The 105,583-nt window shown below is 44.1% G+C and overlaps 3 protein-coding genes and 1 pseudogene across 5 annotated transcripts; 2 read left to right on the top strand and 2 right to left on the bottom strand.

The window, feature by feature from the left end:
* Positions 1-13,895: 13,895 nt before the first annotated feature.
* Positions 13,896-26,204, bottom strand: LACTBL1 (lactamase beta like 1; the record flags this gene model as incomplete). The annotated part of the gene is made up of 7 exons (XM_080801729.1): positions 13,896-14,877; positions 15,825-15,930; positions 19,234-19,469; positions 20,476-20,633; positions 22,406-22,515; positions 24,878-25,013; positions 26,172-26,204. The coding sequence occupies 7 exons, from the start codon at positions 26,202-26,204 to the stop codon at positions 13,896-13,898; spliced, it is 1,761 nt and encodes a 586-aa protein (XP_080657855.1).
* A 12,345-nt stretch (positions 26,205-38,549) lies between these two features.
* On the bottom strand, positions 38,550-41,069 carry TEX46 (testis expressed 46; the record flags this gene model as incomplete). The annotated part of the gene is made up of 2 exons (XM_080801728.1): positions 38,550-38,747; positions 40,878-41,069. The coding sequence occupies 2 exons, from the start codon at positions 41,067-41,069 to the stop codon at positions 38,550-38,552; spliced, it is 390 nt and encodes a 129-aa protein (XP_080657854.1).
* A 1,031-nt stretch (positions 41,070-42,100) lies between these two features.
* On the top strand, positions 42,101-42,568 carry LOC308341874 (ubiquitin-ribosomal protein eS31 fusion protein-like; annotated as a pseudogene). Its single transcript has one exon. The product of its transcript is annotated as a ubiquitin-ribosomal protein eS31 fusion protein-like (transcript).
* A 2,811-nt stretch (positions 42,569-45,379) lies between these two features.
* On the top strand, positions 45,380-104,690 carry KDM1A (lysine demethylase 1A). Of its 2 annotated transcripts, XM_080800928.1 has the most exons (20): positions 45,380-45,812; positions 53,033-53,198; positions 66,920-66,979; positions 71,921-72,054; positions 76,433-76,511; positions 77,086-77,178; positions 78,022-78,128; positions 79,903-79,984; positions 81,325-81,419; positions 91,191-91,333; positions 91,704-91,794; positions 93,015-93,149; positions 93,908-93,981; positions 94,925-95,036; positions 98,650-98,782; positions 100,416-100,603; positions 101,028-101,142; positions 102,439-102,566; positions 103,217-103,363; positions 104,224-104,690. In XM_080800928.1, the coding sequence occupies exons 1-20, from the start codon at positions 45,465-45,467 to the stop codon at positions 104,407-104,409; spliced, it is 2,616 nt and encodes an 871-aa protein (XP_080657054.1). In that variant the 5' UTR covers positions 45,380-45,464; the 3' UTR covers positions 104,410-104,690. The 2 variants fall into 2 exon arrangements, with proteins under 2 accessions (XP_080657054.1, XP_080657055.1); XM_080800929.1 differs by lacking the exon at positions 66,920-66,979.
* The last annotated feature ends 893 nt before the right edge of the window (positions 104,691-105,583 follow it).

The following is a 105,583-nucleotide window of genomic DNA, read 5'->3' as shown; positions in this document are numbered from 1 at the left end:
CCTTCTCCCGGCGTTTCTGCTTGGTCCCCATGCTACCACCTCTCAGGGAGCTCTCTGCCACCCCCTTGTGTGCAGCCACTAGCCGTGCATCCTCTCAGATCAGGGGTTCGTCCCAGAAGACTGGGAGGTCCTGCGCTCTCCCAACCAGCCCTTCCTCTGCCCGGCTAAAGCTCAGGAAGGTCCCAGGGTCCCGACCACCGCCCACCCCACTGCTGGGCCCTCAGTCACTCCTGGCTCTCTCCTGGGCTCCTGTGGTTCCCAGGCTGTAGTAAAGGCGAGAAGATTCTTGCTGGAGGAAAGAATGTAAATGCATTCAAAGGACAGGATGCCCGGTGATGCTAGGGAAAATGCATCCTGACCCCAGAGTGGCAGTGTAGCGCCTGTCACTAACTTGAGATATGGATCTGGGTGAGCCATATGTCCTCGCTGAGGCTCAATCCCCCATCTGTGAAATAAGAAGATGGGACTGGGTGTGCCAGGCATGCAAAACACTTTGTATATCACAGTACTGTGAGGAGAGACTATTTCCTCCCATGGGTAGGGGGAAACTGAGGCTCAGAGAGGGGAAGTGGCTTGCTCAGGATTGCACAGCCAGGAAGGGGCAGAGCAGGGCTGTGTTCATCTGTTCCCGATGCCCACTCCCCCGTACTCGATTAGAGGACATAAAGCACGCGGTGCCTGAGGCTGGCTGGGAAGTGAAGAGAGAGCTCAAATGGGCTGGGTTGTCAGGGAAGGCTTCATGGAGGAGGCTGTCTTGAAAATGACAGAAGCTGAGAGAGAGGTCATTCCAGGTGGGAGGTACAATGTAACCAAAGATACGGAGGCCAGAATGGTCCAACCATGAGGAGTCGTGTCTGGATGAGCCACAGGAATGGTGGGAAGTGGGGGTTGATTGAAGAGGGGGGTAAGGCAGCGAGGTGATGCCCAGTCTAGCCACAGCCAGCTCTTGGGCGGAAGAGCAGTGACAGCAGGAGCAGTGGGTCCTAGGAGGGAGAGTCAGTCCAGCCATCGGGTGGGGACGGGATGCCTCAGAGCTCCCCCTCTCCTCCTGGAGGAAGAGCCCCCTGGAAAAGCCCTCATTTATTCCAGGAGAACACAAGCCCTGCCGCTTCACTTTCCGTCCTCACTCACTGAGGCAGATAATCCAAAGAGTCACGTCAGCTGCTTGCAACAGCGGGGTTGTATCTGTGCTACCTGATTCTTAATTCAGCTGCATTCGATGGATGCTCGCCCCATTTCTGCCTGGCCTCGCTGCGAGCGGCCGAGCATGACCGGAGTTGAGTGGGTATGGGTGGCGGTGGTGGCGTGGGAAGGCGGGCCGGTGATCACGGCGGAGCCCTGGGGGCACAGAGCGGAGTGCGGGGGTGAGCAGGACCTAGGGCTTGGGTGGGTGGCTTGCACACTTCTCGGGAAGCTCCTCTCTGCTCTGGGAGGCCTGGCCCTGCTGAGATGAGCCAGACACGCTGGAAGGGTCTGTCTGGGGTCCTGCTGCTTTCACTAGTGTGTTATGCTGGGGCAACCCAGAGGGAGGTTAGGGAGCTGCACTATACATGCCTAGACCACTTGCTGGCCTTGACCCAGCCTCCTGTGAAATGGCTCCTGCCATAACACTTAGCGTGAAGAGCGGCCTTGGAGCTGGCCAGTGACTTGGCCTCTGCTATGTGACACAGGAAGGCTCAGGGACTCTGCTGTGAGAGTCTTGCCTCAGGAGTTTGACGCCACAGACATTGCACTAATGCTGCTCCATACGCCAGGCCCCCCATGTGGGGCTCTTACCGGTGTTACCAACCCCTACTAGTGAGGAAACAGATTCCCACGGGTGATTTCCAGAGCATTCCAACCAAGCCCTCTGCCTTTAGAGTTCCCTCCTTCCCGCCTCGCAGGTGGATCTCTCAACACGTCCGCCATGGCCCATCTGTATTAGAATCTTCCGGGCTATTTATTCATCTTGCGGATTCCTGGGCTGCACCATGACCCCCTGAGTCAGAATCCCCAAGGCCACCCCCAGGGGCATCTACTTTTAACAAAATTTTAACAAACTGCTCCAAGAGATTCCTCCAGATACAGAAATCTCTTCACTTCTCCCACGACAACCTGTGCCCTGATGTCTGCCGGGAGGGAGGGTCTGGCTTAGACAGGGATTTGCAAAAAGCAAGACATCGTCAGATAAGATGCCTGAACTCAGACATGGATTAGGACTCATGAAGGAAGGGTGGGGGGTGCTGGGCTGACCCTCAGGAATGTGTTCAGACTGAGCTAAGCTTTCAGGAAAGTTAGACCCCCAGACCCTGCATCTCTCTGAGTTTAGCTTCACAGCATGAAGGCTGCCACAGGAAAGCTGATATAGTAAGAAGAAATGGGAACTTAATACTTCACGGGGGCCCACCAGCCCACCCAGAGCCACCCTATGGAGACCCCGCGGCTCCCAAGGCTGTAATCCAGGCCTGTTCACCCAATACCTGGTCAGGTGGGCCAGGCGAAGTCGGTGTAGGTCTTCCAGCGGGGCCTGGAGGGTCCTATACGCTGCCCCCTTCGAGCTCTCCTGCCCAGACCCAGACATGGCTTTCGTGGGAGGGAGAAGAGCAAGGGAAGGACCCTGCCTCAGGGCCTCACAGCCTCTGCTGGAGGAGGGGGACGAAGGAGGGAGGAGGTCAGAGCCAGGCCATGCACGCTGGGGACCCCGCTGAGGCTGTAAGGGTCCAGGCTAACATTCCACAAAGGAAAAGATTCCAAGATTTTAAGATTGCAAGCCCTGTAATTCTAACAGAAGGATTTCACATTTTTCAGATTCAATCACCATGTGATTCGAGACTGATGGCTCTTAAAACTTAAAACCTAAAACTTTAGGGCCCATCATGGGTCCCTAAAGCTCAGGGGTCACAAAGAGAATGAAAGACGGTGAGAAAAACAGCTAAAATCAAGTATTAGGAAAGCTCCATTCTTTGAGTCGGAAAGGTACCCTCACAAGGGCCCGGGACCCTTTCTTTTGAGTGTGATGTTGAATTTCTGTAACAGAAATGTGAAGTAACAGAAATGCTCCTGGTACCCCAGCTGAACAAAGCCCACAGGTGGGCTGTAGTGCCTACTAGCTGGTAGGCATGACAGGCCAGCTCAGGAGCCAAGTGGGGACCCCCACTTGGACCCCCGTGGGCTCCATTTGGGAAGAGACTTATTTGGGGTGGAAGGTGCGGGACAAGAGATTTGTTGAGGAAACTACCCCAAGCCCACCACCTTCCCGTTCAGCACCGGAGTCTTGACACTGGACAACCACAGGGTCTTGCTATGAACCCCAGAGCCAGGTGCCCTCCCGCGAACCCTTGGAATACAATGCCCATGGCCACACAAGCCGCTGCCTGATTCCAAGGACCCCTTCTGCCTTTCCAAAAAGGCTACTGCCTATAGGATCTGGGAGGCCAGGGAGGTGCCTCTGGATTGGTCAGAACTTGTGGTCAGTCTGGCTGTGCTCCCTTCTATGGACGGGACTCCAGTGAGCAGGGGGCACGAACTTGGGCAGGGCACACCTCTTTGGATTCCAGAGAAGAGTAATTACTGGTGGATCCTGCCCAGCCCCAAATCCTAATCATAGCTGCTATGTCTTGAGTGCCAACAATCTGCCAGGAAATGCTCTTAACTTTTGATACACATTGTGTTGCTTAACCCTCACGCGGCTCTGTGAGACAGGTACAATTAGAATTCCCACTCCACGGACTAGGAGACTCAGAGAGGGGCGCGGTGGCCCTCCCAGGTCACATAGTCAGCCAGCGGTCTCTGACCCCAGTACCTGTTCTCATAAACACTGCCATCTGCTGCTACCAGTGGCCCCCACTCAGCCCCACTCCCCGTCAGACCCTTTGCCAATCAGACCCCAGATCCCCAGGAGGCACTCTGTTCAGGGCACATTTTCTTTGACCTTGGCCTCCTAGAGCCACTGTCAGAGCCATGGGCAGTGGAGGTGAGGACCTGGATTCCCCCCTCCTCATGCCAGGTGTTCACGTGAACCTGCGCTATGCAGACCAGATCTCCCAGCTGGAGGCCAGGGGGCCTGGCAGGGTTTCACAGAACCATGTTTCCTTTGGTCATGAACGTGGGTTTTTCTGACAATGCTGGGGGGTTGGGAGGCAATGCAGCTGGGGTTCCGAGGGCTGTGGGTCAGACCTGGCTCTTCCAGCCCCCCACTGGTGTGACCAAGGAAATCTCACCAGCTGTGTCCGTGAGCAACCCTGACCCTGTTACTCCAATGCCTTTGTAGGAATATTTTTAGCAGAACCTTTTTTTTTTTCCAAAATAAATGTGAATTGTAAAAATTATCGCCTCGACTTGTGGTTTGTGGTAGTTTTTTTTTTTTTCTACTGAGGTTCCCCGGGGAACAAATGGGTGCTCCTAAAGGATCTCCATGGGGTCCTGAAACATGACTAGAAGTTTTCCAGGGCTAACAATGCAGCCAAGGCTAGGACTGGGATTGGCGGTGGGGTGGGATTTGGCCTGAGCTGGGGTTGGGTGTGGAATTGGAGCAATGCGAAGAATATTCAGTCATGTGTGGTATTTTGAGCTCTGCTATCTGGGGTCCTAGCCTCGGAATCACAACTTTGCCATCTGTCAGTTCTGTGTCCTTGGAGAGGTCGTATAACTGCTCTAAGCCTCATTTTCACGTCTGTAAAATGGGGCAATAATACCTAACACTAGAGGGTAGATGAGGACTGAATGAGATGAGCATAGCAAGTCCTTCGCACTCACAGATGTCAGCTCTTGGTATTTTGCTGAGCAGAAAGCAAGGTCCGTGTCTGTCATATGCTCTGCAGGACCATGCCTGACCCATAGTAGAGTCTCCATAAGCATTTGTCAAATAAATGTCAGCTGAAGTTCTGTTTGAAAAAAAAAAAAAAAAGCCTGGAGAGATTCAGAGAGGGTTCATGGTCAAATCCACTAGGCAAATTCTGGACTTGAACAAGTTGCCCAGATTTCTTTACTTCAGGATACTGCAGAGCCTTAAGTACGCTAAACAGCACGTCCAAAATGGTGTAATCGGGCCACCTAGGTGGCTCAGTTGGTTAAGCGTCTGACTCCTGCATTGAGATCAGGTCATGATCTCAGGGTCATGAGATGGAGCCCTGTGTCGGGCTTTGCGCTCACTGGAGGGTCTGCTGGAGATTCTCTCCCCCTGGCCCTCCTCCTGCTCTAAAATAAATAAACAAATCTTTAAAAAAAAAAAAGTGTTGGGGCACCTGGGTGGCTCAGTGGGTTAAAGCCTCTGCCTTCGGCTCAGGTCATGATCCCAGGGTCCTAGGATCGAGCCCCACATCGGGCTCTCTGCTCAGCGGGGAGTCTGTTTCCCCCTTTCTCTCCATCTGCCTCTCTGCCTACTTGTGATCTCTGTCTGTCAAATAAATAAATTTTTAAAAAAAGTGTTATCATTTGCTGCATTTGCCATTCTAGAGAGAGCATCTCATGGGACCAGTCCCTGGGTGCAGATTTGGAGAAGTAAACCAGCTCTTGGGTAATGTTCCGGGGGTTAGAGGTAGAGCAGGGCTGAGGCTGAAGTCAGGCCTACGAACAACGTGGGGTAGCAAGTCAGAGAGAATGGGATCTAGGAGGCTGTCTTTTGATTCATTCGTTCAATATTTATTCATGCATTCAAAAAGTACTTACTGTATTCCCACTACACAAAAGGTGCTTTATGAGATGTCACGGGGGACACAGAAATGACCCACCCATGCAGCCCACCCTGGAGAGCTTCTCAGGGCATTTGTACCACCTCACAGCATGTGAACTGGCACCCACAGAGTGCCAGACGCGAGGCTGGTGTCAGGAATGCTGTGGTGATTTACACACGTGCCCTCACTTACAAAAGTCCCCTGTCAGTGGAGGAAACCAGTAAGTACTCAGGTCATTACAACATGCCTAGGAGTTCTCCTGGAAGCTAAGGATAAACCATTCCATGTAGAGGGAACAGCAGATGCAAAGGTATGAAGTCAACGTGGAGGAATTTTGTGAATTACCATGTAAGTAATGCAAATACAAACATGACTACCATATTAAAGAATAATAATTGTTTCTTTTTTTAGTATTTTTTAATTTTATATTTCTTTTTTTAAATTTTTTTAACATATAATGTATTATTTACCCCAGGGGTACAGGTCTATGAATCATCAGGCTTACACATTTCACAGCACTTACCATAACACATACCCTCCCTGGGGTCCATAACCCAACCACCCTCTCCCTACCCCTCACCCCCGAGCAATCCTGTTTGTTTTGTGAGATTAAGAGTCTCTTTACAGTTTGTTTCCCTCCTGATCCCATCTTCTTTCATTTTTTTCCTTCCCTACCCCCCAAGCCCCCCCACCCTGCTTCTCAAATTCCTCATATCAGAGAGATCATATGATAATTATCTTTCTCTGATTGACTTATTTCGCTCAGCATAATACCCTCTAGTTCCATCCACATCGTTGCAAATGGCAAGATTTCATTTCTTTTGATGGCTGCATAGTATTCCATTGTGTGTGTGTGTGTGTGTGTGTGTGTGTGTGTGTGTGTGTGTGTGTGTATACCACATATTCTTTATCCATTCATCTGTTGATGGACATCTAGGTCCTTTCCATAGTTTGGCTATTGTGGACATTGCTGCTATAAACTTTGGGGTGCATGTGCCCCTCTGGATCACTACATTTGTATCTTTGGGGTAAATACCCAGTAGTGCGATTGCTGGGTTGTAGGGTAGCTCTATTTTCAACTTTTTGAGGAAACTCCATGCTGTTTTCCAGAGTGGCTGCACCAGCTTGCATTCCCACCAACAGTGTAGGAGGGTTCCCCTTTCTCCACATCCTCGCCAACATCTGTCATTTCCTGACTTGTTAATTTTAGCCCTTCTGACTGGTGTGAAGTGTTATCTCATTGTGGTTTTGATTTGTATTTCCCTGATGCCGAGTGATGCGGAGCACTTTTTCATGTGTCTGTTGGCCATCTGGATGTCTTCTTTGCAGAAATGTCTGTTCCTGTCCTCTGACCATTTCTTGATTGGATTATTTGTTCTTTGGGTGTTGAGTTTGATAAGTTCTTTATAGATTTTGGATACTAGCCCTTTATCTGCTATGTCATTTGCAAGTATCTTCTCCCATTCTCAGTTGTCTTTTGGTTTTGTTGACTGTTCCCTTTGCTGTGCAAAAGCTTTTGATCTTGATGGAGTCCCAATAGTTCATTTTTGCCCTTGCTTCCCTTGCCTTGGTGATGTTTCTAAGAAGAATTTGCTGCGCCTGAAGTCAGAGAAGTTGCTGCCTGTGTTCTCCTCAAGGATTTTGATGGATTCCTGTCTCAAATTGAGGTCTTTCATCCATTTTGAGTCTACTTTTGTGTGTGGTGTAAGGAAATGGCCCAGTTTCATTCTTCTGCATGTGGCTGTCCAATTTTCCCAACACCATTTGTTGAAGAGACTGTCTTTTTTCCATTGGACGTTCTTTCCTGCTTTGTCAAAGATTAGTTGACCATAGAGTTGAGGGTCTATTTCTGGGCCCTCTAGTCTATTCCATTGATCTATGTGTCTGTTTTTATACCAGTACCATACTGTCTTGATGATGACAGCTTTGTAATAGAGCTTGAAGTCTGGAATTGTGATGTCACCAATAATAAATGATTCTTTATACCCATTTGTACTTACAGACTGTGGGCTGCCATCTCCTATCAGGGGCTTAGGGGTACTGGGTGGAGGAGATTCTGAGAGCCCACGGCGAGGCCAGTTCGGTCACACAGCATTTGTGGGCACACAACACAGAGCCCAGCATGCAAACCTTAGGCCCTCCTTCAACAGCCTGGGGCCTCTGACAGCTTCTGTCTGTCCTAGGCCGGTTCCTCTGAGAAGTCTGGATCCCCTTCCCAGTTCCACCTGCCCCAGTCCCTGGTCCATCCTGGGCTCCCCATAGACTCTCTTGCCTATTCCAAGATCCAGCAGAATCTCATGGGGGCTTGCTCCAACTCAGGGACACTGACCTGGGTCTCCTGCCCCATCCCCACCAGCTCCCTCATCAAACCCATGTTCCTCTCAACCTTCTTCTTTCCCACCCAGGGAGTAGCTGGAACCTGTCTTTGCCCCTCCTGGCTCTAAACAGGCATCCACAGTCTCGGTCATTTCACAGGGACAGAGAGGTGCCTGTAACAAAAGATGCCACCAAGGAGAAAAGAGAAACAGTGAAAGAGATTTCTCCCGTAGACTCTCACTAGGTTTGGCATCATAGCCATGGAACCCCCTCCCCCCACACCAGGTGGGACTGTAGCAAGGGTCCACCCCCACCTTCACCTCCTCCCCCAATCCCCACCAATCCCATCAGACTAAAGTGTCTGCCTGGACCAACCCTGCTAGAGAATCCTGATGACTCAGCACACGGAGTCCTGGGCCAGTAGCACCCCTTGCCCCCCGCCCCGTCCCCTGCTGACCCTTCTTCCTCTGCTGTCCCCTGGATGGCACAATGGTAAACCTGAGACTCTATTTCTACAGCTGCTGCTGCCATGGCCACTCTCCACCCCCATCTCGTGATGGAAAGTCCTAAGAAATGTGCTGAAGCCTGCCCAACCCCCTTGCCCAGACCCCACCCCTATATACTTACCCACATGCATAAGACGCCATCTCACCCAGAGGCACCCATGTGTTAATACACACCCATTTTTGCCATCAGCTGCAAACAGGCACACACACACTCACACACATGCACCCATAGCTGGGGGCTCATATTCAAACCCCCCCATACATACCAAGTCACGTATATACAACACTCACCCCCACGGGATGACCACAGGGAACCCTCAGAATCCTTCCTCTGTGCCAGCAGTGGTTCTGAGTGCTCTACATGTATCGTCCTGCTTAATCCTTTAAATCCCTGCTTCTCAAACTCTCTGTGGTGAAAGACTTGGTTTGTTTTTCAAGGGTTTTATTTGGTTTGGTTTTTAATTTCCACTCTTTTGTGGATCAGTATATGTTCTGACTGTGAACTCAACCCCCAAACTTGTTTGTACCCTGTTCCATGAGACCAGTTCCTGATCTCTCACTGGGGTCTGACGGCAATATCACAACCCCACAAATATTTCTGAAGTTTCTGTGCCTGTGTTGTCATAGACCAGAGACCAACAGTTCTGGGACAGGCACCGGTCCCATCGCTATTTTGAGTAGCAATCCCCTAAAGCATGCCAGAAAGTGGACAACAGACATTAACCCCATTTGATAGATAAGAAAACTGAGGTACACCACTTTGAAGATTGCCCACAGTTACATCGCTGATAAGGACGGGAGCCAGGATTAGAACCCAGGTGGTCTATCCCAAAACTGTGCTATCTTTTATCCCTACATACTTGGGCACAGAGTTATACTCACATACACAGAAGAAGACACACACTTGCAAATACACATAGGGAAAAGCACTCCAGACACAAACATGCATGTGTTTATCCACTAGAGTAAACACACAGGTATGTACACAGAAATACAGATCCAAATATACAGATGTATCTGTGCTAATTATTATGTTCCTGGTGCTGGTACACTGCCTGGCACACAGTAGGCACTCAGAAATATTCTGAATGGATTAATACCTTCGTGCCCCATCCACATCCCTTCCATAAAGACCCATGAATAGGAGTGTGCAGATTTGCATTTGTGGAGGGAGTAATGCCACAGGTTAAGAGCACAGTCTTTGGGTTCAAACAACTGACAATTCAAATCCTGTCTCTGCCACTAATGCTGTGTGACATGGGGAAGTAATTTTACCTCTCTGACCCTCAATGTCATCATCTAGAAAATGGAGACTCATTATTTCCTGAACAAATATGTATTGACTGCCTACAACTGATGGTCGGTTCACCAGGCGCTGGGAATACAGTGATAAACAAAACACAGAAAGCTTTGTCCACGTGGAGTGCTTATCCTGGTGAGGGAAGATAGGTGCTTAAACAACTGAATACAAATATGTTTGGTGGAGATGAAACCATGAGAAAAATTAGTGGGCAAAGGGTCTGGGGAGTTCTCAGGACAGGGGGGCTGTGCTGTAATTTTAAAATAGAGGGGTGGCACAGAAAAGTGCATAGTCTAAGATTTTTTTTTAATTTTATTTATTTGAGAGAGAGAGAGAGAGAGAGAGCACAGGAGTAGGGGAAAGGGCAGAAGGAGAGGGAGAAGCAGACTTCCTGCTGAGCAAGGAGCCCAGCTCGGGACCCGATCCCAGGACCCCGAGATAACGACCTGAGCAGAAATCAGACGCTTAACTGACTGAGCCACCCACGCACCCCATCTAAGATTTCATTTTTAAAAAGATCAAGAAAAGCCAAATTAATCAATGGTGGTAGAATTCACGAGTAGTTATTCTCAGGAAGTGGAGCAGGGAACCACAGGAAGGGCTGGAAACATTCCACACCTTGATCTAGGTGGCAGTTACGCAGCTACAGACGTAGGTTAAAAAATAAATAAATAAATAATCAATTTGCAAGAACAGGTTGGAGAGAAGGTAAGGCTAGCAAACATTGAAGGGAAGGGACCAGTGACTGACTTTCTGGAGAACACAGGGGCAGAGGGGACGGCGGGAGCAGAGGCCACAGATACCTGACGTGTTCAAGGAGCCGCAAGGAGGCCCGAAAGTCTGAGGCAGAGCGAACAAGAGTGGGAAGAACCAGGGTCCTCTGCAGGCCATGATAAAGACTTCAGCTTTTCTTCGAATGAGATTGAAAGCCCTGGGAGCGTTGAAGAACACAAGGGCCGTGACGTGACTTTTAAAAGGATCAGTCTGAGTGCTCTGTAGAACGATGTCTGGACTGTATTCGTCAGGGGTCCTCCAGAGAAACAGAACCACTAGGATACATATGAAGAGATTTATTTCGAGGAACTGGCTTACATGATTTGGCTCGCAAATCCAAAGTCTGTAGGGAGGCTGGCAGGCCGGAAACTCTCGGGCAGGAGCCGATGCTGCATCCAGAGGCAGAAGCCTTCTTCCTTGAGAATCGCGGTTTTGCTCCTCGGGTTTTTCACGGATTGGATGAGGCCCACCCAGATTATCGAAGGTCATGTCCTTTACTTAAAGTCCTCTGATTGTAGATGTTAACCGCATCTACAAAACACCTTTGCCGTGACACCTGGATGAGTGTTTGAATGACCGAGTATCTACCCGGGTCACGTTGACACAGAAAACTAACCATCACAGGGGGTGGGGGTGGACACGGGGAGACAGAGAACCATTATAATGATGGCTCAGAAAAGGCAGGAAGAGCAGAGGTGGTGAGACGGGATTGGATTCTGGACACAGTGTGAAGGTAAGCCAGTGTGACTTGTGGGTAGAATGGATGTGAGAGAAAGTGGGGATCCAGGAGTCCGGCCCCAGCAACAGCAAAGACAGAGCTGCCACTAACTGAGATGGGCAGACTACAGGAGGAGCTGGTCTGGGGCGAGACTGAGAGTTCTGTTTTGGACACGAGGTAGAGATGCCTCCTAAACATCAAGTAGACAGTGGGACTCATGAGTCTGGGGTCAGGGGAGGAGTCGGGGCAGAGATACAAATCTCTGCCCAGGGTTTGGCCAGGGAAGTATGGTAAAGCCAGAAAGGAACAAGGAACATAGAAGACACAATGGCAATGACCCAGGGGCCAAAGCTGTGCCCATAATGAGATACCACCACACACTTGTTAAGAGAACAAAAAGACAAGACTAGAACATATTTGCAAATTAGGGCCTAGTATCTAGAATGTATAAAGAACTCTCAAAACTCAACAATTTCTTAAAGAGTTCAATCAGGAAATGGGCAAAAGACAGAGAGACATTTTACCAAAGAGGCTACATGGATGGCAAAAAAGTACATGAAAAGAAATTCAATCTCATTCATTATTAAGAAATTAGAATTACAAAAACAATGATAGTGACAATACCAAATGCTGGCACAAATGTGGGGAAACTAAAAAAAAAATAAAAAATAAAAAATATATATGCGGGAAACTCTTATATTGCCAACCAGAATATAAAATGGTACAGCCACTCTGAAAAACAGTTTGACAAGTCTCTTAAAAACAAAACAGAACAAAAGCAAACAACTCCCATTCACCTCCTCAGCTGCACTCCTGGGCATTCATCCCAGAGAAATAAAAACTTATGTTCACACAGTTACCTGTAAACAAAGGTTCATAGCAGCCTTATCCCTAACAGCCTAAAATTGGAAACAAGCCAGATGTCTTTCATCAAATGAATGGTTAAATAGACTGTGGTCCATCCATACCATGCCACCATTAGTGTACAACAAAAAGAAAAATGTTGTTGATACTTGCAACAACTTGACCAAATCTCCAGAGGATTATGCTGAGTTAAAAAAAAAAACAACCTCCCCAAATTACACACTGTATGACTCCATACCTATAATATTCTTGAAATGGAAAAATTACAGAAATGGAAGCCAGATTGGTGGTTGCTAGGAGTTAAGGGGGGGGGGGGGTTGGTAAGAAAGTGGGCACAGCCAGAAAAGGGCAACAAGAGGGATTCTTGCCCTGAGGAAAATGTTCTGTATCTTGACTCTATCAACGTCAATTACTTGCTTATGCTATTGTACTATAGTTTTGCAAGACATTTCCACGGGGTGGAAACTGGGTGAAAGATACATTGGTTATTTCCTTCAACTGCATGTGAATCTATAATTGCCTCAAAATAAAAAGTTTCATTTTTAAAAGGACATGCAAAAGACAAGCCTAAATTTTGTATCAGATCCAACAGGCATAAAATTCATCAAAATTGTGAAACTTCAGCTCTTCCCCCACTCTCCTCTCATTAAGAGAGAAACTGGAAAAGCAAACCAAAGACTGAGGGAAAACATGTGTAATACCCGATCTGACAAAGCACTTGTATCCAGAGCATATAGAGAACTTTTACAATACAAGAAATACAATACAATTAAAACCGCAGTGAGATAGGACTTCGCAACCGCTAGCATGCCTAAAGCTGAAAAGACAGAGAAATCAAAGCATGTATTCACAAATGACTTATACAGAAATGCTTTTTCCCAATAGCCCAAATCTGGAAACAACCCGAATGTCCGTCAGCAGGTGAATGGATAAGCAAATGTGATACACCCATACAATGGAATGCTACTTAGCAAAAAAAAAAAAAAGGAACAAACTATTGATATACACAAAAACATGGGTGGACCTCATAAACATCCTGCGGAGGGGCACGGGGTGGGGGGGGGGGTTCCATTTATATTAAATTCTAGAACAGGCAATGAAATGGTTCCATTTATATGAAATTCTAGAAAAGACAAAACTAATCCATTGTGCTAAAAATAGATCAGCAGTTGCCTAGGGCTGGGTACAGGGGAGGAGACTGACAGCAAAAGAAGTCTGGGGGACATTGGAAATTTTCCATATCTTGATAATAGTGGGCATAAATATTTGTCAAAATCATACCTAATGTGTGCATTTCATTTTATATAAATGTATATAAATCATATAAATTAAAACTCAGTAGGGTTGATTTTTAAAAGACAAAATACAAGCCCATGTTTTGTCTTATATTCAACAGACACAAATGTACTCTGGGGAGGAGGGTGGCTCAGTCCGTTAAGCAGCCCGCTCTCGATTTTGTCTCAGGTCGTCAGAACGAGTCCCACCTCTCCTCGGGCTTAGTCTAGAGTCAGCTTGAGATTCTTCTCCCTCTCCTTCGGCCCCTCCCCCTACCCACTCGCTCTCAAATCTTTTAAAGAAAGTACGCTGTCAACTTGCTATGAAAGTTTCTAAGTGCTTACTCTAAATGTCTCTACTTAACTCTTCCACCCCCCGCATAACGAACAGGTCAAAAGCCAGCTGGGGTCGGCTTCTCTGAGAGCCACCTCCGCAGCTCCACCTTCCGAACCTCGAGGAAGGGGGAGGCTCCGGAGGGCCAGAGCCCCGCGTCACTGGGGCTGGAACACGGGCCTGCGCTGCAGCCTCAGCACCCGGTAGGTGTTAAGGCCCGGCACGTCGAAGCCGGGGGACAGCCCGTAGCGGTCCACCGGGTAGAAGCGGACGAGCTGCCCGTGCTGCGCCTCGAGGGAGAGCCAGGCGTCGCCGAGCGGCAGCGCGCACGGGAACTCGCGCGCCACGTGCAGCTGGAAGACGCGGCCGCGCAGGTGACGCAGCGTCAGCGTGCGGAAGGCGGGGGGCACGAGCGCCTCGACGCGCGGCCCGAACTGGCGCAGGCGCAGCTCGCCCGCCGGTCCAGGGTGCACCTCGTAGAAGGTCTTGTTCGCGAAGGTAAAGTAGCCCACGAAAGGGCGCGCGCTGGGCGGCGGCGCGGGGCGGGGCTCGGCCTCCCGGAGGGCCCTCTCCATGGCAGGCAGGAGCACGTCGTAGGCCTGCGCCACCAGGTCGCGCCCGGGGGGCCGCGGCCCGGCCAGCAGCAGCACGAGGCCCAGGCGCAGCGGCGGCACCAGGGAGAAGGTGGCGGCGTAGCCATCCAGGTCGCCGTCCTTGCGCACCACGCGGTAGCCCCGCTGCGCGTGGAACTCCCACGGTGTGCCCGTCTCGTTGGCGAAGTAGGCGCCCGAGCAGGCCAGCAGCGGCGCCAGCAGGGTCTTGGCCGCGTCAGGCCGCAGGAGCCGCCTGGGCCCGCTGCCCAGGAGCACCATAGCCAGCTTGGCCAGGTCGGCAGGGGTGGAGTACATCTGGCCGGATGGCCGGTACCAGCCCAGGTCGTAGAGCGGCGCGGGCCGCCCGCTGCCGTAGAAACCGGCGGCCAGGCGGGCGCGCACAAGGGGCGTGAGGTCAAAGCCGGTGTCCGCCATCCCCAGCGGCTCCAGCACGTTCTCCGCGATCCAGCGCTGGTAATCACCCTCAGCAGTGTGCGCTGCCAGAACGTGGGCCAGAAGAGAGAAGGCCAGCGTGCTGTAATGGCACCTGAAAGAGGAAGGGTGGAAACTGGGATGTGGCCTCGGAGGAGTGTCTCCAGGCCCTAAAGAGCCCCGCGCCACCTGCTCAGACTGTCTGAAATGCCACCAGAGTTTCGTTGGACTGGATGGGGTTGAGAAGGAACCTGCTTCATTGCATCCCAGAAGGTCAGACGGAACAGAGACTCTAGAGGTCATTGATTACAAGTCATTATCCTACATCTGGGAAGACTAAAGCCCAGAGATGGGCAGAGAATTGCCCACGGGCACAGGGCAGGTTGGGGAAGAGTTGGACGCAGCGATGCCCCTAGGAGAGTGATAAAACAAATCTTAGTTCTTTACACTTTAGTATGATTTATTTTATCGAATGGAAAACTAGAGACGATTGTAGGGCAAAAATGACAGGGAGTCGTAGCTCAAGTATAACAAATAGGAGGCAGGATTTCACCCCACCCTTCTCCCAAACCCTACTGCTCCCAAAGCCGGGGTGGGGGAGTGGGATTTGTTCAGTGGTCACCCCAGCCATCCACTCCCTGTCTCATCGACATTCCATTTATTTCCATTATGGCACTTGGCAAAATCTGTATTTCTCTCGTTTATCTGTTCACTGATGAAAATGTCTGGTGTTCACTCAGAACAATGTACACTTGGCAAGGAGTAGCCTGGTTATAATGTTCCCTGCCATATCTCAATAGCCAGGTGCTGTATCTCAGTTGAGTAGATGCTCAATGAAAGCTGAGTTGATGAACCGACAGAATGTGGAGTTCACACTAGATCTGGGCCCAGCTTCCTTGTGCCTTGTTGTGCCCCCTGTCTGGGCCTGTCCTCCCAGCTGTGGAATAGGGAACACATTCAGGGATCCCTGTTTAGGACAAGGTGACACAGACTCTGTCCTAGGAGGGCTGTGTCACCTTGGGTGGTTCCTATTGTGTGTGGGGCATCAGACACACTCCTCACCTGGTTCCCGGGTCTGCTACCAGCACGTCATCCTTGAGCAGGCTCAGGGCCTCCTGGGTGCTGCCCGTCCACAGCAGTGAAGTGGATCGGAGCCTTCTGGGCAGCCCTGCAGAAGAGCAGTGATCAGACCTGCTGGGCCAGCTGAGCGTGGGATAGTGGATCCCTGGGTGCTCTCTCTCTCCCACCTTCCATGAATTGAGAGGTAAGGACCACAAAATCACTTTGGAAAAAAAAAAAAAAAGTCTAGCCTGGACTCTAATCATGTCTGTGTTTTATTGGGCAAGTCACTTAACCTCTCTGAGCCCCAGTCCCCTTATCTGTAACATGAGGGAAATAATTTCCTATATCGTTGGGCTCATGTGAGGATTAGTTGAGATGAAATGCTCAGCATGGGGCCTGGTCATAGCAACTGTTCAAAAAATAATTGTTATCACCCACCATAGAAGTTTGAGTCCACAAAATTCTTGAGGTCAGTACCCGAGCCGGTTTTGTGGAACTAGTTCGGCTCCTCTGCCCACTTGGAATTTTCTGTTTATTGGTTGCGACAAGTATGGGAAGGGTCACGTGACTGGGATTCTTTCCATCCTTCCCCTCAGTAGTTTTCAGGCATCCCTTTTGTTTCAAGGACTGTTGGGGTAACTGGGGGCTCAGTAGTGAGCGAAATAAAGTCCCTGCCCACATGGAATTTCCATTCTAGTGGAGGGGACAGGCGATAAATAAATATTCATCCTGTGGAGAAAAATAATTGCATGTAAGAAGGGAGGGATTGTTATTTTATCCAAGGTGATCGGAGGAAGGCCTCAGAGAGAAGGTGACCCTTGAGCAGGTGAGAGCTGGAGGAGGTGGGGGGTGGGGAGCCCCAGGGCAGTGCGAGGAAAGAATGTCTCCCACGGAGGGAACAGCTAGTGCAAAAGTCCTGAGGCAGAAATGCATTGGCATGTTTGAGCACCAGTGAGGAATAGCCAGTGTGGCTGAAGAGGAGTGAGAAGGGGAGGACTTTGGAGCTGAGAGATGACAGGAATATGCCATAGGGTGCTAGAGGACGCTGGAAGGACTTGGCTTTTTCTCTGAGTGGGATTTGACCACCGCAGGGGTTTTGAGCAGTGGAGTGATGTGATTTGACATATATTTTATCAGGATAGGGGCGCCTGGGTGGCTCAGTGGGTTAAAGCCTCTGCCTTCGGCTCGGGTCATGATCTCAGGGTCCTGGGATTGAGCCCCGCATCGGGCTCTCTGCTCCGCAGGGAGCCTGCTTCCTCCTCTCTCTCTCTGCCTGCCTCTCTGCCTAGTTGTGATTTCTCTCTGTCAAATAAATAAAATATTTTTTTAAAAAAATTTTTTAAATTTATTTTTTCAGGATTGCTCTAGTTGCTGTTTGAAAACAGACGCTGTGGGGAGGGGGGCAGTGGCAGAAGCAAGGAAGCCTGTGAGGAGACTTGAAAACCCCATGTTTAATTGATGGTGACTTAGACTTGGATGCTAGCAGCAGAGTGGTTGGATTCTGGATATATTTTGAGTGGGGAGCCAACAGAATTTGCTCCTGGAGGAGATGTGGAGAGTGTGGGGATTGGAGGTATCTGGGTGACTCAAAGGCTTTTGGGTTAAGCAATTAGGAGATGGAGTCTTGAGTCCTGGGTTTAAGTTCGGACTCTAGCACTTCTTCTTTTCTTCTCTTTTTTTTTTTTTAAGAAGAGGAGGGAAGGGCAGAGGAAAAGGAAAAGAGAGAATCTTTACCAGGCTCCACGCCCAGCGCAAAGCCCAACATGGGGCTCGATCCCACAACTCTTGAGATCATGACGTGAGCTGAAATCAAGAGTTGGACACTCAACCTCTGAGCTACCCAGGCGCCCCCTGACTCTGACACTTCTTGCTGTGTGGCCACAAACCATGTACTTTACCTCTCTGAGCCTCTACTTGCTCATCTGTAAATGGGCTGTAACACTTGCAGTGGTGTTGTGTTGAGGTGAGGTGTTGGAAGGCTTAACTTAGAGAAGGGATGAAAAGTTCCAGGAATGGGAGAGAGCTCCAGATAACAGTGAGAGTCAATCACAGAAGACATTGAGAGCTTAGAACAGAGTTATGCAGGCAGCCGTTGGCTCAGCTAGCCCCTTGGGACTGTAGGAGAAGACATGTGGGATGTTTTAAAACTAACCAAGCACAGGGTGCTGGGGTCCCTGGGTTTATGGGTAAACAAGAAGCCACAACACAGCCCCTAGAGGGAGCCCTGGAGTCAGAGTTCTAACCCCCGGGGTGGATTTAACAAGAGCCTAAGCTTCCAGGTTCCTCACCTGCATGGCCCCTTCCAAGACCTGTATCTAATTTTGATTTTGTAACAATGTAATCTTAAAGAGGACCCCCAGGATCATATCCACATGAGGCCCCACCAAACCTAGGTCCAACCCTGACTATAATAACCAAAGCTACGTTGACAAGGGCCTGCTGTGTGCCAGGTGCCCCGCTAAGTGTTTTATACTCATTAGCTCATTTAATCCCCAGGAATAATGTAAACCACACTCATTTTACAGAGGAGAAAAGTAGGGCTCAGAGAAGTTAAATGACTTGCCAAACATCACACAGCTGGGAGAGGGCAGAGATGGAATTTCAGTGCTCCTGCCCTTAACCACTGGGCCATTCTCCCACAAGAAGACTGATCCTGGGGCACAGGGGTGGCTCAGTGGGGGTTAAGCGTCTGCCTTCGGCTCAGGTCATGATCTCAGGGTCCTGGGATGGAGCCCCGCGTCGGGCTCCCTGCTCAGCAGGGAATCTGCTTCTCCCTCTCCCTCTCTGCTAATAAATAATATCTTTAAAAAAAAGGGGGGGGGGGAGGAGAAGACTGATCCTGTCCTGCATGAGCTATTTCCGGTGGCTCCATCCTCTCGCTGAGCCTTGGGTACACCCTCAGGGCTCAGAAGTGATAACCAGCCACATCCATCAACTGAGACCTCAGGCCATTTGAAATGATGGAATGGCAGGTATGTGTATATTCATATAGTTTATGTAAGTGTGTCATGTAATATGTACATTGTACTTTCTTACACATACGCTTTCATATACCCATATGTACCCTATGTAGTGTATATTGTTTTATCCATTCATATGGGGGCATATGACATGTTTTTTGAGCTTTTTTGTCCCACTTAAATTAACATTATATCTTATTCCATCTCGGAATAGAGAACATTGTTACCCCTTTTTTCTGGGGCTACATCTTATTTGATTGTATAGCCCTGACCTAGTTTTTTGAGCCATTTCCCATTCATAGCTTTTAGGTGTTCCCATTTTTCCAGCCTGGCATGGGGAATGGGTGCTCGGGGAGTGGGTGGGATAGCCAGGCTGGGTGAGGGCCTGCTGCTCAGTTCCCACACCTGAAACAGTTTGGGTTGAGCTGGGAAAGTTCAGAGCTGCTCACCTGAGAGCTGGCTGGCCATCCTCCGGAGGGTGACCGGTGAAGGCCTTGGGGCTGGGCCCACCTGCTCCAGCCCATCCATCAGGCTCTGTTCAGGGGCTGATGCCATGCCCAGCGGGTTGTTAATGGTGAAGGTGCTGGCATACCTCTCCAGAGGGTCATCTAGGGAGGCCACGATGCCCTCCTCCCACAGCCGGTACAGCATGAGGACTGGAAAGATCTTGGAGATGCTGGAGATCCTGGACAGTGTTAAGAGCACAACGGTGCAGAGGACATGCAGTTGGCCCTACAACCCACCTCCACCCTGTACCCCCACCTCCCAACTTTCTAGGGTTCTAGGAAAGCACCAAGACTACCCTCACCCAGTGTCTCAGACGGAAATTCGCCAGCCTCTGTAAAACTGCCATTGGGATGTTTAAGAACATACCACAGTGGTGGGGGTCTATCCCTACCACTCCTGGGCGTCTATCCCCATGCCAGACCTTAACCCAGGCCCTTCCCAATCTGGGACAAATGTGAGTTGGGCTCATACCTCTGCCTCACACTGGCCAAGTGGTCTTGGGCAAGCACTAGATCTCTCTAAGATTCATTGTCCATTTCATAGGTTGTAGTAAAGATTGAATGAGATTGGGCATGTAGAGTGCTTGGCAGCATACCCGGCAGGTATGTACGTGTTCAGTAAGTGATAGCAAATGTAATCGTTGGCCTGGTGCCTGGCACATACCAGGTGCAGTGTGACTGGAACCCCTGTCATCCTCACAGTATCTCCGGGAGTGACCATGTTCACTCTTCATGGTCAACTTTAAGGATCTCACAGGCAGCTCCTCAGAGGGGAGACTCTGGCTGTGCAGCAGAGGGTCCCACGTTTCTTCCATCTGGACCACTGCTACTGACTGACAGGGACCTGGGGCAAGGGGCCAGGAACTGGTTATAGTCCCTTTGTGGCAGATAGAAGGGCAGGGGGGATGGGACACAGGGAGTCTTTTCTAGTTAGGAAGGTTTGGGGCTAAGGGCTCTCCAGAAGGGATTCCTTCCTGACCTGTTATCCCTGTGGTGTCATGTTGGGCACTTTCTCGTTCTCTCTGGACCTCAGTCTCCTCATCTGTAAATTGTCAGGACTTAATAACAGGCCCTGGCAGCTTGGACCCACTGTCATGATTCTCTGGAGTCCGCCTACCTCCTAGGTCTCCCTTGTCCTCCCATCCCTGCCCCCCTCCAGAGAACTGTGGTGGTCACCCAACTGACCGGTACATGGTATACTCATTGGGGGGCCCAGAGGCTGGGTCTGAGCCATTCTTCTTCCCGAAGTTCCCAGTCCAGAGCACAGTGTCATTGTGGATGACCACGGCAGACATGGCAGCCAGGCCCGGGGCAGACAGTGCCTGACGCAGGATCCCGTCCACCTTGGAGGAGGAGAGCAGGAGGCTGAGAGTGTAGGTGCAGAGACACCCCCGACTTGTTCTGCACGCCCAGCCCACTCCCACACCACCCCCTGCACACAGCAGCCCTGGCCTGGCTCCCCTCCGTTCTCTCCCCACTATTGCTGGAGCCTCCGGACCCCCGGTTCTCAGACCCCCCTGGCGTGGGACCCCCACCCACTTGCAACCAGACCAGCTCCACTAAATGTGTTTTCTGTGTAGGGCTTCCTCGTAAGATTTTTGTTTAAAGAAATATTACTTTGGCAAAATGTAAAAGGAGGGAGGGGTTAAACTACTGGTCTAGTTGAACCCTGTGATGCCCTAGAACACCCCCAGGAGGCCCGTTCTGACCCCCTAATGTTGGAAAATTCACGAAAGAGGGTGCACAGGCCCTCTCTGAAAAGACATTGTTTTCAATAATGAAATGCAGTGCCGGCGAGAATCCCTCTATCTGTTGGACACTTGGCATGTGCCAGGCATCATATAAAGTTATTTTCACGCATTGTCTCACTTAATCCTCCTAACAAGGCAGTGCTCACTTCTCCCCATTTTACAGATGAGAAAAGTGGATCCATGAGATCCGAAGTGGTTTGCCCAAGTGGCTAATGGTTCATGGAGTCAGGATTCAAAGCCCAGGCAAATTCCAGCCCTCGCTCCTAATTCACAGCCAGACCGCCCCGGGCTGGGGTTCCCGGCCCGGCGCTAGCTTTGCCTCCGTGTGCCTCAGTGTCCTCCTCTGTAGACCGAGGCTCAGGTTCGCAGAGAGAGGTCCCCAGACACTAGGTGCTCACTAGAGGGCAGCCATGGGGATCACTGCTGCTTTGTTTCATTTCCTGACTGTGACCCTGGAGCCTCAGAGCACCCCTTTGCTCCCTCTCCGTCACTAAACTTTTCACGTATTTGCAGGCACTGATGGTGTCTCTCTGTGCTAGCCCACGCCTTCTTTTGTGTGCACGTCTGTCCCTTCCACCATCCCAGACGACAGCGTCACAGCCCCGCACCGTGCTGCTGCTTGTAGATTTCCAGTCGTGTTTCATCTGTGTGCATGTCTGCCAAGGTGAGTGACCTGGGGGTGGGGTCTGACGGGCACAGACCAGCGCCGGCCAACAGCCCCGTCTTGTGTTGGCTGCCACGTGTTAGCAGCAATAACAGTTACGCCTTAGGGTATGTTTAGTGATATGGCCCTGGTCTCCAGGGGTCAGGGCTCTGACCTCTCCGCACATCCCCTCTCCCTCCCCCACCCCTGGACCCACTGGCCTGAATTGTCCCGTAGCTCTCTGTGTGTGCTTTGCCCTCACTCCGCTGCCCCTGGACCCATGCATGTGCCAGCCCCTCTCTCCAAAGCACATGCTTCACTCCCCCAAGCTCCCTTACTGTATAAATGCATATCATCTGTGTATCTCCTACTTGTTCACATCTCAGTGTAGACACCACTGACTCCAGAGCCAATTTTCTGTACCCCATCGTTCCCTAAACTTTCCCTACCCTCACTCTCACCCCCCGTTATCGATGTTACTTGTCTTGACTATTCTGTCTCTTCCAGACTAGTACTTCTTTACAGCAGGACAGAACCTTCTTCCTGACATCTCCCTGGTTCCTAGCACAGAGCAGGTGCTCGAGAATTATATGTTGAATGAATGAATGAATGAATGAATGAATGAGTGTGTGAATACCACTGCTAACACCCAGAATGTGCCCTCCCCTTCATCGCCCAGGCGTAGCCCACACACCCAGGTCCCTCTTGGATCATCACTGACCTTTTCCAGGGCCTCCTTCAACACAGGGAGGGGGTGAGCCAGGGGCACAGGCTCTGGGTGCCGGGGACACATCCTCACAGGGGCAGAAGTCACCTCAGGTCCCAGGGAACCTGGAGGGAACATAACATGGTGAGTGGGGGACAGAGATCAGGATAGGAGTCCAGGGGTCATCCTAGAACAGGTGGGAAGGCAGCAGCAAAGGCCAGAGCCATGCCTCGGGACCAGCCCTCCCAGCTGGCAACAGCCTCCCCAGAAGACAGTGGGGCACAGTGACCCGCCATGGGCAGCAAGAGGCAAAATGCAGAGTCTCTCTGGGAGAAGGGATAGTTCCACGCCCACCACATGACGCTTGGCCTTTAAAATGCCAATCAGACCACAGCCCTCAGTTGGTAGCCCCTGTCTCTTGCTTGACCAGCTTCCTCCCTCCATGTAATCAGCTGATTTAGAAAAGTCCCGGCTCTTTGGGTCAGGCTCAGTCACATCTGTCTGTCTGTCTCTGCTTCTCTAGTTCTGATTCTGTGTTTGGGTGGCAAAGTAGACATGGGCCCTACTTGGGCTTCAGGCCTAAATCATAGGGGGCAGTGCCTTCTGTTACCAGAGCGGTGTGTCTGGGATACCTGCTTTAAATCGCATTCTGCTTTGGTTCAGGTGTATGGCTTCCTGGGAACCTTGGGGTGGGGGGGGGAGGGGGAGATGTGGGCCCTGGCAGGACATGATTCAGACTGAGAGATCATCACAGCGGCCCCAGACCTCCCTCTCATCCTCGAAAAAGTGTAGAGTAGGATTGTATAAGTGCCCAGAGGAGCGGCCCCCTTCTTGAATCCTCGAACTGCCTCCTGAGGCTACCGGGACTTGGCCCCAGCCTTGAAAGAGCCCAGGATAGACCAGTGGCAGAACCGCCAGTAAGCCCCCAGAATCAGGAGAAGGAATAAATCATTTTGTTTGAAGCAGGTAGTTTTGGGGGCTTACTCAGCATTCGGTAACTGATAGGGTCCCAAACAGAAAAGTGACAAACCTGAGGGAAACTCTCTCAACAACTCCCTGACACAGGTTTAATAGTTGGACTAGGGAGGACTCAGTCAAAGCCAGAGCATCTCTTGAGTGGGACCCCCGGGGGGGCTGGTTCCTCCAGCCCTGCATTAATAGGCACAAAAGGTCATGTGGGAATCTTAAAATCCAGATTTGAGGGGGCCCTGGGTGGCTCAATCAGTTAAGCGTCCAACTCATGATCTCAGCTCAGGTGTTGATCTCAGGATCGTGAGTTCAAGCCCCATGTTGGGCCCCAGGCTGGGTATGGAGCTTACTTTTTAAAGAAATTCAATTCTGATTCAGTAGATACGGGGTAGAACCAGAGCATCCTCATATCTAACAGGCTCTCAGGGGGTACCCACACAAGGGTGAGGACTTAGATCTCCATGCTCAGCAGACCCAAACAGGTCCATGAACCATTTGTTTCCCATTTGGGACAAATTAAGGAGAAAATTTGAGAGCACACATTTAGAAACTTGATAGCAGTTTGATGGAGTAATTTTGTGTTGAATCTTAAAACTTGGGCTTCTAATTTAAATTTATTAAATTAAATTAAATTTTAATTTATCTCTTTTTTTTCACTTAATTTCATTTGTGTCTATTTATAGACATACTGGTTTGCTTTGGGCTGGTAGTTTGATGGTTTGAGAACCATAGCCCTAGAAGACAGGCTGGCCCACCTACTTGGGGACTGTTTGCTTGAGGGACTAAGAAGCTCCTGATAAAGGTATTTGCCCTAGAAAGAACAGGTTGGGGTGAGAAAGGAAAAAGCCAGCAGGAAAATAAAAGGAGCCATTTCTGCACAATTTCTGCGGGTCTTTAGGAGTCCAGACCACCTCACTGAGCCTTGGACATCTGTAACACGACAGGAATGGAGCGAGACGTTCTCCGGGTTTAGCGGAGAGCTGGGGTTCTGGATGATCCAGGATCCCGGCAGGATGGAGGTCAGAGGGGTTGCTATAGCAACAGAAGGTGCAGTGGGCATTACCAGTAGCGGTGACTCATTTCCAAGCCTTGACCAGCCCCTGATGGAGAGGCTCCAAGAAATGGCAGCATCTCTCCGTTTCTTGGACACCTCATTGTTCCTCCCAGGGTCTCAGATACAGTTGGGGGAGGATCTCTAAAGGGGGGTAGGGCCTGGCGATCCTGCCACGAGAGAAACTCCGTCTGCACATATTGGAGGATCCTGAGTTTTAAAGCCAGACTAGGTAGTTTAAGGAAACCCGAGTGGCATTGGGATCCACGAGAGCATCAACACACGGAAAAGTCACAAGAGTGGCCCAAAGATACACAGCTAGGGAGAGTCAGAGTCCTAATTAAAGCCAGAGCTTCTGGGTCTAAATCTTGTGGCCTCGCCTCTACACCTTCAGATCAGGAGCAGCAGTTCCCGGCTCACAGAACCCACAGGGGTGGGGAGCAACCCAAGGCTGCGGGTGCACTCACTGCTCTTCAGTTTGGGAAGGTGGTACTGCCACAGGAAGCAGCCAGTCATAACCACAGAGAGCAGGAAGAAGAAGCTGCAGGAAGCTGGGAAGAACCACTTCTTTTTCACTCTTGGCAGGCGGGGCGGCCGGCCCACCTAGAAGGGGAAGGATACAGGTTACAGCCCCCTGTGGTCAGCAGGACTCCTACCGTGCCGTAGATTCACCCAGACATCACGAGAGCCCACAGTTTGGGGGAAATATCACACCTATAAAAGCAAGGTCCTTCGCAGTATGTACCTCTGCACCTCTGGGCCTTTGCACAACCTGTTTCCTCTGCCAGGTATGCCATCTCTCTCCTGTGTACTTAATAAAATACCTAAGACTAACTGAAATGCCACCTCCTCCATGAAGCCTTCCCCAACCGTCCTCATCCAGGTCCCTTCCACGGCCCTTTATACAAGCCTCCATTGTGGTACAATTCCAACTCCCTAATACAACAGTTGTTGGACTACTATGATGTTCCTAATGGATACGAGTTCTCCAAGGGCAGGGCTGGAGTTTGTTAGATCTTAACATTTTACCATATTTTCCTCCTATCTTTACACTTGAAAAATTATCATGTCAGTTACTTGTTTAGTGTGTGGTCGTCCATCCCATGCCCTCTTTGTACCACCTGCAGACTCCGTCTCCTCCCTTTCTTCCTGGATGTAGCGCGCATTCTGATCTCGCTGTTGGTCGTTGCCATGATATTCTCATTCGTTTACTCTGTGTTTGCATCTGCAAACAGCGTGTAGTATCGCTTTGCACATTTTAAAACTTCTTTAAAGTATATCCTACTGTGTTATCCTTCTTTTTCCTTCCAATTTTAGTATATGTGCTGCCGAAGCGAGCACTATCCTCCTTTTTCCCAATACAATGCATGTAGTTCTGGGTTGTTCACTTCAACTTCTGTAGAGCATGCTGCTGTAGGAATATACTTCAAAGTGTACTAGTTAGACCATGGAGGCGAGGGCCAGGCTGCCTCAAAAACATGACTCTTTTCTGGCACTTTGGGTGGCCCAGTCCATTAAGCATCTGCCTTCAGCCCAGGTTATGACCCTGGGGTCCCGGGATGGAGTCCTGGGTCGGGCTCCCTGCTCAGCAGAGAATCTGCTTCTCCTTTTCCTTCTGCCTGTCCCCCCTACTGGTGCTCTCTCTCAAATAAATAAGTAAAATCTTTTTTTTTTTTAAGTGCCTATTTTATGCATTTGAGTAGAGCACCGTGCTTGGCAGTGAAATTTCTGAGTGGTATGGAGTGGCCCTTTCCAGCTTACCTGGATACTGTCCAGGCTGTCCAGTGTTGTCATTCCAGGTGACGCTCCCACCACCTGTGATTCTCGTTGCTATTTCTAATTGATAAGGTTGACCACTTTCTCCTGAGTTTACTGTGTATATTTCAGTTTGCTTTCCTGTGAATGGACTGTTCTGATCCTTTCCCTGTTTCTTCCTATTCAATTTTCTTTATGTATTAGAGTTCTTTGTAGGTTCTGGATACTCTTGCTAGTGTTTTGTCTTTTCACATTGTGTTTATGATAACTTGTTGAGAGGCAGAATAGTGTAGTGGTGAATCCATAGCCAGATTACCTAATTTTGAATCTCAGTTCAACCACTTCCTGGCTGTGTGACCTTAAGAGGGTCACTTACCCTACTGTGCCTGTTTCTGCACCTGTAAAATGGAAATGATAATAGTGCTTGCCTCATAAATTAGTAAGGATTTAGTGAGTTAATATACATGTAAAGTACATTTTGTTTGACACAGTATAAGCTCTAGGAGATATTATTGTTAAATAGAGGGCTTTTGGGAGGTGCCTGGGTGGTTTAGTTAAGCGTCTGCCTTGGGCTCAGGTCATAATCCCAGGGACCTGGGATCCAGCCCCTCATCAGATTCCCTGCTCAATGGGAACCCTGCTTCTCCCTCTCTGACTCCCCTGCTTATGTTTCCTCTCTTGCTGTCTCTCTCTGTCCAATAAATGAATAAAATCTTTTTAAAAATAAATAAATAAATAAAAATAAGGGCTTTTGGTTTTGGTTTTGGCTCCTGCCAATCAAATCAAATTCATCAATATTGTTTGTTCTGTGTATACATGTGTGCGTGTGTGTGTGTGTGTGTGTGTGTATACAGAGGTTGTAAATGTAGATTTCTAGACTTTCATACACAGAAATATTTTGGGTTATGGTATAAAGAAGAAATCTAATTTTATTTTTTCCATGTGCATAATCAGTCATCTCAGCGCCATATATCACATACTCCAGTCCTGTCCCCCACTGGCCTGTATGTCGTCCCTGAAACACACCAAGGGTCTGTACCTACCAATACCTGCTCTGTAGGCTCTGTTCTGTTAGGGTCTCACTGAGTTTCAATTCCTTGCCTCTCTGTCCAATCCCACACACTCTTCCATGAGGAATGAAGCTCAAATGCTGAGCCCAGAACTATGACACTGTCCTACAGGAAACAGTCTGGCTGGAGAGGCTTGCGATGATCTGACCCTAACCGGCTCTATGGGCCCATTTCCTACCTCTCCTCCTCCTCCCCTCATCCTTGCCTCTTTATGCCTCGTCCCCCCCTCCGTGGCTTTGCACCTGTCATTCCCCTCTGTGAGGCCCTTTCTATCCTTTTCCCCTGACAAACTTCTTTTCTTCCCGTAAGACTCATGGGCATCTCTAGAGCCTTCTCATTCTCCCCTAGGCAGAATTGAGGGCCTCTTTTCTCTAATGCACACCCCATCCTGCCTTGTAATAGTAATCCGCCCTGGTCACTACTGGCTTCTTGGTCTGGTTCCCTCCTTGGGGCAGATGTCGCCCACACCAGGATCTTTCCTTCTCGGCCTTTACACCCACAGCTCTTCGCACTCTGCTGGGGATGTCTTTTACATTGTTCTGCAAGCTGGAAGTCTTGGGTTCAAATTTCAGCTGCACTTCCTGAGCTGATTGTAACTACAGACAAGTCCCTTCCCTTCCTGGGCCCCCGTGTCTTCACCTGTTGGAGCAGGATGGACTATTTGTAAAGAGTTAACATTTCCATCTGGAAATTTCATTCAGTTTCCATCTCTAGAATTTGGGGTTCCCACTAAAGCCATTCTTCATTCATAATTTCCAAAGATTGGAAACAACCCAAATGTTCCTGAACTGGTGAATGGATAGACAAACTCTGTTACATCCTTACAATGGAACACTTAGCAGCAGTGTCAAGGAACAAGCTATTGATATACCCAGTAACGTGAATGAATCTCAAATGCATTCTGCTAAGTGAAATAAGCCAGACTCAAAAAACCACAGTCTGTATAATTCCATTTTCATAACATTCTGTAAAAGGCAGAACTGTAGGGACAGAAAACCACTTGGTGGCCATCTTCGGGGTAGGGATGGGGTAGACTACAGAGGAGCAGAAAGGACTATGGGAGGTGACAGAACTGTCCTGTATCCAGATCATGGTCACAGGATTGGGTACATTTGTCAAAACTCATAGAACTGTACACCCAGAAGAGTGACTCTTGAATGCACATAAACTATACCTCCATTTTTTAAAATGAACCCATTAAAGAGCCCAAGAGCGTTAGGATGTCTCCCTACCTAGGTGTCAGAAGGGTGACATCAGATGCAAGACGGGGCTTCAGGCATGAGGAGTGGATGGCGGGGTTCTCTGACATTGTTTGTGTGGGAGGGAAGTTGGAAGGGGCTTCCCTTTGAGCATGAGCAGAAGACCCCTGGGGCAGGGCCAGGGAGGGAGCCCTGATGGCAGGGCAACCTGATCTCCCCCAACAGACCTCTGTCGCAGGGGCCAGAAGATGGGCATTTCATTTCCAAGTGCAGAACGAATTTCAGAGACTTTAAATCACTCGCTGAAGTCATGAACAGCACATGACCTAGTGGGACTCGAGCTCCGTGCTCTGCAGCACCCTACTCCACTTCACCACGTGCCTGGGCTCGCTGCACTCCTGATCCGTAGCCCTCCTCTGGGGCCTAGTCTGATCTCATGCCTGTCTCCAGTCTCAGGATTTATTCCAAGGGACCCAAAGGTGGAGTCAGTATTTCACTTCTAAGCTGCTCACCAGCTGCTCACATGCTGACTTGCAGTAGCCACTAGGAATCTTTCCCCTCTCCCTTCCCAGGTGGACCATCCTGGCAAGGGGAGGGTTCAGGAAGAGTCTGACTTCCCCCAAATCCCACCCCTCGCCAGCTCCTTCCCAAGGCGGTCTACAGTCCCAAGACACTCGCCTCCGTTCTCCTTCTCACTGCCCACTCTGGTATAACCCTCCTTGTCCAGTCATTCATCCAGAATACAGTCTCCAGGGGTCAGCTGTGTGTTGGGCACAGTGCTACAGAGCCTTTGGCCAACATCCACCCCCCGTGGAGCCGGCAGGATGGTGGAGTGGCCACATAGAAGGGCTCTGGGGTCAGGTGAAGCAAGACTCAAAGCTGGCTCTGCCCTTACTGGCCTTGGACGAATGACTTCACCTCTCTGAGTCTCCATTTGTTTGTGTGGTGGGAATGACCATCATTCTTACACCTCATAGAAGTTAGATGTGGGCAAATGAGATAATGCATGCAAAGCCCCTAGAAAGCTGTCCACTAATTGGTGCTAGTGCAGAAATTTCTCTGGAAGGGAGATGTAAACAGAGCATGAGCAGACAGCTCTCGGGTCTCCGAGGAACCCATGAACTCAGCCTCTGGGTGGGAGGGGGAGGAAAGCTTCACTGAGCAGGTAGTGGGAATGAATCGGTGGCACTCCTGCCAGGGGCCTGGGGATATGAGAAGGAAGGGGAATGATTTCTGGTTGGTTTTGAGAATTCAGTGTGTTGGTACATGTAAACTACTTGAAACTCTTCCTGGCCTACGGCGCAAACCATGGAAGAAATGTTAGTGAGGACGGTGAAGGTGATGTGGAGTGATTTAGGCCACTACTTGAAGCAAGCATTGGTGGGGCTCTCTCTCACCTGGGTCTTCATTCTCTCCACAGCGTGAAAGACTCCAGCTCCTTGAGGATTCTGGTCTACAGCCCCAGAGACCCTGTGAGTGGAAAACAGAGGAATAAAGGTGAAGAGAGGTCCTGGAGTCTGGGAAAGAGAGGAGGGGACAGAAATGTGAGAAGGCAATGGGAGGGGTGTGGGATGTGATGAGGATGGGATGGGATGGGCGAAGCACCCGCCCTCCCCCCCCCACCACCATGAAGCTCCACTTCCAAGGCAAGGGGCACCACCTCAGAAAACCTGCGAGCTTGACCAGCTGTGCAGGTCTGCCCGGCTCTGTCATGATTTTAGCACTGAGAGTTCCAGATCCCTCCGTCCTGGGAAAATCAAGTCAGCTGGTTATCCTCCTGGCCCTGCCTCCCCTCCAGCCTCAGAAACAACCCTATCTGACCCCCAGGTCCTTAGCCCCAACTCACCCTTTTCTGGAAGGCTCAGGAAGGACAGGGCAACTCAGGCCCAGCCATGGCTGGCCAGGGCCTCCATGAGTCCCCGTGGTTCAGAGGACAGGAATGGCGTCCTGGGCTCCGAGATGCAGACTTCACGCAGGCTCCCCAGGGGCTGGCAGATGTAGTGCGGATTACCCCAGCACTAATCCCTCCACATGCCCTCCACCATTAGGATTAGTTCCAGGGGTCCCTGAGCGGCAGGGAGGAGGGCACATCTGTCAGGGAGCCTGGGCAACACCAAGTGATCCAAGATGCTCCAGGCTGGCGGGCAAGGGAATGCTCTCTCCAGAAGGAGTGTCTGCCAAGCCCAGTGTGCCAGAGAGATGACCCACAGGCCTCCCAGACCCATCCGTGCCCCCACACCAGCTCCTCAGCTGCCCCTGAGGCACCTGGCATTCCAACGAACATAGTTTGAAGACCACCAGGGGTCAACCCAGTTGTTAAATATTCAGATAACCTGTTCTGTCACTGCTCGTGTAGACCTTTTTATTTCTTCATCTACAAAATGGGGATAGTCCTATCTTGGTGACCGGGAGGGTTAAATGGCAGCATGCTGGTGAAGCAGGTAGCCTGGGACCTGCCACTGAGTAAAGACCCCATAAAGGCCAGCTTCCTGTGACCACGTAGCTTTGCGGTGCAATTCTACCCAGCCCCCGTGTCAGACATCAGATCCTTCCCGGTGAACATTCTAGAAAGTTACTATCCCATTGGGTTTCCTTGACACAAAAAGTGTAAATATATTCGCCTTCCTGCCCCTAGACATGGCTGCACATTGGGATCACCTGGAGAGCTTTGAACCCACTGGTGTCTGGGTTCCACACCTAGAGATGCTCAGGGACGTGGCCTCGGTGATGCCACTATGTGGTCAAGGTTAGGAAGCACTGCCCCAGAGCAGTATGTCTCCACTTTAAATGTCTGTAGGAACAGCCTGGGGTCAAGTCAAACTGCAGGCTCTGAGTCAGGGGGTTGGAGCAGGACACAAGATTCTGCACCTCTAACCAGCTCCCAGGTGAGGTCGAGGCTGGGCCGTGGACCACATTTTGAGGAGCATGTCTCCTCTACAGTTCGTGGATCACACCAGCTTCCATACCCTTATCTCAGTAGGGTCCCACAGTTGTCTCCCAGCCACCTGGGGTTGACAGGACTGGAACGATTCTCCCCACTTTGTTGATGCTTAGGGTCCCCTATGTGAAGGGGTGGAGACAGACCTTCTGGATCTCAGTCTGTGTCCCCTGTAGCCAAAACTCCAGGCTAGCCCAGAATAGAGACTTACTAAATTAGAACAAGAAGAAGGCTGAGTGGTTTTGCCCCAACTTCACGTTGTAGGGCTGGTGAAACCGGCTCTGAGAGAGGAGGTGACTTCCCAGAGTCACATAGCAAGCTTAGGGACACAGCGGGGCGGGGACCCGTGTCTTCTCTACCTGGCCACTTGGCCAGTCTTTGCCGGGCAGCCTGCTGCTGGGTCACAGATTGTGTGCCAACACTGTTTCCTGAATATTGGGGCGACTCCCATGTTGTCTCCCACCCCCTCAAGGGTGAGGGCCACATCTCACTCTGGTTTGTCTCCAGACCGGGGCCAAATACTCACATCAGTCCACATCAGGGTTCCACACCTCTACTGACAAAGACCCTCACCCCCAGGACACCAGCTGCTTCCAGAGCTCCTCCCTCCCCAAAGCAGCCACCTGTCATCAACCCAGCCCAGTTTTGCCCCTTCTGAAGTTAAGCCAGGGAGAATCCGCAGCATGTCATACAGCAAAGTGGACACGTGGTGGCAGCAGAGGCCCGTATGTAGAACCCTTGGGCCCGGGAGCGCTTCCCTTCCTCTAGGCATTTGTCCAGGGCTTTCTGTGTGTGAGCAAAGATAATCCCCACGACAGCCCCCTGAGGGAGGAGTCATCGTCCTCTTTATACAGGAGAGACATCATATCAGTCCTTTACTTAAACAACCTTCCGTGCCTGCCCACTGCTCTTCGAAAGAATCAAAATTCAACCCTTGAGTCAGACTGCAGGGGTTTGAATCCCAGCTCCACCACTGACTACGCGCCCTTGGTTGGATTTCTTGGGCTTCTGCTGGACCCCCGAGTGTTGATCGGTAAAGAGAACAATAAAATAGAGCCTGCCCCCTTAGGGTGAGAGTGTGGATTGCACTAGCTAAGCACATGTGAGCCACTGTGATGACCAACATCCCATTTTGTCTCCTCCCAGCGCTCCCCACTCATGCCCCTGCGGCTGGTCTCTTCCCCTCTCTTCATCCCTGTTCTGCCCACCTTCCCCTTCTCCCCCACCTCCCCCTCCCATCCCTTCCACCCTCTTCTCTCCATTATTCTCCCTCTAGTTTCAGAACTCGTTCCAGTTGTCCCAACACTTCCTGGAGGCGTTTCCTGATGTCTCTTCTCTGAAGACCATGCTCAGGTTTTTAGAACTAGGAGCAGGACTTGTAACACAGAGGGGGAGAAGGGGCTCCCGAGTTCAAGTGGATTGTGGGCTTGAGGGACTCTTGCTGGCTTCCTCTGTCTGTCCCCGTCCTGAAACTCTCTCTCCGGAGGTCCCCGTGGCTTGCTGCCCAGGTTGTTTTGAGGTTGCTCTCTCGTCCCCAAGTCCGCTCCAGAACATCCCCAGAGACAGAAAATGACTGTACCTACCCTCAGCATCAGGATTGTTTGGAATGGAGAAAGGGGCCAAAAAGATGTCAAGGACAAACTAAACTTGAAAAAGGAAAGTATCTTTCCCAGAGGATCTGGGAAGATACTTAGCATTTTTCCCCGGTCAGTCTCATGTTGATTAATTGATCCATCTGTCCGCTCACTTTTCTTTTCTTTTTTTTTTTAAGATTTTATTTATTTATTTGACAGACAGAGATCATAAGTAGGCAGAGAGGCAGGCAGAGAGAGAGGAAGGGAAGCAGGCTCCCTGCTGAGCAGAGAGCCCGATGGGGGGCTTGATCCCAGGACCCTGGGACCATGAGCTGAGCCCAAGGCAGAGGCTTTAACCCACTGAGCCACCCAGGTGCCCCTGTCCACTCACTTTTCCACTGAGTCGCCCAACAAACACTTACCAAGGATCTACCATTTGCAAAATCTTACGCTCGGATCTGGGGGTAGACTTAGGGCAAGGCAGAGGTAGCAACAAGCAATCATTGTCAACACATGTGTATTTTTAAAATTTATACATGTAAGTAATCTATACACCCCACATGGGGCTTGAACTCATGACCCAAGACCAAGCATTACAGGCTCTGCTGACTGAGTGAGCCAGGCACCCCAGCATGTAGTTGTTCAGCACCTACTAAGTGCTGGACACTGTTCCAGGTGCTTGAACTATCTCCGTGAACAAGGCAGGTCCCTGACCTTGTAGAACTTCCATTCTAGCAGAAGCAGCCGAGCAAGTAAGTAGCACATTAGACCGTGTTGCAGGCTGTGCAAAGTAAGCAGAGCTGGAGGTGAGGGTTCTAGGGTTACACTGGGAGGTCAGGATGGCCTCCTTGAGAAAGAAACATCCAGCAAACCACCCAAAGGAGGTAAGGGAGTTAGGTATATGGCCAGGAGAGGAAGAGTCCCTGGTGGGGGGGAACATCCAATGCAAAGGCCTCTTGGAGGGCGAGAATGTGCCCAGTGTGCCAAAGGAAAAAGCAAGGAGATGGGAGTCTGGAGCAGACTGGGGGACAGGGCAGTCAGCCAGGTGTGGAAGGTAATGAGGGACCGGGTCATGGGAAACCTCATGGACTGCGGGAAGGACGTTGGTTCTCACTCTGAGTGACATCGGAGCCCTTGCAGGGTGTGGAGTAGAGAAGTGGCAGGACTTGACTCACATTTTTAAAGGACCACTCAGGCTTGTGTGTGGAGGGCCAGGGTAGGGGCAGGGAGGCCAGGGCTCTGTTCGGAAGCAGCCGTGGAGGCACCTAGAGTCCCAGACTCCGGACATGCTTCAAAGTTGGACCCCGTAGGACTTGCTGGTGAATTAGAGCAGAACAGGAAAGAGAAGACTCAGGAAGGGTCCCAGAGGTTTTGGACTAAGCCACCAGAAAGGGGAAACCTGTGTGTGGGAGGGGTTTGGGGCAAAGGGACAGTGTTCAGGACTCTCATTAATTCTGAGCCGAGTGAAAGTACTGAAGTAGGCAATGGGCCATTTGAATCTGGAACTTAGAGGTCCGTATCAAAGATATAATTTAGAAAATCACTGACATTAGAAAATAGTAGAGAATATTTAAAGCCATCACCAGGGAGTAAAATGAAGTGGAGGGTCTGAGCCCTGAGCCCTGAGGTAGAGGAGCTATGAGTGTGGGATGAAGGCAAAGACCACGGAGTCATGCATCGTGGGTGCAAATCGGCTTCACCGGGGGACCCAGATGCGGCGGGTCAGCAGTTAATGAAGTGCTGGTGTGTCGTGCAGTCTCTCATCATCATATGGAGAGACGTTCAAGGTTCAGGGCATAGACGGAAACATACTGGTGTGTTCTCCAGAAGATCCCCCCCACGCCCTGCCCCAACTACTCTACTGTATAGACCAAGTGAGGTCAGCCTTGCAAGTAAAGAAAAGCTGGTCTGAGCTCAGGCACCAGGGAAATTGCTTGCGGGGCTGAGGTCCCTGAAGGCCCTGAGGGAAGGGGAGACCTTGCGCAGTGGTTTCTGCTTTGGGGAAGGGACCCTCCGCCTGGAGCCCACCTGCTGTCATCTCGTTGCTCGAACCTGGAGTGAGCCCCCAGGGTCTTCCCATACAATCCAGATTTTTCCAAGGTCCATCCCCTGACCTAGAGCTCATCAACATAAGCCTGCCCGCTAGGGATGGAGCTCAGTAAGAGTGTAACAAACCACAGGGGTAGAAATCAGCTGGGCTCCTAAGAGGAATTCCAGCTGTTGTTGGCAATAGGGGGGGTGGGGAGACACTGGAGGGGGAAGGAAGAGCCTGGAGTAATGGTACAAAGTCCACGATATCCGTGTAGTCCACACCAGATGCGAGGAACTATCCATCCCTCTGAGCGAGGGATGGAAACATGGTTGTGGAGGCCCAAGACACAGCTGTTGGTGGCTGTGGCCAGCTAGGAACAATGTCCTTGCCACTGTCAGAGAGTGAGTCGCTGGTAAGTCTCCTATAGCTGGGGATGGTGCAGGGTGGGGGGGTGGTCTGTGTGGTGGTATATTCAGCACTGTGATAGGTTCACGCCGTGGGCTCTGGCCTGAGCAGCTGCTAGAGGCCCTTCAGTGTTGCCTGGCCCACTCTGGAAAAGAAGGCAAGTTTATTTAGCCCTCCACCCTGGTCTGTTTCCTCAGATCACTGGCGTATGTTTTTGATGGATCATCACCTGTGGGCTGTCATGAGCCTGGGATGAGCCAGATCATTTGCCCTTTCCAGAGCCCTGCTCTCCATAGGAACCCAGAAGTCAGCATTCTGCCTGACATGTCAGGTGTACCCTTCCCTTTCCTAGCTGCCCACAGAAGATGAGGGAGTGCTGATCTAATTGCACCTTGAACAAGCCATACCAAAGCTCCCTTGTACCCACCATCTGCAGGGGGCAAGTGTGGAAGAGCAAGAGAATTCCATATTGACAGGGCCCACAACTGGGAGGCAGCGGCTATAAACAGAGTTCCATTGTCAGACTGGGTCATATCGGGAAATCTTAGCACATGGCAAAGGTGCTTAGAACCTTAGGAATCTAGCTGGGTGAAGAGAATAGCCACCCCATAGCCTAAATCAGGTCTATGGCAGTCAGAATCCACTGCCACCAATTTGGCTATTATGAACTGGTCAGATGCCCAAGTTCTTGAGATAGACCTTGAGCCACAAGCCAGCATTTCTTGCAAGTGAGTCCTACTGTGTGAGTACGAGTGCTTCATGGGTCAAGTGGATCTTCACTGGGCCACCTCAGACCTCCATGATGGTTTTGTTATTGGTAGGTCTAGGTAAGAATTTAGTGTCCAGTGTTTTATTGTGAGCTCGTTCACATATCACCTACCTTTGCACTTTGTGACCAAATTGCTTTATCTGTTTCCACAGCAGAGATGCTCCTGATGGTCTAGTTCTAGGTGGTCCCATGACCTGGCCATACAGCAAGACCATTAGCAATGGCCCATGAAGCTGCGTGAAAGGGACTGTTGACAAAGGTGTGAGAAGCATCTAAAGAGAGTGCAGTTCCCCTGGGCTGGAAAACTGGGGGGGATGCACCTCCCCCTGGCTCCAAAGGGAACCTGGAAGAAGAAGGTCCCGTCGAGAGAGCCTCCCTGAGAGGAGTGATCCTCTATGAAGGAACCCAGCCAGCCCTAAAGCAGCCTGACACAACCCCAGAGTGGAGAGTGGACTTCGAGAGGCAAGGAGAAGGTACCTGACCCATAAGGGAGGCTTGTGGTTTTAGGTAGGGAGGTCATGGGAAGACAGACCTGAGGGCGTGTGGTAACTCACCAAACCCTCACAACACGCAAGGAGGGTGATCGTGCTACTCTCCCCATTTGACAGTTGAGCAAACTGAGGTAGAGCGAGAATGAACAACTTAGAATTGTCTGAGAGCACACAGCTGGGAGTGGATAGAGGTGGGATTTAAAGCCAGGCTGTGAGGCTCCAGAGATCCTGCTCTTAAAAAAAAAAAAAATAGGTTATAGGAGAGTCATCATAAAAGGAGGGTGCAGAAAACCCATAAGACTGTGACGAACCATCAGAGATGCTATTTAGGAAGCACTGACTGACTATATACCAGCCCCAGTGTTGGGTCCTGTGGGGGGCAGTAGACAGAGGAACAAGATGCCATCCTTGCCCCCAGAGAGTTTATAATCTAGTTGGAAGATGGGGAGGGAATCCAGAAATGTGCGCAAATCAAATCCCAGCAGATGGTGATACTTTCTACTGCCAAACTGAAGATAAAATGCTGGGAGCTCACCAAGGACAGACACTATTCCCAGCTGGGTTAAGGAAGCTTTCTGGAGGTATAGTTTAGGAACCACTGAAGAAGTTTAATAGTTGAAAGGGGAAGATAGGGGCACCTGGGGGGCTCAGTTGGTTGGGCGTCTTCCTTTGGCTCAGATCATGGTCTCGGGGTTTTCAGGATCCTGGGATCAAGCCCCGCCTCAAGCTCCCTGCTCAGCGGGAAGCCTGCTTCTCCGTCTCCCACTCCCCCTGCTTGTGTTCCCTCTCTTGCTGTGTCTCTCTGTCAAATAAATAAAATCTTTTTTAAAAAAGGATGGGGGAAGATAAGGAATTCCAGGGGAAGAAATCATGCAAGCAAAGATGTGGATGCATTTGGGGGATGACCAGCCATCTGGTTTGATTGGAGATGCTTTTAGGTGGGGCCCCAACAAGGCACTAAGCCACACCGGATCCCATGGTGAGGTAGTGATTTCCTTCTAGTTCTCCTCATGGAGGAAAGTCTTAGCTTGGTGCTAACGTATCTCTCAAACACTAGTAGTTACTAATCTCTCTTTTTAACCCCAAATTCCCAGGCTCAGACTTTTCCAGTGGGCAACCAAGCTCTGGTTGGAACTTTAGTAACATGGTTCTGTCTTCACTGTCTGCTTCTTCTTTTTTTTCTTTTTTTGACAGTTATGTTCTATTTTAGCCAAACCATACAGCTTTTTAATGTACAGTTAGTTATGTTTATTATGACTTTTCTTTCACAGGTACATTTATTTAAGGAAACGAGTCCGTTTAAAGGGACGATATTGAGTTAAACATTCAGGTGGTTTGTGGCTCTGGCAAAAATCACAAAGCGGGTACCCGATGACTGAAGTTTAGGATATTCCAGCACATGTGGGAGAGTAAGGGGATGGGGGGCAAGCCTGGAAAAGGGGTCAGATCATGGAGGGGCTGAACACCCCAGTAAGGAGTGTGGCCTTTCTTCTGTCAACCACAGCAGGTGTAGACTCAAGAACAGGCATGAACTTGCCCACTTGGCAGAGCTTGGCTCTGGCCTCTGAGCAGAGGGGAAGGGGAAGGGGAAGACTGGGAGCTGCGGCAGCCCAGGAGAGGCCATTATAAGACTCGAGGTGAACAGGGACAGGGCCCCGGACTAGGTTAATGTGGTCAGCCGAAAGAGAGGAGGAGCCGGGTTCTGGAGCCCCCTCAGGTTGTTCTTAGAGCGTAACACAGCTGACCGAGTGAGGACGGCTTCCTTTCCCAAAGGCGATTGGTTTTTCGGCCTCCAATCCTGCTCTCCAGTGTGATTTACTAAGAAAATCCAATAGTCTCTGACTGGGTTTTACTGAGTAAAGATAACATCCGAAGAGGCCAGCCCACCCCAGTCTGTCTGACCTCTTTAGGGGGAGTTTGAAGTGCAGTCAGAGATGATGGAGAAAACTGAGTCATGTCTCCTTACTCTGTGTCTCCTCATGGGGAAAGTCCGCTGCCGGCTTGACCTCTTGCGATGACTCATTCTATTCCATACGATGAACATCTGATTTTCTAAGACCTTCAGCTTCATCTCACTGAACATAAGCCGTTCAAGGACCTTGTCCTGGAGGGCAAAGCAGGCGTGCAATCTCTCCACTTCTTTTGTGTTCAAGATGTGGCTGTTGGCTTTGATTTCAGGAGGCTTTGGTTTCTCTGCCTCTTCCTAGACTCCCCGCACCCCAAAAAAGGAAATGTTGGTTAATAGTGATTTATAAACAGCCCGTTAATCAGTCCACACCAAGCAGCCTTCAAGGAGAGCATCTTTGCCACATCTTGTGGGTGAGAGAGTTGGGGTCCAGTGAGGAAAGGCCCTCTTCTCAGTTTGGGAGCCCCTGAACTCCTAGGACCCATACTTGCCTTTGGTTCCTAGGAATAAATGAAATGGCCTGCTCGTCTGTACTCACCTCGGGGGACAGAAAGCACTTAACCAAGATACAGCTGTCTCCTGGAGAGTGTGTTTCTCCCAGCGTGCCTGAGACTGTTGTCAGGCCTCATAAAAGTCACCACCTGCCAACTTTTTCTGTGGTCTCATGACACGCTCTGATCTCTGTAATCCTCATCTTTCTATACACCATTAGTAATACTTAATTTTTTTTTTCTTTTTGGAGTCAGCTACAAGTTCCTCATCGTTAAAACCATTTTAAATATTTCAGGCATGCAGGGGCACTTGGGTGGCTCAGTTAGTTAAGCATCTGCCTTCAGCTCAGGTCGTCCTGGGATCCAGTCCCGCATCAGGCTCCCTGCTTGGCGGGGAGCCTGCTTCTCCGTTCCCCCTCTGCCTGCCGCTATCCCTGCTTGGTGCTGTCTGTCTCTCTCTCTCTCTCTGTCAAATAAATAAATAAAAATCTTAAAAAATTAATTTCAGGGGCGCCTGGGTGGCTCAGTGGGTGAAGCCTCTGCCTTCAGCTTGGGTCATGGTCTCGGGGTTCTGGGATCGAGTCCCGCATCGGGCTCTCTGCTCAGCGGGGAGCCTGCTCCCCCCGCCGCCTGCCTCTCTGCCTACTGTGATATCTCTCTCTCTGTCAAATAAATAAAAATTAAAAATCTTTAAAAAATTAATTTCAGACATGCAAAAAAAGGTGAATATTACAGCAAATACCCACATTCCCATACCAGTATGAGAAATAAAATAGGACAAATGTAACTGGAGTCCCCTGTGGGTCCTTCTCATAGAGTTTCCTCTCCCTCTGAACCTCATCTCAACGGCAATCCCGAACTCAGAAGTTATTTTTCCCATATATTTCTTTACAACAGTGGTTCTCAGTGGGAGGCTCTTTTGCCTCCCCCACTGGACATTTGGCAATGTCTGACATTGTTGGTTGTCACAATAGGGGGGCCGGGAGGTGCTCTTAGCATTTGTGGGTAGAAGCTAAGGATGTCACTAAATATGGTACAATCCACAGGACCGGCCCTCACAATCAAGAATTATCTCACTCAAAATATCAAACGCCCAGAGGTGGAGAGATCCAACCTTAATATATTTTCCCTATGCACAGGCATCCACAGACAAGGCGGGGTATGGTCTCATGTGCTTTTTTAACTTTCCATAAAAGGTGTAGCAATCTGTGTACATTTACACGGTCTTCCTTAAACCGTTCTAGAGATGCATCTATGTTCCGTTGGTATCTTTAGTTCATCCATTTAAAATTTTCCCACTTTAAAGTAATGGTTACTGTTGCCAAACCATGTTGACGTCAGACATGAAGTAGGAGAGTCTGGGACGGTCCCCCATTTTTTTAACAAGTTTTTTTCTCTTCGTTTTCTTTCTATTGAAGTATGACTAGTATACAGTGTATACTAATTGATGTATACTTGGGTATACAACATGGTGATTCTATGACTGTATAAATACATTTTTCAGTGCTCATCAAGATAAGTGTACTCTTAACCCCCTTTACATATTTCATTCCTTCCCCACCTACCTCCCCTCTGGCAACCACCAGTTCTTTGTTTTGTTTTGCTTTTTGTCTAGGGATGGTCTCTATTTCACAGCCCAGGCAACTGACGTCTTGTAAAAGAAGTGCTTTGTCCTCCATCCCCCAAGTGGGAGTTGTAGAACAGGGGCTTAGACCCAGAGCTGTGGATATTTCAGTCCTGCCCCCATTATCCTGACATCTTCCCTGTCCCCCATCCCCCCAGGCTAGCTGTAAATGTCCCATCATCCTTAGCTGAAGCTAAGGCCCCTCTTGCTCACCTTCGGGGGCTCTGGGGGAGTGGGCTTGAGTTCATGCTTGACCAGCCAGTTGCTAAGCAACAGCAGAAGGAATAGGAAGCCAAACAAGGCTGGCTTATAGCCTATCAGCCAAGCCACCAGTGCTCCTACGGTGCCCGAGGAAGCAAGTATCCCATGGAGATACCTAAAAAGAGACATTATTTCCCCCAGCATTATGGCTTGGAGGCACCCAGGCCCCAAGACCCTGCCTTGGTGACCCCTCTAGGACAGTTGCCCTCCATGACAGGAGCCGTGGCCGCCCCCTCCTCTGAGTCATAACCAGCCGCCCTGCTGCCGCATAACAATAACATTAACTACTCCTATGTCTTAAGCAGCCACTGTGTGCCAGACTTTGACAGGCAGTTTGTAAGCAACATCTCATGATGTCCTCATAACAGCCAGGTGATGTCGGCTAGAGTGATACCTCATTTATTCAACAGTACTTCTGGCCCTCACCACTGGGAATAAAATGGCCAGCAGCACAGAGCCCTTACCCTCATTGTGAGGGAGACTGCAAAGAAAAACTACCCAAGATCTGGAAATAAGACGAAGAGATTACTCCAAGCATGTCTATGCAGTCATATTAGAATATTGTCCAGTTGGTCTACCTGTTGGTCATCTGATGCTTTAGGGGAAGGTAACTTTGACAATACTGTTTAATATTGGTTAGAGTCCTGACTCTGTAAAGTCAGATGTTACCTTTGTAAAAGTTGGATAAGTTGCTCCAGCAATTACACTTCGGGATATAGATCTAAAATAATTGAAAGCTGGATCTTTTTCTTTTCTTTAAGATTTTACTTTTTAATTTGACAGAGAGTGAGCACAAGCGGGGGTGGGGGCAGTGAGGGAGAGGGAGATGTAGTCTCTCTGCTGAGCAGGGAGTCCAATATGGGGCTTAATCCCAAGACCCTGGGATCATGACCTGAGCCGAAGGCAGAGGCCTAACCAACTGAGCCACCCAGGCACCCCAAAAGCTGGGTCTTAAAGAGCTATTTGTACACCCATGTTCATAACAGCATTATTCACAATAGCTAGAAGGTAGAAGCAACCCCAAAATCCAACAACAGATGAATGGATAAACAAAATGTGTGTACACATACAATGGAATTGTTCATCCTTAAAAAGGAAGGAAATTCAGAAAACCCTGAGGGTTGTTGCCACGTTCTCCTTTCCCATCCGCCATCCAACGTAGAACTGTTGCCAAGATGCAGTTCATGAAATCCCTTATGGGAAAGACCATCACTCTCAAGGCTGAACCCTCAAATACAATAGAAAATGCAAAGGCTGAGAACCAGGAGAAGAAAGGAATTCCTCCCGGTCAGCAGAGGCTGATTCTCACTGGCAAGCATGTGGAAGGTGGACATACTATGTCTGACTACGATGTTCGAAAGGAGTCCACTCTTCATCTTGTGTTGAAACTTTGTGGTGGCACAAAGAAAAGACAGAAGTCTTAGACCACGCCCAAGAAGAATAAGCATAAGAGAAAGAAGATTAAGCCAGCCATCCTGAAATACTATCTCTAAGGTAGATGAGAAGGGCTACATCAGTCACCTTTGCTGGGTGTGCCCTTCAAATGAATGTGACGCTGGTATTCTTATGGCTAGCACTTTGACAGATGTTATTGTAGCAAATGTTGTCTGACCTACTGCTTCGACAGACCAGAGGACACATAATTGTATATGGGTTAAAAAAAGACATGAACTAACATTTAAAAAAAAAAAAAAAAAGAGGGAGGGTGCCTGGGTGGCTCAGTGGGTGAAGCCTCTGCCTTCAGCTCAGGTCATGATCCCAGGGTCTTGGGATCAAGCCCCGAATAGGGCTCTCTGCTCAGTGGGGAGCCTGCTTCCCCTTCTCTCTCTGCCTGCCTCTCTGCCTACTTGTGATCTCTCCCTCTCTGTCAAATAAATAAATAAAATCTTAAAAAAAAAAAAAAGGGAATTTTGACATATGCTACAACATGGATTAACTTTGAGGTGATCATGCTCAGTGAAAGCAGCCAGTCACAAAAACACAAAAGTCATCTGACTCCACTCACATGAGATACCCAGAGTAGTTAAAGTTATAGAGACAGAAAGTAGCATGGTGTTTGCCCAGAGCTAGGAGGCAGGGAGAAATGACGAGTCATGGTTTAATGGGCACAGAATTTTATAAGATGAGAGTTCTGGAGATTGTACAACCATGAGAATATAATTAACTGCAGTGAACTATACACTTAAAAATGGTTAAGGTGACAAATTTTATATTATGTGTCTTTTACCACAAAATTTTTAAAATGGGTTAAGTTGCAAATGATTTGTTGTTGTTTTTGGAAATAGAGGCAAATGAGTTGTGCCTGATAGAAAAGATAACCTCAAAGTCTACAGTTTTATGTCCTTGGAAGACATTGAAACCATTTGTTTCTTATTTAACTTTGCAATTTTATTCCAGCATTGTTTTCCACTGACTAGTGACTATATATCAGATTTTCATGTTTTCCTTTGAACCAGCATTGCCATCTTACTGGTTCTCTCAATAATGAGTTAAATAAATATTTGACATATGCTCACTATTTTGTATGAGAGTTCTTCATGTTGAAGTGTCAATTTTAATGGCTATGATATTCTAATATATTCAATTAAGTGGCCATTGTTGGGCCTTTAGGTTAATTCTTCTTTATTGCTATTATATATAATTCGAGGTAAACAGTACTAAAGTTAAATCTTTGTACACATACTTAAATAGTTTCCTAGAATATCCTCTGGAAAGTGGAATTGTTGGATTAAAAGATATACATATTTTAAAAATCTAATTTTAAGCTTTATCGAATTGTTAAATGCACAATCAGATCTACAGGCTTTGAAACAAACTTTGTTCTATTTGTCTCTTTCCATCCTCAAGTTATATGACTCAGACAACTCGTTCCAACTTTTTAACTGTTTCTTCTGGTATTTATCTTGATATATCTAAATTGTATGCTTGTACTGTTCTTCATTTTTCAATTTTGATGTTATATATTATCTTTTTATGATGGAAGATGAGAATTTAGCTCCCATGCAGAATCTCCCCCATTCCCATTTCGTCTCTGATTCTGTAAACCCCTGTCATTCCTCTCCTCCACACACCTTCTCTTTCCTCCATCCTCTCTGTAATTCTATCGCTTTGGTTAAAACAATATTAATGCTTATGTTATTATGGCTATGTCAGTGTAGTTCATAGCTAAGCCATATGTTGAACTATGATTACATTTTTTTTCTTGCACAGCTTCTAAATTGCTTGGACTTAATTGTCTCCTTTTTCCTGTTTGCCTAGTTTTAAAAAAAATTCAACTTCATCGATGTAAAAATGACAAAAAATGAAAATATTTTACATGTACAGTACAGTGAGTTTTGACTAACATGTACACCACCTAATCAAGATTAAAAAAAACAATTTCCATCAACCCAGCAAATTCCCTCCTGCTCTTTTGCAGTCAGCCCTCACTAGCATCCCAAGTGATCACTGACTGGATTCTATCACTAGAGATTAGTTTTACCAGTTCTTGAACTTCATGTAAATGGGATAATTTTTTGCAAAATTATAGTTTGAAGGGGTGCCCAGGTGGCTCAGTCAGGAAAGCATGTGACTCTTGAGTTCGACCCCACGTTGGGTGTAGAGATTACTTAAAAAAAATAATAAACTTAAAAGAAAATTATAGCTTGAAGAGAGAGATATATACAAAAGCAATTATAGTTGTGTTTAGTAAGTAGAAACAAGCTTGAAGAACACAAGTTGTTCCAGTGCTGGGTCACTAAAGGAATCTTGGAGGAATTAAAAAAACAAACCACCATCACCATCTGCAGCACTAGGAAGAATTAACCTGGAATAGAAAGAGGTGTTATATATGGAAGACAGGGAGTGCTAGTGGGAAGGAGGTCCAGACAGAAGGAAGCGCAGGAACACCACCCTGGAGGCAACAGCAATCCAGTTTGGACTCAAGCGTGGATTTCCTAACTTCTGTCCATTTTATTACCACGAAATTCATTCGCTCTCCAAGATTTCCCCAGTGCAAGCAGGACAATTACGAAACAATAAGATGACGTCCCAGTTGCGGTTCAATGTTTCCCCCTCACTAAACTGTAAACTCTTTGAAAGAAAAACTTCATAATTAAACCCTTGTCACGTAGTGAGCATTAATATTGGTCGAACTGACGAATGAATGAAAGAAAGAACGAACGAATTCACGGGTGTACGCGAGTCTCTGGAAGAAATGGTCGCCTTCGGAGGTGCAGTATGGCCCAGAAGCCCCAGGACCGGGAAGGTGCTGGGGCCGACTCCAAAGGCCAAGGCGACGCTCTAGGAGAGCATTGTGCTTCGTGCGGTGGTGTCGCTCTAGCCGCGAGGGCGCCGCTCTATGGCAGCCGGGGAAGGCGGGGCGGTGGGCGTCCCGGGCCTTTTTGTCCGGACGCGGCTGGAGCGCGCTCAGCGCGTGCGTACGCGGCGGCGGTTGGCAGCGAGCTCCCCGTGTGAAGTGAGGCAAGGCGAGGCGACTCCGGACCCACGGACCGACAGACCGAGCGGCCCCTCCGGCCGTCGGCGGCCAGGCGGCCAGAGATGTTGTCTGGGAAGAAGGCCGCGGCGGCGGCGGCGGCAGCCGCGGCGGCGGCCGGGACTGAGGCCGGCCCCGGGGCAGCGGGCGGCGCGGAGAACGGCTCCGAGGTGGCCGCGCCGCCCGCGGGCCTGTCGGGCACTGCCGAGTCCGGCCCGGGGGTGGCCGGGGAGCGCACTCCCCGCAAGAAAGAGCCTCCGCGGGCCTCGCCCCCCGGGGGCCTGGCGGAGCCGCCGGGGTCCGCCGGGCCTCAAGCCGGGCCTACCGTCGTGCCTGGATCTGCGACCCCCATGGAAACGGGAATCGCGGAGACTCCGGAGGGGCGACGGACCAGCCGGCGCAAGCGAGCGAAGGTGAGCCGCGACGCCGTCCCGCGCGCCTTAGCCCCGGGTGCCCGGCTCCCTCGAGGTTGCCAGCCCCCGGCCACCCCCACCTCCCCAGCCCGTCGGGTCTCCACCGCACCTCCCCACCAGCTGGGTGGGTGGGTGGCTGGGTGTGTGGGGTGAGGGAGGCGGAGGGCTCGCGCCGGCTGAATGCGCTCTTTGTGCGGGGACCCGGGCGTCTCGGGAAAGGGGCACCGGTGGGAGGGGTGGTAGACTGCTTACATCTGTACACCTTTTCTTTTCTGGGCTGGGAAACATGGCTCCCTGACGTGGAGTTCTGGCTGGCGTTGCTGGAGACAGGCACGGCTTGTTTGTCGGCAGATGTGTCTGGAGGCCCCCGGGCAGTGTTTAAGGAGTTTCAGCTGGGCGCGCGTTGAGGCTGTGGGGTAATGCTAAAGAAATGGCTTTAGCCATGGAGACGGAAAAGAACATTTTTTTAATTTTTTTTTTTAAGGCCTGCTGTGCGCTAGTTTTCCTCTTTTTATTCTCTCAACGATCTTTTGACATAGAATATTTACACATGAGGAAGCTGATGAGGAGAGCTGATGCCAGTTAGTCAAGGTGCAAAAATATATGGGAAGAAAAAGACTTGTCACCCGAACAGTGTGTACAGACAACAGCTGCCTCACATCTCCGGGCGGCAGATGCTGCGTTCAGGGCGTCACTAACATTTTATTTTTGCTAAACACCAGTGGGCAGGTATTGTTAGCCCCGCTTTAGGAAGTGAGTAAGCAGAGGCACACAGTGGAAGCAACTTGCCCAAAGTCGCACAACTAAGTCAGTGGTGGAACTGGAATCTAGGCTTAAGTTGTGAGAAGGTAGCCTCGGCCTCAGACAAAGGACCACATGGAACACCAGCTGTGCAGGGCCCTAAGGCAGAACTAGGGCATGGACTTTTTAGACTTGGGTGTTTTCTGGAGATTTATACTTTTAAAATAAATACTGAAAATCATGCAGTTCATATCGTTTATGCATATAACAAGTTTTCTGTCTGTATAGAATTTTTAAATGGATATGTCAAGTCTGTGTGCGAAGAGCTTCTTGAGAAGAGCATTAGCCAGACCGAGCCATCAGATTCAACTGCCCACTTGAGACATCTCTCCAAGAATAAAAACCCTTTGCTAAAAAAAGGAAAGGCTTTTGGGGGCTTTTATCAACGCATGGGTTAGAAAAGACACAGGTTGGAGACTCCCAGCTCTCAGAAATGAAATAGAGGGCAGAAGCCCAAGGGTTTTCTTTTTCTTTCTTTCTTTCTTTCTTTTTTTTTTTTTTTAAGATTTTATTTATTTATTTGACACAGAGAGAGATCACAAGTACACAGAGAGGGAGCGGGAAGCAGGCTCCCCGCTGAGCAGAGAGCCAATTCTGGGCTCCATCCCAGGACCCTGAGATCACGACAGGAGTCAAAGACAGAGGCTTAACCCACTGAGCCACCCATGAAAAGCGTTTTCATTTTACTATTTTAATAGGAAGTATGGCCAGAAACCATGTGTTTTTTTTTGTTTTTTTGGTGAATGATTTTTTTTTTTTAAGATTTTATTTATTTGGGGCGCTTGGGTGGCTCAGTGGGTTAAAGCCTCTGCCTTCGGCTCAGGTCATGATCCCAGGGTCCTGGGATCGAGCCCCACATCGGCTCCCTGCTTCCCCCCCCACCTCCCGCCTGCCTTTCTGCCTACAAATGATCTCTGTCAAATAAATAATAAATAAAAATCTTAAAAAAAAACAAAAAAGATTTTACTTATTTATTTGACAGGCAGAGATCACAAGGAGGCAGAGAGAGAGGAAGGGAAGCAGGCTCCCTGCTGAGTAGACAGGATGTGGGGCTCGATCCCAGGACCCTGGAATCATGACCTGAGCTAAAGGCAGAGGCTTTAACCCACTGAGCCACCCAGGCGCCCCGATAAGATATTTCTTAAAAACAGGTTTATTGGTGGGCACCTAGGTGGCTCAGTCGTTAAGCATCTGCCTTCGGCTCACGTCATGGTCCCAAGGGACTGGAATTGATCCCCGCATTGGGCTCCCTGTTCGTTGGGAAGCCTGCTTCTCCCTCTCCCACTCCCCCTGCTTGTATTCCCTCTATCACTGTCTCTCTCTCTGTCAAATAAGTAAATAAAATCTTTAAAAAAAAAAACAAAACAGGCTTATTGGGTTAAATCACACGATAAAATTTACCATTTTTAAGTTGTATAATTGAATGGTTTTTAGCATATATTCACAAAGTTATGTAACCACTACCATAGTCAGTTTTAATTTCGGGACATTTTCACCACTCTCAAAGACACCTGTACCACTGGCAATCATTCCCCATTCTCCCCAACCCCCACCCCTGGCAACCACTAATTTATGTCTGTATGCATTTGCCTCCATTTTATATAAACGAAATCAGACAATATGAGCCCTTTGTGTCATGCTTTAGTCTGTTTTCAAGATTCATCTATGTTGTAGTATTTCCATTTGGTATTTGATGGCTCTGTGGCATAATGATGTCCCGTTATATGGATATACCACATTTTGTTTCTCCATGTATCATTTTGATGGACATTTGGGTTTCCTCTTTTCAGCTGTTGTGAATAATGCTGCTGTGAACATTAGTGTACAGTTTCTGTGTGAACACAGGTTTTCAGTTCTCTTAGGTATATACTGGGGTGGAATTGCTGAGTCTTTTGGTATCTCAGCGTTTTTTTGTGTTTCACTTATTTAAATTCAGTTAACATATAGTGTATTATTAGTTTCAGATGTAGAATTCAGCAATTCGTCAGTTGCATATAACGTCCAGTGCTCATTACATCATGTGGCCTCTTTATATTTTTTTTTTTGTTTTGTTTTTGGCTTTTTTTTGTTGTTGTTTTCTTTTCTTTTAAAGATTTTATTTATTTATTTGACAGAGATCACAAGTAGGCAGAGAGGCAGGCAGAGAGAGAGAGGGGAAGCACGCTCCTTGCTGAGCAGAGAGCCCGATGCGGGGCTCGATCCCAGGACCCCGGGACCGTGACCTGAGCTGAAGGCAGAGGCTTTAACCCACTGAGCCGCCCAGGCGCTCCTATCATGTGCCCTCTTTAATGCCCATCACCCAGTTATCCCATCCCCCGCCCTTTTTAAAAAAGATTTTATTTGTTTGAGAGAGAGAGAAAGAAAGAGCATGGGAGGGGCCTAGGGAGAGGGATAAGTAGCCTCCCTGCTGACCAGGGATCCTGGTGGGGCGCTCATCCAAGGACCCCAGGATCATGACCTGAGCTGAAGACAGACGCTTAACGACTGAGCCACCCAGGCGCCCTGATACTGTCTTTTTAGTTATAGCCATTCTAGTGGGTATGAAGTGGCTTCTCATGATGGTTTTGATATGCATTTCCCTAATGACTGATGATACTGAACATCTTTTCTTATGCTTATTGGTCATTAGTTAGTTGTATATCTGTGATGAAATGTCTGTTCAGATCCTTGGCTTGTTTTTAAATTGGGTTGTATTTTTATATGGTGATTATGAAAGTTTTTTATTTTGATGTCCCAATTTATCTATTTTTCTTTTGTTCCTTTTGCTTCTGGGGTTATATACAAGAAACCATTGTCTAATCCCATGTCAAGAAGATCTGCTTCCATGTTTTCTCCTAAGCGTTTAGGTTTATTGGGTCTTTGATCATTTTGGAGTTAATTTTTTATATGGTATGAAGTAGGAGTTCAAATGCATTCTTTTTCATGTGGATATCCCCTTGTCCCAGCACATTTTATTGAAGACTATTTTCTCCCCCTTTGAATGTTTGGCACCCTCGTTGGTTGGCCATAAATGTAAAGGTTTATTTCTGGACCATCATTGCTGTCCCATTGAGGTGTATTTTTGTACTTATGCCAGTACCATATTGTCCTGATTACTGTGACTTTGTGTAATAAGTTTTGTGTGTGTGTGTGTGTGTGGAATAATAAGTTTTTTCTTTGTGAAATCAGGAAGTTTGATTTCTTCAACTTTGCTCTTTTTTTCAAGATTGTTTTGGGTATTCTGTGACCCTTGTATTTCCACATGAATTTTAGAATCAGTTTATCAGTTTCTGAAAAAAAGGCAACTGATATTCTGATTGGGATTGCCTTGAATCCGTAGATCAGTTTGGGACATATCATAAGACTTCTGTCTTTATAATTTTCCTGTGTTTAATTCCTGTTACACTGTTTTTCCATTGTGATTAGCTCTGAAACTCTAAAGAGAAAAGTGGGTTACCTGTTTATTTGGGGGAGCAACTAGGAAGTAAGGTACTAGGGAAACTGATCTATTCCTGGCCAGTCTTGGGAGCCAGAGGAAACAGACCTCAAGGTATAGAGTATGCATTAAAGGAGGAAAAAGCAAGCTGAGTCCAGTATAGACTGGCTTTGCCTCAAGAGTTCTGAGGTATATGCAGGGGGGTATATCTGTATGTAGAAATGTAGATTCAATAGGGGACACAGATACAGATGTTAAATATATAGTTATGTAACTAAGACAAGGTTCAGGGTATTGGAAGGGGTCCATGCATTTGGGAGATCCCTAAAGCTTAAGTTTCATTAGTTCCAGAATATAGTCACCTCTGACTGTGTATGCTAATATTATGACAAATATTTAAGGTTTGGATTTGTTAAGTTGGGTTGGGACTTTAGTTAGGAACTTCAGGGTTAGGACTTCAGGAATGGTGGCCTTCAACTGGGCCTTGAAAAACACAGAATTTAGAAAAATATTCGGAAAAGGAGTTAATTTTTCTCCCTATGATTCATTTTCCTCAGGAAAACAAACCGTACCTTGTAAGGTTTTTAGATTTAGATATAATGTAAACAAAGCACTTATTATGGTGTCTGGCTTAGAGTAAGATGCCCAGTAATTAAGTCCTACCAGTGGAGAAAGGTAGTGAAACATGCTTAATATATTCTGTGGTTTGAGAAGCAGCAGGGAGTCCAGAATGGACAGTTGAACATTGGGAACAAGGGGCAAATGAATTTAATTGAAAATGACATTTTTCTAGGAGCAAGATAAACTGGAAGGATCAGTAGTATTTAGGTTGTAGAGTCATGTCCAGGTTATAGAGAGAGCCAGACACTAAACCTGTGCTAGTCAATATGGTAACCAGTAGCCCATGTTACTAGTATGACTGAGGAAGCTGAGTTTTTCTTTTAAACTTGAATCACATGTTTAAGTGCTCAATAGCCACATGTGACTACTGCTGCCATATTGGAAGCACAGATCCACTGTCTCTTGATTTACCTGATAAGGACCAATAGTTTTTAACTAGAATTTCAGCTTCTAAGGGCAAGGAGACTTTTATTCATAATTGTTTTCTCTGTTGTGGCCATGTACTCAGTGTTCTGTATTTGATAGATGAAACTATTATTCATGTGTTATAAATAAGAATCTTAGAGTATGGATCAGAACTGTTTAATTTATCCTTAGTTTTTTGTTTCCATTTTCTGACACAATCCGTGTTACCACCCCTAGCCACCCACTCCCCTGCCTGACTGTATTCATGTCATTGAAAGAAAGAAGGTAAGGAGGGAGGGAGGGAAGGAAGAAAGAAAAGAAAAGAAAGAGGCAAATATAAAAGCCAGCCATATGGAGCTATTTCAAAGATATTTCAAAAATTAAAGTAGGTTACACTTGTAATCCGCAGGACTACTAATTTCAGAAACCAAATAAATTAGGTACGTTACATGTGGAAACCATAATGTCTTTGCTCTGTCTCCAGATCTAATGAATTTTTATTTCATTCATTTTATTGTTTCATTGAATCTGAAATAGAGAGCTGTTGTTGCTCTGGCTTCCTGGACTCTTTCTAGGGTCGGAGTTACAGTGACAGTTAGTGTTCTAAGGTTGATGACTATTTGTAATACCATATTATACATTCTGGCAAATAGATCCATTATAATCTTCCCTATCTTAAGTTGCTTTATCCCCAATAAGACCATCGCCAAGCTTGTTTCCTCTTTATACTTATTACCTAGTTCTCTCCTTTTATAACCAGAGTGTGAATTAGTAGTAAGACCTGTGGTCTCCATTTCTGTTTCACTTAATTTGTTGTAGTAAAGATTCTTTGCTTTCATCATTCAACTCTCTTAGGTCACTAGTTATTTTTTAAGCAAATGTACTTTTTCGTAGTTTTAATTTGGCTGCTGCCGTTTGCAGTTTTTATTAACTGCCATTTCTCCCCATTTGGTTTCTGGGATTTTGCTGTTCTACCATTCAATAGTAGAAGTACAGGCCTGGCCTGCCTGACAGGCTTTTGTTATTTTGGTTAACTGTTTTTTGTTTGTTTGTTTGTTTTAAGATTTTATTTATTTATTTGACAGAGAGAGAGATCACAAATAGGCAGAGAGGCAGGCAGAGAGAGGGGGAAGCAGGCTCCCTGCTGAGCAGAGAGCCCAATGCGATGTGGGGCTCGATCCCAGGACCCTGAGATCATGACCTGAGCTGAAGGCAGAGGCTTTAACCCACTGAGCCAACCCAGGTGCCCCTGTTTTTTTTTCTTAAGATTTTATTTATTTATTTGACAGAGATCACAAGTAGGCAGGAGGAAGCAGGCTCCCTGCTGAGCAGGGCCCCTGATGCAAGACTCATCCCAGGACCCTGAGATCATGACCTCAGCTGAAGGCAGAGGCTTTAACCCACCAAGCCACCCAGGCACCCCTGGTTAACTGTATTTTTGTCTCAGGGTTATTGTAGTCTTTGTTGAAACTTCAGTATGTGAACATGATGTATACATACATGTGAATACATAAGCACATACAGACATAACTATATACATACACATATTTTGAAAGAGTTCTCAGGAGTTGTAGAGAGCCTCAGATTCATCTAAATGTCAGTACTGTGATGTAAAATTGATAGATTAAGCTAAATCTGAACTGACACAAGATTGTTTCATGAGAGATTTTAGGGGTTTGGCTTTGTTTTGTTAGGTTTGTTTATTTATTTATGTAATCTCTACACCCAGCATTGGCTACGCCCAAACTCATGACCCTAAGATCAGCAGTCACGTGCTCTTGTGACTGAGCCAGCCAGGTACTCCGAGATTCTGTTTTTAATAGCTACCTATTATGAACTAGCTTGTTCCTTGTTATTTGCTTATTTCCCTTAAAATTTGAAGTTAAAAGGCAGTTCACATTCACTGACGGTTCCAAATGGAGTCTCTGGTTTTAGATGTTCACTGTATTTAGCTTTCCCTGGTGTAATCTCCATATAGGTAGAGTACAGAGAGATGGATGAAAGCTTGGCCAACCTCTCAGAAGATGAGTATTATTCAGAAGAAGAGAGAAATGCTAAAGCAGAGAAAGAAAAGAAGCTTCCCCCACCACCCCCTCAAGCCCCACCTGAGGAGGAAAACGAAAGCGAGCCTGAAGAACCATCTGGTGAGTTATAGTAACCAACTAGTTTTGTTTTATCTTGGAAATAAGAATAAATGGATTAATTCCTATTCCGCAGTGTTGTTTATGTCTTTATCTTCGGTTTATAGTCTGTTGGCCGTGTGTGTCTGTAGTGTATGTATGTATGTATTTTTACACGCACACTTTTATACATATACAGTGGTACTGACATTTTATGTGTGTGTACACATGTAGAAGGAAAGTAAAAGATGGGGATTGAAGGGTAGTGACAGTATAAGGCACTTGGAAGTTGGAGAAATAAACAATTCGAGAAAACATACAGAAAGCCAAATCTAAAGACCAAACCCCTCAGATTTATCTCTGATTCAGAATTTGTAGATTATTCTGATCAAATTATGCATTTACCACATAGTTAGATACTTTCTGATAAAACCTTCAGAGTGGGGATCAGTTTTGAGAACAATTTCCTGGTGAACAAATGTTAAAATACATTATAAAGTCGAGAAGAAAAGGACTAAGTGGCTTTTCAAGTGGCCATTCAAAGGAATGGTAGAAGAAAAGGTTATGAAGAGATTCTAAACTGAGTCCTCCTATGACAGTGGAAGGATTATTGGGGCCTGTGGTACTGGTTTCAGAGCTTCAAACATCTTCGAAGAATTCTCACTAACATCCCCCGAGACTAAGTCCTACTGAGGATACCCAGACCAAGTAGGGGTACACTTCTGGTTTGGAGAGACCAAACAAAAGCAGAATCTTAATTAATTTTTTAAATCTTCTGTCCTTAATGGCATTTCATTAACTTCTTGATTCTGAGTTTTTACTGAGTTCTTCTTAACGTTCTTTTTGTATTTCTAATAGATCCAGGCTCATTTATCTCTCGAATTCTTCTAGTCCTGCATCTTTTAAAAACAAAATGTTTGTTTCAGATCCTGTCTGCTGTGTCTTACATGACTTTCATAGGTATCCAGATAGAGACAATATTTAATTTGAGGAATTTTATCTTTTGTTTTAGTTTTTGGAGGGCTGTTCTCCCCTGTGAAGTCATATAAATCACCAGATGTTACTATTTTTTTAAAAAAAGGATTCTTACTGATGTATCACTTGAGAGAATTACAGGTCAGGTGTTAATTTATATTTAGATTTATAACTTACCAAACAGATTCTGGCCGAAACTCTCAAAAATTAAAATTTATAATTTCAGTAATTATTGTAAAATGTAATAAAAACATGGTTTGAAAACATTTAAAGAAGATGATTAGATTCTGGGTTCAATTTATCTCAGGAATCAAGGGTTTTCTAAGAATGGTTTCCCTAAAACTTTGTTAAAATGACTTCTTGGGGAATTACTGGCAGTGATCTGTTACCTCTGGGACTGTTGTCCCTGAGGCAAATGTAGTCTTCACACCGCAAAACACCACCTCTCTTTTTGTTGATTTTTTTTTTCTTTCTAGTCTTTTATATTTAGCTCTCATCCCTTCTTTCTGTCCTTGCCTTCAACTTCTCCCTTGATTCTCTATTCCTTTTTCTTCTGTATTCTTCTGTGATTCTTGCCTTTCTTTTCTTCTACCTTTGCTGTGGACTTAACTGATGAATGAGGTATATGGGGATAAGCCTTGATATCTGTCATAGTTCAAGAGGCTTCTGATTTCTTGGCTCTGAGTGTTCTTCAGTATGTGATTGGATAGTTTAGATGCTGCTCACCCTTTTGGTGTGTGGGTAGTTGTCAGTCTCCAGTGAACAACTAACTGACTTACGCTTTCTTGTTCCTCTGAACGTTTTAAACCTGGTGTTGATATTTTCTTTTTCATGAAAAAGAAAAAGGTTTTTTATATTGTTTTTATATGTTTGTTTTTCCATTAATGTAGAATGTAGTGCTGTTGCTACAAGAAGTAAATATCTTATTAAAAGAGATTAAGGATTTGGGGAACCATCTTTATGCTATTAGGTTGTGGTTAGATTTTCATCCAGTGGTTTAAATAAGTTATCTTAGTATTTTGGGGGAAAGTTGAGCTTTAGACTATCTTCAGTGCTCAGAGATGTGTTGATAACAGCCAAAACTTGCAATATATTATTCGTGATTATGAAAATAAAGTTATTTTTCCTTTAAAACAATTTGAAATTTAAAAAAAGGTTTCCAGGGTGAATTAGGGAAGTATTTTCCTCAGAAAAGTAGTGGCAACCTACTGGCCTATTTAATTTAGAAATAAATTGGGCCCTATTAGTGAATCATAAAATACTGTCAAGTAAGTTCAGGAGTTTAAAAGCTGTCCAGGGTTTCCAAATCTCTTGTCTTATCAGAACCAGCTCTTTCACTTGAGCTTTCATTCAAAGATTGAATAGAACCATTGTCATATGGGTATCTTAAAATCTTTGAGAGAAGACGTGGGTCTCATTCTTTACCAAATATTTTTACCTTAATCATTTTAGGTAGTAACGAGGAAGTTACTTACTCTTTCTATAAGTATAAAGATATAAAACCTTATATAAGTAAGGTTTGAATACATTGCATTTTTACCAATTTTTAAGTTTGCTTAGAAAATTTTGCTTGGCTTTCCACAGTGTTATTCTTAAGAATAAAAATTTTTTTTTAGCGCTAGGTATTCCAAAGTCTGTTGGGTTAGACGGTATTACTGGGGAAGATTCCTTTAGGAGAATTCTGAAGGAGGCCAGAAATGAAGGTTGGAGCCTTTGTTACCAGGCTAAGGAATTTGAACTGTGTGTCCTTTAAACACTGGGAGGATCTGGCTGGGGTAGCACTGAGGTATTTTGTATTTTGAGTGAGAGGCATTGTACCAAAATACTTTTTTGGGAAAAATGAATCTGATATGGTCTCTAAGAGTGAACTAAAGGAGTAAAGACTGGCTTGGAGAGATGATTTAGGTTGTTTTGATAATCAAGTTTAGTGAGTTCTGGTCAATGGAAAAATGTTCTCAATATGAAAGTTGAATTTTTATGGTAACAAGGTGTTTGGGTTTTTTGTTTGTTTGGATTTATGTAATTGGAAAGAAGTTTTGTTGTGGCTTAAAAATTATTTTTAGATTTGTCTGTTTTTGATGACAACTGGATGTGGCTTGTAGTCTGTGGTAGTTACATGAGTAAATAATGTATTTTTCATACTAAGTATTGCTGCTTATATTTAAAATTAAAATGATTTGTTTTCCTAAACATTTCCGTGTATTTTTATATTTACTGTACACATCCAAATGTATTTGTTTTAACAAATGATGCGTTTATTTGGTTTCCTAGTACTTCTTCTATTAAGATAAAAAGATAAAATTTTCTTAAAGTCATGCCAACTAAACTTGAAAAGTTTTTGGAATTGAGTAGTTATTAGTAGTGTCACAGAGTAGTGGAGCATCTGTAAAACAGAGTAAAAATCTCTGTTGGATTTTACTGGTTTAGAATAATACCCCTGTTAAAGTAATCTTCTGTTAGAGAATTGCTTTTTTTCCTTTCTTGGTTCAGTTTGTACCCTGTGTGCCATTGATTCTTCAAAGAGGTTTTACATATTAATGGTTTGCTAGCACTTAGCTTTTTTATTTTCATACAAAAACATTTTTTTCCCTCACTCCGTTGCCTTACAATAGTTGAACATTTTTAGAAAAGTTTTAGTAGTTTCTGAATTTAAATTTTGTGTAGGATAGCTGTTTAGGAACTCTGGTTTGGAAAAATATCTGGGATTAGAAGTAGCTTAGTTGTGTAAAGCTTAAGACTTATGGAAACTTAGGGACGCCTGGGTGGCTCAGTGGGTTAAGCCTCTGCCTTCCTCTCAGGGCATGATCTCAGGGTCCTGGGATCAAGCCCGCAGAGCTCCCATGGGGCTCTCTGCTCGGCAGGGAGCCTGCTTCCCTCTCTCTCTCTGCGTGCCTTTCTGTCTACTTGTGATCTCTCTCTGTCAGATAAATAAAATACTTAAAAAAAAAAAAGACTTATGGAAACTTGCTTTAAAATAATAAAATGAAATTTGAAATGGGCTATTAAAATGCTTTTCTCAAGATTTCTTCAAGTTAATGAATTTCAGAGATAATTCAAGTTAATGAATTTCAGAGATATCAGAAGTATGTTTAAAAATACATAAAAGCAGGTGCATGTGTCTCATGTACCATTTTTCTTTTTCTTTTTCTTTTTTTTTTTTTTAAGATTTTTATTTATTTATTTGACAGAGATCACAAGTAGGCAGAGAGGCAGGCAGAGAGAGAGGAGGAAGCAGGCTCCCTGCTGAGCAGATCCCAAGACCCTGGGATCATGACCTGAGCCGAAGGCAGAGGCTTTAACCCACTGAGGCACTCAGGCGCCCCTCATGTACCATTTTTCTAAATCGGTGATGTGCTCTTTACTGTAATGAAGCTCCATCAAATCATTGGTTAATTTTGTTAGATATGGTTAGCTGATTGATGACAGCTCTGTATAATAATCTATTTTATTGATTCTATTGAATGACTGTAGGAAGAATCACTTCATCTCCTTATTTATATTCTTTTAAGAATATATAAGAATTCTTTTTTTTTTTTTTTAAAGATCTTATTTATTTATTTGACAGACAGGCAGGCAGAGAGAGAGAGGGGAAGCAGACTCCCTGCTGAGCAGATCCCAGGACCCTGAGATCATGACCTGAGCTGAAGGCAGAGGCTTAACCCACTGAGCCTGACCCCAAGAATATATAGGAATTCTTATAAGAATGTAAACAAAGGAAAGTACCTGGTCTGTGTTATGCATGGTAATTATGGATGTGTATATGTGGTATGTGTGTTTGAAAGAGATGTAGACTGTTAGATTACAAAAATCATTGATGTGAGAGATTGGTATGACCAAAAAAATTGGTGGTTTTTAATAATTTTGGGACCCTGTTCATGTAATACTTATACTGTAGGTTGAAAGAATATTTTTAAAAAATACATGAAAGGAGATGCAACATGAATTAGTAAAAGTACCAGATAACAGAAAATATACAAAATATGTGTGTATGGATAGAAGAATTTAGTTTAAAATGCAATTAAATGTGATCACAAATACTATTATAGTGAAAATATTTATGACAAAAGATTGATGACTAAATACTTTATTTTTTTTTTTTTAAAGATTTATTTATTTATTTATTTGACAGACAGAGATTACAAGTAGGCAGAGAGGCAGGCAGAGAGAGAGGAGGAAGCAGGCTCCCTGCTGAGCAGAGAGCCCGATGCAGGGCTTGATCCCAGGACCCTGGGATCATGACCTGAGCCGAAGGCAGAGGCTTAACCCACTGAGCCACCCAGGCGCCCCGACTAAATACTTTATGACTTGATTATTCAGTATAGCAAAAATCTAAAAGGCAGAATCTTTTGGACTAGTCTTTAGAACTTAGTATAATAGAATTTGACCAGAAAAGAGTTGAAGATGAATTTCCTTACTTTAAAAGAAAAGAAAATAGTGGTCCTAATATTTGTGTAATGGCCCTTATATTTTTATAGTTCTTTGTTCTTAGGATCCTGTTTGAGGCAGTTGTACTGATAATAGTAGAAGTCCTGGGTTTGGTTGGCAGCATGGATAGTTATGGTCAGTGTTCAGTGAATAATTTAATTTATTGTGCCATAACTATTTTCAGGTGGCTTCTCCCAGGCTTTCTCTTGATTTCCCTTGCCATGCCTTCAAGTACAGTCAGATAGCAGGAATAGCTTTCAGATTTCATGAGAATGGATTCAGGTGACCTCCATGGGGAGGATTGTAGAGTTCTGTTACATCCCTATACCCAGCAGGAGACCCTCTTTTGTGGATTTACTAGAAGTTGCTAGAAATTCATTCCTAACAGAGTTGTTTATGTTGCCATTTTGTCCTGCTTGTGTCAAGTAAGTGCCTGAAAATCCTGTGAGTTCTCATTATATGAAGTATGGTGCATACGTTTAGAAAGCAGACCTAGGAGTAATTTTCTTGCATAGCATCATTTCAGTGTTCTGATTTGGAATTGTGCCCCAGAATAATTTACTGGAGAGCTAAGTATAAAAAGTCACAGGCTGAAAAGGTGTAATCTAGGTTAATTCAAAATTTTTATATTTTGAGAGGTAACTAAAAATGGGTCAAGATATATATCACTATGCAACACATGGTCCCCACTCACAGATAATTTATGGCCTGGTATGAGTTATAAATGCATACATAAATCCAGTAGAAGGTGAAATAACTCTGAAATATCACATTTTAGTATAAACATTTGGAGGGACTTACAGGCAGAAAGAGTGGAAGGGAAATAAGTCTTCCTAAATCCTTGGCTTAATGGAAGAATTTTTTAAGAAGCAGTGTGGAAAGAATTTTTTTTTTTTTTTAATTTTATTTTTAAGTAATCTGTACACCCAGCACGGGGCTTGAACTCACAGCCTCCAGATTGAGAGTCAGGAAATGAAAAAAAAGAGAGAGAGAGAGACATTTTCTACACAAAGTAAAATTGCCCCAAATTTGGCAGTTCCTCATTTACTTTATTCTACACATTAATTGTAAAACTACGGTGCTTTGTTCCAGGTGTGGTGCTGGGTTCTGAGAGTTCAGAGCTGAAGACTGGGTCTTCCTGCAAAGAATTCATAGTCCACTTTAGGTTTACGGGTTTAATATTTGGCTACAATGAAGAAACAGTACAGTAAACGTGTATTCAAAGTATGGTGAGAATCCAGAAGTAGTTTTTAAATGTTTTTCCTAAAATTGGATTTTGGAAGTTTTATATTAAACATGAAGGAATTCAATTAGGCCCTTATGAAGCAGTTAATATCCTTGATTTTTAATGTTTACTGCTTTTGGCTGATAACCATTGAATCAGATGCTACCAGTTTTATGTTCTTTCTTTAACAGATTGAGCTGCTTTTCTTAATGATTCCATTTCACTCATTGTTTTGTTTTTTATTAAGACAAAATGGTAGTTTGGTTAGCTGACAACTTTATTTGTATAATTTCCTTGAGTTCTTTTTGCTACCATCCTTTATTTGGTGTGGTCGTGGTGTACCAGAAGAATAGGGTACTTGGTCTGTGAGGACTTGCTCATCTGCAAAATGGGGCTTGGTCTGGGGATCAAAAGAGAATTCCACCTTTGTGTATTTATTAAACACAGAGTTGAACTAGGAATAGCCTGGATTGATGTCTTATTCAGGAAAAAATGAGGGTTGGTTGACACCTTATCACTTTTGGAAACTGGAAAGTATTTGTGGTAACCCATTTTCAGTAACATGTCACTTGCAAAGTCATTTAAGCTTTTATGTGTTAAATCATAGGAAGAATGGCAAATCTTGGTACTTTCCTAATATAAATTTTCTTTCCTCAGAGTAACCTAATCAAAATCCATATATCAAATATTGAGATAAGCTAATGTTAACATTTTTGCAGTATTTCCTCATCACAGAGGTCTTAAACATTTGAAGATAGAGTGGTGTTTTTGCTTTTGTTTGTTTTTTTTGCATCTTCTGATATGTGAAAGTAGAAGAACACTTGTGATTAATAAATGCCTAAGAAGTTGTATCTTCCTCGTAGCAGTGTAGACTCAAATCATATTGAGGATGGGAAGAGCCCCTAATCATGACCTGAGAAGATGTAGAGATAGCTAACATTCTGAAAAACTTACTTGAGCAGGAAAAAGGGATTCTTTTGTTGGAATTCTTTCGTGGTTATCATCAGTTATGAAAAGTTACTATGGTTCTTTTAATAGGTCCAGGGTAAACTTCCGTATTGGCCTTTTTAGAAACAGGTGAAGACTGCCTGGCTGGCTCAGTCAGAAGAGTGTGCGACTCTTGATCTCTGAGTTGTGACTTTGAGCCCCACGTGGGTGTAGAGATTACATACGATATGTAAACAAACTAACTTTAAAAAAAAGTAAGCTTTGTTGTTAATTACTCAAACTCACTTTAAGCTTGGTAGTTAAGCAGTAACAGCATGTAAATTGTAGACTTTGTCTGGAACATTTTGAAAAGTGAACTACAAACCAAGATTTTACAACAAAATAGGTGAGGAAAATCCTACGGAATGTGGAAGGAAACAGTATGTTAAAAAAGTTAATTCTTCCCATTGGCTTCTAAAATCTTTGTTTTCCTCTTTGGCTTATTAGGGCTTTTACTTTGTATAGGGTTTCTGCTACTGAGTTTCTCACTTCTGCCCCATTGTTGTCTTTTGGTGCAAATCAGCAGAACTACTGCTCCTCCTGGGGGCAAAATGAGAAAATTTTAGGCCCGCTTCTCCCTCAAGCAACACCCATTTTCTTGCATTCTAGACCTTATTGACAGTGTAACCTTAAGATTGTTGTTTTAGTTGGAATCCTTAGATTCCATTCATTCTGGATAATTTTGTTGGAAAGTATTGATCAGTGTTAGCTGTGTTAAAATGCCTCTGATGTGCTTCAAAGGGAACACCTGAGGCTTTTCCTTCAGGCTAGTTTTAACTACCTCTGTGAGCCCAGTTCATTTCCCTTTGCATTTCTTTGAACTGCAAAGATCTGTAGATCTTTAAAGATTTTATTTATTTTATTTATTTGACAGACAGTGATCACAAGTAGGCAGAGAGGCAGGCAGAGAGGGGGCGTGGTGGGGAAGCAGGCTCCCTGCCGAGTAGAGAGCCCGATATGATGCGGGGCTGGATCCCAGGACTCTGGGATCATGACCTGAGCCAAAGGCAGAGGCTTAACCCACTGAGCCACACCCAGGCGCCCCTTGACCAAGGATGTTTTTAAAGCTACCTTTCACTACGGAGAGGACTAGAAGGCAGCATGAAGTGGAGGCAGTTACCAATAACTCACTACCTTTCAATTATTTTAACTTTTTCTTATTGTCTATGTTGACCAGTTCCTCTTTGAAGCTGTGACTTTGCTTTTGAGATTAGTCCTACATTTACAACTGATTCAAACTCTCTGAGCCTATTACTATTATTTATTATTATTATTATTATTTTTAATTTTTGTTTGTCGGAAAGAGAGAGCATGAGAACACAAGCAGGGGGAGCAGCAGGCAGAGGGAGAAGCAGGGTCCCTGCTAAGCAAGGAGCCTCATGTGGGACTCCATCCCAGGACCCTGGGATCATGACCTGAGCTGAGGGCAGACAATCAACTGAGCCACCCAGGCATCCTTCTCTGACCGCATTATTATCTCCATGTTATTTTAAAGTTTTGACCCCATCCTAACTTTGGAATTCTAGTCTTTTTTCTTTTCTTTTCTTTTCTTCTTTTTTTAAGATTTATTTATTTATTTGGCGGGGTCGGGGGAGGAGAAGAGAGAGAGAAACCTCTGAGCCTGACATGGGGCTTGATCTCAGAACCCTAAGATCATAACCTGAGGCAAAATCAAGAGTCAGCTGCTTAACCAACTGTGCCAACCAGGTGCCCCTGGAGTCTAGTCTTTAATTACTTTAAAGACTAAGTAATTAAGTAAAGAGTATTTCTTTTTAATTTAGTTTGCCTGAATTTTCCCTAAATTTCCCATTTTGTCCATTGTATTACCATTCTTGAACTTTTAAAACCTTGGAGTCATCTTTACCCTTTGATCAAGTCTGTTTTAAAGTCCTGTATGTTCCTGTGAACAGCTTCTTTGATTTGCTGTGCCTTATGCATTTTCATTGTTACCTTTTTATTCTAGTGAATTTCACTTCATATCTAAATTATTTAAACAGCCTTTCAATTGGCTCTCCTTTATCTAGGTCACCTTTTCCCTGTGATCCATCTGGTACAAAGTGACCACATTAGATTAATTAAAATATCACTTGTTTTGCTGCTTTTTCCTGTGACAGATCATACAGTTCTGCCCCATTACTATTAAGATCAAGTTTAGGTTTTGGCACTGAAAGTGGGCCATTTTACCTATCCTGCTCTTCCACATCTGCAAGTACTGTGTGGTTCTCTATACATTCCCTGTCTGTGCTTTTCTTCTTGCTTTTTTAAGTGTTCTGGACCATGCTGGTGGTTTTTGCCAAATCTCTGGATTTGTTCAGAAAAGCTTTCTTGATTCCTCAAGTCTGTGTTCGCTTCTTGTTTCCCTAAAAAATAAAGTTTCTTTCTGGATATTTTTCATCTTTCCCCAATTAGATTATAAGCCCTTTGAAAATAGGTACTTAATGTGTTCAACTTTCTACTTGTGCTCAGCTGTTTTGGAATAGGTATTTGGTGAACACTGAATTAGTGAGATTATTTAAAACATAAACTAAAACTGAAGTGTTAATAGAGTGGAAACTTATGTGTTCAAAGATGATTTAAACTTTCAAGGTTGTTTTTTTTTCCTCTGCTAATTTGTCAGGTTTAAGTGAAACCATTAGCTTGGCAGTCACTTTTATTCTATAAGTTTGTACAATTTTGATTAAATTTTGGTAAGTTGATTTTCTGTTTAAAAATCATTGCTTCCCAGAAGACTTAGAAGTTTCTCAAATTGTCTACAAAAGTTATTGATTTGAGTGTGATTTCAACAAACTGAAGTCAAAATGTGAATCTGTTGGTCAGTGTGTTCCTGGGAACAGCACATCAGTGATCCTGTCCTTCGTGCTTGTCAGATGAAAATATGTGAAAGACATCATAGATTTCCTTTTAAGATGTTGGAAGAGTGATCTGCTAGGGATCTGAATCAAGATGAGAAAGCATCCAGTAGTGTGACTGTAACTAAAATACTTCACTATTCTTCAATAATGATCTACCAGGTCTGTGGGAGGTTTATTAGAGAGCAGCTGAAAGGCTGCTATGTAAGCTAAACCAAAGATTTTATTTTCAACTTGTAGAAGATATGCACAAATACAGGTATTAAGGGTATGTACTTCAAATTTGAGGAGTGTGTGTGTGGTGGGAATGAAAACAAAAGGTCTCCTGCGCAGTAGTGCCAAAATCAAGGTGATATGAAAGAGTTGCTTTTGTGTATTTTCATTTTCTATCTTGAATTTGAGCTCATGTAGGATAATAACTATACTTGCCTGCTGTTCCTTGTCCTTGTGCCACTGTCAGAAGCAGAGTCCCAGGCCAGAAGGACCCAAAGAACAAGTGAATATGGCATCTTATATATTCTAATCAGAGGCAATCCTGGATGGAAAGTTAGCTGCAAACATTTGTATGTGTGTTGTTTTTAAGAAGATGATGGAGGACTTGGTCTGGAATACCACTAATAAAGATGATGCTGTTATCTGTCTTTGGAGAAGTAGGCACCCTCCAAATACTGGAGTATTATGATTAGAAAGTAGCGATCTTATCTCTAAACGTACATCAAGTTAAGAGACACATTGTTTCTTTACTTAATTATAAGCACTTTTTGTTTTGTTTCTCATCATTTCTTGCATGTTTATATCACCTATTTGGTTTTCTCCTATTTCTCTGTTTATGCAGTACTTTGGAGTTTCATTTCTATTTTGACTTTATGCTGTTAAAAGGGATCCCTTTTAAAAAACCATTGCAGGAAAAAAAACACCTTTGCAGGGTATTGAATATTTTTCATATTACTCTTACATATTTTTATCGAAGAACAGTATCTGAGTTTTGTTCCTTTTTTCAAAAGCAGAAGTCAAAAAAGACCTCCCTATCTTGTAAAAGAGCAACGTTGTTAAGCTTTTGAGCACAGTAGTCAGGCTTAAGAAATCTACATTTGTATGGAATTTTTGTCTAAAGACTGTGACAGTAAACAGCCAAGGGCTACCTGTAGGTTAAAATAAATTATTTTAACATATTCTATGACATATAGTGGGGGAAGAAAGCAAATGAGAGAAATAGGAAGGATAAAATAATTCAGGACTTAATGGCTAGCTTGAAAGTGGTGTTTGTTTTTATTTTTAGAAGTGGTGAGATGCCTTCCTTATAGGAGACTGTAGCTTTCATTCTTTGCCAGCTGGGCTACATAATATGAGAGAGTCAGGAGCTATATTGTTCATAGTGCTTAAATGTTATTCTTGGAAACTGTATTTATTTTATTTTTCTGAGCCTCTCTCTCCCTGCCGGCATAAAGATTTTATTTGAGAGTGAGGGAGTGAGAGAGAGCACAAGCAGCGGGGAGGGGCAAATGGAGAGGGAGGAGACTCCCCATGAGCAGGGAGCTGGGTGTGGGACTTGATCCCAGGACCCTTAACTGACTGAGCCACCCAGGCGCCCACCTCTCCCCCTTTTTAAAATACGATTCAACTTTTGGTCTAGGGTGGTTCTGTTTGGAATCAAACAGAACAATGACAGCTTCTAAAAAAATAAAAATCTGTAAGATTTTTTTATGAATAAATCTAGAAGTTAAAAAGGAATATTTTTATTTAAACTTTTTAAAAATTTTTTATTTATTTGAGAGAGAGTGATCCAGAGAGCAGAGGCAGAGGGAAAGCAGACTCCCCACTGAGCAGAGAGCCCAATGTGGGTCTCCATCCCAGGACCCTGAGATCATTACCTGAGCTGAAGGCAGATGCTCAATTGACTGAGCCACCCAGGCATCCCTTATTTAAATTTTAAAAGTAAAATTTAAAATGGAGGGCCTGCATTTTCAAGATGTTTGCAGACTGGATTTTGTAAGGAGTCATCTCCTTATAATTATATGCCCTTTTCCAAAGACTGTAAACAAATCCTGTATTTTGAGCCTTGTCTGAGAGTCATACCCTTCTAAAACCTCAAAGGTCATTAAGACAGGAGCATAGTGAAATAATTTTAGAATGAGATTCTGTCCCATCCTCAGAACATATACCTTCTAGTAACACATTCTAATGTCAGAAATAATTTCTATCTAAATACCTTCAAATACGTGAGGATAGAGATGTCATTTTTACTTTCTTGCTCCCTTTTAACTCAAATAGTGGTTAATCAGTCAGCTTTCTCATTGAGATTCTTCTAAAATAAACTTCTTAGTGATGCTTGTCTAGTTTTAGATCGTTGGAGAGTATTTTCGTATCTTTCAAAGATCATGCTGTAGTTTTCTCATAGTGTACTAGGTAGCTAGAACCTTAAGAAGATCATAGCATCTGTCTTGGTGATAGAATTTGGAAGAGTCTGGAAGATGATCTATTCGGACTTTGTCAGATTGAACTTTCAAGCTGTGATACTTTTCTTGAAGTTATTTCTACATATTAGTCAATGAGGAAAATCTCTTAGCTGGCTTATTACGTAGCTTGAGGTAGAAGCTCCCCCATATCTTGCCTTCCCCCAGCCCCTACTGTGTGTGTCTATCTACATTACTTGGCATATGACTGCAGGGTGTCTTGTGGTGTGTTTGAAAGTTTTACTAGGGAAGCACTGGCGTATTCAGATCTGGTGCTGTCTGGCATGCATAGTAAATGAAACTTGTTTTGGAGCTGAATCTTTACAGTCCCTGCTTTGAAGTCAAAGGGAGAATTTTTCATCAAAACTATGTCTTTTGCCTGTTATTTAAGTATATTCTCTGTGGATAGAAAGGTAAAGATAAAGGGAGATTGAGCAGATGCTGAATTGTTGCAGCTCTAGACCCTAGAGCCCATGTGACACCTAACTCAGTCTAGCAACAAGTAGTAAAAGACGTTTGGAATTCGTTTCTTCCCCCCATCCAACCTTGATTTAATAAGACTGACAGCAAGGATTTAGTGATTAGAAATACTGTGTACTTTGTTCTGCTACCTTTCAACAAGAATCAGTGTGTAAAGTTGAAATTTTCTGACCAGAATTTGGAAGACTATGATGTGATTCCCTGGGCCTGATTCGAGAAGAAGGAGCTCTCTCAATACGGTTTTACTAGTTGGTGGTGAATTTGTGAGTCGCCAACTATTAGGCCTTTATGTCCAGATATTATCTTAATTTATGGAGTAAGGTCCCTGAGTTCTCCTCTTTCCTTCCACAGGGCAAGCAGGAGGACTTCAAGACGACAGTTCTGGAGGGTATGGAGACGGCCAAGCATCAGGTGAGGGTGGCATTAGATGCTTGCCACTTAGGAGCAAGAGCCGCCAAGTCAGGGATTGATGCTTGCAAGTGTTTTGGCTGTGGTTTCCACATTTTAGCCAGAAGCGCAGGGCAAATAGAACCCTCAGGACAGAGGAGTAGAGTAGGAGAGCGTGTAGCCAGAACAAAGGCAAGCAAAACCTTTTGAAGTCCTCAGGCCGATCTCAGCCCTCCACTCTTCACGTGTTTGAGGAGATGGCGGGTCCTTTTCTTCCCGGCAGCTTTTACAGTACTAGGAAACATGATATAAAACCTAGGTTTAGGAATCATGGGACCTTTAAAAAGAAATATAGCTATATACACAGAGAGGAGAAGCCATAGGCTGAAAGCCTTCCAAAAAAAAAAAAAAGGAAGGACAGAAAGTCATTCCAGGACTAGTCAGAGGAATTATTCAGGCAAGGGACTCTTTAGAGGTGGTTGTTAGATAGTGTTGGATACAGTTTTTCAATTAACATTATATAGTTAATTATTTTGTAGTTTAAACATTTGTCACATGAAAATTACTTTTTTTTTTTTTTTAAAGTTGAAATGCTGTTTCTTTTCAGATCGAACTATGATATTTTTACTTCTAGGAAAAAGTAAAGGGTTAAATGATTGATAGGGCCCATCTAGAGCTATTAAAGTTTGTTCCAGGAATCCAAAGCGGTATGGCTGGATTTCATCCTTTGCCCTGGATGTTTTTGTGTGGTTCAGTGCTCAAAGCTGACTGATACATACATTTTGAAAGAACTGGAATAGGTATTACTTCACTTTTGGAGTCTGTCACTTTTCAACTGTTATGTCTACTTTAAAATTGTTTGTCTTTTGCAGTTGTGTACAGTGGGTCCGGGAAATATTTGTATTTTACTCTTGGGTCAGAGTTCACTGTTAGTGCAGAAATTAGTATATAGGGGATCCAGAATGTTAGAAGTAAACTTGCTTAAATGCTGTCCCAAGGATTGGAGGTTGACAATCAGTACATGGTTCTCTTAGAGGAGTTAAAATCCTCGTTCAGAGTCTCTGTGGCAGATAAATGTTCAAGAATGCTACTCATCACATGATGCATGATTGGCTCTTCCATGGAACTGTTTGGGATCAGGGGATAGCCTTTAGAGCTTGAATCTTGAAATAAACTGAGTTTTCTTACTGCTTTTTGTTTTAATGTGGATAAATTTACTCTTTTGCTTTAGTAAACAATATGTTGTATTGCTGAAAGTAAAAACAGACTTCCATATAAAACTGTGGTGTTTCTGACTTACTGTTCAGTGGAACATGAGGTTTTTTGTTTTGTTTTGTTTTGTTTTTTTAAGTGTTTCCAAGAATGGTGGGGACTATTCTTAACCCTTCAGGATCTCTCTTCAGATCTTTGCCATGTTCAGAAGCATGCATTTGTGAGATGATCAGTTAGAAGGATGTGCTTATAAGCGATCAACATTCTGTTTTTAATAAACCGAATGACCGTCATGAGTATCTTGGGACCAGGATCATATCTTTACTTCTATAAATCCACATCAAGCTGGTGTATTCATCCTACATCTTAAAAGTTAGAAGGGAACTTAAGGTCATTTTCTCTAGCTTCCTGCTGTCAAACAGATAAATATTGCATCCATCCCTGTTTTATGGGTTAGGACCTGAAATATAATTAAAATGATATGATGGAGGATACACCAACAGTTCGGAGGAGTGAGAACTCAGGGGTCTTCTCTTATGCATAGACTAGTCCTTATACCCTCCCTCAGAATCATTTAAAGTGTATGTTTACCCTAGAAATAAAAGATGTAAAGCATAAGAAATCACATGATTCTCTCTTTTTTTTTCTTTTTCTCTCCTTTCTGTTCTTTATTCTGTTTGTCTTTTTAAACTATTATAGGACTGGATATGGTATATCTGTAGGTACTAATTTGAAGTCATCTTATACGTAGATTCTTGTCAAGCTTTTGTTTTCACTCATCAACGAGAAATCTAGTTTTTCTAGTTAATTTATTTACTTCATAAAAAAAACAAAGGCAAGTAAGTTTCATGGAGGCCTTCTTTTCTGTTAATTTTTGTATCTCTGTTCCTTACTCTACTCAAGATGCTACCTGTATCATCAGAATCAGGGAGGAAGTGGTTTCATGGAATAGAGGAGTTCTGTCCTTCCCAGCCCCTGCCCCTTCTCTGTGTCTCTAATCTATCAAAAAAGGTCTTTGTGGTCCCTTAAATATTTTATGACTTTTACTGTGTTTTCAGAGAAAGTGTGAGCCGGTCAGACCATTAGAAAGGGCATTTCTGGTTTAGCATGACTGCATTTTGAAGGATGATGCTGGAATTTCCTGTGTGAAGTGTAGGGAAAAAGGAATTGAACTGAGGGGCAAGAGAAATATATAGGCAGCCTTGGGGCTTTTAAAAAATTAAGGTTGCCTCTTTGAAACATTCTCAATTTCCAGAATACCAGACTGTGTTAAATCCATACAAACAGCAAGTACAAATTACTTTTGAATGAAATGTACTACTAGTACTTCCTTGTAATAAGGATATTATTAAAGTTAATTGTGTCAAAGTTTTTCCCTCTAAAGGAGATACGTACGAGTTCTGTTGTCCAGAATGGCCTATTAGTTCATTTTGGAAGTATCCTATTAAAAGAGTGCATTGATTGAGCTTCTGAATAGCTTGGGTTCCAAGTTAACATTTTTTGTTTCTTTGATAAAGGTTAGACCTTTTCTTACAATTTTCACCTTTATATTGATAATGGTCTTCCTTCCTTGAAATAATAGTCTTCAAACCTAAAAACCAAAAGGGAAAAAATAATTATTGAGTTTTTAGAAACTTTCTCATTCTTAAAAATTGACAAGTATTTAAGAATAGATGTTTCGGATGTTGTGTGGAAGATAGAGATGGAGAAGATTATTATTCTGCACATACATTAGTGTCACAGTATTTGGCTTCTTTAATTCCTTTTGGTAATCTTTTGTTATTCGATTTAAAGATCCTCTTAAAACTGCCACATGACTTAATGTAGATCACATTTCTTAATTGTTACATAGTCTCAAGATTCCCAAAGTTAGCCAACTAATTTAGAGTGATTTTTAGAGCACTTGGAATGAGGAGCCAATATAATTCAGAATTTAGTGTCTTTCCCTACATGGTTTTTTTTACTGTCATTGGCAGTATTTTGCAGTAGGATTGATGTTCAGTGATGACTTAATAAGCATGTAGAAGATATAGCTAAGAAAACTACCCCTGTTTGGGGAAGGGAGGAGTCCAGTTTATAGAGTAAATTGATTAATAGTATACACTTATTAAGGTAACCTATTTTAAGAAATCTGTTCTGAGTATTTGAGATATGTAGATAATTGTTATTATAATGTGACATGATTTTGTTCTTCATTTTATTTTTTGTTTATTTGATTGGGGGTAAGGGACCAGGGACATCAAAGCTATGTGCAGTTTTAGAAAATTTCACATTACTGAAATAACCTACCCCTGTTGCCAACATTTCTCCTCTCCTTGCCTTAATTTCATGTTCCACTCCCAATAATATGGCTCTTACTGATTTTGTTTTTCCTTAGGGAATAATTAATTGTCCTGACAGTCTTTAATTTTAGGTTGAGATTCACTGAATGAGAGAATTGCTGATTTGATTTTGTAATGTGAATAGAGTACATGTGCCTTCATTATCTACTGTGAGTGGATAGATTTTTTTCCTTCTCTCTCAAAAATATTGTTTCTTAATGTGCCACCCATATTAGCATTAGGCATTTTTGCTTGACCTCTTGTTAACCACTTTTGTCTGAGTTAACTGCTTATAAATGTCTTTGTGGAGACAGCTCCTTAATAACTTAGCTGTCATTTTCTAAGTTATATCTTTACCTGCCTTGTTCTTTTTATTTTCTTAATCTTACTTTGCCTTTCCTTTAATTTTGTTTCCATTATCAGTGTTGCTAACTTCTTGTTTTATGTGCTTTAAATGATTAAATATGGATATCTGGTGCCTATTTCGTTACTTATATATAACTATTTCAGTGATACTGAATTTTGAAACTTTGTCTTGATATTTTCATAAGCTAGTGGTTAAATATGTCTTTTATAAAGTGATCTTAGAAATACAGGTAGAATACATGTAAATGTGTTTCTAAGGACATCTTATGAAGATGTACTTAACTATCAGCTTATAAAAAAGAATCGATTTAATACCCAATTTTAAAAGTTTCAAAACAATATATATTTTACTTGCACAGAGAATATGTATACATTGTATGTATATGTAGTGTATAGTATATATAGTGACATACTTGTGTAGTATAGTAAAGGGTTGCTAATGTTTTTGCTGGGAAAGGTAAATTCCTTGCTTTCTTCTGTGTCCGCATTGCAGTCTGCCTAACTTATCTCACTATTAGCCAGCATTGCATTGTGGGAACTTATGGATGGTACCACTGACCAGATAATCATGCATTTCTTACTGTTGGTGATTAAATCTTAAAGTCCTCTCCATGTTCCCTCTGTAATCTTAAAAGAAGGCATGTGGTTGTGTTTTTCATTCTATAGTCTCTTTTGCTTTTCCTTTTAGTGTGTTTTCCTTTATTCTGCTTCCCTAGTTTTCAGATTTTGGGAACACTGTCAGTGATGCTAATTTTAATTATCTTCCAGTATTATAAGGCTATTTTGTGGACGAAGAAAATATGCTGCATGCTCTGTTCTGTTTCCAGAGGTACATTGTTTTGCTCATTGGTAAAATAAAATTTTTGGAATATTATGCTCAAGAGTAAAGTAACTTCTAAAGATGTTTCAGCTTTTGAGCAAAATAAAAGATTTTTAAAGGAGGTGAGATTGGTCTGTGAATGAGGCAGAGCTTTACAGAGGTTCTTCAGGCTAAAAAGGAATTTCATTATCCCTGGTTTTGTATTCACTTGCACTTTTCCCAGAAGTCCTTTGCTTTCTTTGCTAGGTGTGGAGGGTGCAGCTTTCCAGAGTAGACTTCCTCATGACCGGATGACTTCTCAAGAAGCAGCCTGTTTTCCAGATATCATCAGTGGACCGCAGCAGACTCAGAAGGTTTTTCTGTTCATTCGAAACCGCACAGTAAGTTTCCATGTCCACCTTTTTTCTGTTTGGATTATTAAAAAGTGCATATTAGTTTTATGGACAATAATGGCAAAAAAAGAAAGGGAAGAATTACAAAATTAGCTATAACATGTTCCATTACCCAGAGATAACCATTGTTAAAAAAATTAGTTTTTTCCATTCAGTTATTTTTTTTTTTTAAGATTTTATTTATTTATTTTGACAGACAGAGATCACAAGTAGGCAGAGAGGCAGGCAGAGAGAGAAGGGGAAGCAGGCTCTCTGCTGACCAGTGAGCCCGATGCGGGGCTCTATCCCAGGACCCTGGGATCATGACCTGAGCCGAAGGCAGAGGCTTTAACCCACTGAGCCACCCAGGCGCCCCCAGTTATTTTTTTTAATATGTATTTAATTTTTGTTTTTAAAAATTGAAATGCTGTTTCCATACATCCTTTGGATCCTTTTTGTTTTTCATAACCTCATAAACACAAAGAATCTTCATTTAAACTTTTAATTTTTTAAGTAAACCAGGCCGCATGTGGGGCTCAAACTCACAACCCTAAGATCAAGAGTTGCGTGCTCTACTGACTGAGCCAGCCAGGTGCCCTGAAACTTTTTTTTTTTTTTAAAGCAGGGGAAGGGCAGAGGGAGGAGGAGAGAAAGAACCTTTTTTTTTTTTAAATTTATTTATTTATTTTAATAAACATATAATGTATTTTTATCCCCAGGGGTACAGGTCTGTGAATCGCTAGGTTTACACATTTCACAGCACTCATCATAGCACATACCCTCCCCAATGTCCATATCCCCACCACCCTCTCCCGTCCCCCCTCCCCCCAGCAACCCTCAGTCTGTTTTTTGAGATTGAGTCTTTTAGGAGAGAAAGACTCTTAAGCAAGCTCCACACCCAGTGCAGAGCCAGATGCAGGGCTCAGTCTCACAACCCTGAGAGCCTGACCTGAGCTGAAATCAAGAGTCAGATGCTTAATTGACTGAGCCACCCAGGTGCCTCCCAACCCCTGACTTTTTTTTTTTTTTTTCCCCTTATGATTTCATTATTCTAGAGAGAGAGAGAGCATGAATTAGGGGAGGAGCAGGGGGGAGAGAGGGGGAAAATAATGTCAAGCAGACTCCGCACTGAGCCCATTATGGGACTTAATCCATGACCCTGAAATCAGATCCTGAACTAAAACCAGGAGTTGAGTGTTCAGTGACTGAACTGGCCACGTGCCACCCCCTCCCCCCATGTTTTTCAAATTTTTAATAATCATTTTGTCTGCCTTTCCCAGGATAAGACAAACTCTTATTCTGTTCGGCTCCTCTGCTTCAACCTCCTCCTCTGGCTAAGTGCTTGATTTTAATGTCTGCATAATATTTTGTCTGACAGTTGGGTCATACTGTAAGTTAGGCATTTATATGTCCATTTGTGCTTTATTAAGCTCTGAACAGCTTTATACATTCTTGACTATCTCTGGTTATTATTTCCTTCTGAGATATATATATACACACACACACATATATACACATATATATATATATATATATAGACCCAAGTATAATACATATATATATATATCAATTGATATAGATAAATGATAGATAGATGATAGATGGATATGGTCACATTGCTTCCCAGAGAGACTGACTCAGTTAGCATCCCTATTGCTCTGCCCCTGCTTTGGTTATTAAAACAATGATAATTTGTGCTGCTATAATAGCCTAAAAGTTTTTCATTTCTTTTCCATTTCTAAAAGACTGACTTTTTCCACATTTATTAGTCATTTTTTATTTCTTTGAATTTTTCTTTCATGGCCTTTATTCATCAGAAATTTTTAGCCACAGAGTAGAGGATGGCAAGGTACTATTCAGAACATATTCAGTGTACTCTAGGGTGATACAAAGTAAAAGAAATTTGGGGCGCCTGGGTGGCTCGGGGGGTTAGAGCCTCTGCCTTTGGCTCAGGTCATGGTCCCGGGGTCCTGGGATCGAGTCCCACGTCGGGCTCTCTGCTCAGCAGCGAGCCTGCTTCCCTTCCTCTCTCTCTGCCTGCCTCTCTGCCTACCTGTGATCTCTGTCTGTCAAATTAAATAAAATCTTAAAAAAAAAAAAAAAGTAAAATTTATGTTGTAATTTCAGCTACTTTGAGTATAGCTCAGAGATGTCATTGTAGCATATCTGCTTTTAGCTACCACTAACTTCTTTATTTTGGCTATTAGTTTGCAAAACCCCTGTTGAATTTAGATTGTTAGCTAGAGTGGGTGGTGGGTTATACTGGGTTTTCATAGTACAGAATAAAGGGATTTTTGAATGAAGAAAAAACAGGGTGATTTTTTTAAAAAGTGAATGGAAAATTTTTAATGTATATTTCTGACGCTTACTTTTCTTAGAATCAACCTTCTGTGTATAACATCAATATTTGTTTGATCTGAATGGATTTTTTAGGGGGCACCTGGCTGACTCAGTCAGTAGAGCATGCAACTCTTGATCTCAGGATTATGAGTTCAGGTCCCATGTTGGGTATAGAGCTTACTTAAAATTGATTAATTAAATTCTTTTAGAAGTGTATTTTTTTAGATAAGGTCATTTTTTGTTTCATCTGAGGAAAGTTTTCACTCTTTACTTGAATTTGAGTGGTAGATTTACAGTGATGTCTGTTTTCTCTGATTTACATTCTGTGACCAAAATCTAGATTGGGAGAAGGAAGGACTGGCCCAGGTTAGAGTTGTGGGCCTCTGGCTATAAAACTGAACATAAATCATTCTCTTACAAGAATTGTGTCTGTTCTTTTGCTTCCATATTTTGAAACCACAACAACTTTAGGATTATTGAGCTAAAAACTATGACCTGAGCTTTATTATTTTTTTTAATAGGGTGGACAGAGGAAGAAGGCTTGTATTGAGGGGTGAGGAGCTTGGGCCTGGTGTGTACTTGAGGAATTCCCATTTTGCCCTGACAGTGGCCATGGAGAAAAGTAGAGGGTGCTTATGAATTTGGTCATATATTTTTGTAATTGGGTTTATTTACACACAGCCACATGTCTTTGTTGACACTTATCTATGGAGCAGTTAATTTTTAGCTAGGACTTAAATATGGTGGCATTTAGTTGGTCTGGCCTATTCAGTTTGAAGAGCACTTGTGTACCATAATATTTTTCATTCCTTATCTTAATGCTTTTTCAGCAGTATTTGAAATAACTGACTACTCCTTTCTTCTTAAACTCTTAAACTTCCCTTCCCTTAGCTTAAGATGGTATTCTTGTTCTTCTGCCTCTCTGATTGTTGTCTTCTCTGACAGCTTTGCAGGCTTATCTCTATTTTTTTTTTTTTTTTGAGATTTTATTTATTTGACAGAAAGTGAGGGAGCATAAGTAGGGGGAGTGGCAGGCAGAGGGAACGGGAGAAGCAGGCTCCCTGCTGAGCAGGGAGCCCAATGTGGAGCTCAATCCCAGGACCCTGAGATCATGACCTGAGCCGAAGGCAGACACTTAACCAGCTGAGCCACCCAGGCGCCCTGGGGATTATGTGAACTGATTGGAGTTCCTTAAGGCTCCTTTTGGTCTTTTCCTCCCTCTGCTGTGTATTCTCCCAAGGAGGCCTCTTCTGCACTTTGGCTTCAGTTATCACCCTTAAGCAAATGGCTCCAGACTTTTTTTTTTTTTTTAATGACATTTATTTTTTTAATTTTTTTTTAAAGATTTTATTTATTTATTTGACAGAGATCACAAGTAGGCAGAGAGAGAGGAAGGGAAGCAGGCTCCCTGCTGAGCAGAGAGCCGGATGTGGCACTCGATCCCAGGACCCTGGGATCATGACCTGAGCTGAAGGCAGAGGCTTTAACCCACTGAGCCACCCAGGCGCCCCATGGCTCCAGACTTTAACTGTCCTCAGAACCCTAGCTCTGTATCCAGATGCCAGTCTTGTATCTCTTGGTTTTCTTGAAACTAAACCCACCTCTTCTTTTAGTGACCCTCATTTAGTGAATAGCATACCAACTCATTTAGTTGTGCAGGCTAAAAACTGGAGTTATCCTTGGTACCTCTTACCTCCCTTCCATCTTCGTGTATCTAACTGATCATTTGATTTCGTGGATTTTTATCTACTCAGTATCTCTGGAATCAGGTAACCCAGTTTAAGTCCTAGTTGGTCTCTACCAGCTGTATGATACTGGCAAGTTACTAGGGTTTTTTGGGTTTTGTTTTAGGCTGAGTATCTTCCAGCTTCTTCAGTTATTTACTCATTTGACATGGTTTCGTGTTTCATCAGTTTGTCAGGAGTATAACCCTCTGCTTCAATGACAGGAAAACCTGTAGTTGAGGCCTTAAAGTTGAAAAGCTATTTTAAAGTGGTCATGTGGTCTACATCTACTTGTGTAAAAAAAATTTGTCATTTAAATACAGTTGCAGTTGTGGTTGGATAATCCAAAGATTCAGCTGACCTTTGAGGCTACCCTTCAGCAATTAGAAGCGCCTTACAACAGTAAGTAGTGTTTTCCGTGGGACCAGTTTTGGCTCATAGTTCATTGATAATGAATTTTTTCAGTTCATATTATCATCTTACCTTACCTTGTGCTATCCAGAAATAAGCCTTATAAAAAACTATTATGTGTCTTTGTAATTATTTTCTTGGTTTTTAAGATGTGAGTTCAGGAGATTGCTAATAATTTCACCAGGATTGTGTTCCAGCTTTAATCCCCAGAGTACTTTGTTGACATTTGGCTGGCTGGCTGGCTTTCTCATTTTCCACTTACCACCCCACAAAGTCTTGAAAAGTTTTTGCCAAAGTAACTGATTATAATACTGCTTTAAAAAGGGTTAGTTTTATCCTTTATTTCATCTGTAATGGAATGTCGTTCTTAAAAACTCCCAATAGGCATTTGGGACTACATCACAGACTAAAAGTTTTAGGAATCACCTTTCTAGAGGAGTCACATGATCTGAAGCTTATGGAAAATATGTGTAGAATAATTTCATGATGGAAAAACAGAGTTAAAGAGCTTTCTATTTAAATTGCTAAAAATATGAACATGTTTTAAAATTCGTATGTTCTGTAGGTGATACTGTGCTTGTCCACCGAGTTCACAGTTACCTAGAGCGTCATGGTCTGATCAACTTCGGCATCTATAAGAGGATAAAACCCCTACCAAGTAAGGACCTGGCAGATGGACTTCATTGCTTTAACTTAGAGTTCTAGGACTCTCTTTTATTTTCAGGAGGCTTGAGCATTTTATTTTGATTTCTAAGTCTAAACTTGGAGTCTGATATTTGCAAGCTTATCTCATTATATGTCAGATTTAAAGTAAAATCTCTTGTAAATATGAATTGCCTGTAATTTCTGGTTTGATAAGTGTACTTTAGTAAAAGATACTGAATTTCCAACATAAGAAAAATCAGTCAGAAAACAAAATTTGTTAAAAATGAGAGAAGTCTGTTATGAAAGCAGAGATTTGAAGTTTTCTTCTATTGACCAGTTCTTTATCCCGCGAGGAATCCGGGAGTTAGGGGTATTTTGAGAAGTAGCACTTCTGTTTGTTTTTAATTAATTTATTTTTGATGCTTTAATAATTTTAATAGTTCTTCAGAAAGGGATAGTAAGGACGGCAGAAGTAGAGCTTAAAGAAAATGGCTTTAAGAATAATTTGGCTGTCAAGTTGTCCTAGTATATCTATGAGATAAATGAAGCAGACTCTTCATAATAAACTAACCAGTCACAGATACCAAAGCACATGACCGCAGTGTCATGAGAAAGTAAATCTTTAAAGATAAAGGATTTCATTTATAGGTTTTTAACATTGAATTAAATTTTATGTTTCAGTTATGTGCTAATTTATTTACGTAGTTTCTCTATTTGGAAAATAAGTGAGCTGTTTACTTTGTGAGACATCATGACATGTTGAGAACCTAGAGGTTTTCATGATGTAAAAAATGGTAAAACAAACTCTTAAACCTACAACAAAATGCTGTAATTTTTGTTCGTTTTTTACTTTTAGCTAAAAAGACAGGAAAGGTAATTATTATAGGCTCTGGGGTCTCAGGCTTGGCAGCAGCTCGTCAATTACAAAGTTTCGGAATGGATGTCACACTTCTGGAAGCCAGGGTAAGAATTTTATATTGTATTTAGAAGCCGGACCTAATGGAAATAGGTATTTATCAATGCAATAAGAAATTCTCTGTTGCAAATTAATGAATCCTACAGCTTGAAATAAACCAAACTGATTTGTATACTACTCAAAGTATTTTAAATAATGTTACTTATATTGGATAAAGCATTTTTGACAGTGAAACTTTGGAAGGTGCTTAGTGAGTATGAAGAGTTTGTAAATGATCCATATAGCCCTTTGATGGATATTTTCAGGTTATTGCTTCTTGCAGTTAACTTTCAAATTTGGGGCCTTCATGGACATGCCCTTCATAGGTGGCAGTTATTTTTAATGGTGGAACAGAGTGGATTGTATTCTTTTTTTGATAGTAAAAGAAAAGGAGTGGTCTCAGGCAGCAGCCATTTTTTCTTTTTTTTTTTAAGACTTTATTTATTTATTTGACAGAGAAAGAGATCACAAGTAGGCAGAGAGGAAGGCAGAGAGAGAGTGGGGAAGCAGGCTCCCCACTGAGCCGAGAGCCTGATTCGGGGCTTGATCCTAGGACCCTGAGACCATGACCTGAGCCAAAGGCAGAGGCTTTAACCCACTGAGACACCTAGGCACCCCTAGCCATTTCTTTGTGCCTGATGCAGCCAAGATATGTTGGTTCCCTTATCATCAGTCCTTGAAAGAGAAATGGAAATTAAAGGAGGAAAAGGATGATGGCCCAGAGTGGAAAAAAAGAACATCATGTTGGTACTATTCAAATTATTTTCACGAGTGATTTTTGACATTTTGTATTCTTTCAGTGGCTTTTAGGCTTCCCTGGACTTAACAACATTTGAAAAACAACACTTCTCAGATAACCTAAACAATCTAAAATTTGTAGAGGCTTTCAAAATGTTTTGTGCAGTACTTCCAAGTTGCTTTTTTATAAATTGTACATTTTAAAAATATTTTTTCAAATAAAGTATGGGAAATCAAATTAATTTTTAATGTAATCTTGCTAAAAATAATATTTCATAGGTAATTTAAGAGACATTTGCGTGTTCTCTTATCCTGTGTACTAGCAATACAGTAATGAATAATGGGACCATTATGATCCCTACCCATGTGACTCTTAATCTAGCTTACAGGTTTTTAGTTTTGTTTTGCTTTCATTTATGTGGAGGTTAGAGTAGTCTCAAAATATCCATGACTGAAGTGTCACTACAGCTCAGTAATTTTTCCCCATATTTGAAAATCCCTAGTCAGCACAGATAAACTTGGGCCTGTTGAGGAATGAGAGATATTGTCAAAAGTTTATGCTCCGTACACACTCTGCCCCTGGGCATGGGGCTGCACTAGAGGACCATTTGTCAAGAAATCATCTGTCATTCACAGGTGACTTTGGGGATGGGGGCAAAAGTCAACATGGTGATAGAAAGATGGCGTTAAGTGTTGCAATTCGTGAGCCGATATTTTCTGTGTGAGTGGCCTTTGCTCAGCCTGTACAGTAAATGATATTAGAGACAGCTGAGTAGAGAGATAATAGTACCTTTGGTAAATATGTCTGGTTGCCAAATTGTTTCCTATTTCCTGTCACTTAATTCTTTGTCATTCATTACCCTCCCACTCCCTCAAATAGTTAAACTTTGCTGGCTCCTTGTTCCCACATTGCATACCATATATACTCTAAACTATACCTTTCTTTTTAAATTATAAGAGACAGAGGCCTGGGGTGGTACCATGCCAGGTTCTTATGGTTAAAATAGAATTGATGATTTTAGCCATTTAATTTCTAAAAAACAGGATCGAGTGGGTGGACGAGTTGCTACATTTCGCAAAGGAAACTATGTAGCTGATCTTGGAGCTATGGTAGTGACAGGTCTTGGTAAGTAGTCCTTAGTTTTGCGCCATTATATAAGATCGTGATTAAGCTAATGTTTTAAAGCCATCAATGTGGTTTTAAAATATTTTGGTTTAAGATACTGTTCTTAGTAAGAGGTGAATTGACAAATACTGTCTTCCTGAAAAGATATATCAGTATGTGCAAAATTTAAATTATACATATGTTTTGACTTCTAGGAAATTATCCTTAGAAAATAGACAAGGTGGACCATGTTGTATGGAGCTTTTAATTTTTTTAATTTTATTTTTTTGTCAAAAGATTTTATTTATCTGTTTGAGAGAGCGCATGCAGGGATGCCTGCACATGCACAAATGGGGAGGGGCAGAAGGGAGGGAGAATCTTAGGCAGACTCCGAGTTGAGCACAAAGTCCATCGCCAGGCTTGATCTCTTAACCTGGAGATCACTACCTGAGCTGAAACCAAGAGCCTGACGCTTACCGACTGAGCCACCCAGGTGCCCCTGGAGCTTTTTAACTGTGGCATGTAGCGAAACATTAGAATCCATGGTTCCAAAGATTATATTGTTATACAGAGAGAACCATATAACCACTAAAAGTTATGTAGCTTTATATTAACATGAAATGATGGCCAGAGTTTATTGCTAAGTTGAAAAAGGATGACAAGACAGTACATGCATTATGATCCTTTTGTGTGTGTGTGTGTGTGTCTATAATTTTATGCCTGTAAAATCTAGAAGTATCTATGATAAAATGTTTTTTTTTTTTTTTTTTAAGATTTATTTATTTATTTGACAGAGATCACAAGTAGGCAGAGAGGCAGGCAGAGAGAGAGGGGAAAGCAGGCTCCCCACTGAGCAGAGAGCCCGATGCAGGGCTTTATCCCAGGACTCTGGGATCATGACCTGAGCCGAAGGCAGAGGCTTTAACCCACTGAGCCACCCAGGCGCCCCAAATGTTTTGTTTTTTAAGATTGATTTGAGAGCGAGCGAGATAACAAGAAAAGCATGAGGGGGGAGGAGGAGAAGCAGGCTCCCCACTGAGCAGGAATCCCAACATGGGGGTCAGTCCCAGGACCCCTGGGATCATGACCCTAGCCGAAGGCAGATGCCCAACTGACTGAGTTACCCACGTGCCCCTAGAATCTATAATAAAATGTTAACATGTGGGGTTATAGGTAATTTTTTGCTCCTTTGCTTATCTTACATATTTCATATATTACATATTATTTTACTAAGCATTTTTTGACCTATAATTCATGTACCCTAAGCTTTGAGTATTTTAAATTTTGAGTAAAAATATTTTTGCTTTGATGTGTTCTCTTTTCATAGATATGTTGAATTTAATAGTTTGAGTTTTTTTTAGGAGGGAATCCCATGGCTGTGGTCAGCAAACAAGTAAATATGGAATTGGCCAAGATCAAGCAAAAATGCCCACTTTATGAAGCCAATGGACAAGCTGTAAGTTGAGGACAAACAGAACTTCTCAAAATTTCTTTGGTTCAGTTGAAACAGCAATTTGGGGAAAATGTGTGGATGAATATATACACATATCAGTAAGAATTGAGGGTAGAAATTATGTGAAGAGATTATTATTGCATAAATGCAAATTTACATGCCTGTTTAGGCATTTATCTTTAGACACTTACTGAAGGCTAGCTAGACAGTTGATTTTTTTTTTTTTTTTTTTTTTAATTTGGCTGTGGCCGCCTACTCGAAGAGACCTATGGAATTGACACCTGATTCTTCATTTCTTTGTATTGTGCTTCCCATCCTGTGCTTTAGCTCTGTGTGCTCTTTATGGCTTCAGTTTTGTGTGTGTAGGTTCAAGATATTGATGAGCTAATAGCCAGATGATAATACTGAACTCAGATGCTAAGGTAGATGAAAGTATTTGTTGACCAGAGGCAGAGAAGTTTCCCATACTTAGTAGGCAGTAGCATGACAGTGATGTTTGCTGTGGGAGAGCGAGAGTAGTTTAACAACAGCTATGTTGAGAGGCTTAGACTATGTAAGTCAGTCCTAATTTTGGGGGGTGGGTGGGTGCAATTCAGAAGGTCATATTCAGAATTTTACCAACCTGCCCATATCAGGAATGAGCAAGTTTACCATTCTCAGGATATAAGTGTGTTACCATCTTTATATTTTGAGGAAGGGAAGATTCTAGATGCATGTGACAATTTAGCTATTGTTGCTAAAAGTGGTAAGATCCCAGCTCTTGAATTTAGTCTGCTACATCCGATGGACATCCTCACTAAAGCCCTTAGTCTTTGTGGGGTTCATACCAGAGGAGGACAGACTTAACGGAATGCTTTGGCTCTTATCCTCCCCATTCGGGATTCAGATTCCTCCCAGGGCTTGTTTTGGGGGTGGGACATCCTTCTGTCAGAGTAAACAAAATAGAATGAACAAGAGAAAAAGGAGGAAGTAGAGCTTAACTCAACAATTCAATAAACTTTTGTTACTCTGCAAAGATCTGTAAAGGCTATAGAGATGAATAAGACAGTCCCTGCCATAGGAGACCCCCAGTCTAGTGGGACTTGTACATAGATAATTGTTTCCCAACTTTTTATTACGGAAATTTTTAAATCTATACAAAAGTAGAAAGAATAGTATAATAATGGACTTTGATTTATTCTAGTCTTGTTGCATCTATTCAGTCCCTTTGAGGTGTTTTTGGTCTGGAGTATTTTAAAGCAAATCACAGTCAACCAGCAAGTATATATATGTGCCAAAATATAGGCATTGTTCTCAGCAATAACTATGTATTCCCTGCTCTCAAGGGTCTTAAATTCTAGTGACTCCAGATCTCTTATGAACCCAAGAAGGTCAGGAATTATAGGGTCATTAAATTCTGTGGTACACCCCCTCCCGTAAAAAAACACACCCCAACCAGAAACCTACTATTCATGCATATATCAGAACACAAGGCAGATTTGCTGAGGGTTAGATAAAAGGATAAATTGCTATGGAAGAACCAGTGGGGCCAGGGAGAGAGAAAGAGTCAAGATCTCTGAAAGTGGGAGGGGCAAGAGCAAGGAGAGATTTGGAGGGAAGGAGCATTTGTGAAGGTGGCTTAGGACTTAATGTGGTTGTGGAGGAAGGTTTAAGACTTGAGAGAAGTCTGTGAAGGAGGGTGGGGAGATAGTGGGGGGGGCTGAGATGCAAACTGCAGTGGAGGGTGAAGGATGTTGCTCACTGGGCTGACTTGTAGGCTGGGACCTCAGAGGGTTGAGAGCAAGAGTAACGTGACCAGAGGGGTGTTTCAGGTAGGCAGGTGGTACCGTACAGAACTGAACCGAAGCAAGGCCTCTGAAGTGGGTATTACGGTAGTCCTCGGGGAGTAACGGAATCTAAACCAATGGTTATCGCTGATCTTTGAGACACTGGATTTTTCTTCAGACTTTCCTGAATATAGAACAGCTTTATTTAGTCCAACAGTAAGAAGTTCTTTTCTAATAGAAATATCCAGAGAAATTGTCTCTTCCTTTCTTGGTATTAGAGGAACTTCTAACTCATTTTTAAAACAATCGTTTCTAAATAGTATACCAGTATCCCCCTCAAGTGTAACCTGCAACCTGCTGCTAATTCATGAACTAACTGCTGGTTACCAGTACGGGATGAGATAAATACATAGCTTGTGCCAGAATGTAAAAGTAACTGCATCATTAATCACTGCTAGTTCAAATGATGACTTGGGGAAGTGGGGATGCGTAGCAAGACTTCAGTAAAAGAAGTGATGTTCCAGTTATGATCTGGCATAAGCTCCTTTCACCAGGCCCAGCCCTTTGAGTAGCACTGTAGGAAACCTCTGCTGAGGGGGTGTGTGGTTTTTAGCATTTTATATACGCAGGAATATTTTTCCAAGTGAAATTTGCAGTTGTCCCTCAACTCTGATCTTTACAAAAGGAGGTCTCTGTATTTGGTGCCGTAGCCAAGTGGTGAGGAGGATTCTTCAAGCACTCTCAAATTTAGGAGAAAATTCGTCACAGCTTTGAGTTCTGTTTACCTTAAGTTAATCAAACAGCAGAAGTCATGCTGATGTTTCTGTAGTCTAGTTCAGAGTAGAAGTGGACAACTCTTTTTTTTTTTTTTAAGATTTTATTTATTTATTTGACAGACAGAGATCACAAATAGGCAGAGAGGAAGGCAGAGAGAGAGGAGGAAGCAGACTCCCTGCAGAGCAGAGAGCCCGATGTGGGGCTTGATCCCAGGACCCTGGGATCGTGACCTGAGCTGAAGGCAGAGGCTTTAACCCACTGAGCCACTCAGGCGCCCCAGAAGTGGACAACTCTTAACCAGTAGATTAGCTTTTGGCTTATAGGACAAGAACTAAAAGCTTACAGTTCCATTAATTTTGTTTATAATTACAAATATGTTTCTTGACTTTGGAAATCTGAGGAGTAAGTACATAGGTCAGTTGCTTCATTCTCTCATTTTGCAGGGGAAGCATCTAAAGCTCAGACGTGGTGTTTGCCCAGGGTCACTCCTGTCAGTGATTTGTAGAGCCCGGGATACATTGCCTGCTGGCCCAGATCGGGTTCCCTGACAGACACGTGTTTTATTGTGCTTTGCTTTATTGCATTTGCAGATATGGCCCCCACCTTTTTATACAAATGGAAGATCTTTGGCAGCCCTGCATAGAGCCAAGTTTCTCGGCACCATTTTTCCAACAGTATTTGCTCACTTAGTGTCTCTGTGTCACATTTTGGTAATTCTCACAGTATTTCAGATTTTTTCATTATTACTTATTATGGTAATCTGTAATCAGTGATTACAACTTACTGAGAGCTCGGCTGATGGTTAGCATTTTTTACTTAAGGCATATACATTGTTTTTTAGGCATAATGCTGTTGCACCCTTAGACTACAGTACAGTGTAAATGTAACTTCTATACATACTGGAAAACCGGAAAATTCATTTGACTGACTTTATTATGGTGTTCTGGAACCACACCTGCAGTATCTCTGAGGTGTGCCTGCCCTTGTGCTGCATGTCTGGCCAACATTTCAGAGAAGATGGGGACTGGAGTCAGTGCATTCAACTCCAGCTGCCTGTGTAACTTCATTAGCTGAGTCTCCTTCTCCAAGAGCTTTCTTTTCATAGTTACTCTAAGGAACCAACAAGCCCCCCCACCTTATCCCCCGAGAGTGGACATTTACTCAGTCATTGATTTTTCTTTAGTCAACTGTTGAATGAAGTGGGATTGTCTTTCTCCATTCTTTGTGGACAGCCTCGGTGCAAAAGAGGGTGATTCGATGGTTCTGTTGTTAGTACATAGAAATCAATTCCCTCATCCTGCACAAAGTCAGCAGTTAAACCAGAGTGACAAATATAATTTGTAATACTGTCTTTAGGACCTGTCACCAAACCTAGTCATTTTGCTGGTACACACACAAAAATCGCACAGCAAGTGGTTTTTGTTCTCTTACCTTGTTACTGTTTTGTTAAACACAATCACAAGAATCCCTGAAGAGTTCATTTCCTTATTCTCTCCAGTCCTGGGCTGGCAGGTAAAATGTTGAGCTTCTGTGTTTGTTTTTGACAGAAGCTGCTTTTATGGCTCCAGATGACTAGAACAAGGGCTTTCTTATTTGGTTCTAAAATAGGATATCCCTATAAATAGAAGTTATCTTCCAGACCTATAAAAACAGAGCTAATATAGCAGCTGCCCTCAGACTGACTGATGCTGAGTTATACTCTGAACTCTGCAGTGATCAGCTTTAACTGGAAATGGAGATAGTTGGGAAATAGGGTAATTCATATTTCAGGAATATTTTGGGAGTCAGCAGTGAGGAGACTGAAACATGGATTGGCGGGGAGATGGGGTAAATGTTTTCAATGTATCTCCTAGACAACTAGTAACTCAGGAGTTTTAAATTCTAGTTTTGTTTTGGCTTTTTTGGGTAATGAAACAGCATCTTAATCAAATTACTTCAGTCCTATAGTATTTTGCATTATAAAATCTCTGGTCTCCATTGAGGGGAGGGAGTTGGGTTTTTTGTTTTTTGGGGTTGGTGTTTTTTTTTTGTAGTCTTTGTTTTGTTTTTACCAAATGAGGCCCAAAGACTCAGTAACAACTTGGAGAAACAGATCTTGATTTTCTCCTTGGGAGTAGCTCAGCTGTTACGAGGAAGAAAGAACACTTGAAAGGTAAAGAGTGCCAGGTCTTTTATGAAGGCCATTAATTGGATATACGCCATACCTACCTCAATTCAACAGGTTGTCATTTGCACTCACATGAAGTGATGCTTAGGTTAGTTATACTTTTGACACAGTTTTCCTATTCCTTTGTGGAAATAGGTTTGTTTGTTTTTTGTTTTTTGGGTTTTTTTTAAAGATTTATTTATTTGAGTGTGGGAGTGTATGAGCTGGGGAGGGTGGTGAGAGGGAGAAGCAGATGCCCCAGCTGAGTAGGGACCCCCGGATGTGAAGCTTCATCCCAGGACTCTGAGATTATGACCTAAACCAAAGGCAGAAACTTAACCTGCTGAGCCACCCAGGCGCCCATCCAGCCCCACCCAGTTTTTGTATTTTAAAGGTGGTTTTTCTCTGCCTTTTAAAATCTTCCAATCCCTGCTTTTTATAAATGTAAAAATCCTGTGCCTTCAATGTTCAGTGTTCCTTAAAGTTGCAAAATAGTTACTTTCCTTTCAAATATAATTACAATACTGACTTTGCTTTTCTAAACTTTACTAATTTATTCATTCATAAGAATTTACAGAGCACCTCTGCGTGTGCTGGAAACTGCTAGAGTGAACTCTTTGGACATGGGTGTGCCGTCTCCACGCAGTGTAGTTATTGCTTTAGAGAACTCTGTTATTTATATCCCCTAAAAGTTTCTAATGAGATGAGAAAGTGGGGGTGGCCAGCTGTCTCCATTTATAAAATGACAACGAATTTTATTTGGATTAAGGATATACCTGTTGTCCTTATTCTCCCTTTAAAGATAATAGCCATATCTCATTTCTTTTATTTGGGAATCTGAATTAGAGACTCTTCAGATGTAAATTTTTCTTCCAGGTTTTACCAAAGGAACTAATTTTAATCTTTCGTTTTATCATAATTCTAGAAGTGCATGGGAATGGGAGAGACAGATTTATTGTAGCTTCTGTTGGCCAGATTTGGCTATTACAGCTGTTTTTCATTGTGTAACTCTTCCTGAGGATTTTTCTGGCTAAATCTCCAACCTTCGGGTGCCCGGAACCTAGCTGCACCTAACTCCCTTTTGCTCTGCTGCTGGAGAGCTTATGCACACTGAAAGCAAGAGAAATGGACAGGGTTTTTGAAGACTTAAAGGGTTTGTGATGCTAGAATGTAACCAGAGGTAGAACTGAGGAGAGCTGTCCTTCCTCTGAGATGACTTCCTATAGGATTAGGACCCTGTCCAGAAAGTCACTTGACTCTCCCTAAATTTATTCTGCATGGGCTACATACCCAGGCTGCTGTTCCCCGCCCATGCTCAGGGATGCTCCATGTGATCTCTACAGGACCAGAGCACTTAGCATTGTACCTGTTTAGAGCAGTGAGACATGCTAGATTCTTAGTTTGAAGGAACTGTTCAGAGTCTTTCCTAGAGAAATAAATGGCTTTGAAAAGTCATAATCAAAATCTGTTTCAAAAAAAGGTCTGTTTCAAATGATATTTGCGAGTCTTTGCTAAAGAACAACATTAAAGATACTTTCCCTTCTTAGTTTGCTGTTCTGTTCTCAGTATGTTGTAGAAACCCAGCTGCCAGCAAACTTGCTGCTTAGCCCCGTGTAGTCGTTTGCTGAGTTCCTTTCTCAGGGTGCAGTTTGAGAAGCTAGCATAGAATAGTCAGGTGAAAGTGAAAATTATTGCAACTTGTGTTTAAGATCGCCAATATTTCGGCTCCTTTACATAATTATTTATGGAACTAACAGTTCAGGGGTTCTCACCAAGGGGAGGGCAGTGACCCGAAACAGGTACTTAAGAAGTGCTCAGGGGGTAGTCAGTTGCTAAACTTGTTTTCATTGTATGAGTATGTCAAATAGAACATACCTAACTAGCTTAATTTTAGAAACAGATTCAAGATTTAAATATACCAAAAATACATTTTGGTTTTTTCCCCAGTGTTGGTTTCCTAATGGACAACTATTTGCTATTTTCCAAATATTTTAATTTCAAAGTGGGATTCTGAAGTTAATGGGATTAAAATCCAGGTTTGAAACCTATCCCTGGTCTCTTTGGCAACCATCCTAAAATTTGCTTAACCAGGTGGAAAATGGGTGTGGCCTCAGTACTCTTCTCTCGTCTTCTGGAGAGTGGAGTCTCCACTTAGAGCAGGGGACCCAGTCAGCCGGCCAGAGATGCAGCCGCCATCCTGGTGTCAGTCAGATGAGGCAGTCATCTTTTAGTTTGGTTTCTGTTTGTTTTTGTTGTTGTTCCTGTTCCTGTTCTGTGTTTTTCCTTTTCTCTTTTATTGAGTTTTGCTTTATTCCTCACTGCTTTCCGACACCATCTCCCTTTACCGCCCTCACACCCCATCCCGCCAACTGCCTTTCTTTTGCCCATCTCTGTGCCTTGACTTTCCCATTTCGGTCTCTATACAGTCTGTTCCTTGTTTCTCTGGTGGTTGCAGCTTCTGAGCTAACAGAATGCTTCTGTCATGCTGTGTGTTTAAAGCCTTGATTTTACTGCTGTCATACGAAACTAAACTTGACGTGGCTGTTGGGCTGTTATTTACAGTTTATTTCTCTCTCTGCTGCACTGGTTAAAAGGACACTGTCAAGGTATTTTTTTTATATAATTTTTCAAATCATTTTCTTCACTGTTTACAATAACCCATTAAAAGCTTGAAACTTAGATCTTTCCCTTCCAAAGATCCTCTCCATCATACATTCACACTGGTTTGTTGTTGTAGAGTTGCGCCTATATGTTGGGCTGGTGCCATTTGAGTTTTTGTCATTGAAAGCGCATGTAAAAAGGTTTTTTGTGGGGTGGGGTGTGGGTGGACTCAAGGGGAAAGTGTTATGAATCAACTGGGCTGCTCAGCAAACAGAGGGAAGAAACAAAAGGTCAAATTTGGTCCCTCTAACCTTGACAGTGTCCCTTTAAATGTTTCTCTACCACACACCCTGGACCCCAGTTACTGAGCCTGAGTGCTGTGTACTTTTTCAGTATGAACTTCCCTATGTGACTGTCACCCTAGCTACAAAGATTAAAGCTTGTCTGAAGCAAGCCATCCAGTTGACACTGGGAGAGCTTTAATCTGTACCATTTGCACACTGTGTATTGGCACATTCTGCCCTATTGCAGAGGCACATGTGATCCGGTCCCTCTTGCTTCTGTAGCATCCTCTTGCTAGGCTTTTTTGAAACCACACATAGAAATATCACTATTTTGTACTCTAGGAAAAGCAGTCATGCACACTGCATCTGGGATCAGTTCGGATCTCATAACTATATAGCTCTCGTGTTAAAAATGTAATTGTTTCCTTTTTAAAAGAAACACCAAATTTAGAGTTTCTAGAACCATCTTTGGTAACATCATTGCAGGAATCACACTGAGCAAAATTTCAGCATTGCTGTGAGCTGCTCTGTATATGACCCATCACATCAGTGAGGAAAAGCAGCTGACAAGAAAGTAAATGAAATTCCTGACAGGAGGGTCTCTTCCATCAGCTGTGATAGCTGTGTAATCAGAACAATTAGGGATGTCACCAGGAGCTCCTTCATTTGGCCATGGAGCTGAATGGGTAGGTCAGATGTGTTTGATCCACCAAGTCTCAGGTACCACCCGTATAGAAAGTGCACCAAGCATCCCAAGTCTGATTCTCTGCCTTATTTCTCAACCAGAAGATTCTGAGGGATTTCTATTTCTTAGGCCAAGGGGGATTCTCTAATTCATAAAGATTTCCTAATCGCTCCCATCTTTGGCCTTCTAGGATTCGATGCTTTAGAATGGGATTCTGATTGGGTCGGTTACGGTGTCGTGTTTACAGTTCCAAAAGAGAGTTGCAGTTCTTTTCCCTTTCTTTTTTGGGTGCAGATTCTACTTCTTGCCATATTCTTTTGCCACACCATGGCTCATCCTGTAGAGATACTCGTGTGACCCCTCAGTGAAGGGGCAGAGACTAGGTCCTTAAAAATTGTCTGTTTAATTGGAAACAGCAAAAACGCAGGTGTTTCACATGAGAGGTAGAATCTTACTGTGGTGATCTCAGCCACAAGTTACCCCTGATAGTAAAACATCGCTCCTCCTTGGCCTTAGTGTTTATTAGAATGTTCTTTAATGCTGTCTTCTTATTACCAATTTTGGCTTGGCTGTAAAGTGAAATTCCATACTTTGAGTCCCATTTCCCAGTTGATGCCCAGTTTATTCTAGCAGGAGATGCTTGCTTTAGACATACTTGCTTTGGATATGCTTTTTCCTTCTTGCTACTGCTGTGAATTCGGCAATAAAATTGCAGATGCAGTTTCCTTTAGAACTGAATAAAGCAGTAGCGGAGGGATTTGTGTCAACCAGCTGATGGTATCAACAGGCAGGGGCACAGCAGGGATTAGGAATGTGATCTTGCAGCTTGATGATCTGCTTTGCAGTCTGCTCTCTTCCTGCACAGTAATGAGCCAGACCTGGTACCTCAGTCACGCATAGTCTCAGCGCTTTGGACATTCAGCTCTGAACTTAATTGGTGCCATAAAACACACTGTTACTCTGCAAAAGCATGAAGGTGCTATTGTGTTCTTACTCATCGTCGTGAGTTTCACTTCTCTCTTCCTACTCCCACCCGAAATACATCTTGAGGGAAAGGCAATACCTTGGGCTTCTTATTTTTTCATCCTGCCCTTTTTCTGGAAGGTCCTCAGGTGTGTTGACATAGTTTTTGTTCTTTGAGACTTTTCCAGTGTGTCGTTTGCATGTCGGCCCAGCTTCTCTCAGTGCATGTCAGCGCCAGGACACCTTGTGCCCCACACGACTTCAGTTAGCACCAGCTAGCACCAGTGTGAATCCTGTGGCCATTAATAGAGGTGGAGTCCCAGCTCGGAGGCCAAAATTGGGAGCATAGAAAATATCAGGACCAAACATTTCATACCTCATTTAATGGAGTTGACCACTTCATAGAAAAGAAAGTTGGCATCATTGTTCTCAAAGGTTCCCCCTTTGAGGTGCATATTTTGACCTTTGAAACTGTGGAGCATTTGTGTTTTCATGGATGATTATGTTCAGTCTTATTATAAGGACCAACTCTGCTATACTTCGGATTTTCAGGTTCCTAAAGAAAAAGATGAAATGGTAGAGCAAGAGTTTAACCGGTTGCTAGAAGCTACGTCTTACCTTAGTCATCAGCTAGACTTCAATGTCCTCAATAATAAGCCTGTGTCCCTTGGCCAGGCACTGGAAGTTGTCATTCAGTAAGTACCTTGATACTGCTTATTGTATAGTGAATTCCACTTAGAGATTTGCTGTTTATGCTTTGATGTTTTCAGCAAGCCTTATTTGAGCTAGTTTTCACGTATTTTCATGTGAATTAATTAAGTCTCGAAGTAAAACCATTTTTAAAAATGATCCTTGAGACCCCTCTCAGTTCTCAAATTCACAGCTTTTATGGTATTGAACTATATTTAACATAGCCTAGAAAATAATTTGCCATCTGCCAACTTTCTTGTTCCAAAGTATTAGAAATTTCAGTGGGCTTTGATGTCCTTGAATGTTTTTGATGCGTTCCTGTCTTGCGCTGCAAAGCCGGCTGTGTGCCCAGGCCGTATATATTGTCTCTTTTAGGTTACAAGAAAAGCATGTCAAAGATGAACAAATTGAGCATTGGAAGAAGATAGTGAAGACTCAAGAGGAGTTGAAAGAACTTCTTAATAAGGTGAAATTTTATATTTTCTTCATAGCTGAAGATGTATTAGTGCGGGTTGAGGGGGCTTGAGAAATTTTCAGTTTTGTTTTTTTCCCTCTGCGGGGAGAGAAGGTCCACGCAGCTGGGACTCATTATTCTTAAAAAAAAAAAAAAGTGACTAACAAAAGACACGGTTTTATCTGTCCATCTTTCGGTATGGTATTATTGGCAAGTTGTTGCCAGGGGAAGTAGATCTTTCTTGTGTCAGGTTCCCTTTGGCAAAGCTAGCCCAGTGCCCTCTGCTGGCTTCTGTGATGAGAGGGAGATCAGCTCTGCTGGGGTCAAATTCCCACTGAGGAGGATGACAAGTCTGCATCCGGGACCATAATTCATTGCCATAATTATTTCGCTTGAGGTGCCAGTTATGGGAATAGTCCTCAGTGGTGTGTCTGCTGAGGGCTCTTCTTTGCCACCACTTCGCAGAGGCCTGGTTCCAGACCGGGAAACCATTTGTTCTCTCCTGATCCTGCCAGCTGCGAATGTAGTATCAGCTTAGGGAGAAAACATGAAGTGGGACGGCCCTTGGGGGGAGCTTTTTAATGCAAAATCTGCGTGCATCTTGTGACCATACTCTTGCCTCACTCTCTCACTGTGCTTTGTTTCTTCCTCCTGTCCAGTGAGAAGAGGTCTGTGCCCACCTTCTTCATGGATTGTGTGTGGCACGTGTGAATTGAGCAGAGGCTGGAGGACAGCCAGCTGGCAGGATAGCTGTGGGGCCCAGTACCATCAGAAAACTGAGAGGCTAATATTAGGAATGGCTCTGGAAGGTTCTTTGTGGTGGTATAGCCTTTACATAATTTAGAAAACAAATGATGACAATTTGTTCCCTAAAACAGTAAGTTTAAGTGGTGCTTTGTCCTGGAATTTGATTTTCATATACATGTACATATGCATATATATATATATTTTTTTTTTTTAAATTAATGGAACACTCCTAGTTCTCTATTTGTTTTAGGAGGCAGAGATGATCTTACTTCTCTAATAATGGTGTGATTCCTATGTGTTGAACTGTATAGGATTTTTTTCCTGTTCTAAAATGTCATGATGTAGAAGAGGTATTGAAGAGTTTCAAGGACCTTGCGTTGTAACCTGTTTTGGTATACTAGCAGTTTAGGGGGAACCGACACATGTGATTTGGAGATGGATTACATCACTATCCGAAATGGTAAATATGTATTTTTCCCTCTTAGATGGTAAATTTGAAAGAGAAAATTAAAGAACTCCATCAGCAATACAAAGAAGCATCTGAGGTCAAGCCACCCAGAGATATCACTGCCGAGTTCTTAGTGAAAAGCAAACACAGAGATCTGACTGCTCTGTGCAAGGTGGGGTATACATACATGCCTAGACGGTTTTCCTTGGAATCCTAAGAAAGAGTATAGATCTGGGAAACGTTGGAAAAGGGAGAGCCACTGACCAATCACGGATGCCTGTGGTAGGAAGAAGAGGATTTAATACACAGGAACCAAGGGGACTGGATGGGTTAGTTTGGTTTGAGATCTGCTTTTTCTGCCGAATTTCTACTTCGTTTTCACAGTCTTGTGCTTTAACTTACTTACATCTCAGTGTAGCTCCCTGTCATAGTTTGTCCCTGTCAGCTTAGAATAGTAACATAGACTGCAGTCATTTGATACCGGAACTCTCTGATTGAAATCCCTTAGTATCTCTCAGCCGTGGGATCTTAGATTCCGTAATCACCTCATCTGTGACACAGGGTTAATACTTCTCCTTTTAAGAGATCTAAAATGCTTTATCCTGTGCTAGGAACATGGGAAATGCACAGGAAGTCATAGTTGCTGGTCTTTTTCACTCTTTCTTTGTAGTGCACTAGTGTGCTCATCTTCCTTTATCTCCTCCTCCTGCGCGCTCTCTCCCTCCTCCTCTGCGTCCTGCCTTCATTCTGGGCTCACACTGTAACTGGTCTCCAAGAACAACCATCCCTGAGCCCTGATCCAGCCTTAAGCCGAGGCACACTCACAGATGTGACCTGGACGGGGAGGTGGTCCAGGCCTTACACTTTGGGGTATAAACGAGATTGGTCTCTGACCCATTAAGATCAACTCAGTTCTCTTAATTTTACCAGGAATATGATGAATTAGCTGAAACACAAGGAAAGCTAGAAGAAAAACTTCAAGAATTGGAAGCCAATCCCCCAAGGTGAGGAAAACACACAGATGTTCAGAAGGATAGCTTTTGCTGTTCTCTGTCATCTTTAGAGGGAAAATTACAAAGCACTGTGGGCTTTTATTTATGTCCAGTGAATGGATTGTGATTTTAATGGGTAGGAGTGTCCTATTTAAATACATTTGTTTTTGAAAAGATAACTTTCTCCATAAGGTAAGGTATTTGAATGAAATATACCGTCTTCCTATGAGTGGAATAGAAGGTGGTATTGCTTTAAATTCCCCTAATTCTGAGGACTAGGAAAGTATTCTACTTTGTTTCCATTGGATTTTTGATAGTGAGTACTTATATGCTGGTACTGTCTGTGCTCCATGGTGCATCTGGCCTCCAGTATTTCTACTCTGTTCTGGAGCTGGGGATGCTACCCACTCTTGCTTTAAAAAAGAATTTTTTTTTTTTTTGCTTTATTTATAAAACAAATAAGCTTTTATAATGCCAGGTACTGATATGAAGAAGTTTTTTCTTTTTAAGATTTTTAATTATTTATTTGACAAAGTGAGTGAGAGAGCGAGTGAGCACAAGCAGGGGGAGAGGGAGAAGCAGACTCTCCACCAAGCAGGGAGCCCGACATGGGACTCAGTCCCAGGACCCTGGGATCAGGACCGGAGCCGAAGGCAGATGCTTAATTGATTGAGCCCCCCAGGCGCCCTGTCTCCACCACCGCCCCACCCCCAGGCAAATGAAGCCTGATAGTAATTTGCTTTATGTAGTGCGCTTGGCACTGCTCTCGGCCCTGCTCTCGGCCCCAGTAATAAAGGAGTTTATGAGACAGATAAGGTCCTACTTTTTGACTTGTAATTTCTTTGTATAAGGCACACAGTACCAGGCTTAGGTTTCCTGTTACTGAGATGGTCCCCATCCGCCCACTGAGGATAGTAGTCCTTTAGTGACCTGTGCTTCTGTTTTCATGTTGCAGTGACGTGTATCTCTCCTCAAGAGACAGACAAATACTTGATTGGCATTTTGCAAATCTTGAATTTGCTAATGCTACGCCTCTCTCTACACTCTCCCTTAAACACTGGGACCAGGTAAAATTCCTTTATCATTTATTTTGTTGCACATGTCTTTGAGAGGGGTCTTAGGAGAAACTTAATTTGTATGTGTGTGTGTTTAAACAGCTTTGTTAAGAGAGGATTTACATTACAGTACAGTTTACCTATTTTAAGCAAACAAGTTCAAGTTTTGCCAAAGATACGTAAGTCTTAAATCACCACCATAATCAAGATACAGAACATTTCCATCCTGGAAGGTTCTCCCTTGCCTCTTTGCAGTCAGTCCCCAGCCCTCCCACTCCTGGCCCAAGACGGCCCCTGATTTCCTTTCTGTCACTGTAGTTTTGATTTTTCTTGAATTGCCTATATGTTGAACCATATGGCATATGACCATACAGAATGTAGCCTTGTGTGTCTGAGTTCTTTCACTTAGCAGAGTTGCCGAGATTCATGTGTGTTGTTGGCGTATCAGTGGTTGGTTCCTTTTCATCGTTTAGTCTGTCGTGTGGTGCGCCAGAGATGGCTTGTCCGTACGCTGGTGCACTGGTGCGCCCTCGGATTGCTTCCAGGCTTTTTGGCTATAAGTGACTGGAGCTGCTGTGAACAGTCACATCTTTCTTTTGAGTATATGTCTAGGAGTGAGACTACTGGGTCTTAAATGTAGATTTTTAACTTTATAAGAAATTCCAAACTATTCCGAATTGCATTCCCACCAGCAGTGTATGAAAGTTCTAGTTGTTCCACGTCCACATGAACACTTGGTACTGGCAGTTTTTTAAAATTTCAGCCATTCTAATGGGTGTATAGTATGTTTCATTGTGGTGGTAATTTGCATTACCCGAATGATGGGTGATGTGAAACACCTTTTCTTGTACGTACTGGCCATTTGTGTGTCAGTTCTTTGGTGAAGAGTATGTTTAGATCTTTTGCCCATTATTTTATTTTTTAAAAGATTTATTTATTTATTTAATTGATTGATTGATTGATTGATTGACAGAGATCACAAGTAGGCAGAGAAGCAGGAGGAGAGAGAGGAAGGGAAGCAGGCTCCCCACTAAGCAGAGAGCCCGACGCGGGGCTTGATCTCAGGACCCCAAGACCATGAGCCGAGCCAAAGGCAGAGGCTCTACCCCCTGAGCCACCCAGGCGCCCCTGATCTTTCGCCCATTATTTTAAAATCTAGTTGTCTTCTCATTAAATTGTGTAAGAGTTCATTATGTTCCTTCGATCCTTGATATAACTCCTTTGTCAGATTTTTGTTTTTTATGTTTTTGTTTTTGTTTTTGTTTTTAAGATTTTATTTATTTATTTGACAGAGGGAGACCAAGCAGGCAGAGAGGCAGGCAGAGAGAGAGAGAGAGGAGGAAGCAGGCTCCCTGCCAAGCAGAGAGCCCTATGTGGGACTCGATCCCAGGACCCTGAGATCATGACCTGAGCCGAAGGCAGAGGCTAAACCCACTGAGCCACCCAGGCGCCCCCAGATTTTTATTTTGTAAATATTTTCTTCTGGTCCTTCTCCCCCCCCCATTTTCTAAATGGTATCTTTCACAGAGCAAAACTTTTTAATTTTATGAACTTCGTATTTCCTCAACTCTCTTCTATAAGCTTTGTGCTTTTTGTATCCTGAAAAATCTTTTTTTTTTTTTTTTTTTTTTTTTTTTGTATCCTGAAAAATCTTAGTCTAAACTTAGGTCACTAGATTTTCTCTTGTTTTCTTCCTGAAGTTTTAAGGACTTAGCCCTAATGTTAGGTCTGTGATTCATTTTTTTTTTTTTAAGATTTTATTTACTTATTTGACAGAGATCATAAGTAGGCAGAGAGGTAGGCAGAGAGAGAGAGGAAGGGAAGCAGGCTCCGTGCTGAGCAGGGAGCCCAATGTGGGGCTCAATCCCAGGACCCTGGGATCATGACCTGAGCTGAAGGCAGAGGCTTAACCCACTGAGCCACCCAGGTGCCCCAGGTCTGTGATTCATTTTGATTTAATTTTCATGTACAATGAGATATGAGGGTAGGGTTCATATTTTTCCATATGGTTTTCTAATTATTCTAGCACCATCCTTTTTCTTCATTTGTCTTGGCGCCTTTTTTGAAAATTGGTTGACCATGTGTGCGACTGTTCATGGTTGCTCCTCCTGTTCACTTATTTGTCCACATGCCACTATCATATGTCCACATGCCACTATCATATGGTCTTAATTACTGTTCCTTTGTGGTATGTCTTGAAATTAGGTAGTGTAAGTTCTTCAACTTTTTTTTCTTTAATTTTTTTGTCTACTTTAGGTCTTCTGTATTTCCATAAAAATTTTAGAATCAGCTTATGAGTTTCTATTAAAAAATGCCTTCTGGGATTTTGATTGATATTGGTATATCTCCATTTATTTAGGTTTTCTTTAATATTTTTCAGCCATGTTTTACAGTGTACAGGTTTTACACTAGTCTTTTCTCAGATTACTGTTAAGTATTGTAAGTGTGAGTTACTCTTGAACTGGTGAGAAGTCACAGGGCTTCTTAGAAATTAAATGGCTCAATCTCTATATCTGAGACTTTGGCCAGACCTAAGACTACAGAAGTAAATATTAGACTTTTACTCATGTATTTTCATTTCCATTGTACATTTTGCTCGTAAAATTAGTTCGAATTCTTAATCTTTAGGTTATACTTCCGTATTCTTTAGTGTTTGACTTAGAGTGAGGATTGGACCTATTAGTTGTAAAAATCTTACAGAATTCCAGTTACAGAGTAGATAGTTGTTGCTGTTGTTTTTCCATGTAATACTAAATTAGACCCTCATCACTGATTGATCATTTGAAGTTTCAATATATATCCATTCGTCATCTTATTAAATTCTGGGTGTAGGTGAATTGAACTGATCAGTATGGGGAGCAGAAGAATCAGTCACTAAGTAGTGAGAGTTCTGCCAACCCAATATTCCTATCTAATTCAAAAGAATCATGCTCGTTTTCTCCTAGAAATTTCATGAGATTAGAAAATACTGAATAGCCTTCAAAATTTTCTCTATAGAGAAAAGTTTTCAGTAAATTCAAAGAAGTAAGATCATTTTGGGACTCCTTCCAGGCCAAATGCTGGCTTCTTTACTATAGGGAGCCTCTTGGGCCAGTCTTTATAATCCCAGATTGTTTGTATCTAGTTTGACCAACTTCAGTTTTGGAAGCCTTCCTCATCCTTCAAGTCTGTAAGTTTAAGAAATAAAAACTGATTTTGCTCTCAGGTAAAAGAAAACGTAATTAGGATGGTGAATCTGATATTCTACCAAATCTGTAGTGCATTCAAAAGCCAAACATCTGAATTTATTGAATCCTTCTCTGAGAGATTCCACCCCCCCACCCCCAGGTAGTCTGGACTGAGGGGTTGGGTGTGAGACTGTGAGGAGAAAACTCAGTCTAGGGAAGAGCAAACTGCCCTAATGTTACTGCCCACAGATGGCCATTAGGGGCACGTAAGCATTTTGTCTTCTCCCTCTAGTTTCCTGAGACAGCTGTCACTGAATATGGAATGGTGGTTCTTTGATTTCTGCCTTAGAATATTGGCTGTTTTCCACAAACAGTTGTTTTTCAGTGTTAATCTTACAGAATTCAGGATGTATGGCATAAATTAAGGAAATATGGATGGACTTTTCTGTCCTCTTTAGGATGATGACTTTGAGTTTACTGGCAGCCACCTGACAGTGAGGAATGGCTACTCGTGTGTCCCTGTGGCTTTAGCGGAAGGCCTAGACATTAAACTGAACACAGCGGTGCGGCAGGTTCGCTACACGGCTTCGGGTATGTCCCTGCTTCACTGGGGTGATAAGTCACTGACTCTGAAACATGGTACCAATCTTTTGTTGAGTTTGACCTACAGAAAAAAAACATTAGGTACACTTCCTGATAAAATGTCGTATCATATAAACTATGACTCGTAATTTTAAAAGTTTGTAATGACAAAAGGATTGAGCCTGTAGAGCCTCTGGGCAATCTGATCCATTGTTACATAAATCTAAAAATTGAGGCACGTTTCCAATTTGTGTGTGAATTACTTCAATACCGTAACAGCTGCCAGTGGGTTTGGATTTTTTTTTTTTTTTTTTAAAGATTCATTTATTTGAGAGAGCAAGCACAAGGCAGGGGTGTTGGGGAGAGGGAGAAGCAGACTCTTGCTGAGCAGGGACCCCCACATGGGTTTGATTCCAGGACCCCAGGATCACAACCTGAGCCAAAGGCGGACTCTTAACTGACTGAGCCACCCAGGCGCCCCACAAAGTGTATTCTTAAAGACTGGGATTTGGGCCTCTGGGCACAATGGGACCTACTCCTTGTATTTTACCCTCTGGGTCTTCCTCTTTGGATCCATTCTAGCCTTTCCTGTTCAGAGGGGCTAACCGCTCAGGCTGGTTTCTGATACTGGGAGCATCCCACTTCAGAGATGGCGTTACCCTGATTCCCACAGGCAGAAGGCTCAGTGCTCACTGTTGCTGGTTTCAGGGCACATTTAATGCGGAGCACAGAGAACCTGCTGTCCACCCACCTCTGGAATCAGTAGTCAGGAACTCCTGATGAAAGCTAATCACCGCACTCCCCAGCCCGCAGGGCCCTCATGATGGCGTTGTGGCCATCAACCTTGCTTGCCCTTCACGGCTGCTTTTCTAGAATCGCAGAGACGACCGCAGATGTTCTTATTTTTACAGCCCCCGATACCATTTTCCATTTGATTCCCCTCATTTGCAGCTTCTAGCTGATGTTGAGGCCCGTAGCCTTTCAATAGCCTTTTGCAGGCAGGTGAAGAACAGTGGGAAAGGGGACACGAACTGAGCTTTTCCACCAGTTTTGAGCTGTTTATGTATTTTCTGAAATTTTCTGAAATGGTACTTACTGAAGAAGAAAACACAAATGAGGAAAAGGCACTCTTTTCAGTGCCTTTGCTGTGGTCTACTCTGAGCTTCCTGCAGACTCTGGCAAGCTAAGGCCTCCCAGTGCCATCTCCAGAAGAGCACGCCCTGCGCTCCGGTGGCGTCCGTCGGCTGCTCCGCGGTCTTCTGGGGTCGTTCCTCTCGGTCCTTAGCAAGCACCTAACCACTGTGGGGCGGCACTGCTTTTACTGTTACAGACATTTATTCTTCACTTTGGTCGCAATTTACTTAACCCTTGGTAACTAATAAGGCTGTTAGCCTGGAAGATGACCAGTGTATGAGGAAGGGAAGACAGGTACGGTTGGTGGGGAGCCGGGACTCTCGAGCTGACTGTTAGCGGTTCGTACCCGCGGGGCCCTGTCTAGTCACTTCGCCGCCACCTTGGTTTTCTTGTATTAAAAAGTGAAGAGAACAGGATATTAACGGGATTGTATGTAGATGCTCCCATGCATTGAATGTTCTGTACCATCCTTATCGCCAGTAAAGTCTTTTCCCTCCACCGTTTCTAGGGTGTGAAGTGATAGCTGTGAACACCCGCTCCACGAGCCAGACGTTCATCTACAAGTGCGACGCCGTTCTGTGCACGCTGCCCCTGGGGGTCCTGAAGCAGCAGCCCCCTGCCGTCCAGTTTGTGCCACCCCTTCCCGAGTGGAAGACGTCCGCCGTCCAGAGGATGGGATTCGGCAACCTGAACAAGGTACTGGCCCTGGGCGTGTCTCCACGTGCCCGTGGTGCGGTCAGTGAGGATCATCGGGGCTTGCATTTCTACACATTTTGCTGTGCTCTCGGCTCTGAGAGATGAGGGTGAGAGGCCTGTCAGTTCACTCATTTCCGTTCATTTCAGTGCTTGATTTTTTTTAATAAATACACACACACAGAGATAGATAGACGAGGACTGAGTTTTCTGGGATCATTTTGCAGACCTAAGCCCACAAAAACAGCTCTAAATGTTGTCTTCAGTAATACATTCACGACAGGGATTTCTGGGCTTATGCGGAGAGTAGATGAGAGGAAACTTTGGTAAGGTCTGAGAAGCAGTAGTTCCTGTTGAGGCACAGCTTTGCTTCAAGCCGTGCTCTCTCAGCCCTGTCATCAGTTCACGGGCTCCTTTTTTACAACAGGTGGTGCTGTGTTTTGATCGTGTGTTCTGGGATCCAAGTGTCAATTTGTTCGGGCACGTTGGCAGCACGACGGCCAGCAGGGGTGAGCTCTTCCTCTTTTGGAACCTCTATAAAGGTAACTGCTTCCTGGTTTTAATTTTTTTCATATTCTTATAGGAATAGAGAATTAGGAATATTCTGGGTTTTCTCAAATACATATTGTATTGCTTTTTTTCACTGATTCAACCAGCAATCCCAGAAATTCCTGCTGGGTGCTGGGGATATGGGGGAAAAAAAGAAGTACCCATCATCAAAGAGCTCACATCCTAGTGGGAAGTACACTAAGGAGGTGAGCCTTCTAGGAACGGGGCTATAAGTAGAGGACCAGAGTGAAAGCCCAGGGCACTGCATAAGGAACATAAAAAGAAGAATCAACCCAGCCAGGAGGCACAGAACCAGGGAAGCTTCCATAGGGGAAACTTTATTCCTAATTCTCGGACTTTTGTATCTGACTGGCCCGTGAATCTTTTGACTACTCCCTTTGGAACGTATGTATCAAACCCCTGCCTCCTATTTTAATTTCTTCTATAACTGGATTGCTCTTCTCTGTGGGTGCTTAAAACGTTTGTGTGTGTGCGTACAAGCAGATCTCCTGTCTTCTTCCTCAGGGCGTCTGCATGTACTGTGTGGTCTGGACCCGCGGAGATTTTTTTCTTCTTCTCTTTCTCCCCAGTGTGGCATACTCTGCCCAGCCTTTCTGGCCTTGACCTGCCGCTCTTTCAGAGAGGCCTTCTAGGACACACATGCTTCTGCTGCCTCAAACTAAATTAAGTCCCTGTATTCTTTTCTCTGTATCTTTTGTTTTTCTTCATTTGCTTTTATCAGCTCATAATTACAGCTGTGTGATACATCTCTATTGATCCGTGGGGTTGTTCAGTCTAGTTCCCAGCTTTCGTATCCCAGCATCTCATACTGTGCCTGTTACACAAGTCTTTTGCCTAAATAGTCTCCGAATGAGTGGGTGGTGGTGGTGATGGGCTTGGAGGGGCTTGGAGTAGTTAAAAGGATGTAGCTCTTTCGTGGAGTGAACTAAGAGTGGTCAGGGCTAAGGATTCTATGCCTAAAATATAGGATTACCTTTTGGGTTTTTTTAGCAGGGTCTGTAGTTATGTCTTCAAGATTTCTGTATTCTGCAACATTATAAGCGGTTAAGTACATAAGTCACACTTTACTGTCTAGAGTTTGCCAGCTACCTTCTAAGGGATAGATTTTGAGTTGCAATTTCAGAAACATAACTTGTCTCTTGCAGGAGTGTTGCATGTCTGTCTGTTGGTGCTATTTCTGGGTGCCCAGAATAATGTAGGGCCTGATAAAGAAGTTCTTGAGAAAAGTCTGTAGGAAAACCCTGGAATTATTCTTTCTGTTTCTCTAGCTCCAATACTACTGGCACTAGTGGCAGGAGAAGCTGCCGGCATCATGGAAAACATAAGCGATGATGTGATTGTTGGCCGATGCCTGGCCATCCTCAAAGGAATTTTTGGCAGCAGTGCAGTGCCGCAGGTAAGTAAGTGGGAAGGGCCAAGTGGGGATCAAGGCTCACACTAGAGCAGGGTTTGACACAGCACAGTTTCAGGGCAGTTTCAGCCGGAATGGAGAGGTGTGCTGGGTTTCCATGAATGCGAGTGTTTGGAGTCTGTGTGTAAATGTGGGATTCCGGAAAGCCCCCCACCCAGTACCTGGGCTAGGGGACTGAGAAGGGTTTGCTGCATATCCCTGCTGGCCCCATCCGTCATACCTGCATGTGGAGTCCTGCCACTCCTGCCTTTGAGACAAAAGGGTCAGACTCCCTCATGGAAGAGTAGCTTGGTACTTTGTTCTGTTCTTTAGGCCCACGGAAAGAAGCACTAGATCCTTATGGTTCCTTTGAAAGAAGGCACAGTAATGCTTCATGGGAATTAATGAGAAAATAAAGGTCAAGTCCTGGGTAGATCTATAGATTTCCTGGGCGGGGGAATGTGGATGCTTAGTTGGAAGCCATTTGCGTTGTGTGTTTGCAAGCGGAAGCATCAATCCCTTGGCTAACTCATGTCTCCGGCCTCTTTGCCTTCGCTCCTCTGTCATACCCCACCCGCCACAGCTTTCCCACCTTTCAGAGAGGACTGGTTTGTCCTCTGCCCTATAGTAACTTCTGCTCATGCTTTTTTCTTCAGCCCAAGGAGACTGTGGTATCTCGCTGGCGTGCTGATCCCTGGGCCCGGGGCTCCTATTCATATGTAGCTGCAGGATCTTCTGGAAATGACTATGATTTAATGGCTCAGCCAATCACTCCTGGCCCCTCAATTCCAGGTGCTCCACAGGTAAGAAACTGGCAAACTACCTGGGCTTATTTGGGAAAAGGCCAGTATCCCAGGATTTCAGGGTAAACAACATGCCACAGCGGTCTTTTTTGCCGGCGGGGGTGGGGAGGATGCAGGGGTTTCTGGTGCTGGTGGTTAGATTTTGTTGTTCTCTCCTTGGACCCTTTCAAATAACCAAGAGCAACATAAAAGAGAGGATCAGTATTACTTGTGTCTGATTCCTCACATTCTGGCTCTATAAATCTGGGCAGTGCATATTCAGAATGCAAGAATCCATAGGATAAGCCAATTACTTTTCCCTTATTCAAACTTTTTCCCCTTAAAAAAAAAATTTTTTTAGTTGCACCCCGTTTTGATTGTTGCAGGGTGTCCATCACTAGGGACATGTCAGTCTCCAGGACATGCCCCTGAGGGGTCCTTGACTAGACGCCAGACCCAGCTCCAGAGCTCAGGACCCTGTGAGCCCGCCCTGGAGCTGAGAAGCAGGGCTGTTCCTGAGTTAGACGCTGGGTTCTGTGGCAGAGTAATCAGGAACCCCTGTGCCCCAGAGGTACTGTAGGATGCAAAGGAAGCTCTAGAACTGGGTGTCCCCTAGCATGCAGTGGTAAGAAAGAACAGGTCCAGTCCTGCTTTACCCTAGGACTAAGGCTGGCCTGGCTGAGTTTTACTGTTGCATTTCTACTTTGGTCATTTCTAGAATACTTGCTGATGAGGGAGATCCTTTTTGGTAGAATGATGGACTGTGACTGGCGGGGCAGCCTTCGAAGGCCAATAGGAATTTGGCAGTTCAAACACAACAAAAAGAAAAGTTCCTGTTTGCAACCGGCTGATCTTTCTCTCCATTTGTTTTCCGGCAATAGCCAATTCCGCGACTCTTCTTTGCCGGAGAGCATACGATCCGGAATTACCCAGCCACCGTCCACGGCGCTCTGCTGAGTGGGCTGCGAGAAGCAGGAAGGATTGCAGACCAGTTCCTGGGGGCCATGTACACTCTGCCTCGCCAGGCCACACCAGGCGTCCCTGCACAGCAGTCCCCAAGCATGTGAGACTGATGGGTTCTGAGGGAAGCAGACACTGTGAGTCTTCTGCCTTGTGAGCAGAGCTCTTGGAGCAATACTGGATCCCGCTAAGGAACTCATGATGCCAGGTGGCCGAGGAAGTGGCCTCCTTTGAGTGACTTAGAGCTAGAGGGGCAGTTGTCCGTTAGTGTGGAAGTCGGTGTTCTTCCTCAAGACTGAGGTAAGCAAGCGTCGTGAGAGGACATCGTAGTCTCTTGGTGTGTGGTGGTTTTTTATATTTTAAAAATAAAGCTTCATATAAAATTCTTTTTCGTTGTTTCCCTTTAGATTTATATAACGGGTGCTGTGCCTTTAGAAATGCCAGTTTTCTCCATGTTTAAATAAGGAGGATGTTTATATAAAGGCAACAGATGGTTTGGCCAGGTCTGAAGGTAGGGTTGAGGGGAGCCCCGCAGAAGCAAAGGGCTTTGTGATCCTTGGAACTAGGGCGTTCCCCATTGGGATTATGTATAGGGTGACTCCGCCAAGAGTGTGAAGCTACAGGTCAAGCCCAAGGAATCAGAGGAGACTCTGAATTTTTAAAATAAAACAAGGCACAGAGTTTGGGTGGATCTCTGAGAGACCATTCTGGCTTTACTCCCCACGTTCCCTCCATGGGTCTGTGCTAACTTTCCACTCTTGTCCAGCACACTGGCATAGAAGTTTTAGGAAGTGTTACTCAAGGAGAAGATCGAGGTTTAGGGGACGTAGCGATCATTGTCAGTCTCCTCCTGTTCCTGCTGTTAGCAGAGGACCACAGCAGGCGCCGAGGGGAGATTCCGTTTTCTTTGCCTTTTTAGCTTCTTTCGGCCCCTTCCTCCCTCTTCAGAGCACATCACTCCAGTTCCTGCTGTGCTTGTTTTACAGGCCTGTCTCCCTCGTACAAGGACACTTGTGATTTCATTTAAGGCCCACCCAGATCATCTCCCCATTTCTAAATCCTTACTCATGTCTGCAAAGTCCCTTTTGTCATATAAGGTAAAAACGTTTTTAGAAGGGCACAGTAACTGTTCCTTCTCAAGGGCTCCTAACACTGTTACTGTAAACGCACGTACATTATCTTTTTGCTTTTACTTGTGTCAGTCAGTTCTTCCTTATAATTAGCCTAAATGAGGTTTATTCTTAGTAAGGTTTGAGGGTTGTTACACCGGTGGGCTAACAA

The sequence above is a fragment of the Martes martes genome (genome assembly GCF_963455335.1).
Source record: "Martes martes genome assembly, chromosome: 4".
Taxonomy (NCBI): domain Eukaryota; kingdom Metazoa; phylum Chordata; class Mammalia; order Carnivora; family Mustelidae; genus Martes; species Martes martes.
The sequence above is the reverse complement of the archived record's forward strand: the minus strand, read 5'-3'. Positions and strand labels throughout refer to the sequence as shown.

What these genes read in the sequence shown, in the direction of transcription:
- KDM1A (XM_080800928.1), top strand. Translation starts at nt 45,465, where the DNA reads ATGTTGTCTGGGAAGAAGGCCGCGGCGGCGGCGGCGGCAGCCGCGGCG. An exon ending in ATCTGACTGCTCTGTGCAAG is followed by an intron (nt 93,150 to 93,907) that starts GTGGGGTATACA and finishes TAATTTTACCAG; the next exon opens with GAATATGATGAATTAGCTGA. An exon ending in CCCTTAAACACTGGGACCAG is followed by an intron (nt 95,037 to 98,649) that starts GTAAAATTCCTT and finishes TGTCCTCTTTAG; the next exon opens with GATGATGACTTTGAGTTTAC.